General features: G+C 41.2%; 4 protein-coding genes and 5 long non-coding RNA genes across 11 annotated transcripts; 5 read left to right on the top strand and 4 right to left on the bottom strand.

The window, feature by feature from the left end:
- Positions 1–13098: 13098 nt before the first annotated feature.
- On the bottom strand, positions 13099–14299 carry LOC139777216 (uncharacterized). Its single transcript, XM_071714510.1, has 3 exons — positions 14220–14299; positions 13288–14135; positions 13099–13211 (listed from the first exon to the last, which is right to left on the bottom strand). The coding sequence occupies exons 1-3, from the start codon at positions 14297–14299 to the stop codon at positions 13099–13101; spliced, it is 1041 nt and encodes a 346-aa protein (XP_071570611.1).
- Positions 14300–79258: 64959 nt separating this feature from the next.
- On the top strand, positions 79259–125414 carry LOC139777238 (uncharacterized). Its single transcript, XR_011719290.1, has 4 exons — positions 79259–79373; positions 79470–79667; positions 124775–124933; positions 125260–125414. It is a non-coding gene; the product is annotated as an uncharacterized lncRNA (long non-coding RNA).
- LOC139777230 (uncharacterized) lies at positions 91787–93960 on the top strand. The gene is made up of 2 exons (XR_011719288.1): positions 91787–92627; positions 92713–93960. It is a non-coding gene; the product is annotated as an uncharacterized lncRNA (long non-coding RNA).
- On the bottom strand, positions 104103–109594 carry LOC139777228 (uncharacterized protein F21D5.5-like). 3 transcript variants are annotated; one of them, XR_011719286.1, is made up of 7 exons: positions 108289–108860; positions 107282–107614; positions 107004–107162; positions 105865–106146; positions 105710–105771; positions 105488–105621; positions 104103–105408 (listed from the first exon to the last, which is right to left on the bottom strand). XR_011719286.1 is itself a non-coding variant. In XM_071714531.1 (7 exons), exons 4-6 carry the CDS (start codon positions 106135–106137, stop codon positions 105618–105620), a joined length of 339 nt encoding a protein of 112 aa, XP_071570632.1. In that variant the 5' UTR covers positions 106138–106160; positions 107004–107162; positions 107282–107659; positions 108289–109594; the 3' UTR covers positions 104103–105408; positions 105488–105617. The 3 variants fall into 3 exon arrangements, 2 of the variants coding, with proteins under 2 accessions (XP_071570632.1, XP_071570630.1); XM_071714531.1 differs by having other exon boundaries at positions 105865–106160; positions 107282–107659; positions 108289–109594; XM_071714529.1 differs by having other exon boundaries at positions 107282–107659; positions 108289–109564.
- Positions 111033–113372, top strand: LOC139777232 (uncharacterized). Its single transcript, XM_071714533.1, has 4 exons — positions 111033–111093; positions 111176–111508; positions 112558–112781; positions 113035–113372. Exons 1-4 carry the CDS (start codon positions 111033–111035, stop codon positions 113212–113214), a joined length of 798 nt encoding a protein of 265 aa, XP_071570634.1. The 3' UTR covers positions 113215–113372.
- On the top strand, positions 120690–122293 carry LOC139777237 (uncharacterized). Its single transcript, XR_011719289.1, has 3 exons — positions 120690–121008; positions 121067–121191; positions 121284–122293. It is a non-coding gene; the product is annotated as an uncharacterized lncRNA (long non-coding RNA).
- On the bottom strand, positions 122522–123118 carry LOC139777241 (uncharacterized). Its single transcript, XR_011719293.1, has 2 exons — positions 122879–123118; positions 122522–122782 (listed from the first exon to the last, which is right to left on the bottom strand). It is a non-coding gene; the product is annotated as an uncharacterized lncRNA (long non-coding RNA).
- A 244-nt stretch (positions 125415–125658) lies between the features above and the next one.
- Positions 125659–130815, bottom strand: LOC139777242 (uncharacterized). The gene is made up of 2 exons (XR_011719294.1): positions 126868–130815; positions 125659–126661 (listed from the first exon to the last, which is right to left on the bottom strand). It is a non-coding gene; the product is annotated as an uncharacterized lncRNA (long non-coding RNA).
- Positions 130816–132565: 1750 nt separating this feature from the next.
- On the top strand, positions 132566–134091 carry LOC139777235 (putative nuclease HARBI1). Its single transcript, XM_071714535.1, has 4 exons — positions 132566–132917; positions 133048–133334; positions 133401–133968; positions 134033–134091. Exons 1-4 carry the CDS (start codon positions 132682–132684, stop codon positions 134043–134045), a joined length of 1104 nt encoding a protein of 367 aa, XP_071570636.1. The 5' UTR covers positions 132566–132681; the 3' UTR covers positions 134046–134091.
- Positions 134092–144179: the final 10088 nt, after the last annotated feature.

Raw genomic sequence — 144179 nt, 5'->3', positions numbered from 1 at the left:
TACATCTGATCATTGCGTCAGTTGCGCGTCATCGTCATGGCTAATAAGAAGCAATCAACTGAGAAACGGAGGCTGGTAGAAGAATTACACGCTCCAGCGAGAAGAAATTTTTCGCAAAAACGCGTCATAGTGCGCGGATACGATGATCTGTGGCAGGCGGATGTGGTCGAGATGCGTTCATACACGCGATTCAACAGAGGCTACCACTACATACTCACCGTTATCGACGTGCTGAGCAAGCACGCATGGGCCGTACCGCTCAAGGCCAAGAGCGGAACCGAGGTTATTACGGCGATTGCAAAAATAATTCGAGACGGCGGAAGATGTCCGAAAAATCTGCAGACTGACAAGGGGAAAGAATTTTACAACGCCAACGTACATAAACTTTTGAAGAAACATAATATCAATCACTATTCCGTAATGAAGGCATCGGTCGTCGAACGATTCAATCGCACGCTCAAGAACGATATGTGGAAAATGTTTACGCGCAATGGAAATTACAAATGGATCGACTCGCTGCCGGGTCTCGTATCGGATTACAACGCGCGAAAGCATCGAACTATCGGCATGCGACCCATCGATGTTACCCCCGCGATCGCCGACAAGCTTCTAACAACGGTGTACAGTCACGTAAAGATCGCTGCTCCCGCGCGATTCAAAGTGGCGACTCGGTACGCGTGAGTAAATTCAAGACAATCTTCGAGAAAGTATACACGCCAAATTGGACCACTGAGTTGTTTAGAATCGTCAAAGTGCAGAAAACTAATCCCGTGACGTATCTATTGGAAGATTCCTGCGGAAAACCCGTTGCCGGCAACTTCTACGAATACGAGTTACATCGCGTTGCTAATCCCGACGTGTATCTCGTTGAAAAAGTTTTGCGCAAAAGGGGGGATGAGGTTTATGTAAAGTGGTTAGAATTTGATAATTCACACACTTCATGGATACACAAGAATAATGTATTGTAAAAATTTATTACAATATAAAAACATATTAGACATACAAATGAGTCATTTATTTTCAAAAATATCTAAATGTAATTACAATATATTTACGATAGTATTTTATAATGCCCCCATGGCAGCGTCTCGGTAGAACCGGCTATAATGTATCGCTTATCGTCGTACGGACTTAGAGCTATTTTCGTTTCGGAGACGGTGTATACCTTGTGTAGTTCGGACCTTATGCAAGCCTGCTGTCGCGTAATTTCAATTTCGTCGCGCAGACACCGCGTGTAATCGTCGAACGTTATCGACCTTGCTACGACGTTACTCTTAACACCTTTAACCTTTTTCGTATCTTTCTTATCGTCGACTCGCAAGGCGTACATCTTTGCTCTAAACCCGACGAATTCGGTCATTATCGCACCGTTGTTTTCGTCTTTCATCAAGCCCGGAATTTTTTTATTGACGAGTGAGATACCGTACGCATTATCGATCGCGTAATCGCTAGTGTCAAATCTATTAATGTGGCGCTTCATTGTATCGTGTACGTCGTCGCATTCGATGTGATAAATGAGACTGTCCGTATCGGTGTACGTGACTTTACACTTGTCGCGATACAACGGTAATATGTACTCGTGATGAAATTCATACAAACATGTCTTGGATATATCGAGGATGCACGTACCCACGTAGATTGGTTTGTTGAACTTCACCTCGAGTTTTCGCATTTCTATTGCTACTAGATTCTCCGAAAAGACGCTTCGACTGTGAAAATTTGGTTTCGCGATCATTGCCTCCGCGCCGTATCTACCCTCCCAATGAGTCTCGAGTCGCACGTTAACGTGATTGCGCACGTTCTCCATGATTTTGTCAAACACAGCGTTGTTCATCAATTTGTATAAAGTTTTTTCGAAATCATTTTTGGCCAATGTTCTAAATTTCGTATTAAGTTCTATATAATCGCGAAGCTATGGAGATTGCGCGAATTTCAATACGCGGTGAATCTTTGCTAAACGGAGCCCGTGACGAGTACACTGTTGCAGGTTGCGATAATGTATGACATAACGTTTCTTATCGTATAATGTTGCGAGGAGCTTGTCCTGCCGCTTACCGGATGGTTTATTGCGCGTCGGACAGAACGGTAGGTCAGTGTGCGCGTCGTGAAGATGTTACGGATACTCCAAAGTAGTTAATCTAAGGGCGTTCTAACTAGGGAGTAATGAGGGGGGGGTGAGGGAGGGGGGGTATCGGATTTCGCGGGGGTGAGGGGGAGGGGGGAGGGGGCGGGGTATCGGGTTACACAGGGGTATCGGATTTCGCGGGGGGAGGGGGCGGGGTATCGGGTAACACAAGGGTATCGGATTACACAAGGATATCGGGTTACACAAGGATATCGGGTTACACAAGGGTATCGGATTTCAAGGATATCGGATTTCAAGGATATCGGATTTCAAGGATATCGGATTTCAAGGATATCGGATTTCAAGGATATCGGATTTCAAGGATATCGGATTTCAAGGATATCGGATTTCAAGGATATTGGATTTCAAGGATATCGGATTTCAAGGATATCGGATTTCAAGGATATCGAATTATGAGGGGAAGGGGGAGGGGGGGTGACCTTGGCATACCACGTGTATGACTCATCCGGTATGACTCACCGGGGGATGACTCACCGGGATGACTCACCCGCGCCGCGTGGGGGGTCCGCGTTCGCGTTCGCCGCGCGCCGCGTGGGGGGTCCGCGGGGTCCGCGCGGGGGGTTTGCGTTCGCGCCGCGGGGTACGTTCGCAACGACGCCGCTAGGCGGCGCACAATCTTTCCAGGGGGTGGGGGGAGTCCTTCCGGAGCCCCTAGGGGCCCGGGGGAGCCCCTCACTACGGGTTTTGCGAACCCGGAGTGCTCGAGCACATCAGTACCGTAACCCACGGGGTTTCTGAGGAAACTCCGTGGGCCGGGGAGTCCCTTTTAGGACTTGCGAGGGAGGCGCCCTCTATAATAAGTAGCCCGGACTGGACGATGCCGTGAGAAAGAGCCGGGGAGGCTCTCTCAATCGTCCTAAGGGAAGGAAAAACCCTAACAGAAAACCGGTGGTCCGGCTGCCTCGCTTAGAAGTTCGGTGTCGGCCTTGGCCACCCGACTCCAACAGCCGGTAAAGGTTGGCGGCCCTGAGTTCAATCGCCCGGTCGGCCGTTGACCGTTAGGGAGGGGTTTCTACTCCTCCCGTCGGCCTAGAGGAAGGAAAACCTCAATAAAAAAAACCATGGGAGAGGCTCCCATGCCCTGTCCCCGGGTGGGCGGCGGGTGTCGGAGAGCGGGCAATGGTCCGGTCCGGCATCGGCCTGCGCGGATGACCTGGAGACGCCGTCGGGAGATCCGGAAAGAGTTTTTTTTTCTGTATAAGCGTTCGAGTTCCCTGGAAACCTCTAGCAGGGAGATAGGGTTTGGAACGCGAAGAGCACCGCAGTTGCGGCGGTGTCCGGATCTTCCCCTCGGACCTTGAAAATCCAGGAGAGGGCCACGTGGAGGTGTCGCGCCGGTTCGTAGCCATATCCGCAGCAGGTCTCCAAGGTAAAGAGCCTCTAGTCAATAGACTAATGTAGATAGTAGATAGGGACAGTCTCCAGGTCATCCGGCATCGACTTGTCGGGCCGCTCGAAAGTATTTCGAGGTCGGGGCCGGCGAGTCCATTAGTAGCGAGGATCGTCGGTAGTCAAACACCGACGAGGCCGTCCGGGGGCGTCGTCGGGGGCTCTATTCCTCGCTTCGGCGGGCGGCGGGAGGCTGGGATCGAGTTCGCTCGGCCGGTCCCCTCGCTCGTCCGTCGGGGCGGGGTTGGGGTTCTTCGGCGGTGTCAGCCGGGCGGCAATGACCCCACGGGCCGGGGGCGGCCCTCGCGTCAAGTCTGGCGCGAGTGGGCGTCTCCGGTACGGGCGTGGCGAGCCTGGGGTGCCCGAGCTCGGGTGGGTCGGACCCGTTAGGCTTGGTCGCCAACCGACCTAGGGGAAGGCCACCCCGAAAACAAACCACCTAAATAATATAGTAATAATGTCGACAAGTAAAGGAAAATCCTTGGGTTCGGATCCTAAGGGCCGGCGTGTAGGTGGGGGTACTGTCCCGGCCCCCCCCCCCCACGTCGTCAACAAGCGACGGGCTGCCTGGGGTGTTGCCAGCGAGCATCCCAGGGGAATACACTATCGCTGATAGTGAGAAGACAGGTTATCCGAGGGTTGTCGTGAGGAGGCTCGCGGACCCGAAGAGCGCCAGGGAGAAAAGTGCCCTGATATTATCCCAGGGGACTTCGATCCCTGGACCATCGCGAATAAGCTCCTCAAAGACCGGAGCAGGAGCAGGTGCAGGCAGCACCATCTCGGCTGCTGACCTGATCAGGAGGAACCGTGAGACGGATCGTGTAGTGAAGAAGTCTATTGACTTCCTCGCGAAAGACGTCCTCGCGGATGACCGGTCAACACAACTTCCGGACTATGAGGACGTCGACGTCGACATGGACTCAGTGGAGTCAATACCATCAGACTCCGAACATGGGTCAGATAAGTTTTCGGGAAGGGCTAGTCAGGCATCATCTTCCACTCGTGGCTCTAAGATCCCCTTAAGACCACAAGGGAGGCCAACCACAACTGGCAATTACGAGTGGAAAAAGGTCGAGACGGCCAGAAAGGAGCTAGCGAAGCTCCAGAGACAAATCAGCGACTTACAGGACCCTTCTGTTGCCGCTGAGTTATGTAAGAAACGTAAGCTCAAAGAGAAAGAACTTCTCGACGAGTTTAAGATGGCTCCCTCTGCGGATCTGCCTAATAGAATTATAGAGGCAGTCCGAGTGGTGGACAAGGTGAGTGTGACGGCATGGAAACTCAGGGGCACTGACAGGAGGGGACTGAATGATGCCGCAGCTACTATCAATGCGGCCATCACTCATCTGATCGGCAGAACCGAACCGGACACTAGGGCTGCCAACGAAGTAATGTTCGAAGAGCTTCGAGCGGAGATGGCAGCCCTCAGGGAGGAAAATGCGCGACTCCGGGAACAGATGAAGGAGTTCAGGGAATCCCGGGGTAGTGCCCAGAGTGTCCCTCCTGAGAACACTGTCGTGGAGGTGGACATGAAGGATAATCGCCCTGATCCAGACAGTATTGGACCTAGGATCAAAGCAAAGAAGAAATCCAACAAGATGATCATCCCTGACTCGTCAGAGGATGAAGTTGAAGACTCTAATATCGCTGAGACCGACAAAAGCCGTGAGAAAGCGAAATCCGAAAGAAACCGTCGAAAGATTATGGACGATATCAATCGGAATGGCATGCCCTCTGTAATCAGGCCGGCACTGAAGGGAATAGGTCCACCGTGCTGGAGGAGGAGGTACCGCCGAGTGACTCTGCTCTGGAGGGCTCTATGGAAACAAGGATTTGGGACGCCCTCTCGAACCAAATGACAAGAATGTTCGAACAGTTCACTGCCAATTTCATGGCAGTGATATCAAAGCAAATGGCCAACCTAATGCCCTTTGAAGACAAAAGGGGGGCTGGTGTGTCCAAGTCCAAATTGGACAAAAACACATCAGCAACTCCTGGAAAGAGTAAGGCGGATACTGGAGTCAAGAAGGGCGCCAAGGGGGTGAGCAAAGGCTCTACCTCAACCTCCAACGCTAAGGCACCCACTGGTGGTACCGGTGGTACCCATAAAGCAACTCCGGTTCCAACCCCCCCTAAGTCATTGGCAGGCGCGGTGACCCAGCCAGATGGTTGGTCTACCGTGCTTAAACGGGGGAGAAAGGGCCGAGATGGAAACAAGCCCGTTGCGAAACAGACCGTCAAGGACAAGGGAACCCCGTCTAGCAAAGGGGGACCATCCAAGACGAGACCCAACACGGCGGGTCAACCAGCAGCTAACAATAAAGCTGCTAAGGCAGGAGTTAAGAGAGCGCCGCGTAACGCGGCAATTACCCTTACATGCGCGGAGGGTAATTACGACTCCATCATGAAGGAGGCCACCCAGGCAATTGCCCTTAAAGACCTGGGTATAAGCGGTGGCCTCAAGCCGCGCAGAGCCCAAACTGGGGCACTCTTAATTGAAATCCCCGGCCAAGATGGGGCCGAAAAGGCGGATAGACTGGCAGAAAGCTTGGCAATTCTGTTCGCTGGAAGGCCTGGCGTAAAGGTTGCCAGGCCGTGTAAGATGAGCGAATTCCGAATCATGGACCTCACGGACTCGGTAACGACCACTGAGGTCGCGGAAGCTGTTGCCAGGATCGGGAAATGCCAGCCGACCCAGGTCCAGGTCGGGGAGTTGCGGAAGGGGCCATTAGGACTCCGCACCGCATGGGTTCGCTGCCCAGTTGCAGCGGCTAACGGCATCCTAAAGGAAGGTCACATCCTTATTGGATGGTTTAAGGCCCGCATACAGGCCTTGGAGACCAGGTCCTTGCAGTGCTTTCGTTGCCTGGAGCCTAGTCACGTGCGCGTTCAGTGCACTGCAGCGGTTGATCGTAGCTTGCAATGATACAGGTGCGGCGAATCTGGGCACCTGGCTAAGGAGTGTGCGAGCAAGCTGCGATGCCCGGTGTGCGCGGACAACGGCAAGCCCACAAATCACCGAGTGGGTGGCAAGGCATGCCCTTCCTCTCGGAAAAAGTCCAAGCCTGGAAGGGCAACCAACTCTCAACGAGCAGAACCACTACCTGCCTCGGATTATGGGAATGAGATGGAAGTGGAAGTTCTTCCAGAACTTCCCACTAATGTCCCCACAATAAAAAGCATCGAAACAACCAACATAGTGGTCCCCAAGAGAGCCCCCGTCAAGCGGGCAGCTCAGGACGATGCTGTGGGACCTGCGGAGAGCCAGGACAACGATATGAGGCCTAAGGCCCAAAGACGTCGGAAAGAGAGAGCGCCTGCTGTTCCGCAAGATAAGGCTCCACTCCAGGATCAACAACAATCCAGCGAGGAGGTTCAGGTCGATAATAGCGGGTTCTCGACAGAACCAGCAACATCTAAGGAGGACGCAGGATCGTCAACACCGATCCTAACTGACACTGAGCAGATTAGTGGAGAAGGAGTGGAGGCTCCAGACGTCGAGCTCCTTAATGGCCCATAGGATTCTTCAGGGCAACATAAACCACTGCAGGTCTTCGCAGGACGTGTTTCTACATACGATGGCGGAGACCTGTAGTGGCCTTGGAGTCATAGCCGAGCCGTACCGGGTGCCGCCTAATCACCCGTGCTGGGCGGTTAGCCGGTGCGGCAGAGCGGCAATAACGTGGCGGATTACGGACGAGCCTGTCCCCTGCTCTCGTCTGGAGAGCGGGGATGGGTTCGTAGTCGTGAGATGGGGTTTGGTCGTGGTGGTGGGGATCTATATCCTTTCCCATAAATCACTCGACATCCCCGGGTTCGAGGGAATCCTTGACAGTCTCAGAGACTGTATAGAGAAATACGTGCCTCACCAAGAGGTGTTAGTGGCCGGGGACTTCAATGCGAAATCAACGCTCTGGGGCTCCCCGGCCACGGATAGGAGAGGTAGCATTCTCCTGGATTGGGCGGCGGGCCTGGGGTTGGCGTGTTTGAACACCGGCGCGGTGCAGACTTGCGTGCGGCGGACGGGGGGGTCCATCGTGGATCTCACGTGGGCTACCCCCTCCGTTGCGCGCCGCGTTCGGGGGTGGAGGGTGAACGAGGAGCTCGAGACACTGTCAGATCATCAATGGATCGAGATGAGTCTCCCGGTCACCACTCCGGTAATCCAGGCTCGTCGCCAGGAGGTGGATAGGAGATTCCCGAGGTGGGCCCTCCGCAAGTTAGATGCGGAGATGCTTAGGGCTTCACTTCGGGTCTCCCTCTGGATGGACGATTCGGCAGTCCTGCCAGAGGAAGTTGACGAGGCCGCAGCCTGGTTCGGGGATGCTATGACTAATGCGTGTGACGCAGCAATGCCCCGATCCAGGCCTTATCCGAGAAGGAACGCTTATTGGTGGACGGAGGAGATTGCCGAGTTAAGGCGCTCCTCCGTCTACGCCAGACGCGTCTGGCTACGCGAGAGGCGCAGAAGAAATCCCTGGCGCCTCGAGGAAGTGGGAGAGGACTACCGCTCCGCCAAGCAGACCCTCTCCCGGGCCATCCAGGTGGCCAAAGACCATGCCTGGAAAGAGCTTTTGGAAGAAACGCACCGGGAGCCTTGGGGGCGCCCTTACAAGATGGTTTTCAACAAGCTGAGAGCCCGGGCGCCCCCGGTAAGAGAAAGCATGGACCCCGAGTTCCTCGAGGAGGTGGTGAATACCCTCTTTCCGGATGATCCTGGGGAGAGGGTGAATGGAGGACCACCTCCCCCTATGGGGGAGTGGAGAGAGGAACTCGAGGTCACATTGGACGAAATGAGGTCTGCAGCGAAGAGGCTGCAGGCCTGGAAGGCTCCTGGCCCTGATGGGATACATGGAAGGGCATGGGCTTTGGCCACGGGGGAGGCGGCTGAGCATTTGAGGAAACTTTACACCAAATGTCTCAGAGAAGGCCGCTTCCCCAAGGCCTGGAAGACGGCAAGGTTGGTACTCCTCCCAAAGGCCGGCAAACCCGCCGATCAGCCCTCTGGTTACAGGCCAATCTGTTTGCTGGACGAAGTCGGCAAGTTGTTCGAGCGAATAATCGCCAACCGACTCGTCCGGCACCTGTCCCGGACTGGTCCGGACCTATCGCCGGATCAGTACGGTTTCCGGGGGGGGGGGGCAAGTCAACGGTTGACGCAATTCTGCGCATCCGTGCCCTCTCGGAGGCCGCTGCGAGGGATGACAGGGTGTTACTTGGCGTATCGTTCGATATAGCGAACGCGTTCAACACCCTGCCGTGGCCGGTCATCAGGGCGGCACTCCTCTACCACGGAGTGCCCGAGTACCTGGTGGCCGTGCTATATGATTATCTCCGGGACAGGGGATCGGCCTACACCGACAGTAACGGTGTTGTGAGGGTGAGACTGATCGTGCGGGGGGTTCCACAAGGATCAGTATTGGGTCCGCTCCTGTGGAACCTCGGTTATGATGCCGTTCTACGTGCGACCCTCCCCTCAGGGTGTTGGCTTAATGGTTTTGCCGACGATACATTTCTGGGGGTTGAGGGTAGCACTTGGGAGGAGGCCATCCGAATCGCTAACTTCGCGGTGGCAAAGGTGGTGGCCGAAATTAAGAAGGCAGGCCTGAGGGTGGCTCCCCAGAAGACCCAGGCGGTCTTCTTTTATGACCGCCGAATGGGGAAGCCACCCAAAGCCTTCATAAACGTGGAGGAAATCCGAGTCCCCGTGGAGGCGAGCATGAAGGTGCTCGGCCTCCATCTGGATGGAACCTGGAGCTTTGGCGAGCATTTCGCTCGCCTAACTCCCAGGGCACTAAACGTGGCGAACAGCCTTGCGAGGCTGATGCCAAATCTGGGAGGGGCGAGCGGTCGGGCTCGCCGGCTCTACGCTACCGTCGTGCAGGCCGTTGTGCTGTACGGGGCACCTGTTTGGGCTGACGAGGCGGAAAGCACCGTGCGCGTAAAGAGACAACTTCATCAAGTTCAGCGCACGGTTGCCCTACGAGTATCCAGGTGCTACCGTACGGTCTCGCACGACGCGGCGACGCTTTTGTCGGGGCTTCCCCCGCTCAAGCTCGCCGCGAGACAGCGCGCCGAGGTTCATAGGCGCGTTGCCGAGTTAAGGGCGAGGGGGATACCAGTCCCCGACAAAGCGCGTAGGGCCATTAAGCTCCAGGAAACGGCGGTCCTCATAAGAAAGTGGCAAGAATACCTCGCCACCTCCGAGTGGGGATTGAGGACCGTCGAGGCCATCCGGCCCTGCTTGCCAGACTGGCTTAACAGCAGGGGGGGTCTCGGGTTATCGTTTCATTCGGTGCAGGTGCTGACCGGGCATGGCTGCTTCGGAAAGTACCTGCACCGAATAGGGAAGGAGGCCACCACCCGTTGCCACCATTGCGACGAGAGGGAGGACACGGCGCAGCACACGCTGGAGGTCTGTCCAGCGTGGGACGAGCAGCGCCGTGTCCTCAAGGGGGAGGTCGGGGATGACCTCTCCCTCCCGACCATCGTGGCGGAGATGGTCGGGCAAGAATCGAGATGGCGGGCATTCTTGACATTCTGCGGTCAAGTAATGTCCGCCAAAGAGGTGGCGGAGAGGATCCGTCGCGGGGAACAAAACCCCTAATGCGACGAGTCCTCTCCCAATTAGAGCTTGACTGTCCAGTTGGGAGCATGGTGGGGGTTCTGTTTTGATGGCAGAACTTCCCGTGCCCTTCCCCTTCTGGCCAGCCATCCCACCAACAATTGGTGGGATATTGCCACCATAGCGGTGACAAGAGAAGTCACGAACCTCCGCGCTGCCTGATGATAAAGGGCAGCGCGGAGGAAGGGGGGTGCGGCATCTGGCTGGGACTCCAGATGTCGCACCATACCTCCCACAACAACGGGAGAGGACGGCAGGGGTGGGGTGGTGTCCACATCCCTGCCGTATAAACTGAGACCGTCGACCTTTTTGGTCTCCGAGCCAGCCGGCTCATTGAAGGAGGCCCTATTGGGCCATGCGCAGGGGGGCGCCTGGAAGTAATTATAAATATTTCCCAGGCGTTCCCCTACTTAATGCGCAGTGCTGGACACCCGTGGAGTTTTAGTGGGTAAGAGTCCCACACTCCCCTCGTCCTCTCCCAGGAGGGCGGGGGGGTCTTCCCCCTCCTCAACACCAGAGGGGGCTACCGGCCGGGAAATCGGCCGGTAGTAGAAGATTTCTCCACGTTAAAAAAAAAAAGGCGGCGCACAATGGGTAAGACTAACTCGATAGCGCACTAAGTAGAAGCGACCCGATGACGCGTCGAACCTGTCGGAACGTGTTCGTCGTAAACAACATTTTCCTGGGAAAAGGGGGTGGTTATCGCGTAGACTAAACAATTTCGCGTTATTTTACGACGCAGTACGTAAAAAAACAAAAGAAGAAATAACAAATCGACGATGATCGACCGCAACGAAGCGATGATAAAATTTAGGTAGGAATGGACATGCACGCAAAGAAATTACATCGTTCATTTAGTTGTAAAAAAAGCCTGTTTATTGAACTCTTCTTTTTACATAATATACCTCATGTACTAAAAAAACTAAAGCTGCAAGCTCACAATCAATGAGCTGATTCGTATTGAACGCATCGCGTATATTACATTCGACGCTTCTCTGGGATCCGTCACGGTGGACGCGATATCGGAGAACTGCGCAAACTTTGCATCGACTGCCGCAAGTATTCTGACCAAACGATCGAATCTCGCATCGATGCACCGATCGAGATCGAACATACGATGCAACGTCGATTCGGTCATCATCAAGCGTACGTTTACAGATTCTAAACGTATGAGTTTGACGTTATTAACCGACGTACAAACTCTCACCGTTAGCGGTCCAACGTTTATAAAACTATGGACATCTTTGAAGTCATTGCGAAAGAAATTTTGAATATTTTGCCGTTGCTCGTAGAGTGCCTTCCACGTTTCGAGAGACAACAGCAGTTCCTTTCCTCGATGATCTCCAACGGCGATCTCTACGTAGCTCGGTGGGCTCACGTTGATGCCAATTTCGAGGAATTTGTATCCCGTAGCTGTCAGCGCGTATCGTCTGCCGAGTATACAAACCGCGCGACGGTCCTCCGAAATGCTGAATAAAAGAAATGAAATTAGTTTATTTTCGTAAGTAATACAATTTGCAAAAATATAAAAACTGGGGGGGGAGGCTCTATATGTTTTTTTCTCTTAAAAGAAACTTACCTATCACATCTGGCCTCATACGTTTGAGTTTCAACGTCGTAAATCGGCACGTAATAATTCACGGGATTCGCGCGTTTTGCACCGTTGTTGCTGTTGCTGCTGCTGTTGCATCCTTCAAAGGAGAACATTTTCGCCCTCTCGGCTCTCTGACTAGTTGTGACCGTCAGTACAAGCGATCGCGACAAGACTGATCATGTAAAATTAATCGAGTATACGCGGCAACACCGACATTCCAAAAGTAATAATGTGGTGGGGAAAGGGGGAGGGGGAATTAATGTTTATAATCGAACCTGTCGGGACATGTTCCGTAAACAAATTTTTTCCAGGAAAAGGGGGTGCTTATCGCATAGACTAAACAATCTATCTACGCAGTACGTAAAAAACAAAGGATCACCAGTTAAATAGTTTCATTACATTTTGTAATGCGCAATTCTTGACATGTTTTCCGCATCGCATAGTATTGGTGTCATCTAGTTTATTCAAAGATTCGAAAATCTTCGTAATGCGCATCCAGAGTCTCGCCGATTAGGTTTTTTCTCGCATAATTCTCCAGCAGATCCACCAGCCATTCTCGTTTCTGACATCCCTTGACGTACACGAGACGTACACTGTAAGGAGACATGAGAGGTGTAGCATAAGTGGGAGATGGCAACATCGCCGGTGAAATACCACTACTTTCATCGTTTCCTTACTTACTCGGTTAGGCGGAGCGCGTGCCCCGAGGGCTTCGTGCCCCGGCGGTCACGGTGTTCTAGAGCCAAGCGTGTCAGAGTGGCGTGAGGCCTCGCGGCCGATCGCCGTTAATACTCCCGCGTGATCCGATTCGAGGACACTGCCAGGCGGGGAGTTTGACTGGGGCGGTACATCTGTCAAAGAATTTCGTCGTCGTCGTCATCGTCTTCTTCTTCTACACCAAGCACGGCCGTGGTAATCAAGCGTTTCACCGTGCTGTACGGCACGTTTCCGTCTTCCCATCGTAATCCATGGTGATTCGCAATCAACCAGGTAGCGCACGATTTGTCGGATTTTGTGAGGAGATTCCACGGCATGGGGTACTCAAAAATGTGATGCGACAGAACGCAGCCTTTTCTCAGCACCGCCACCTCCTTCACGACAAATTTCATCCCGACGAGGAATCCTTGCAGGTCCACGAACGTTGGTACGGACATGACGAGATTTCTTTATCTTTCTCTCGTCGATGCGTCAATCGAGAGGAATGACGCGCAACTCTACAAACCGTTTCGCGACACTCTGATTTATACTTTCCCCTCCCTCCCTTGCCCCTCTCTAAATAATTGTATCGGGGAGTGATGGAAAGAGAGAGAAAGAAAATATTCACGTCGACGTTGCCGCGAACACTCAGACTATTTTGCGCACTACGTTCGTCAACGGGTTGTACTCGATCACGCGGTCGTGTATGATGAGACAGTACCCGGAGGTATTCGGCGGTACGTTCTCCATGCAATCGAATTCTAATGACATCCACGGTGGCGTTTTTGACGGATTCGTTTTGGCGAGAGCAATCGATGATCACAAACGGGCCGTTACGTAGAAAAGTCGAAACGGTGAGACTCGGCTCGAGATATTCGTATCCGTAGTAGTTCTTGCAGAAACGCGCGTACATATCGTACAGAATCGCCCATCTGTGTTTATCAAAGTCCAAATTCAGGTCGTCGTACGGATAAACTTCAGAGTTTAGGTAGAGTTTTACGTTGGTCAAGTTGCAGTGGTCGAATCGGCTTGTGTCGGCGGACATGACGTTCTTCCGACCCGTCTGCAGAGCGAAGACGACGTATCGCGGTTTCTCGAGCTGAGTCGTGGTCTTAATGGCCCACGAGTGCTTGGTCGTGTTCTGCAACAGGGGATACTCGTACAGATCCCACGAACGGAAACTCATACTTAGATATCGTCCGTCTTCCAAGGCGCGCAGCATCGACAGCTTGTTGATCTCGTTCAATACCACGTGAGGCATTCGCCATTGTATCTTGAGTATTTTGATAGTGGGCTCCAACGCGAGACTTCCCACCAGGGAATTGTTGTCGTTGCGCGATCGTATCATGACCAATTCGTGACGAGCGTTGGCCACCACGCGTTTGTAATCCTCGAAAAATCCTAGTAACGTGTTGAGCGGTACGCAGAAATTGAAGTGTCCGTTCGGGTTATTCTGTGGATTCCATCCAGCGTTTCTCAGGATCACGCTTCTGTCGGACGATACCGTAACGTAGTTCTTGAGCGTGCTGGTTATTCTTACGTTTCTGCAGCGATCAATCTCCACGCCGTCGAGCTCGTATCGAATCTCTTCGAACATGAACGCGACGCAATTAGTCCCCAGTACCACGTTATCGACTTGGTCGGCTACTCTGGTCACCGTCAATGTTCCTTCGACGTAGAGAAAACTTTCGCACGGCAACGTATACAGATCCTGCTATTGTATGGGTATTCGTATCTCGTCGCTATAGTCAAACGTTGTGTTGGCGTACGGGTTGTACGTGTGAGTCTCGATCTTGACGATGCGATCGTCAAAGACCGGCTCGCCTCCGATGTTGAGAATTTCAGTCATCGTTCAGATGTTTCGCACCGCGAATCCCAGAGATTTTAAAAACTTAACGTTCGACGCGTTGAGCTTCTTTCTCGTCTCTTGTTTAACGCCACCGAATGTCGACTTGACGATATCGTCAATCGGCGCAGCCGTAAAAATATTACTGTTGTTATCTGTCGCGTGCTCTGAGTCGTTCAACACTAGCATCTCATGTGTTGCGCGTACACTCACGCTCACGCACACGGCTGCCGCGTTATCGCTCTCGCCGTCGTACGTGCAATCTGACGGTGATCTCTTTTCCGCGAAAATCGAGCAATCGTCCGTCTTGATCAGCGACGCGTATCGTTAGATCAGTAACGCTCCGCGCGATGATCGGCAGGTAAATGATCTGCGCCGGGGTTTCCGATATCTTATATCCCGGTGGTACGCTCGGTGAAAATTCGTGTATCGTATGAACGCGTTTGCCGTTGCTGTACGCACCCGCGATCACGTTACACTTCACGCGGATAATGTTTACGTTGATAATATTAATCGGTGCGTCCGATTTGTACCACTGTCCCGGCTGCAATACACGCGTCGACGAGAATCCCAGCAGCGACCGACGTTGTTCGGTTTGTTAAAGTTCACTCTGAAAGCGCACTTGATCTCGCTCTTCATCGTATTGTAATTTGCGCGGAGCACTATCGGGTACTCCGCGACCTCGTCTTCGTAGCCGTTCGCGCGAACGGTCTCCTCTCGCGCGATATCCGCGGCGACCGACGTACGATCGTTGGAACGAACCACGCGTCGCGGACGTTTTCGTGACATTTCACGTTTCAAAAACTCGTGTATCGCCCGTATCTCGTACGATCCCTCGGGAATCGTAATTTCCGTGTCATCCTTGTCGAAATAAAATTTATTATTCGAAGAATTCACGTTCGGAATCGTGTGATAAGTCTCGAAACACGTTAGACCGAGCTCGTAGTCACCGTCGCTCAGATCCACGGCGGGAAAATAGTGCTCCGCGAGGATGCTGCTCTTCCCGGTCAGCGTGAACGTTATAGACATGTCGACGAAAGCTGTTCGACGAACACTGAGTCTCTACACGGCGCGTCGTCAGGTTTTAAGTCAGCGCTGGACGATCGACGATCGTCCGGAGAAATTGCAAGCACAATTGTCCACAGATGCTCTGATCGTATCGCTGATAAGACGTGCGATTGTACTCAATCTTCGTCACGCTCGGTCCGAAATATCGCACCCGTTCTTTCGGTGGTGGAAGATTGCCGAAACTGTCGAAATATACGACTCGATCTCCCCTCTTGGCGTACGCTACCCAATGGGTGCCGGGGCCCGCTGCATCGCCCAAATTCACGATACCGCTCTCGTTTCGACGTACGCCATCGACGATCGGTAACGAATCACGCATGAAAACACCTCTGAAGAACGGTACGCGCATTCGCCTTGCCAGTCGACTCAATTGTACGTTAGTCGTAATACCCGCGGGCATATTTAACGACTTTTTGACGTTTTTTTTTCTTTCTAATCTTCAACGCTACTCCTCGCCCGCGTTTGTGCGGGCCGAGATACAATCCTTGTCCATATTTGTACGGAGCGAGATAAAGTCCGCGACCTTCCATGGCGCGATTGTGACGTTGCGTCTCTTCCAGCTGACGCCGCGCGGCTTTGCTAGCGTTCACCGCCGTTGTAATTCCGGCCGCTCCGCCGGCCAGAGAACCGAGAACTCCCAACAACGGTAGAATCGGCAATACGCCACCTCGTTTCGCTGTCGGAAGTATCCGTTTCTTCGTTGACCTTTTCCTCGTTCGTGTTTTCCGTGTTTTCAAACCCATTCCGAGCTTCGTCTAGGCCTTCATGGCCGCCCAGACGGCTGTAGCGGCAGCCCTCTCTCCGAGAGCCGAATCTCTCGCGATGACGCGTCCTAGCGCTCTCTCTGCGAGTATCTTGTCCGCCACGTGTCTCTCGGTGAGGCCTTTGCTACGCGAATAGGCTATGTCGTGCTCGCGACAAGCCGCGTCCAATGGATTTACACCCGGATTACCCCTAGCCAATCGTTCTCGCAGACGAGTACCCGGACCGCAAAACTGATAGCCGGGAATGTGCAATTCGATCGGAAGTGCACCTATCGCGCGATTAAACAGGCCTCTACCTGTTTTTATTTTTGTTGACATTTGCCGCAATTCTTAATCATCGGAGCGGGACCGTCGATGTGCGTTCGCTGCCACGGTTGATTGTAATGTGCGTCACAGCGACGATAGGTCTGAACCTCCAAATCCGTCTTTATGTGCTCCGGAAGTTTGTCCCACACGTAGTGGACGTGATCGCCGCACATTTGCAAGAGAACGGCTTTCGGCACGAATTGCAGCTGTTCGACGCTAAAATCACGAATGTCCGAAGGTCTCGACAGCAGGACGAACATCTTTGCGACTGAGCGATTTGCAAAGTCGCGCACCTATAAATAGACGTTCAAACGAGAAAGTTTGATTTATTCGTACAAAGTGCAAGAAGAAAAAAATGAGATTCGTGCGACAACCGTTGGCGATTCGCGTGACGAATTGCGACGACAGATGACGGTCGATGGAGGGCAACGCGGAGAGGCGCAGACACGGTACGATGCTGCCGACTACTATACGCGCGATCATATGCGGTCTCTCGAATTGCGGTAAAACCAACGTTTTGATAAGTTTGCTGGAAAGTCCGCACGGTGTACGTTTCGAGAACGTGTACGTGTACTCGAAATCGCTGCAACAACCGAAATACCGATATCTGGAGAATTTATTGACATCGATCGACGAAATTGGCTACTACACCTTCTCCAATAACAGTGACGTCATTCCACCGAGCGACGCGTGTCCAAACTCGATCTTCGTCTTCGACGACGTGGCGTGCGATAAGCAAGACGCGGTGAGAGAGTATTTCTCGATGGGCAGGCACTCGAGCGTCGAGTGCTTTTATCTCTGTCAGACGTACGCGAGAATACCTATACATCTGATACGCGACAACGCGAATCTGCTGATCTTGTTCAAACAGGATGGCACTAATTTGAAACACGTGTACAACGATCGCGTAAATACCGACATGGCGTACGATGAATTTTTCTCGTTGTGCCACGATTGTTGGCAATGCAAGTACGGATTCGTAGTGATAGACAAGGACAGCGCGCTTTCGAACGGCCGATACAGAAAAGGATTTAACGTGTTCGCGATACCGCAAAAGCGGTCAGTCGTCGCCGATACGTCGTCGAAGGTGAAACGTTAGCGTTACAGAGAGAGAGATCGACACTCTGCTTTGTTTTTTTCCCCCGCGATGGCTGCGATCGACGGGAGCGAGACAATTCGCAAACGCGAGAAGATTGTGAAAGAGATTGCGAAAACGAGTGATTCGATTCGCAAGAAACTTTGCGCTTTGAAGACCGGTAAGATCAAGAAGGACATTGAGTTGGACACGCACTTTAAACCTCTCATCGGGCCATTGCAAAAGATCGTCGACAACTCGAGCTTGATCGCGGTGAAGAAGGAGAAGCCGGAAAGCGTCGCTGGCGGGGAGGAGGAGGAGGATGCTACACCGAAGATAAAGAGGGAACGATTAGACTCCTGGTCGGATCTCTCATCGTCGACACCGTGTAAATCTAATCAATCGAAACGATCGAAAGTACTACCGATAACTTCTACACCGATAACCTCTACACCGACGCGAACCGTGCAACGTACAAGTCCCGAATTTCTCGAAAACAAGGATGTTTTCGAAACCACGGATGACTCGATCGAGACGACCGTTCAAAAGCAGTTGCAAACGTCGGAAGGTCGAGAATTGTTTGTAGAAACGTTGGAAAGTCACTTGGGTCCACTGAGCCGATTGTACATCGCAGAGGTTTTGGGCGCCGATGCAACGATAGACACCGTGTACGGCGTTCATCTCGGCAAGAATGAATTGATGGTCGGTAATAAACATTTTGACGTGGACACCGCGGATAACATAATTATCGGTGGCATACGATACGCCGGCACACCCGGTATTTACGAGTTAATCTTCAAAAAAATACCCGATGACAAGATCTACACGGAGGCCGATAGGCAAAAGTACAAGGACATGCTGTTGGCGACGAGAAAGCTCATAAATACAAGCACGATCCTCGCGAGCGAGTAATGGGCAACAGGGGATACAAGTATCTATGTGTAATCTCACCGTTGATATCGACCGAATCCAAGAAGAAAAAATCCGGAAAGGGATTATTCGCGCCTCGCGCGATGACGCTAACCGACAATAAGATCGACTACGTGCACTGGGACGATCCCAACGAGCTGGTGGATCGTCTGCGATTGCTCGACGCTTTGCGTCAAGCTGGCAACAATGCCCACGACAACGAGATCATGTCGATCATCGAGGAACTTCGCGAGGTTGGGCTTATTATAAATTAAACGGCGCGACAGCGATCCGTTCAATCGGTGTTGAAATGCCGATCAACAAATTTGGATTGTTCGAGCAGACCGAAGACGCGACGAATGCCATTTCGTACCATCGGTGGAGCGGATTAGTGAGAAATTTCTTGCGCGACAACGCTCTGTGTCGCACCGCCACGGACTTTGACGCAAGGTCGCGCAAGATTCGTCGCGTAGCGCAACCTAAGACTGACGGTGACGCGGTTAACAAACTATACGTGGATCAGTGCGTTAAAAGTTTGCGAGATCAACGGAAAGAGTCAGACGAGAAGCTTACCGCGTTCGAGAAGGACGTGCGAGCGTTGCAATTAGAAATGACTCTCGAACGGTTAAGAAACGACTCGTGAACGACTCGCGAACGACGATGAGTGACAAGAAACGGTTCAGCAGAAACGACTATCGAACGGCGACGAGTGGAGAGAGGCAACGGTTAATTAACGACGGCGACGAACAGCAACGAACGATTCGAGAACGGTTGTCGGACGGCTGTCGAACGGTTCAAGAACGGTTGTCGGACGGTTGTCGAACGGTTCAAAAACAGCTCAGAAACGATTACGAGCGGTTTAGAAACAGCTGCGAACTACGCGGTGACAGGAAAGGCTACAAACGGCTAAAGAACGTCGACGACGACGACGACGATGACGACGATGAGTGACAAGAAACTTGTTCTAATTTATTTTTAGGAATTGTTATGGAGACGTTACATATTTCAGGATTGGGCACCGTTATCCCATGATATTGCCCATAACTGAGGTACCATACTATCGTCATGATGTGACTACAGCAGCCAACTGTACGGGCACCACTCTCACATGTACAATAGTATTCTACAATAGCATCCCTTCTACATTTATTTTTATCCACCAATACAAATATATGGTGATGTTTTCCACTACGGTAGCGGGATTTCATATAGGCTTTTACCAGTAGTGGTTCTGCAACGTCAATTCCATGGTTTGTAAAATTCAATTTAGCAGTTGCATGTCTGGCATTTGGCTGAAACTTGTGCACGAGGAAGATATTATCTTTATTATGTTCAGCATAGTACGAAACAGCATTTTTTATTTGATACGGACCCAGACTGAGATAATATAAATCGTTCATTGTCAGTTCTGGAAATTGAAGAAGATTGTTGTTTTCTCGATTGTCAAGATGAGTATAGTTGACTTCGATATATGGAACTTTTACTTGAGCAAGATTGTATTGCTCCACAATACTTTTAAGCTTGTTTGGAACATTCAATCGCGAGGTCATTATTGTTGCAACATTTTCATACATCTGATCACTGTAGATTGGCTTATGGAATAAGTTTAACAAGGCACATGCAATTTTAAATGAATCATAATCATTGGCGAGTGTTGCATTATGTGCTGGCAAAGCAAATATTTTAAACTTTGTTTTTAGTCGGCCAAAAACCTGTTCAATAACCCATCGAACTTTAGTAACAAATCGAGATTGGTTAGCTTCGATTCTTTCAAGTTGGCCAAGACCAGGGCAGTAAACATTGAATCTTTTTTTTCCTTAAGAAATGTAATTACATCGCGAAATCCTCTGTCCGCTAAAATAACGTCGCCTTCTTGTAAAGTACTCATCTCATCTTGAAATCTCTGAAAAAAATTTTCTAAAATTACTGCATCGTTATGATTCGCATCGTAAGGACCTAATACATAAGTTATATATCCATTAGGTGTGCATCCAACCATTGGCTTTACTAACGGCATTTTTTTTTGTTCGCTCCATAACATTTTCTGTCCTGCGAAATTTTTAGATTTTTGAGTAAGGCGGTATGTTGCATCAAATATGCAACAGGCTTTGTCATCAGGAATACCAAATAACATTTTTGCCATAGGAGTATTGTTAGTTAGTAGTTTCGAACGATCAGTGACATTGATTAATTTTGGTACCAAATTAATGAGCAAGTCCTTTCTTGCCTTATCTATGCGGTTGGCAATTGTTTGAGGACAGCAATCAAAGAGAAAACTTAGTTGTTTATTTGATAAAGCAGTACGTATTTTACAGAGAAAAATAGCTAAATCTGTTGAAGAACATGACTCTTTAAAGTTACAGATTTCTTGAAAATCATTTTTATTGAAACCAAACCATGCTTTAAAAATATCATTATCAATAGAATCCAAATTCTCAATATTAAAAATAATATTCTTTTTATTGTCAGTTTCATGATAATACTTGAACATTAATTCACTGATTTCTTTATGATTCTCATTGTTTACTTCTTTAGATATCTGCTTAACGACAGGCCAGTAGTTAATAGTACCAGTATGTGTAATACACATTCGAGCATTAGAAGAAACAAGGAATTTGTAATTCATGAGTAATAAATGTCTCAACTTGCTTGGAACTGAGATCAACATCTCAACATTTTTGCAACCAAACGTACATTGAGTGTGAGAGTTCAATCCCTGTCTATACATAGATAAATCAGGTGTATCAGGATCAACATGGACACGAGGATCTTTACTTATGGTATAGCATGACTTACATATCTTACTATTATCTGGAACATCAAATACTTTGTCTAATTTTCTTTTCTTAGCATTATACGTTTGTCGTAAGTTGTTAACAACAATCAAAGTGTTATTAAAAGTGCTCAAAGAAAAAAACTTATCATCTTTAGATTTTTTGTTGTGTGCAACTTATACAAGTAATAAAAGGCATTTTTTACATTTGGAAATGGACTTTGAATTATTTTACTAAAGTTAAAGAAACAAGTTACGAAATACCATGCAAACAAGAACAAAGAACAAATACCATCAAAACAAGAACAAGTTAAAAAACCCTGTACTTTGCAAAACAGCTTATCATTTACTAAAAACGGAATTATGGCTTACATTCATAAAAGAAAAAATATCTATTAACTTCTGAAAATAACTGATAATATTTCTACTACAGACGGAACTGTTTAAAAATGAGCTATAAACATCGTCTTCAAAAAGTGGCTATCTCATAAACAATATAGAAACCACGATGTTAGAATTAGCAGTGAGCCGACTCCCCAAGTTTTACAATGTTATAGGACGTGTTTCTTTTAGCATTCTTCGGTCTGGGGCCACTAGGCGGCTACGCGTCGGTCGAATAGTCCCTTACGCCCGTTGTCCTTTACGACTGTTTATACTCCTTACGACCGCGTACGACCTCTTACGACCACTTACGATTCGGTTTTACGACTGCTTATGACATGCGACCCAAGCCATACAACTGGTTGTGCGCACCAATCATAGTAGCGCGATTACTGCGCCTTCAGCGCAAGCGCGTCATTTACTCCTCCGATTTTTTCACTGCACACCCACTCCAATCATTACACATTCCAAAGAATACGTCTTTTTAAAACCAATGTCATAATATTCCATCTTATTTTACTTTGTTTCAATATGTGTGCAACATCATAAATATCTACTATTTTATTATTGTAACTAGCTGGTTACCCGGGCTTCGCCCCGGAGGACAATGTAATAAGACACGCAAATAATCTCTCTCTCTCTCTCTCTCTCTCTCTCTCTCTCTCTCTCTCTCTCTCTCTCTCTCTCTCTCTCTCTCTCTCTCTCTCTCTCTCTCTCTCTCTCTCTCTCTCTCTCTCTCTCTCTCTCTCCTCTCCCTCCCTCCCTCCCTCCCTCCCTCCCTCCCTCCCTCCCTCCCTCCCTCCCTCCCTCCCTCCCTCCCTCCCTCCCTCCCTCCCTCCTCCCTCCCTCCCTCCCTCCCTCCCTCCCTCCCTCCCTCCCTCCCTCCCTCCCTCCCTCCCTCCCTCCCTCCCTCCCTCCCTCCCTCCCTCCCTCCCTCCCTCCCTCCCTCCCTCCCTCCCTCCCTCCCTCCCTCCCTCCCTCCCTCCCTCCCTCCCTCCCTCCCTCCCTCCCTCTCTTCCTCCCTCCTTCTCTCCCTCCCTCCCTCCCTTCCTCCCTTCCTCCCTAATTCTCTCTCTCACTCCCTCTTTTTTCCTCTCTCTCTCTCCCTATTTTCTGAAAACCGGTTTTTCTAATTCTTTTAATTGAAAAATTGGAAAAATTAAAAAAACCGGTTTCCAGAAAATCGGTAACAAAAAACTATACACATAGTGGCACTCCCCGGAAAATTTTACCCCTATTTCATATATTTTTGGTAAAAATTCGATTCAGAGGTTTGGGCTGGGCGTTGATGAGTCAGTCAGGACATCTTCCTATATATATATAGATATTCCCCCTTTGACCCCCCATATCTCAAGATTGAGATACATGCTCTATCTGAAAATTTTCCACGAGTAATCTATCATCATAAACTTTCATTTCCCATTCATTCTGACCCCAAATTTGAGGTCCAGAAAACAGGCTAATTTTAGGGTGGCTCTTTGCCCGCGATTAGCCTACATAGCTGTAGTTTCCGAGATCCACCACGAGGAGGTTGCAGGACATTATCGGATCTCGTTTTTTTTTTGTTAATTTTCTTTTTATATTTTTTTGTAATTTTATAATTTTGCTTTTTAATTTTTTTAATTTTTTTGTTAAAGTTGTTAATTTTAATTAATTTTGTTAATTTTTGTTAGTTTCAAATTCTTCTGTGTCATTGTCGGATAGTACCTCGGCATCTAAACGCTCAAATATTTCCAGTATACCACTTATATTATCGTCGATTTCCATTTCCATTTCTGCATTATTTGAGCTGCTCGTTACAGTTGGCTTCGGTGCCATCTCTGTAACTACTTCTGCGTCTGGAAGGGCGAGTAAATCTCAAATTAGGAGACATGGGTAAAGCTTTCCTCTTATTGAGGCATGAACGCAGGCTGACTGTTGAGATTATCGGGTCCGATGTATCTATTGCTCTATAAAATATATCATGAAAATTAGCTTCACGGCTGTGTTTTCTACTATGAAACTGTCGATAGTTTTTGTAATTTTTGTTTCGCGCTTCAGACCCTTCTTCTCCCAGCATTCCAACAGGCAATATGCTCATACTGATAATATCTTCACCGTGCATAAGAATCTTATGCAATGTTGAAGGCATGGGGAACCAGGGATATTGGTCGACGTAGATTTTGGCTGTAGAAGTGCAGAGCTTACCAAATTTTACTGGATCTATTGGTAGATGGCACGACAGAGCGATCAAAATCGTTTTCAAATTACACAGTAATGAACAATCCAGTTCCAGAAGTTCGGCCAGACGATTTGGATTTGCAAAAGCTCTACGTGCCGTGTTTCCATCATTTGTCGTACCAAATCCTCCTGGTTTTGGCTTGTCTACTATAAGCCCCATATTCGCGACGAACGACAACGAATGGTTCGAGAACGGTTGTCGGACGGCTGTCGAACGGTTCAAGAACGTCTCGAAATCGTTTCTGAACGGTTCAGAAACAGCGACGAACGACGCAGAAACAGAAACAGAAACGGCTACGTACAGCTAAAGAACGACGACGAACAGCCAACGAATCGCTAACGAAACATGAGACCGTTAAAATCGACCGATGTGGATAAAAATATCGAAAAGCGACGGTTGATGGACGAATTGCACGCATCGGCGAGAAGAAATTATCCCCGCAAACACGTCATAGTGCGAGGGTACGACGATCTGTGGCAGGCTGATATCGTCGAGATGCGCCCGTACTCGCGTTTCAACGGAGGCTACCACTACATACTCACCGTCATCGATGTGTTGAGCAAGTACGCGTGGGCCGTGCCGCTCAAGGGTAAAGGCGGCAGCGAGACAGCCGACGCTATCGCTGAGATAATTCGAGATAGCGGGAGGTGCCCTAGTAACCTACAAACCGACATGGGGAAGGAATTTTACAACACCGACGTGCAACGTCTCGTGAGAAAACACGACATCAATCATTATTCCACGTATTCGGTGATGAAGGCATCGGTCGTCTAGCGATTCAATCGCACGTTGAAAAACAACATGTGGAAGATGTTTACGCTCAATGGAAATTACAAGTGGGTCAACGCCTTGCCGCGACTCGTGTCGGATTACAACGCGCGCAAGCATCGAACGATCGGCATGCGACCCGTCGACGTTACCCCCGCGATCGCCGAAAGACTCTTGGCTACGGTGTACAGCGCGATAAAGATCGTGGGCCCGGCAAAGTTCAAAACGGGCGACTCGGTACGCGTCAGCAAATACAAGACGATTTTCGAGAAGGGTTACACGCCGAATTGGACCACCGAGGTGTTTAAGATCGTTAGAGTGCAGCATACCAATTCCGTAACCTACCTACTCGAGGACTATCGTGGAAAATCCGTCGCTGGAGCGTTCTACGAGCACGAGTTGCATCGCGCGACGTATCCTGACGTGTATCTCGTGGAGAAAGTACTGCGCAGGAGGGGCGACGAGGTTTACGTGAAATGGCTGGGATTCGATGGATCGCACAACTCGTGGATACACAAGGACAATGTCATTTGATTCGTGCAAACTGTATTTTATTCTTAATATAAAAATGATACATGTAAAGTGTTTGAAATATGTAATACATATAAAGTATATAATAAAAAATATTAAATACGCATATGTAGAATATCTTTATTAATAATCCTTCCATTAATATACATTATACATACATACATACATACATACATTACATTTTACATGTTATACTATTACATTATGTTACGTTACATACTGTCACGACTTTTTCACTCCCGGAGCAGTCCGGGGCGTGTGCCGGATCAAAAGGGGAAAGGAGAGCGGGATGATAGGCCTCTCCGGTGATTCTCTCGCACCTCCGACACTCCGCGAAACGATTTTAATGTTGGGCGCCAGACGCGTGAATTCGCGTCCACGAAATCGCGAGAAACCAAAAACGAGACGCAAAACGAAATAGGTCGGTGTGCGAGGGAATGGCTAGCTCGACCTAATAGCAGGGCGGGGTTGATGGAGGGCAGTGCGGTACTTGGCGGGGTGACGCAAAATAATTAAGATCACGAACTCAAGCGGTTAACAAATAAAAGATAACATTTATTCTGTAGTAATTCTCGGATGAAACAGTAAATGCCAATTTGGCTTAAAAAAAAAAGCAAATAGCAGGTGGTAGATAACGCGGGCGTCAAATTTTGAATACAAAATATGATAACGCGGACGCCAGAAATAAACGGAGAATGACGTTAACTCAGTAGACGCGCGGAATGCGCCGTTAGTAAGCGAAATAACGCGAGAAGAGAACTAAATTTCTAAATCACCGAGATTATAGAAGTTCACAGATAATAATAGCAGAAGATTACGCGGACAAATAATATAGAGTAGCGGTCAAATTACGACCGAATACGGCGTAACTGGAATAAACGAAATAATACATGAAATGCCGCGAAATGATAGTGCGCCACGCTCAGAACGCGTGGACGCCAGGTCCAAACCCGTGCAGAGATTCTGTCGCCAAATAATCTTAATCTAACGCAAGTAATAATCTTACTCTACCGCAAGGAAATATTAATCTAACGCAAGTAATAATCCTAATCTAACGCAGAGAATAAACGTGACGCGAGTAACGTCCCAACGCAAGAAGGAACGAACGCAACATGTGATATCGCCAAGGACATCCTAACGCGAAGAATAAGGCGCCGGGGCGCTTGACATAACGCGAAATACTAAACTAACGCGAGGAAATATGCGGGATTACCGCGAGCAATATACTATAACTAACGCGAAATTACCGATTTATCCTAACGCAGGAAACTGAGATTAACGCCAGTGATTCTGATCGAACGCAACACACGCGATCGTCAGCGATCGTCCAACGCGAAAAATGATGCGCCGAGACACTCGGCGTAACGCGAAATACTCGAATTAACGCGAGAAAGATTACGGAATTATCGCGAGTAATAACGAGACGCAATATTAGGTCAACGCGAATGGCATCTTAAGGCGAACAACATCCTAACGCGAATAATATCTCAACGCAGCCGATATCGCGAGGCTAATCTAAATGTCCGAACGCGAATCGTAAGTAACGCAATTAAACCAACGCGAATAACCGTCTGATGCCATTAATATCGCGTGCAGAATCTAAGATTCGACCGGGCGAAGTACTACGCACAACGAGACACGCGGTCTTGAACGCGAAGGGCGCGAGAAATGGCGCATTTGCAACATCGAATGTTGTCATGGACGCGCCGACCGCGATCTCCAGGAGTCCGTAGACTTCGATCGCGATCCCAAGGCCACGAGACCATTCCGGTGCCCCTCGCTCTCGCTATCGATCGCCAAATACGCCTTGTCGGCGAATACGCTAATTATCGCGAGTATTCCCGAGCGAGAGCGCGACCCGGGGAGCGGTGTCGTGGCTTTACATCGAATATTACCGAGGCAACCTCACCGTAGGCTGATTCTCTCTCGAGGATCTTCGCCGTCGTCCCAAGGGTCGGAAGAGTAGCTGCGAGAAGTTCGACAAGCTCCAACGTACGAAACGACGAAGTGCGGAACACAAAATTATCGCGACTTAGATTTTGCGTGTTTCGACTGGCGAGGACGATCCAAGAATGCTCCCGAAATTCCGTTCGATGGCGGAATCGATAGCGCGCCCCACCCCGGGCGTACGCGGCCCCGCGACGTTGGAGCGCGAACCAATGAGGGGTGAGCTCGCAGGCTCGCGGTAGATTCTTGCGTAGGGCTGTGAATTATGGCTTTCCGCAGGGCGCTAAACGGCCCTTCGCTCGCGCGGCAAATTTTCCGGGATTCTTCCCGGCGGCGGACGGGACGTGTCTGCCTCCGCGTTCCTCCTTTTCGGTTCGGAAATGGTGGCCACCATCCCGGAATCCGGTCAGCAGTGTGAGGAGGGCAGTTGAGCTGATTTAGCCCCGGCGTCCCGGGGCCCTGCCATTATGGGTCCGCCCGCCGCTGTGTCACGCGCCGCGCGCGTGCATTCCTGCGCTCCGTCGCTCTCGGCGGTCCGCGAGTCGCTTCGATCCGCTTTCCGTCGTCCGATCTCTCGCCTTTATCCTTCTCGTCGACTCCGCTTCCGCTTCCTCTGTATCCTCTCAGGAAACTTCGGGTCTCGGCTCGGTGAGGCGCCACGCAATAATACAAAACATAACAAAAAGAATCAGAATATTGTAACGCAATTATAATATGCCCCTGAAGATCTCGCATCGATTCGTTGAACCGTCCTCGGGCGTGAAAAAGGTCGCGAAACCCGCGCCTTGTGACGGCGCACAGTGGGAAATGACCTGAAGAGTTTGGTTCAAAATAGGATTCCGGCGAAACTACTCGACCGATTTTAACGAATTTTTTTTTTAAATAAAGGTAATAAAATTTGGAAAAAGATTGTCGAGGCGGATTTGGAAAAATGATGCGTATTGCTTTAGTAAAACAACAAATATGAACAATATACGAAATTTTGCATATACGTCCGTATAGATAAATCTCCGACATAGTTGCAACCTCATATCTTTATGTATTTTGATGCGCTGATTATGAATATGACCATAAAAATTGGCGACAAGGTCATTTTCAAGGTCAAAACTGAAAAAAAACGCGTTTCTTTGCGGTTTTTTGCGTTTATTTCCAAAAATACAAATCACACAAAAAAATGTTTCAAATAAAATAGATAAAGCATCAAATTCTCTACAAAAAAGAGTATATACGCATTTTTTTGTGATTTTTATTTTTCGAAATAAATGCCAAAAAAACGCAAAAAAGCATTTTTATTCAGATTTTGTCTTGAAAATGACCTTGTCGCCAATTTTCGTGGTCATATTCATAATCAACGCATCAAAATACATACAGATACGAGATTGCAACTAATACGTAGGGAGATGTAATCTATTCAAACAAAATTCAAAAGACGGACCCAATATAACAGACAAATTTTTCAAGAATTGAGTGGCCGAGAAGACGCAGAAATCGGTATTTGGATCGAATACAGCACACAAGATTTTTAGCGACAAAAAAAAAATGGAAACACCCTCCTCTTTTACATGGGCTTGGGACCATCAATGGCAGAGTTTTGTTTCTTTTTTTGTTTTTTTTTTTAATAATTTTGTACTTTTTTTGTAATTTTTTCGTTTTTGTTATTTTTTTTTTCATTTTTGTAATTTCTTGTTAATTCTTCCGTCAATATTTTCATTGTGCTTAATTAAACGAACTCAGATCATACAATAGTCCTATCGAGGATGTGCTAATAACAATTGTGCCTCGGGATTCAGTAGCATAACTTTAGTCTTCCACTTTTTCCTATGATAATTGATTAACGGATCACTGGTTATTAGAAGCTTGCGCGTGATGTCAGTATTTGTGACTACTCTGCTACATTTTCTAGTGTGAAATTCACGGAAACGTTTAAAATCCTTGTTTCGTGCTTCTTGCGCTTCTTCGGATAGTTCCCCAATCGGGAGGAAAGCTGCTTCGATGATTGAAGCACCGTGTAATAAAATTTTATGCACCGTTACTGGCATGTAATACCATTTGTACTTATCAACGTACAACTCGGCTGTTTCGAAACAGTACTCTCCAAATTTCACGGTGTTTATTTCCTCTCCTGATGCCATTGTTTGCAGAATTATTCCAAATCTACGTATTAAATCATTGCTGACGCCAGTAATCTCGGATGCTAATTCTGGATCTCTAAAAAATCGCCTTGCGGTATTTCCAGTGTTGGTAGTTCCCGAGCCGTGTTTGGGAATATCAACGATGAGACCCATTTTTTCATAAAAACCTTCTTGTATCAGTTTCTTTCGACTTTTCAATTGAGCTTTGTGATCTGGTGTACAGGCTGCCCATTTGCAAAAATCAAGCCGATAGCCTATATGTAAAATACATTCCATCAGCCGTATCCATGCATGTAGCGTAGAAAGCCCAAATTCGAAGTATTCCGTCTTTTCCGGCTTTTGCGTTACTTTTGCTAAATCGTTCATCTCAGATGGTTTTGCAGAACAGATATAGCACGTTGCAGCTGAGGAGGTTTCGGAAATAGCTTGGCAAACTTTTCCATCAATCATGGTTAAGGACAAATCATGTGTAACAGTTATTTTGAAGTCACTATTAGGCAACTTAACCTCCGTTGGCACAAGCTTCGATATCTTTTCCTGCAAGGACTGTATTTCGATTCTTGTTCGAACATTAGTTTCCGGTACTTGTTCATACATAATTGGTCTGCACAAACTTGTCGACCCAGGATTTGGATTTTTCCATATCATTAACGGAAGTTCGCAAAAAGTCTGAAGACGCAAAGGCACAATTGATGCCATGAAAACTCCTGCGTCCGATTTTCCCTTCGTTGTAAAGATTTGATTGTACCGACTTTGATCAGATGCGCCATCGCAACCATACTTGTAGAAGCATTTCAAGGTTACATTTTCTGTCGCAAGCATATCAGCACTCAATATATTCGGTACTTGTAGCAGGCGTGTTACCGTAACATCAAGTAAGTCTTGCAACTCTATACGCGCACTCCATTCAGTTATAGCTATACTACCTTCCTTCGGAAGGCATGCTCTTTTAGCGTCTTCGAGTCTTGAGTACAGTGGAAAAACATTTGCGTTCTGACCGTTCAATCGAATACGCAGTGTCTCATATTGATGCTTAGAAAGTTTTGCATCTTCGGCTACCGCTATAGCTTCTTCTTGCGTAAAAGGAACAACTGCTGCAATTTCCGGTTCTTCAACTTCTGCTAAGAGATTTACGATCGCTTCAGCTATCTTTTGTTTTCCGGAAGTACGCAAATTTGTCAGAAACGCATCCTGAATTTCTGTAGGCGAGTAGCTATCAATTATTGACAAGATTTTTCTTCTCTTCGTAGACTTTGAAGCAATCTCATAATCAACTACGGATTTTCTACCTACTTTTGCATCCTGGAAATTCACGATAAAATCTGACATAAGCCATTTCTCATTGCTTGCATTGAATTTCGCCGCATTGTAAAAGGAATTCTTCCATTTCTGTGCAAAAACCGGAAAAAAGCTTCTCGATAACTTCTCTCGCAACACCTTCTCTTTATCCTCATCCAGTGGGTTTCTGATACGAATATACTCTACTAAAACTTCTACATCTTTCTTATCTCCTGACATGTATAAGTCACTTAAGATCTTATTTTGTACATGGATAGTTTCCATATTCACGTCATATATGTGAAAAAAATGTAGGGGAAAATAAAAAAAAAAAGACAAATTCTTAAAAAGGCTGTAAAGAAATATAAGCAGAAGGCTTTTTGCAGAAATGAAATTGCATGAAAAATACAGCAAAAGATAAAAAAAATAGGGAATAATTTTTCAAGATAAAGTGAACCGATTAAATATTACGAGAAATGAAAACCGCAGTATAAGAAAAAAAGTATATAGCTCGTCGAAATTCAAGGAGAATAACATAAACGGAAGCCAATATTACCACCAACGAATCGATTTTTTAAACAAAGTTTTATGTGAAAGTTCTTGCTGTTGATCCATTTGTGTATGAAACCGCGAGTGTTTTCGAATGCGAGACACTTTGCGTACTGGTGCCCTCTATTCAGCAAAAATCAAAACTTCCGTGGATTTGTCCATATACTATTCGTATGCAATGTTTGCTATGTACGACTAATCTTATCGCGTATTAAGGATTACACTATATATGCTAACAGCAAACACTATTGTTTTGATATAAGGTAATATTATAACTGCATTAAAAATATGCAACAAAATGTCATGTATGGAAATATATGTTATATTAATCATTTATGGCTAAAATTTGATATGATTTATCTGAGTTCATTAATAGATTCTTTTTAGTTGTGAGGTAGATTATCAGCCCGGTTAAAATTTCTAAGATATATATTTTTAATGTTTGATAAGCATACTTTTGTTATAAATAAATAAAGTCTAAAAAAATGAATATAATTCTTACTAAGCTACATGATAAAAAATTGGAAAAATGTCTGCGAAGCTTTTCGGGTCGCTGATTACAAATCAGGGGTCAGTTATGAAACATTCAAAATGGCGGATCCAATATGGCAATTTGAATTTTCTAAATCTGAGGCACAGATTCGTTATCAGTGATCTCGTAAATCCCCGAGTTACAAATTTCTGTAGTACCTGTTTTTTATGTAAAGAAAAATGTATGCTTCACAGAGTTAAAAGAACGTGGAAAATTTCTAAAACCAAAAATTTACATTACTACTGTATTGTATGTACCATTATTGTGCATCAATAAAACTCTGTAGTTGCAACAGCCAAAGATATGGTTATAGCAACTCAGCATTGGTTCCAGTTATATTCATAGTTGTTGCAATTATATATTTAGTTGTCAGAACTGAACAAAAATAGTTGTCAGAATTAATCTACACAGTTGTCACAACTAGAGGTATACTTGTGACAACTGTAGTAATGTAAGACACAGTGTTAATAATTGAAGACATAGTAAAAGTAAGGCATAGTAAAAAAAAGATCAAATTTATTTGACAAGTTATTTATATTGCATGTGAGACTTTAGTTTTGTATTTAAAACAAAATCATGTAGAATAATAATGTTTGCAATTTGAACAAATTTTTGTGAGAAAATTGTCATATTTTACTGTGAGCACGGCATTTTATGGGTATATTATCTGAAAACCTACATTTTAAATAAGTTCAACGCACAATTTGCCAACTGCAATCGATATTCTTGAAAATCTGGTTCCACTATATGCCATTCTCTCACATCCACGCGGTATATAGGTAATTAGCATATGTTCTCAACTTAAGAATGCACGTTTTCTTTTGTTTATTTACTCCCTACCTTGCACACCCATATAGAGGTATATATTTTAAATACAAATAACATGCCTTTGTCCATAAGCAATACAATCTTATACAATGTATGTCATTTTCATATGGTTTCCTATTCCTTAGCTACTAATAATATAAATAATAATAAGAAATTACGGATATTGAAACATTGTTTAACATACAGATATGAATGTTGACATATTAGGGTGTACTTTCGAATAGATTACATCTCCCTACGTATAAGTTGCAATCTCGTATCTGTATGTATTTTGATGCGTTGATTATGAATATGACCACGAAAATTGGCGACAAGGTCATTTTCAAGACAAAATCTGAATAAAAATGCTTTTTTGCGTTTTTTTGGCATTTATTTCGAAAAATAAAAATCACAAAAAAATGCGTATATACTCTTTTTTGTAGAGAATTTGATGCTTTATCTATTTTATTTGAAACATTTTTTTGTGTGATTTGTATTTTTGGAAATAAACGCAAAAAACCGCAAAGAAACGCGTTTTTTTTTCAGTTTTGACCTTGAAAATGACCTTGTCGCCAATTTTTATGGTCATATTCATAATCAGCGCATCAAAATACATAAAGATATGAGGTTGCAACTATGTCGGAGATTTATCTATACGGACGTATATGCAAAATTTCGTATATTGTTCATATTTGTTGTTTTACTAAAGCAATACGCATCATTTTTTCCAAATCCGCCTCGACAATCTTTTTCCAAATTTTATTACCTTTATTTAAAAAAAAAATTCGTTAAAATCGGTCGAGTAGTTTCGCCGGAATCCTATTTTGAACCAAACTCTTCAGGTCATTTCCCACTGTGCGGCGGCGGGGCGCTGCAACGATGCAGCGAAACTGCAACGTCACAATACATACATACATACATACGTACATACATTAAATTACATACATTACATACGTACATACATTACGTTATATTCGGTAATGTCTCCACGGCAACGTATCGGTCGAATCCGGCACGATATATCGCTTATCGTCGTACGGACTCAGAGCGATTTTCGTCTCGCAGATAGTGTACACTTCATGCTTTTTCGATCTTATGCACGACTGCGGTCGAGTCATTTCGATCTCATCGTTCAGACACCGCGTGTAGTCGTCGAACGTGATGGTGCGCGCGATGACGTTGCTTTTGACACCTTTCGCTTTTTTACAGTCTTTTTTGCCATCGACTCGCAAGGCGTACATTTTCGCCCTAAGTCCAACGAATTCGGTCATAATGGCACCGTTGTTTTCGTCCTTCATCAGGCCCGGCACTTTTTTATTCACGAGAGGCATACCATAAGCGTTATCTACCGCGTAATCACTCGTGTCGAACCTGACTACCCGGGAAAAAATGGAAGAGATCTGAACAAACTTGATCAGATCTTATCAGATCCGATCCACTCAGATCTGGTTTGATCAAAATATTGGCCCTATCTGATCAGATCCAATCAGACATGAGTAGATCTGATCCGATCCTAGCGGATAGAGTCAGATATGTAACGAGAATAATCTATTATATCTGCTCAGATCCAATCAGACATGAGTAGATCTGATCCGATCCGGTGTCCATCCACTGCAGAAAATTGTTGTTTTCAAATGTTATTTTTTAAATGTGCCACTTTATTATAAAAGTGGACTCCACGATACAAAAGTTGTGCCGTTCCACGATTTACATAACTTGGCGCAACTTAGCACGACACTGCCGTGTCTGATACCGTTCTCATACCACTGTCCATCAAATTTTAAATACGAGAATCAGGTTCCGTCGGATGCCATCTATCGGATACTTTGAGATGCAACATTATGATCTGATCATATATAATCTTATATGACTATATAAGTTTATATGTGATTATATTATTTTATCAGTTTAAATTATAAGGTATGTTTGCAAAATAATTTAAAAGATTTATGTTTTATATATACTAGGTGCGCAACTAAGTTTCCGGGTTTCACACATAGATGGCACCAATAACACATGTACTCGACTTACATGTCTGAAGTTGTCTGAAGTTATAGCTTGGACATCTGTTAACAATAACCAGTCGTTATATAAACACATATCGCAACGCAAAAATATTTTTTCTAACAACGGAGATGTCGAGTTTTGTGCCAAATAAACAGCATTTGCGGGAAGCTTTGCTTTTCTGCTTTAACTTGAAAAAAAAATGCAGCTGAAGCACGTCGTTTGCTTGAGGAGGCTTACGGCGAACATGCACCATCGAAAACTACCTGTGAAGATTGGTTTAAACGCTTCAGAAGTGGCGATTTCGACACTGAGGACAAGGAGCGCTTTGGTGGGACCAGAAAGGAATCGTGTACTATGAGCTGCTGAAACCGGGCGAAACTGTCAATGGGCATCGCTACCGACAACAACTGATCAATTTAAACCATACATTGCTCGAAAAACGGCCAGAATGGGACACGAGACACGAACGAGTGATATTGCAGCACGACAACGCTCCGTGCCATCGCAGTTCTATCGTCCAGGACACCATCAAAACGCTGAAATGGGATCTGCTACCGCACCCGCCGTATTCGCCAGACCTGGCGCCTTCCGATTATCACTTGTTCCGGTCGATGGCGCATGGCTTGGCTGGGCTACACTTGACCAATTTCGAAGAAGTGCAAAATTGGTTGGATGAATGGTTTCGGTCCAAAGACGCGTCGTTTTATTGTCGCGGTATTCATGTATTGCCAGAGAGATGGCGAAAATGTATAGCTAGCGAGGGACGATACTTTGAATAAACCATTTTTTGTATTTCTCTTGAAAATTTCCATTTTTTATTGATCAAAAAAACCCGGAAACTTAGTTGCGCACCTAGTACATATACACATTAATCTTTTATATTTACCTATTATTAATTAATTTTGCATGGTACTTTTTTAATGAAATATTTATAATAAATTCTAAATATATGGTGTCGAAATTAACAATTATTATCAAATTGGCAGAGACTATATTTATTATATATGTTAATGTTTAAAAATTGAGAAAACTGTTTTTAATATAAAAATTAATTGATTTTTTGACCAAAAATCATTTAAGCTTCCCCTTTACAGAGTTAATATTATATTTGATATAATGTCCAACATTGGATGTAAAAATTAATAATGGACGATTTGAGAACGAAATTTTTATAAGTTCTATACTGACGAGATCTGCTCAGATCCGGCAAGATCGGAAGAGATCTGATTGGATCAGCAACACAACTTTGTAAGCCAAGATTGGTCTTATCTGGTGAGATCAAGATATGTCTGACTAGGTCTGCTCAGATCCAGCAAGATCGGAAGAGATCTGATTGGATCAGCAACACAACTTTGTAAGCCAAGATTGGTCTTATCTGGTGAGATCAAAATATGTCTGGCTAGGTCTGCTCAGATCCGACAAGATCTGGGGCGTAATGTCTGCTCCTACTTCAGGAGATCTGAAGCAATCAGATAATGTCCGATTAGATCGGAAGAGATCCGATTGGATCTGCGATTCAATATCGAACGGCAGCAATGGTCAGATCTGGTGAGATCGGATTATAGTTCAGCATATCTGGCTGCATGTGATCAGATATGGCCATGCAGATCTGGCGAGATAAAATTGTATCCAATCAGATCTGACTTTACTTGAATTTCAGATCTCGTTGTATCTTATTTTATCAAATCAGACATGGTCAGATCTTTTCCATTTTTTCCCGGGTATATCACGTTTCATCGTCTCATACGCGTCGTCGCACTCGATATGATAAATCAAACTGTCCGTGTCGGTATACATGATTCTACACGAGTCGCGGTACAGGGGAGACATGTACTCGTGGTGAAATTCGTATAGGCACACCTTCGACATGTCGAGGATGCACATGCCTACGTAGATCGGTTTGTCGAATTTCACCTTGAGTTTGCGCAGTTTGACGGCTACCAGATTTTCCGAAAACACGCTCCTGCTGTGGAAATTCGGTCGCGCGATTATTGCCTCCGCGCCGTATCGTCCGTCCCACTTCGTCAGTAATTTTACATCGACGTGGTTGCGTACATTCTCCATCGTTTTCCCGAAAACTGCATTATTCATTAATTTATATAAATTTTTTTCGAACTCATTTTTGGCCTGTGTTTTAAATTTTGTATTGAGTTCTATGTAAGCGCGGAGCCACGCAGATTGAGCGCATTGTAATACGCAATGTATTTTTTTGACGCGAAGGCCGTGGCGCGTGCACTGCTATAGATTGCGATAATGGATGACGTAACGCTCCTTATCGTGCACCGTGAGAAGTTTGTCTTGTCGTTTGCCGGGCGGTTTATCGCGCGTCAGACAGAACGGTAGGTCAGTGTGCGCATCGTGTTTATCCGCAGGATACTCTAGATCGACCTCGAAAATATAGCCCGTAGGCGAATCCAAAGCGATCGCGTTATAGTCGAAATTCGACACGTCTTCGACCCATCGAAACTCCGCGTAGGGCAATGGCCGACACATCGCCCAGCCGTACAAGTTGCTGACATCGAAGTACATTAAGTACGACGACGGTTTCGATGGATCGTACGACTGCATATACTTATTGTTGGCCTGCACGTATCTGCTGGAACACTGACTCAGGCCGCCGCGAATACCACGTTCGATAAACATGACCATGTCAATGTCGGTCAGCAGTTCGAAATTGATACATGTATGTTTCAACATGGCGTCCCACGTAAAGCCTGGTAAAGTGTAGTAGTACGCGGGATCGAGTCCGTAACTCGCGACGCAGCTGTCGCGGAAATTTTCAAACACGTCGGCCAGCAAGACATCGGTTTTCAGGTATAGATCGCTGTATTCGCCCAGAGTTCGAACGGAGAATCGCTGCCATACGTTCGCGGCGTGCGCGTAATCGCTCTCGGATACGGTTTCACCGGTCAAGGAACTGTAAAATGAATCGCGCGACGGTAAACACGTATCCTCCAGCTTTTCGACGCTGTCCACGTATTCGTATGGAAAGACACCTTTTCGCGTCAATAATTCGAAATCGTGGTCGGATAACGCGGAAAATTTGGAACGTATAATTTTCAATTTATCCTTATCCAGGAAGGATGCCAATTTTGCGAGACTCGCGCTCAGAAATTTATACGAGTCGATGAATCTTAATTTTATATCGCTTCGCAAATCTGATCTGTCGGCGGTGTCTTTCACATGCTTCGTGAATGAGATGTACTTTTCCTTTGTTATAGGCAGTACATCGATCGAGCCTTCGAACGCGGCAGCTATCTCCTTAATAATAAAGTGCGCGTCATAACCCGATAGATTGTGAAAAATGACTGATATGAAGTGAGAATCCTTATAATTCAGATTGCACGTCGAATGTGCTGAACCTCTATAACGTCTGGTCAGGTGGCAATGATCGCGTACACGATTATCATCCGGCGCGAACGGTTTTTCGCAAATGTGACATTGCGCCGCGCTGTGAAATGTCTCACACTCGTCTCGCGTTAGCTTTACCATGCACACAATGTCGGACAAGATGTTCTTTACGCGATGCGCCAATCCTTTGAGTTCCTCGGCGAACCACGCGACGCAGTCGTTATCGCGACGAAATCGATACGCTGATAACGTCGTACGAGCACTGTACGTAGTATGCTATACTACATACCCGATGATGTTGATAGGCGTATGACGCGTGTTCCGTCTCCGGTTGTGTCTTCTGCAGCACGCACTCCAGATCGGCATACACCACGAAGGGAAGTCGCTCTTTCCTGCTGTGGTTCTTGAAGCTGAGCCACTTGTTGTTCTCGCTCGGTAGTCTGATAGCGCAGTTGTTTAACTCTCGGCAGTTCACAGTGTGAGACTGCAACTTGTCGCCAGAGAAAAAATAATGTAGACATCTGAAAAAAAGAAACACAATTATTATAAATTTTTTTATACACAAAATATAAATTTGTATATATTTTATTTAATAGAAGTATAGGTACTTACCGATCACAAATGTACTTCTGGCCATGGTGCGTGCTCAATTGTAAGCTCACGAGGCGGGATAGATTCTTGATCCACGCAAAATGTCCGACATTGTTGTCCCGTGGGTCCTGCACGTACAGCAGATTCACGTGTTTGTCACTCGTGCGGTCGGTAAGCCGTATTGGAAGAACGGTTGACGTCTTCTGTCTCTCGATGGTATAGACATTGACGGATATATCGTTGAGTCGTTCGAAATGTTTAATCTAACTCAACGTCATTGGGAACTCAATGTCTCGTAAATTCAGTACCGTTGAATAATGCGGGTATGAAGATTCCAGATCTGAATTTCTTTCAGCTGGATGCAGAGCAGCCGTCACTGCCCACGCAAAACACGCATTGTCCATTGATCGCACATTGATCACCGCTCTCTTCGTTTTAATGTCTTGAGGCAATTTCAGGTGACACCCCGCAAAGGATTGTACCTGTTGACGTTCACCGTCAAATTGAGGATTCGCGTCAACGCCCACCCACTGTCGCGTTCCTGGAACTCCTCGAGGGACGTTAATGTGGGCTCGATAACTTGCCGCTCGTACCACTCGCGCAAGTGCGATGTACAACAGAGTTCTTTGTTATTTGTAGTTATACTCTTATTGGCACGTTTATCACCCGCCACAAACTCCCCGTTGAACGCGGTGTTCACTTTGACACAGTTATGTGTTTTTATAACGTCTCGCACTCGCTTGCATACTACGCTGCAGGTGTCTTCCAAAAACTGTCGCGGATCTATATGGTCTGTATTAAATACCGCGCCGGTCATTATCCGCGTTTCGAACGCGACATCGATTTCTCGCCATACGAGTTCTGCCGTGCGCGTGTCGCCACTGTTCCCGGTGTTCGCATAATCGCCACCGCTACGGATAAATTGTCTTTTCAATCGCGACTTCGCACCCTCGAGTCGCGCGATTCTGGCAACCAACTTTTGCCTCCGCCCGATCGAGAGCCGCGGACGTTTGGCACGACAGCCTTCTTCTAGCTGCTCGACGAATTCCGCGCATTGCAGCGCCCATGTGAAAAATTCACCCACGGTAGCGACTTGGTCGGACAGCTCCAATAGATCGTGTTTGGTTTGCTCGAATTGATCCATGTTTGATCACTTTCACACCAGTTCTTATATTATATCGCTTCACAGAGTCTCTCTTACAGAGCAACGTGCACGTGATAATGTTTTATCATAAAATAAACCGCGATACTTTTCGACCGATGTATCGCTCTCAAATCTTACTACTGCGGCTCGACGCGCTTCATTCCTCGTTATATACCCTTTGCCCTCTCTCTCGCTCCAACTAATTTTTAAAAGATCTTTTCCTTTGTCTCGCGTACTGCGTAGATAGATTGTTTAGTCTACGCGATAACACCCCCTTTTTCTAGAAAAAATTTGTTTACGGCGCCCGCAAAACATGTCCCGACAGGTTCGATGCGTCATCGACTGTCCTTCGCCGAATACTTTAATAACATAAAGAAAGCAGCTATAATTTCTTCGCGCGCATTTCCATTCGAGCCGTATATGCGACGTTCGCCAAAAACTCCGGCTGCATGAAATTTACAATCAAATATTGCATACCGTAACATAGAAGCGAGGCGCCGATGTTCTAGCGGACGTCGGCGCTCGCCTTTGTAATGCGAGACGTTTTGCGACTATCATTATATTTTTATACACCGCTATTATAATTTTATCTGACGACTTCTCCGTTCTGCTGTCACTACGCGACCGTCGTATCGCTGACCACGTAATCGTCGTGATTACCTTCGCACGCTTTGTCGGTTGTCATCGAAGGCTCATCGCGATCGCGATGGTCGCTTCGAGGGTCGATCCGTTATTTCTTCCTTTGTTTTTTTACGTACTGCATCGTAAAATAACGCGAAATTGTTTAGTCTACGCGATAACCACCCCCTTTTCCCAGAAAAATGTTGTTTACGACGAACATGTTCCGACAGGTTCGACGCGTTATCGGGTCGATCATCGTCCCGATGACGTCATTTCTTCCTTTGTCTCGCGTACTGCGTAGATTGTTTTACGTACTGCGTAGATAGATTGTTTAGTTTACGCGATAACCACCCCCTCTTTTCCTAGAAAAAAAATTGTTTACGACGAACATGTCCCGACAGGTTCGACGCGTATGCGCTTCTACTTAGTGCGCTATCGAGTTAGTCTTACCCATTGTGCGCCGCCTAGCGGCGTCGTTGCGAACGTACCCCGCGGCGCGGACCAGCGGCGCGAACGCGAACCCCCCCGCGCGGACCCCGCGGACCCCCGCGGCGCGACCGCGACCGCGAACGCAGACCCCGCGGACCCCCCACGCGGCGCGGGTGAGTCATCCCGGTGAGTCATCCCCCGGTGAGTCATCTCGGATATGAGTCATACCGGATATGAGTCATACCGGATATGAGTCATACCGGATATGAGTCATACACGTGGTATGCCAAGGTCACCCCCCTCCCCCTTCCCCTCGTAATCCGATATCCTTGAAATCCGATACCCTTGTGTAACCCGATACCCCGCACCCTCCCCCCTCCCCCTCACCCCCCCGCGAAATCCGATACCCCTGTGTAACCCGATATCCCGCCCCTTCCCCTTCCCCCTCATCCCCCCGCGAAATCCGATACCCCTGTGTAACCCGATACCCCGCCACTCCCCCCTCTCCCTCCCCCCGCGAAATCCGATACCCCCCTCCCTCACCCCCCCTCATTGCTCCCTAGTTAGAACGCCCTTAGATTAACTACTCTCCAAGTCGACTTCGAGAATGTAGGATATCAAAGAATCCAATGCGACATCCATAACATTAAAATCGGTTACGTCGTCGGCCCATTGAAAATCTGCGTAAGGCAATGGTTGACACATTGCCCAGCCGTACAAGTTGTTTACATCGAAATACATCAGGTACGACGACGGTTTCGATGGATCGTACGACTGCATGTACTTGTTGTTGGCCCGCGCTATCTGTTTGAACATTGACTCAAACCGCGTTCGATAAACATGACTACGTCAATGTCGGTGAGCAATTCGAAATTGATACGCGTATGCTTCAACATAGCGTCCCACGTAAAACCAGGTAGAGTGTAATAATACGCGGGATCGAGTCCATAACTCGCGACGCAGCTATCGCGAAAATTTGCAAAGATATCGGCCAACAGCAAGACATCGGTTTTGAGATATAAATCGCTGCAGTCACCGAGCGTTCGAATGGCGAACCGCTGCCAGACGTTGACGGCGTGCGCGTAATCACTCTCGGATACGGTGTCACCTGTCAATGAACTGTAAAACGAGTCGCGCGGTGGTAAACACGAGTCCTCCAACTTTTCGACGCAGTCAATGTACTCGTACGGAAATACGCCTTTTCGTGTCAGCAAATCAAAATTTTCTGCGGATAGTTTACAAAATTCGCGTTGTAATATTCGCAGTTTATCCTTGCTGAGATAAGATGCCAATTTGTCGAGACTAGCGGTGGAAAACTTGTATGAATCGATAAATCGCAATTTGACGCAAGTTTTCTTATCTTTATCTTCGGTGCTTTTAACGTTTTTTGTAAACGAAATGTATTTTTCTTTTGTGATTGGGAGTAAGTCTACACGTCCTTCGTACGCTGTAGCTATTTCCGTGATAATAAAATGCGCGTCGTAGCCCGATAAATTGTGAAAAACTATGGGAATGCAATGCGAATCTTTGTAATTTAAGTTACAATTTGAATGCGCGGGACCTCTGTATCGACCGGTCAGATGACAATGATTGGGTACTCGCACGTCGTCTGGCTTAAACGGTTTTTCGCACACGTGACAGTGCGTTGCGCTGTTAAACTTTTCCCACTCGTCTCGCGTGAAATCCGCCATGGGTACATTAGTGGACAAGATAGTCTTTACGTCATGAGCTAAACGTCTTAGCTCCTCGGCGAACCACGCGACGCAATCCTTATCGCGACGAAACCGATACATTGATAATGAATCGTCGTACGAGCAACGCACGTAGTACCCTATGCTAAATACGCGATGATGTTGATACGTGTACCTGGACGTTTTCGGATCCGCTTCCATCTTCTCCAGGGTACATTCCAGGTCGGCGTAATTCTTGAAGGCCAACCACTTGTCGTTATCACTCGGTAACTTGATCGCGCAGTCGTTCATCTCCCGACAGTCGACGGTGTGAGCTTCCAATTTTTCGCTGGAGCTGAAGTAGTGCAAACATCTGTAAATAATGAAATTTTTTAAATATCTTTCACGTAAGAATTATTTTTATTATTTATTAAGATGTATACTCACCGATCGCAAAAGTATTTCCGACCATTGTGCCTGCTCAATTGCGAGCTCACGAGGCGGGATAGGTTCTTGATCCACACGAAATGTCCCACGTTGTCGTCATCCACGTACAGCAGATTTACATGTTTGTCCATCTTTCGGTCGGTGAGCCGTATTGGCAGGATTGCAAGTTCCTTGTTTTTCTCGATGCTGTACACGTTGATGAAGATGTTGTTGTAATTTTCAAAATTTTTAATTTGATTCAACGTCATTGAAAACTCAATGTCTGTAAGATTTAGCACCGACGTGTAATGAGGATACGACGATTCCCGTTCTGCATGTCTCTCGGCTGGATGCAGAGCAGCCACCACTGACCATGCGAAACATGCATTGTCCATTGATCGCACGTTTATCACCGCTTTCTTCATTTTAATTTCTCGCGGTATTTCCACAAAATACCCAGCGTGCAATGGATTATATTTGTTCACATTCACCGTTAAATTGAGTATACGCGACAATGCCCACCCGCTATCACGTTCCTGGAATTCCTTCAGCGATGCTAGGGTAGGCTCCCCAGTGAACACAGTAATATAGCAGCAATGTAACGGCAATGTAACCGAATATAACAGGTCATATCAACCAGAGTGTTACATGCAACTTACATGTAAGTTACAATTTCCGACTCAGCAATATAACATGTTACATAACGTGTTATTTAACTATTACATAACAGTTGGCGTAACTGCAATATTGCAATTAAACTAGCTGTAACGTTGCTGTTTATATTTACGGCAATATAACAATAGATATAACTGTATTGTTACAGTTATAATAAGGTAATGAGCGCGTTACGAAAATTAAATAAAAGTATACTGATTCACAATTCCTATTTATTAATAAAATGTATGTATTACACCAAACAAAATAATTATAATGTGTATTAAATCAATAATATCAAAATGTAACAAACTTAAAATTAGGAATATTTTTTATAATAGGAACATTTTTTGCATTTCCTGCAAACTTCGCTTATCGACTAGATACTAATAGGGCGACTAATATATAGATACTAATCGACTAGACACCGAGTGATGGTTGCCGTGATTAAATAATACGTCAGTTTTTGCAATGTCGCTATCACAGTTACATAATACATCCCACCTCTTTATTATTTATTATACGTAGTAGTGTTACGCGATTGCATCACTCGTTAAGGACGGCAGATGTTTTCGTGCGAAGATCGTCTATAAGGCACAGCAGGACTTCGATTCAATCAAGTTATACTGCGCGTGCCAGAAGGCAAACAAAAACTCACAGCACAGCAATTTCGGTCACCGGTGTAGACTTTTTTATTCCGTCGTGGGTTTCTTGAATCTAGTTACTAATAATAATGTTTATGAATAAAAAGAGAAATAAAAAGGACTTTTTGACAAAGGACACAAAGGCATTTTGTCCACGATTGTATGACAACAGAAAGTATCTTTATCTTTTATCTAAAGAAGACTCTGTAACCTTGAAAGAGTCTGTCTTGCCTTCGTTGTCTTTACTTTCTCCTCTGCTTTTTTCTTCTCTTTTTCTGCTGTTTGAGTTCGTCGTTGTTTAGCAAACCGGAACCATTCTGCGACGGTCTCTTTGAATTCAATTTCCTTCGTTGCCAAATATGTATTTAAAATAGCATCTGTGAACAAAATGAATATAATTAATGATGTAAAAATGTATGAAACATCTAAAAATTCGATAATAAATGACAGTAAATTTAGATTTGCTAGGGTTGACGGGGATAACTTCCAACAGTAAGGTTATTATGATAAACAATTGGACGAGGAGAACTGACCAATTATCTTGCATTATGTTTTATTCTATTTTATTTACGTTCAGATAATAAAACGATTATAGTATAATTTGGGTTTTTAATGAAAACCGACCATGTTTGCAACAACCTCAATATTACCACACAGCTCTTATGTTTAGTCTAAGTGAGAAATGGCTATAACATCTTTAAACTCTTTCGAATAGTATTGCAAAAAACCATCAAGACAATTGTATAAAAAAAGTTACTTTTTTGAATCGATATCGGTAACGCTGATTGGGAATACCTATTCCTAACTACTATAATACATATTTTTAGATTATTGAACTGTTTGCATCAAGAGCATTATTGTTAATGTTTCTGCCAAAAACCGGACAACAGAAAAGGAGAAATCCTATTGTCAAACAATGTTAAAATGACACTTTCTGGTGCTAAAATCTCAAAGTTATTACTCACCTTGCATTATTTTAATAATACATAGACCTTCAATACAAAAGTTTTCCTTCCGTCCTTTCCATGAACATAACTCTGCGCAGGGATTTGTGAAGACCTTTGTGCAAGTTCTTTGAATGTCCTCACGCGCTGTGTGACCTCCAATTTTCCGTACAAACGTATTTTGCAATAGAAATATTATTACTATACTTGCAGCAGTTTGAACAAAGATTGATCTCCCTTCGTGGAATATTAAAAAAATTAACTTACGAATTGTTCTTTTACTTTCGAATTTTCATGGATTTTTTTCTCGAAGGCTTCAATCTCAGCCATCGATTTTAATGGCAGAAGAAGCGTTACGTCGATATTTCTTGAAAGCATGTTTGTACTTGAATCGACGCGAGCATCCGAATAAATATTTTTAAATATTCTACATCATAATAAATGATAGACAATATCGAAAGTATTTAGATGTTCCTTGTAAATGTGTAATAAATCCAGTCAGTTTTACCTTCCGGAGTACGGTCTATCGCTTCCATGCCATCGAAGGCCTTTCTGACAAGCGTTGAAACTTCATAAAAATTTTCTTTCTTGCGGGTTGTTGGCGTTGCAACCGGAGTCGGAATCGTCATACATGGGTCATCCACGTTTTCTGCTTCCTCGTCTATGTCGCATTGGTCTTCTATAGCACAACACAAGATATCGTTACTCAATTTTTGATATAATATTAACAATATAATTTAATACAATTTTTTCAGCGTAACATCATATTTTTTAAATAAAAATTATTTTGTGACTCATAAAAATGAGGTTTTTTTGTACAATGCATATATTTTATATAAATTTTATGCTTTTCATCTGACTCGATTCTCTTAATTTTTTCTACTTTTCGGAAGAAGGTAATAAAATTTCGAATTTAAATAAACGATATTCACGATTAACATTGCAACTTCAGTCTCTTTGGGTCGCGGTTCCTTTATGATGTCGTGCGACTTTGTGACCTGTTTTGATCCTGTTGCCTCTAAGACATCGTGCGAGTATTGAACTCTTACAGATTTTGATATTTCGTCAGAGCTGTTTGGAATCGGTGGCAGATCTGATAATATGTTTCGACCTGCAAATACAGATTTGATTTTCCATGATGTTTTATTGTTACTTGTATAAATATATATAATATATATATGCAGTAATGTATAGTAAAAAACCCTGTTTACAGACATGATGTTATAAAACTATTACTGCGATTTCTGTACAAGGATTTACAAACCTATCTTAATAGCTCACGATGGAATGCACAAGAGATAATACGTGAGGATTTGAAATTCATAGGGATTTCAAGTTTAATCGAACTGTAAGTAAAGTAAAAATTACAAAATGGATTTAAACAGGAGAAAATACACTATAGATTCCCCTTGTGATATTCAAAGAATAGACGACGAGACATCACTATCTTCAAAAAATTTCTTAAATCAGAATATATGTACAATGGCTAGAACTTACGCAGCTTCGTCCTTTTATCCGGTTCAAAGTTTTAGATTGATTTTCATTTTTGGCATTTTCGGATGAGGATCTCGACATTCGTCTGTTGGGGTATCACTTTTCTGTATCCTTTCCCGAGTTGGTCATCGTCAGTAGTTACATAATTTGAATTTACATCCTCCGCGACTTTTCGAGCCTTTTCAAAAGACGCTGAAAAAAAGTATTTATTATAAATAAAAACTACAAATATTGCAGATGTTCCTTTATTTTATAATAAAGAAATATGCGTACTGCAAAATTTCTCGATGGTAACAGGCAAGTTATCCCACGACTTTTTATCTGGTTCAGACCTTTTCACTATTAACGTACTGACGTTCTTACAATTTGCCAGCTACCAACATGACGGTTCATCGTCATTTGTTTCAAGCCAATTGGATGGTACTTCGGAAACTTCGTTGTCGTGGAATGTTACGACTGCATACGCCATGTCTATCACCAACCGTAAGTGAAAATGAGGTAATTTCAAAATGGAACAAAAGGGAATGAGATTACGGGAAGGGATTTGAAAAATACGAGGAATGATCTTTTTTATTGGATTGGATTCTAAATGTCAGTAATTATATTGTAGTAAAGGAATCACTACACTCGATGTGGTTTCCTCAGGACTTTGCAATTTCAAGCACTTTCTCTGTATTTGCGATGCTAACAACGTAATCCGTTCAGATATAGATCCTTCGTTAATCAGGGAGATACCAAATTTCTCAGAATCGCACGGCACTGAAAAAAGTGATCTCATGTTGCTATACTTATTTCCTCTTATGTAAAGAACGTTATTATCGCTGAAAATTTTTGTTACGATAAAAATCGAATCATCATTCAATCGGCAACAATTCTCATAATCCTTTGTTGAGATGGAAAATCCATCAAACTCAAGAAGTTTGATTTTTATTGCAGACCTCGAATAGTGTACGATTGGATACGATTTACGGTATTGAGTTTGAATAGGTAGAGCATTTTCTTCTGTTATACGATTAACGATTTGATGTAATGGTCTTTGCGAATTCTTAACCTGTTTTTTTATTGCCTGCAAACAGTTTTCGAATTTAAATGTGCTGAATTGATCTAAGCAGCCAAATCGGGTTACATCAGAAGCGAGATGCACGAGATTATGTACATTATACGTAATGTATTCCGGACCATACAATTCTCCGTAATGCGAAACGAACCAGCGCAACAGAGATTGAGCATAATCATTCATAACTAAACACAGTTTACGATCAGCTAAAATACGGATTGCTATGCTCAATGACAGAAAATGATTATAAAAATCTTTCCGCAAAACTGATTTCAAAACCACGGGGCCGGTGTAAAGAAGAAATTGACGGAGTTCAGTAGCCTTCCATCTATCTACATCATTAAGACTTCTCGGTTTTCTGCAAAATTCTTTAGTTATGAAGCATTTCATTGACTCTAGAATTTCTGATGCAACCTGCAACTGTTCTTTAGTAAGTCGTACATTTTTATGGCCTTTAACCCAGAATTGAAGAAGACGTTTGATAACTCCCAAGCATACAAGATACATATAATCTAAAACAACTTGGGAAACCATACCTACATTTAAATTTAGTAAATCTGAGTAACCTACATGATGCTCAGGCTGTTGTTGATGTTGAAAGGAATGATCGGTTGTTAATTCGTTATCTATTTCAGGAAAAGTAATGCGATGGCCCACTATCTCCTTCTTGAATACATTTAGAGCATCCAAAGTACTCATTGTGACCTTTCGTATAAGTGAGAAACGACTTTGCAGGTGCATCACAAACAATTGCCTTGATACTTACACAACACTTGTGACCATTAATATCAAGGCCGTTTTTAAGAATTTTACTCATGTCAAGGATACATTCTTTTAGATAGATATTAGCATCAGCAGGTTTCTTGTCACCATAGTATATACCAACAACGATAGGCTCTGTGTAGAAATCAGTTTCGATTGATACTAAAATTGGCCAAAATTAAGCTCGCGAACTTTTGAACAGAGGTAAACCGTCACAGTTTATATTTATTTCTATTTTACAAGGGATATCTTGAAAATACTTTGCAATCGAACGTTTCAGTCCATCTGTTAGTCCGAAATGTACGTAATAGCCGTCATTCATTGGCTGAATCTTATATGACGCATTTCGAGGTGTTTTCATAAGAGTTCGAACATCTATTGGTAAGTCAGAATGACCATACAAAGATAGAATTTGTTTCTGTGTGGCACATTATTTTGTACAGTCCAACAGCGCAATTTGTCTGCTAAACTCATATCGACAGTACTTGGATTGTCACGATTAGTTTTGACGAAGGACTCATTACTAGAGTCACTTGATGAATATCGGTCAACTTCGAAACGTATGGGACTTCCCGCTTCCGCTGTACGTTTTGTCCCAATATTAGCAGCATCGTCTGTGTGAGTAAGGACATTGCTTTGAGTTATAGTAGAAGTATCAAAATCCATGGAAGAAGCTGATGATAACTGGTCGTTGTGTATCTTATTGGCAATTGAATGATTAATTGGACTGACACGATAGATATGGCAATTATGAGATAAAGGTGTTGTATGAGAAGTAGATGGCTGATTATGATCTGTCAAGTACCGTGCGATTTGTGCATTGAGCAATTGGTTTTTTCTATGTTTGGATAACGAGGAAATATCTTTTGACATTTTTGAAAACAATACAGTAAAAAATACTCATAAATTTCAACTTGTACTTGGATAGAAAGGTAGTGCAGATGTATAATATTGAGGATATTCAATTATAGCTGGAAAATCTGTAAAATTATAAAAGAAATAAGAACCTTTCGGACAAAGACTATATTAATTAAAAAATAATTGTAATTACCAAAATATCACCAAAAGTTATACTAACATTAATATAAGCATGTTACATAACTGTAACGCCAAAATGATGTATAACATTTATATTACCTGAATATAACAAATGTTACATCACATGTTACCTCCATGTTGTATAGTCCTTTCATATTACAAGAATAACATTGTTATATTACATGTAACTTTCACGTTATATTGCCGTTATAAAATGTGTTCACTGGGTCGATAACGTGTCGCTTGTACCACTCGCGCAGATCGGACATACGAAAGAGTTCACAGTTTCTCGTAGCGATACTTTTATTCGCGCATTTGTCACCCGCAACAAATTCACCATTAAACATTGTGTTTATCTTTACATTGTCATGTCGTTGCATGACGTTCCGCACACGATCGAGTACAATGTCTCTCGCATCTATGAGAAATTGACGAGGTTCAATGTGTTTGGAATTTATTGCCGTACCAGTCAGTATACGATTTTCAAAAGCCGTATCTATCTCGCGCCATCTGAGTTCTGTCTCACTCGCACTGTATCCGGCACCCACATGCACGAAACGTTGACGTACCGAATCTTTCAGACCTTCGAGTCGTGCAATACAAGCAATCAATGACTGTTTGAGACCGATCGAAAATCGTGGCCGTTTAATTCGGCTTTGTTCTTCCAACGATTCGATAAACTCGTCACATTGTTGCTCCCACGCGATAAATTTTTTCCGCGAATTTAATAGGGTGGATTGCTCCAACAACTCTTGCTCCATTGCAATGTCCTTAACTTTACACTTTGAAATATATCTGTTTAATCCATTTGCAACATCGACGAAGCACTTTCAATCATAAAATGTCTTTACATCATTTCAATAGTGCAAATAGGACACAGATTACAGGGCATTATTTGGTACAACGGATCTTTACATTCCGAACAGAATAGACCATCGATAAGTATATATGGACGGGTGTCATGTTTTCGAACAGCGCAAAGTCTTGAAAATAGTCCGCTTATTCTTACAATACAAGATGAGCAAAACTTTGCATGACCGGGAGTGTAATAGAAGTATATACAGCACATCTTTTTCAAATTATCCAAGGTATTAACTTCAACTTGGTTTAAAACTCGAAAAATTTCTTTTGTAACATCTTCAAACCTTTCACTGTCGTAACAAGAATCATCCGAAAGAATTGCATCTTCATCAGACATTTCTTCTTCATTGACTTCAACTTCCATTTCTTCGAGAGGTGCGATATCCATTTTACTTTACATAGACTTTGATGTATCGACTTTCAGTCCTCGACTACTGAGCGTACCCTTAAATTCGTCATTTTATATCTCACTAATATAGCATCGTTTGTTTTTTTTATCATATCTAATTTCACTGTGATCTCAGCATCCGTACGGATGCGCTTTTCGAAAAATGTACGATTTGCAGTTTTGCAGTGTGATGAAGTCATCGCGAGACACGTCGCGACATGTTCTTGAAAACGATATCGCGCCATTGACTTTTGGTGATTTGATCTGTATAACTGCAGCAGCTATATATCGGCGCTATTTGCAAATTTTGCAGTTTTGCACGTGTGCGATGAAATCATCGCGAGACGCATCGCGATGTGTCCTTGAAAAGGGTATCATGCCATTAACTTATGCTGATTTAATCTGTACCACTGCAGCATCCTTACGCCGGCGCTGTTTGCAATTTTTGCAGTTTTGTGTATGTATAAATGGTCTACGAGGATTCTAGAGCGCATTCAAGAGTTTGAAACGGTTTAAGCACGTTGACACTGTGTGCAAAATATGGACAACGCGGGAACAGACAAACGTTATTGTTCATCGATTGTGCATAATCTTCGCGGTCGAGAACTAGGATTTCGAAACGTGCTCACTCGCACTAACAAGTGGTGCCCTAAACATCATGCATTGCAGATATGTCATATTACTGATATACGTGATGTGCATTCGATTTGGCCTATTAACTTTCAGATTATCATATGTCGCGACATAATTGACGATTATTACGTACCGCGATACAAGCCTGATGATGATGAGTATGGATGAGTATGATGATGATGATATATATAAAGGCCATCGGAAAGAAGAATATTTACGTGAATCACGCCCACAACCGAAATGTTTTTTGGATCATGACTACGTACGTCTAAACGTTTATGAGTTTTTCCCTGATACGCAAACAGCAATCCGCTACGAGGAGTGATGCTCTAAGCATCGTATCAAGGAGCCTATTTGGATTTGGGGGATAGGGGGCATTGATTCATTTTGTTTTACACGCGAAAAGTAAAGTGTGACAAAATGTAGTGAAATGTAATGTAGAGTTATTTTTAATATATTTTTTTTTGTTTAGCCCCTGTACGTACATTTATTGTTTGTGTTGCAATTGAAGTAGCGTGCTCGCAGCAGCAGCCTTATATCGGCGCTATTTGCAAGATTCGCATTTTTGTATGTATAAATAGTCTACGAGGATTCTAGACCGCAGTCAAGAGTTTGATACGGTTCGAGTACGTCGCTCTGCAAACAGCCTCCAGATACGATAAACACTCACGTTGCGAATTATTACGTTCCGATTGGAACGTGCATGAAACAGCACAATGATTAAGTAGGGGAGACCGGGGCCTAACCGTCAGTTTTTCTTCGGTGCCGATTTTTAACAAGAAAATAAATAATTTTAGTTAAAAGTGGTATACCACTGTAAAGAGTGAACCTTTAGCTACAAAATTTATATAGGAAATTTTTATCTACGTTGCTTTGTTTAACCGGTATAGAGCAAAAACGACAACGGTGGAAAAATTGAAATCTCAAAAATGCCGGGGTTTAACCGTCACACTGCATTTTCAATACATATACGTACATCTAATCCTGAAAAATGATAGGATACATCTTAATAATTGTTTTTTAAGAAAAAAATATAAAAATTTATTTAAAATTTTTATGCGAAACGTTATTAAAAAATAGTTACGAGGGTTCCTCTTTCCGCAGAAGTCACTCGCCCGACTTGTTTCACTCCTCGACGTCCGATGACTTTTTTCGGTGTCTGAACGGTTGTAATTCCCGTCTCATCCATATTCCATATGCAGTGAGCCTGGAAATGCCCGGAAATGCCTTGGAAATGCACCCGGACTGCTCACTGACGGATTAACCCCAAACACAAGTTTCAGGTTTGATCGCCCACGAAATATTAGACATCAACGATAATGAAAAAACTACACTGGATTCGTGTTCAGCATGCATTACTCTTTATAATCACGTACCTCGAGATTTGGAGAGCAAATATTATTGCAGATATTACAAAATTTCCACGCGCAGAAAATGTAACTTTCACCTTCCGAAAACACGTTTGCCCTCGTAAAAATCATAACACGGCAGGTAACCTACCGAAACTCCGTTGGTCACATGGGTACCATAAGCAGCGTTTACAATGTTAATAGCGAGTTCGCACAATATACAGGTTCCGAGATATTTGATTTGACGGTTCAACCCCGGCGACGGTTAGGCCCCGGTCTCCCCTACCGTTAATTTTTTGTACATACTTGTGCAAAAAACTTTTATAAACATAATTGTATTTTTCCAGTTCTGATAAACCCCGTTATACGCCACGTATTTTGCAAAGAAGATTTGCTTTGACATCTACAGCTTACAAATATTTGGATGTGGGAATCAACGTTGGACAAACATCCTTTGTTGAATTAATTCTTGGCGATAATCGAGGAAATCAGATAGTGTTACCCCATGCGACGTGGACGGCGCTCATCGAAAAACGTACGGATATTGAACAATTTTTGGGGTCAACTATTGGTTCTTCGTTATCGATTCATGATGCTGTTATAGAACTTATAAAAATGCGCGATGTGAGTGTTGTAAACAAGTGCAATGCTTGTTTGTACATAAAACTGTCAACTATGCTTTTCATATTCGATCTCGAACAATGTGTCAAACATGAATATTTTAAGCTATATAAAAATACGCATAAAGTAAATATGAAATTTAATCAATTTGTAACTATTTTACGGCGGAAATGTATCATCGACAGATGTAATGCGGCAAATATCTTGCGTGAAGTTTATGATGAAAATTTGATTATTGATTGCGAATTATTAGCCTACGCTTTAGATACTATTGTGTATAATGCGCTACATGATAAATAAATGCATATAATATGGTTAAAAAAAATTTAAATTATTTTTCCTTTTCATTTACCGTTCCTCCTATTCCATGTCATTAGAATTAGGCTGCGATATTGTCTTCAGGTTTATTTAAATAAATTAATGAGAACTATTCGAGAAATAAGATACTGTTGAGAGAGGACATGAATACCAGCTACGAATGACCGCGAGCGAAAGACAGAGAATACGCGAATAGATAGGCGAATGATGGAGATGGCAAGTGAGAGATGATGCAAACGTGAGGATAGGTAAGAAGACGCGCGCAAACGGGGGAGAGATAACGGGTGACGGAAGCGAGAGAGACCGCGCGAACGGGGGAGAGAGAACGCGAACGGGGTCGAGAGCGCGAGAGAACATCAACGAGGGGGAACGGGAGAGAGAGAACGCGAGCGGGAGCGCGCCGTGTGACGTCACGCGGACCGACGCGGCCGTTGTACGCGGACCCCCCTCCTCCGCGGCGCGCCGAAAACGCGAACGCGGTTCCCCTCTCCCCGCGGCGCCCGAAAACGCGGATCCCCCTCCCCGCGGCGCCCGAAAACGCGGTACCCCCCCTCCCCCTCCCCTGCGGCGCCCGAAAGCGTGAACGCGGTTCCCCCCCCGCGGCGCCCGAAAACATGGTACCCCCTCCCCTTTCGCCGCGGCGGCCGAAAACGCGAACGCGGTTCCCCCCTCACCCCGCGGCGCCTGAAAACGCGAACGCGGTTCCCCCCCTCCCCGCGGTACCCCCCCCCCCTCACCCTTCCTCGGAGCACCCGGGGTAGAACTCTCATTCTATTCCTACTCGCGACTACTTTCCTCCCTAGGGCGGAAAGTCAGACGGTGCCCCTCTGCCGACGCCATCCCCTCGCCCACTGCTTACGGCATTCCCCGCGCGTTCCACTTTCTCACCCCGCCCCCCGACAAGCACTCCATGAATTAGAATCATCATAGCTATTCTACTATAGGGTAACTAACTATACATACCTTTTTTGTAGAACATAAAATTATATATAATAATGATTTGAACAACATTTATCGTCAAGTCAGTCGTTTAGCTTGTACGCGCCGTCAAACTCCGAGACTTGAATCCCGAAAACCCTCGATTTTGTCATTTTTTTTATGTTGCGCCGATGATTTTTTCCGTCATTTAAAATAGAATTAAAAATCCTCCAAAAATCACAAATCATCTGAGAACTGCAAAGAATACTTTTCATGATGCAACCGATTTTTTAGAGTTTAGACCATTTTTCTTTAGTTTGTAGCTATCTAAGCAAAAAATTTTGACTTTTTGGAATAGTTTTAGTTTTTCACTGTTTTCAGGCCTTAAAATTCATTTGAGACGAATTTTATCATATGCATCTTGTTGTGGACGAAATTTGCAACAAAAAAGGACCCTTGTATTTTTTTCGTACGACGAACGCTGATTTTTTTATTGACGCGCAAAGTTATCCAATATTGCTCACAGGTCGGATAATGCTTAATTTTGTGCGTCAATAAAAAAATCAGCGTTTGTCATACGAAAAAAATACAAGAGTCCTTTTTTATTGCAAATTTTGTCTGCAACAAGATGCATAGTGTTGCGCCCGTGCTGGGACACCCGTTGCGTGCTGAACTTTGCTCACGAGAAGCCTGAACTTCGCTCACGAGTAGCTTCAAGCCGAAGCGCGTCCCTTGACAACGGGATATATGGATTTATTGATTTATCATCGCTTGTCAGATTTATCTGGAGATTCGAACCGTTCGGACCTGTTCTCCAAACCTTTTTTGTATTTCCTGAATAAACCTGAGTGCCTCCTTTTTAAAAGAGTACTTCTTTCTTTCGCGAATCCGGAAGTGCGCGGCGCGAACGCGAGTGCTTAAGAAATAGCTGAGCGCAGCGCAACAATATGATAAAATTCGTCTCAAATGAATTTTAAGGCTTGAAAACAGCGAAAAACTAAGACTATTCCAAAAAGTCAAAATTTTTTTGCTTACATAGCTACAAACTAAAGAAAAATGGTCTAAAAAATCGGTTGCATCATAAAAAGTATTCTTTGTAGTTCTCAGATGATGTGTGATTTTTTGGGGGATTTTTAATTCTATTTTAAATGACGGAAAAAATCGGCGCAACATAAAAAAAAACGACAAAATCGCAGGTTTTCGGGATCCGAGTCTCGGAGTTTGACGGCGCGTACAAGCTAAACGACTGACTTGACGATAAATGTTGTTCAAATCATTATTGTAGATAATTTTATGCTCTACAAAAAAGGTATGTATAGTTATCCTATCTTACTTAGTTTTCGAGATATTTGAGAAGCAAAATAAATCCCACTTATAGCACCTCAAATCAAAGCGATTCATGGTGGTTGCAACCTGGGAAGATTAATTGGAAGGTTCGATGTCTAATATGACTGCCCTAATATGTATTTCTAGGTTATAACTGACTGACAGCGCGCTGTCCGCGCGAACGCACTGAGCGACGAGCACACACGTACCCGTATATGCTGTCTCTTTTCAGTGTAGCAACATTGTCATGGAGGGGACCCGGGGGAACGCTCGAGATAGAGCCACCGCACAAGACTCTCGTATGGTCACATAGCGTAACATAACGTGAGCCAACGCACAAGAAATGTATTGGTTACGGCCGTTACGGCGTTATACGTTTCTTGTGCGTTGATCTACGTTACGTTACCATGCGAGAGCTTGTGCGGAGGCTCTAACCGATACGTTTCTTGTGCGTTGACTCACGTTACGTTACGCTACGTGACCATACGAGAGTCTTGTGCGGTGGCTCATATTCTCAAACGCTATCTATCGAGGCAAAAGCAACCGTACGGCGACGACGACGATGACGTATCTTAATTGTAAAACTTAACATTTCGGACTTTGCATCGTAATATCTCCGCTCGTAGGGCACGTAGCAGGAAAATAAAAACACTTATTATATAATTCAAACCCAAGCAGCTATCGATCAAGCCTACTTAGAATTTGATCCGTTCACTCGTTATTGAGATCTCAAAATCTTGGGTACTCGCAACTCGTGCGTTCGCGTAAAGGAGTCACGGTGCGGTCTCGCTTTGCGTGTACTTGGCGCGAGACACTGCCGTGTCTCTTGATTTATTTAATTATATTGGCAACTTTTATATTTATAAATTAAAAAAAAATTATATATATATATTGTAAATATAATTAAATAAATATTTATTAACATAAAAATTAAAATTCCTAAATGTAAACATAAATGTAACGTAATGCATCGTCGATTTGCCAACTCGGGACTTGGCGCTCGGTGAGACACGAGACGCGATACTCGAAATGCGTGGCAATAGCCGGCAAGCCAGCTAAGAACTTCCGCACAAGACTCTCGTATGATAGCGTAGCGTAACGTAACGTAGATCAACGCACAAGAAACGTATCGGTTAGAGCCTCCGCACAAAACTTTCGTATGCAACGCACAAGAAACGTATTGACGTATAACGCCGTAACCGATACGTTTCTTGTGCGTTGACCCACGTTTCGTTATACTACCCAGATAGCACGTGGACGTCCACTGTATGTCCATTGGCAATCCGCTTCTGGACAATGGGACGTCCGTACAAAATCCAAATAAGATCCGTCGGACGTTTGATGGACGTCCATAGGGTGTACATTTCTCACAGCTTTGAACGTCCAAAAAATGTCCAAAACATATCCAATTTGGGACTTATTATGAACTAATTTTGGACCTATTTCGAAAATGTTTATGTGTTTCAAGTAATTAAAACTATTTAAAGAATAATATAATTTTTATTTAAAATGGTTTATTTGTGTGAGGAATATTCGTTATAAGTATTCGTTCGTTATAACCATTGCATGTCGCGATATGACGCACTGCGTTAATGACGCTGGTGCAGATACATTGCATATACCCATTCTGTAACTCTACTATATCTAAATAAAGCTAATAATATATCTAAATAACTAATACTATATCTAAATAGCTAATAAATTTAAAATCTTTTGCATTAACAGCAGGTTGGCTGGTCATCTGTGACCGGTGCTTAATTTTTTAGTGACGCTTTGATAATGGTCGCCGCTATCAAATTGTTTAAAACGCTTGTAAAAAATAATCATCACCTAATATAGAATTTTAAATGACCCAAATAGCTAGATAATTATATAAAACAAAATGAAATACTCATGAACATACAGTCTTGTTTAGTCATACTACACAACATTTTATCACATTTTGTTGAATGCGGCACGATGTATTCATGTTTCTCTGGCATCAAAATTATTCCTGATATCAACTATTTAATACGTTTTTCAAGTGCAAGTTTCTTTTCATGTGCATCAGATCGTTCTTTGGCTCTTCTTAGCCATTTTTGTATGGATTCTTCTAGATCCTTTTTTGTAAATGTATTATTGTATGCTTCTCCTGTAGCTAAAGCATAAAAATATATAGAGGAAAAAATAAAAATATGTTTTTAAGTCAAATAATTATTAATTTTTACAGGTTTTTAAATCATTGTCGTGCTTTGAATTGCTTATTTGTTGATCTACCAGACTAGTAAAGCAAACTACAGCTTTTAAAGATTTCGATAAATAAATAAGCAACTAAAAAACTGACGACAATCAGAGACCTAGAAAAATAGGCAAGAAAACTGTAAAAACTTCTAGGCGGCAGTGTGGTCTAGTGGTAGAGCGCCAGACTCGTAATCTGAGAAACCAGGTTCGAGTCCACTTGAGCACGTAAACATGGAATTTATTTTCCGAAAGCTGCGCCCTCCGTGCGAGAAAGGCTCTTGTGCGGAGCAAACTGGGCTCCGTCTTTCGGGAAGAGACGTTAAGCCGTTGGTCCAAAAGGGTTAAAGTGAGAGGAGAAAGGGTAGTAGTGTAAAGGTTTGGGTAACGTTCCTTATAATACCGCCCGAAAGCCGAGTACTTAGAGAGAATAGAGTAATATGCTGTACGAAATGTCACAGTTCCGGTTTATCTAAAATATTTTTCGAATAGACGCTCAAGCGACATAAATTTATTAAAAAATCATACAATATTGATAGTGTCGGGAACTCTTTAGAAAATGCTTTAGTATGTTCAGAACTGTTCAAAAAATATTTTAGATAAACCGGAACTGCGACATTTCGTACAGCATATCACTCTATTCTCTCTAAGTACGCGACTCTCGGACGACATAAATTTATTAAAAAATCATACAACATTGCTAGTGTCGGAAACTCTTTAGAAAATGCTTCAATATGTTCAGAACTATTCGAAAAATGTTTTATATAAACCGGAACTCCGAGATTTCGTCGGCATCTCGCTCTATGCTACGGAAAACCAGCAGATAATTTTTTCAATGGACTTTTTTTTGGCAAAATCACCAGAACTATCGTTAAAAAGTATCAGGAACTATAGAACTCGACTGCATGCGACAAGAACTCTCTTTTATTTTTGATCTGCTGGAAAATGATATTCCAACTTTACAGACACGAAAAATAGGCAAGAAAACCGTAAAAACCTCTAATTTAAAAATTAATTATTTAGACAATATATTACCAATTAACATTTCACTTAATTTTAATTCACAAAACTTTCGTTTATGTTTCTTCCCCAGCCATCTATATTTTTCTGCCAATTTATTACTTAAGAGTTGGTTTAAATTTCGTTTCATAAATTCATACGAATGTTTTCCACCAATACGCGATGCTTGTGTAACCTGCAATACATTTGTTAATTAAATATTTGTATTTCATATAAATTTCATATAATACACATTACTGTACTTTACAAACTTTAATTTATGTAAAAAATATTGAATAAAAAACAATTTCTAAAATTGATTATAGAGCTAAATTGTTTATGAAAATCATATTTTAAGTGGCATGGATAAAAATAAAATAGTAGAATTATATGTTCAAATATTTCATAGGAATCTTTTATAACATGAATATACAAAAGGTATTATGATACAATATAGCACCTTTTGTTAATATTTATTAAAAAAATAAATTTTTAAGTAATACTTAATGCGCTTTTAGTTATAAAATTTTATACTAATTTTTTTTATTATCTTATATTTCTTATAATTTTAATTTCTTATATTATATATTAAATTTCTATATAGAGATAAATACCAAAAAGAAGATATTAATGTGTTTGAAAAATATCAATATATATAATATTTGTAATTTGTTTATTATACAATAAACAATTACAAATAATATTTACGTGCATAACATTTCTAATATAATAAAATAAATAAAATATTTGTACCTAAAGGGTTATAATATTTGATATAAAAACAATATTACTGTTACGTATCATCCAATAAGTCGTGCACGACATGCGTATAAACACCTATAAACATATGCACATATACATTTGCTGCATAAAGAGACGGACAACTCGGGCGCACACACACATAGGACATACAGACACATATGCGCTACGGATAAGTAAACACCCGCGAATCTAGCAACGATCATGTCGCCACACTTTTGTCTGGCGGCTCGAGTCAAAGGGAGCCGCGGCGCCGATGATCGCAGGACACCCCGTCGCCACCGTGATCATCTCATCCGCGTCTCACCAATCGAAGCGACCAATAAGGGATCTTTTTCGACGGAACGGTGATGATGGGGGAGATCGCGACGGCTGAAATCTTTCATTCTGCCTGCAGCCATAGTGCAGTACACACGCGATAGACGAGTCAGTATAAAAAATCGTGCGTCCGAGCAAACGCGACTCAGAGTGAGGTACTCCCAGGCGTTGTCGTGTGTCCGTCAGGCGACTCAGGGCAACAGCCCCCAGACGTTGTCATCAGACCGGGAATCCAGGACAACAGTCCCGAGGCGCTATCCCGGTCTCACGCAGGGTTCCGAACGCGGAACATCGAATAAAGCGAGTACTTGCTTCGGCAGTACATATTATAGACTAATGTGCGAGTTACAATGACGCTAAGTCAAACTTTCTGTATCGAAGTGCATAATAAATAAACATTTATACGAAAAGACAGAGTATACGTGAACAACGTCTACGCTGACACAGAACAATTACCGATGTGTTAAAATTGGTCTGGCTTTCCAAAAATTGCTCAACCTCTCCTAATTGTTATTCCGTTTCTATTGGAAGCGTAAGGGAACAGAAAAGTGATTTCTGTCTTTGAATTCCGTTATTAGGAGTTTGATTTATCCCAACATTTTTTATGTCTCGTATATCCTCAGACGTTTGCCACAATTGAGCTTTAAAATAATTTTGTTGGCGTATTATCTCTTTAAAATACATTTCTGAAAAAGCATTTATTGTTAATAAGTTTGTATAAATACATTAAACCAGCTGAAGATAAAATATATACCATTTTTATTCTGCATTTGAGAATGTGCTGGACAAAGTTGGCATGTGCATTCCACGGAATTAATCGATAGAGAATTATTGTTTTTATTTGGGTTGACAAAATTGTTGTTGCAATAATTGTCATGCGCAGCGACTTGTTTGCCTGCAATTTTCAACATTTCTGTAAAATCATAAAATTAATATGATAAATTAAATATATAAAACATATAAATTTTTTCTATTATATAATAATAACAACAATAGTAATAATAAACGTCACACGTCTTTCATAAAATACAATCACTTAAACTTTCATTCTTTGTAGTAATATTCCGTATTTAGATGCAATAAAATATATAGTGCATCCAGAAATATCATATTATGTAATCGGATTATCAAAATGCATTTTTCCACACTCTCTCTGACTATTCTTGAGGAATACTATAGTGTATATATATAACAACATTATAATCACTCTATTTATTCTTGTTAATAATTGGATATACCTTCCATACGATAAGGCTCTTCCAGAGATTGACTATCCCGAGAAGACTGTTGAAAAATTGATAATATTTTTGCAGTCTTCTATTTCTCGCGTCATATGTTTGTGCAACTTTTTGATTGATTTCATATTCTCCTGCCTCGTAATTGTCTGTATTTAAATAAATGTTTATATTGTTATGTAAAATACTTGCTTAGAAATAATAAAAATACTTGCAAAAAAGTATATGTATATATTCATATCATATTACACACACATATGCACACGCATGTACAAAAACTGTACAGCAAATTTTTAAAAACGTAAATGTTAAGGGTTAAAAAACGTTTAAAATAGAGAAACAGCTTTAACGCTGGTTTTGATTGATATTTTTAAACTTACTTTTGGCTTTAAGCAGAATATTAAAAAAAAGCATTTATATCCTTTCCTTGTCACTCTAAAACTTTGCATGTTGATGAAAAATCATAACACCAAAATGAAAAAAAAAGTACTAATACCTATGTGCAACCTCTGTTTAAAAAAAAAACTATGATCATATTTTGTAATGTTTAAATTATTATTTTACTCTTTTTTAAATAGGTAATTTCAAATTAAAAAACATTTTATAAAAAATGAGATATTACAAAGAAATATAGATTTTGGTATGATACTTTTTGAGCGGGGGGGTGTCAGGCCCCCGGAGGCGAGATTGTCTATAATAGTTCGAAGGACCAGAGGGGTAATCAAGTCCCCTCGCGAACAAGTTACAAAGCGAGAAAGCGAAATGTGCGCATGCAACGCGGAAGTGAAAAGCGAAAAGTGAAAAGCGACTCACCGTGGTTCGCCGGTCGTCCCCTGGAGTTCGCCGATTCTCGTTCTGTCCGTAGCCTTTTCGTCATGCATTCAGATAGTGAGAGCAAGCACACGCAAGCAAGTGAGCAGGCAAGGCAAGCGGGCAAGCAGGCAAAGCAGGCGAGAGATCGGTGAACATGCGACCGGGCGTCCCCAAAGTTTTGTTCTGTGTTCCACGACTACGTGACGATGAGTGCCCGCGGTCCTGCAACGTGCCGCGGACGAGTAGGTGCTCCCTTTTTTTGGGGTAATTGCTGCCGTCGGTGGATGGGCGATGGCAGCACCAATAGGTGAGTCGCTTGATCTCTGCTGACCGCGATCCACCGACATTTCGCGCGAAAGAAAAGAAAAAGACAATAATACGACTAATCTAACAACTATTTCTAACGACTAATCTAACTATTTACAACTACCAATATATACAAGGCGATACGCCAAACACTTTTTATCGCGGATAATATAATAACCGGGCTTTGACAATCCGAAAAGAAGGAAATTGCCTTTATATTTTTATCGCGGATAGGGGAGACCGGGGCTATTCGTGACACTGCTGAAATTTTGTCGCGGGCCTAACTTTAAAATGCTTGCTGCTAGAAATCTGTAATATCAATCACAGATGTCTCTTAGTGTCCTCTAGGTACCAACGGAATGGCATTTGCGTGTCAACCATTTTTCTCTCTCAGTGACAGAAAGTCTGATTTCAAGTGCTCAAAGTAAAATTTTTTAAATCCCGAAAATTTGTTTTCTCGCCGAATAAAATAATAAGAGATCCCAAACGGTAAGTTGTATTCAGTCACTCGACTTCACTAAGCATAATGCATGAGTAGATTTTATGGTATTCTTTCTTATCTGTAAGTCACGGATCATGAATGAGGAAAAACCACGCCGGAGCATTTCGTGACACGAGCAATCGGGGCAACCAAAAAAACCACGATTAAGCGTTCAAAGGAAGAACCAGTTTGCAGGGGCCGTGGATGCCTTCGAGAAGTGGTTCCCTGTAATCGAATGTGAGCGATGAGGGCGATTAATGGAATAGGCGTTACTTTTTTCCTCATAACTTTTTATACATATAATATGTAAATTCTGACAAATAAAGGCTTTTTCGAAGTATAAAGTAGATAAAAATTGCAAAAACGAAAGAAATCCATATAGTTTGTTCAATCAGAGAAAGTGTTGCGCATTATCCCATGGTCTGTCACGAATTACCCCGGCCCTGGGGCAATTCGTGACACATGACACAGCGATACATTTCTTGATATATTTCGAGACTCGTGAAAGAAAAACCTATATTTTTTTTTTTAAACTAGAGAGATGGACGATTACATCGCACTAATAAAAATTTTTTAAACATTTATACGAAGCGAGAACAAAATTCGAAACAAAAATGTGTCACGAATAGCCCCGGTCTTCTCTAATATAATAACTGGCTTTGATAATCCGGAAAGAAAAAAATTATCTTTACATTGAATAATTTTGCAACCGCAAATTACATAATAATCATTCCCAAAAATTTAAATATACAATATACGATTTTTTTATTATAAAAAAATTAATTTGTCTTTTATAAAATTAATAATCTTTAAATTAACCTTCCAAAAGGGGAGGCGTTTGCAGGGACCTGTAATTGCATTCTTCATCTTCTTCTGAAGAAGATAACGGCCTCTTTGTAATTTTCCTTTTTTTCTTCTCTTCGCCAGCTGAAAATTCAGAATTCAAATCTGACGTGTTTTCAACTTTTTTACATTTTTCTCTCGCCGTCATATAATTCTCTAAAAAACATGTGAAAACAAATATTCAATTTATATCAGTATATAACAATAAATTGCACCACTGTCCACGATGATCCCGGCATTTTTATCTAAATAATAAAAGATCGAAAGCAGTATTAAAATCTATTGACAATGAAGAAGAAAAGCTGCGACAGAAAGAAACAGACAAAAATAAAAAACTTTACTTTTTATTTTTAAATTATAAGGTTTGCATGCATTTTTATGTTTATTAATTAAAAATTGACCTCCGTCGAAAATCATATAACAAGTATCACAAATTTTGTATAGATAATAAAGAAACAGTAAACACGAATAACTTGACTACTGTATGCGATTAATCGTAAATAAACTATTTTGAGTGTAAAAGGGGAAATACAACATACTGGTTTTTATATTTTAATTTCAAACATTTATATGCAATTTGTTCTAAATTCTACATTTGTAAGTTTCCGAGATCATTAACTAAATAAATTCCCAATTTAGACGACTTGCAAAGTTCAGGATAAAAATCAGTGAGTGACTTATATTTATGTCCAATTACAAAAGTACCTTCATTATTCGAAGCAAAATTTCTAATAACTACAATAGTTGTATCAATTAAAGAACAACAATTATCAGGTTTTTCTCTTTTTAATGTATAATTTTTAAACGTAACTTTACTGAATTGATTATAAATATGGAAATTTGATTGTGAATTTATATCATTAATGAGTGGACCATTAAAATGCAAATTGTGAAGTTTACAATTAATTACATTTAATTGTTCATTACTATTAACACAAGAGTTTTGTTCACTTATTCGACAAACAATTTGTTCCAATACTTTATCATTTTTACGAATCATTTTTAATATTGATTGCAGATAATTTTCAAATGGAAAAGCAGTAAATTTCTCTAAAGTTCCAAATTTTACTGCATCATCATGAAAGTGTAATAAGTTGTGAATGTTGATGGACACATTTTCTTTGTCATATAGAATGATAAAGGTATTAACAAAATATTTTAATAATGATTTTGCATAATTTGAATAACAGTCCATGTGCTCTAAATTTGACAAAATTGTAATGGCTACGTGCAAAGTTAAGAAATTAATGTATTTATCATAATTAAGAACTGATTTTAAAGCAACAGGTCCTGTATACAACAAAAATGTCCTAAATTCAGTTGCTTTCCATCTTTTACATTCAAATACAGATCATGGTTTTCGGTTAATTTCGCATGGTATATTATCTTTTTGAAGTTCTAATAATTTCGATAACTCAGACATTTTATTAAATGATAGTTTAGATCGGGGTGTTCCAAAGCACCATAATTTAACAAGCAATTTCTTAACAATTCCCAGGAAAAGCATATACATCGGATCTGACAGAAAATCTTTTACCATATTTATATTAGGAATTAATTCCAGAATAGATGTACCTGTATGATGATTTGGTTGTAATTTTAGTCGAAAACTTTCGTTTGTTCTTAAAGGAAAATTATTTGAATATGGATAGCTCACTCGATCGCGAATATATTCTCCTTTTGCTGTACATTTGGTGCAAGAATAATAACCCGAATGACCCTTTGTAAATGTAATAAAAGATTTAGCAGGTATGTCGCATATGAAAGCATTAATTTTAAATGGATAGATGTGACCATTAATTGTTATGCCATGAGTAGTCAAAGCTATTACTTCTTCCGTGAAATCTCTCAAATATACGTTTGCATCCGCAGGCTTTTCCTTCCCGTAATAAATTCCAACAATATTTACTTTATTGCAATTTTCAACTAAATTGCACAAAATAGGATACGCTTGACCTCTTGAACTCTTAAATAAAGGGAGACCATCAATATTAATATATTAACTTGTATATGTTGCAAATGTTGAACAGAATATCGCGACATAAGTTACTTGACACAGTTACTTAAACCGAAATGATAATACTGTCCTGGTCTTAGGTCTTGTTAATTTTAATTTTTCTAGGAGTTTTTAATAAGCTACGACTATTTGAAGGCAATTCCGGATATTTAGGTTTTATACCTGTTATCAATTCATTTAATGCAACATGAGATATGCAATTTTTAATAGCCCTTTTTTGGAAGCTATGATACAAAACTAGAATCATCGACAAGATTATCAGATGCAGGAGCATTAACAATATTATTTATTGCTTTGTTAATATCAGAATTGCTGCGATTTATTGACTCATTTTCTAAAGCATTGCGTTCTTCAAAATTATTATTACAACTATTATTTACTTGTTCAGCATTACCCAAATCGTCATTTAATTCATCATTATTGCTATGGATATTCTGCGTTAATAGGAAATGATTGGAGACTTGTTTACAATCGGCATTTTTATATAATGGAATATTATTACCTGAAATTGAGGATGTGTTTTCTAATGAAGCTGAATTACAAGTACTCTGTATAACGTTAATTGCTGAATCTGACATTCTTTTAGCTCGTCGATAATAATCTCTTTTTATTTTCGGCATTTTTAAAAATTATTAATATAATGTACAATATATGCGGCCTGTCGATGTCTTTGTCAAAATTACTGGAAAATACCAGAAAGTTTATTGTTTACGACTACAATTGGCAATACGTATATGAAACGTTACGACGTTTCGACCCCTAACATTGGGTCCTTTTCAAGCAATCTAAATAAAAAACAATTTAGTGTAACACTAATTTGGTCACTAGATAAAATTAATTGTCAAGAAAAATATTATACACAAAAAACGGTACCTGGTAAACTATCTTTGTCACGACTTACATCCACATTTACGAAAATTTTTGCCGAAATATCATAAAATTGATCGCTGGAAAACCAATAGTCAGTGTGAAATGTAAAAGTATGCAAATTACATAAAAGAAAGAAGGCAGAAATATTTTACATGTACTAGGTGCGCAACTAAGTTTCCGGGTTTTTTTGATCAATAAAAAATGGAAAATTTCAAGAGAAATACAAAAAATTGTTTATTCAAAGTATCGTCCCTCGCTAGCTATACATTTTCGCCATCTCTCTGGCAATACATGAATACCGCGACAATAAAACGACGCGTCTTTGGACCGAAACCATTCATCCAACCAATTTTGCACTTCTTCGAAATTGGTCAAGTGTAGCCCAGCCAAGCCATGCGCCATCGACCGGAACAAGTGATAATCGGAAGGCGCCAGGTCTGGCGAATACGGCGGGTGCGGTAGCAGATCCCATTTCAGCGTTTTGATGGTGTTCTGGACGATGGAACTGCGATGGCACGGAGCGTTGTCGTGCTGCAATATCACTCGTTCGTGTCTCGTGTCCCATTCTGGCCGTTTTTCGAGCAATGTATGGTTTAAATTGATCAGTTGTTGTCGGTAGCGATGCCCATTGACAGTTTCGCCCGGTTTCAGCAGCTCATAGTACACGATTCCTTTCTGGTCCCACCAAACGCAGAGCATTTGGCCGTGCCGTCGATGTTGATTCTTTACCAGGTGAAAGCCACGATTTTTTGCGTTTGGGATTCTCTAAATATATCCACTTCTCATCGCCAGTAACAATTCGATGAAGAAAACTCTTTCTTTCATGCCGCAAAAGCAAAATTTCGGAAGTGGCTCTTCGATTTTCCATCTGTCTCTCAGTCAACTCATGCGGCACCCATTTTCCTTCCTTTTGAATTTTTCCCATGGCATGTAAACGTTTGGAAATACCTTGGTGAGTCATGTTTAATGCCTCCGCAAGTTGATCTTGTGTTTGCGTATCATCTTCATCCAATAACGCTTGCAGATCGGCCTCAATTGTTTTTGGTCTTCCGGAGCGCTCCTTGTCCTCAGTGTCGAAATCGCCACTTCTGAAGCGTTTAAACCAATCTTCACAGGTAGTTTTCGATGGTGCATGTTCGCCGTAGGCCTCCTCAAGCAAACGACGTGCTTCAGCTGCATTTTTTTTTTTCAAGTTAAAGCAGAAAAGCAAAGCTTCCCGCAAATGCTGTTTATTTGGCACAAAACTCGACATCTCCGTTGTTAGAAAAAATATTTTTGCGTTGCGATATGTGTTTATATAACGACTGGTTATTGTTAACAGATGTCCAAGCTATAACTTCAGACAACTTCAGACATGTAAGTCGAGTACATGTGTTATTGGTGCCATCTATGTGTGAAACCCGGAAACTTAGTTGCGCACCTAGTATGAGTCGGTGAAAACAAAGACCGTGTTTTATAAGGAGAGTGCGACCGCAGTGATGAAATGCTGTCTTTAGTGCCCACAGTAGAATATCGGAGCAAGACATTATCGCGGAGCAACAATCGACGCGTGTTTACATGTCGGAGTTGAGAGGCGTACTAATTGTTTTCCGGACCTAGCAATGTACGTTAGAGGTTGTTAATATAAACATGTGATATTCACGTGATATTTACAGCGACGAGATTACTTTGTCATATAGGATTTAAGTTTTCTGTGTCCTTTTTTAAGTTAATCGTGTTAGAATGTTTTTTAATCAAAAACATTTCAGCAATCTCTCTCTTTTTAGTGTTTTTCTCTTTATGGATGATGTCGGTTTCCGCCCATTTAAAATTGTGACCACACGACACACGGTGCTTACTCACAACCGAGTGATTGCTGTCATGCTTTTTGATATCTTTTTGATGCTCCTTTACGCGTGTCATTAGATGCCGTTTAGTCTGCCCTATATATGTTGCACCACAATCGCTACAATCCATCTTATATACGAGTTCGGTCTCATTATCCCTGTCTAATTTATCCTTTCCACTTTTTATGATTCCCTCGAGTTTTTTCGGGATGGTATATATAGTGTCGAGGTGGACTGTATTCTACTGTGGGCACTAAAGACAGCATTTCATCACTGCGGTCGCACTCTCCTTATAAAACACGGTCTTTGTTTTCACCGACTCATACATGTAAAATATTTCTGCCTTCTTTCTTTTGTGTAATTTGCATACTTTTACATTTCACACTGACTATTGGTTTTCCAGCGATCAATTTTATGATATTTCGGCAAAAATTTTCGTAAATGTGGATGTAAGTCGTGACAAAGATAGTTTACCAGGTACAGTTTTTTGTGTATAATATTTTTCTTGACAATTAATTTTATCTAGTGACCAAATTATTGTTACACTAAATTGTTTTTTATTTAGATTGCTTGAAAAGGACCCAATGTTAGGGGTAGAAACGTCGTAACGTTTCATATACGTATTGCCAATTGTAGTCGTGAACAATAAACTTTCTGGTTTTATCATTATTGGCGGGACAAACAATTCATTTCGATTACTGGAAAATAATTAGAAAATGTAGGCACATATTTTTAAGGTAATATGTATCATCGTAACATGACAATATGAACGGAATGTATAACGTAATAAAGTAAGGTTATTAAAAAGTTTTCGCTCACATGTATTAATATAGTGCTGAGTGGACTTAGGATATACTGAGAGATTATTCTTTTTGACACAGAACTAAGAATTATATGATGGTAGTAACATGTAGACACGTAAAACATATTATATCTCAAATAACTTTGTCGCATCTTATTGGAAACACGAAGGAGTAGAAATATTGTATAATAAATACATAAAATGAATTGTGATCCTATAATCTAATCTTAAGAAAATAAGAAAGGAAATACACTTACATTTTTTCGTATAATACATCAATCACTCTTCGAAAATATCTTTTTGCAGCTACCAGCGCGCAGCGTTTCATTTCGACACGTTGCATTACTGATCGTATTTTTCCAAGTTTTGGCGCGATCTTGACAATCCAGCGCGCGTGCGCGCGTTACCACTTCAGAAAAAGTTCTAGTTCTAGTTCTTTTCTTAATAATACAGAAAAGAACCATCAGTTAATCTTTTTGGCTTAAATTATGTATACGAGTGAACAATGGGTGAGAGAAACAAAACCCGCATACAAAATGAAAAAGAAACGATAAAATATAGCAAACATTTTTTTCAAAGTTATTAATAAAATAATGTGTAAATAATAAATAAAATATGTTTTATTCTATATTTGTTCGAGAGCGCGCGGTAGCGCGAAGTAGCGCGAGGCAACGAGACGACCACAAAAAACAGCAAGCACAGAAATTCAAGAAAAACGAAATATATTTACAGTGTCAATGTACAGAGTTTTACAGCGAGTCCTTTTCAGGCGACAAGCCGTGAGCGGTAGCGCGCACAGAGATTAGCACGGCAAAAGCGGCGAGATGTTACAAGCGCGAAAGCGAAAGCAAGTGCGGAAAAGCGGTGTAGCGGTGTGCGGTAGTATAAGGATATACTAGGCGATATCGGCGAGCGAAATCGATTCCGCGGCGCAGCGGCGATCCCTTTATCACCTCCGAGGCGGAACTCCCTCCAGGCTCGTTACAAATAATTTCGGGAAGGTGATTGGCCATCGGTGGCCCCCGTCATCGCGCTGACGTCACGGTTTCGGTTGAAGATCCGACGTGCTCGTTACATGTTTTCGATTGCGATGTTTACAGCATGGATCTTTCCCGTGTGTAAGAGCGGTTACTTGACTTTGTTTGGCGTCTGGTTGACCGTGGCAGCGTTATTGTAATGTTCGCGAATGTTCTGGAACGCGAAGAAGGGAAAGATCCATGCTATACTAGACGCGATATCTTCATGCGATTGCTTTAATAATCTCTTAAATGCGACTTCACTTTACATTTTAACGAAAGCGTGTTTGCGCTGACACGCGATTATCATGATCTCGAACAATATTATATATTATAGTTAGGTAAAAAAAGAATAAGATAAATTACATAAATTTTGTAATAATAATGCGTACAATTTATTATTATTTAAAAATTAATGTATATGAGCGAAAACACGTCAAGCGGGACACCTTCGAAAGATGATGTTTGAAATACTGGATAATAATTTTTTAATACGTTCTATACTTCCAAATAAAAGCGCTGTATTTTTTTTAGATTTTTAAAACCAGTATTTTCAAAGTTATTAAAGATCGAAAATTGCACCAAATCGCTGAAAATTGGACAAACACTCTCATTAAAATATCAATATCTCTGGTTTTATGCTACTTACAGACTTCGGCATGGGCTCATTTTGAAGCTCTTGAACGTCGCTTCAATTTCGTGTAATTGAATTTTAACAAGAAAAATTTTGGTTAATTGTTATAAACAATTAAATTTTCAAAGGTGATTTTTCATAACTTACCACCACTGTAACATGTTGAAAAAAATACGAGCTTGTTCGTTAGTTAATTCTCTACAAAACTGGCTAGTTTCAGGATGGAGAACGAATGGACACTATCCGAAAAAAAAAAAAAAAAAAAGCTGTGTTCACAGCGGCGCGGGAATGCGACGCGCGGCGTGCGGCCCGTGCGGCAAATATTTAAAAGGATGCAGCAATTGCGCGGCGCATGCGCAATAGGGTTTTACTACATCTGACGCCATATTGGTTTTCTGGCTTCACTTGGGTCTCACTCTCTCCTATGCTCGTGGCATAGGAGTGTCCAGACCTGATTATATGACCGTATGTACACTGAAAAAAATGTTGTTGTACAGACTAAATTTGTATTATTGTTGTTGATCCAATGGTTGATTCAACAATTATTAAGTTGCATTAAAAAAGGTATAGTTCATGCATGTCAACCATCAAAATTTTTTAATCAATAATTAGTTAATTCAACTAATGTTCAGTTAAATCAACTAATGTTTAGTTGAACGTATTGGACTAAATATTTAGTTGGATGAAACATATTTTGCGTTTTTCAACAAATTTTTTTTTTTCAGTGTACGAGTTATTCTCAATTTCCTTTCGACGTGTCCTCTAATAGTCAACAATTGCTGCAAGTTTCATCAAATTCGGAGGTAGGGGCTATTCGGAAGTTGAGCCGGATTTTATCAAGCCAAAATGCAAAACTTGGTAAGAGGTTACCGGAAGATAGTGTGAAACAAGTCCTGGATTTCTATACATCCGATTACATGAGTCGTGTAATGGCCGGAAAAAAAATTACGTCACAATAAAAGAATGTGGTCAAAAAGTGCAGAAACAGAAAAGACTAATACTGACTAATCTGAGGGAAACATACCGTTTATTTACGGAGAAGTATCCGGACGTAAAAATCGGTTTTTCCAAATTTGGTGAATTGAGGCCAAAACATTGCATACTTCCTGGAGCAACTGGAACTCATTCCGTTTGCGTTTGTGTTATCCACGAAAACGTCAAATTAATGATAGACGGCGCAAGAATACCCCAGCTAACATCGGACACATTGCAGCCTATCACTAATTATAAAGACTGCTTGGCACGAATCATATGCAATCAACCATCAATCAACTGTCATTTAAAAAAATGTGATTGCTGTCCAGGTACATCGAAGTTAATGGAGCAGTTGCAAGATTTATTCGATGAAGAATTTCAAGATACTGTATATATCAAGATAACGTTTAGACAGTGGGTATCGGTTGATCGAACAGATTTGGAAATAATTCAAACATCTGTACAAGAATTTCTGGAAAAACTTGACGTGAAGTTGAACGCGTTAGTCACGCATGCATTTTTTGCTGAGCAGCAGTCGACATTCTTTTTTTTTTTTTGAAGTCCGAAAAAATTAATTGCAAACAGGAGAATGCTTGGTGGTGTGTGATTTCTCTGAAAATTACGCGTTTGTAATCCAAGATGCAATTCAGGGTGTGCATTGGAATAACGACCAAGTCACTTTGCATCCCTTCGTCGCCTACTACAAAGAAGATGAAGTACTAAAACATAGGAATTTTGTTGCGATTTCCGAGTGTTTGAAGCATGATACGATTGCCGTTCACCTGTTCCAGCGTCACTTTATACGTTTCATGCAAAAAAATATTCATGACGTAGGCAAGATTATCTACTTCTCAGACGGAGCCAGCGCGCAATATAAAAACAAAAAAAATTTTATAAATCTATGTCACCACAAAGAAGACTTTGGTATGTCTGCGGAGTGGCATTTTTTTGCGACGTCGCATGGAAAGGGACCGTGTGATGGTATTGGAGGAGCACTCAAAAGACTAGCTGCGAAGGCCAGCTTGGAACCACTCCAAGACCCCATCACTACCCCAAAAAAATTTTTTAAGTGGGTCCAAAGAAATAGAAACATCATCAACATCGACGTGGAATTTTTCACCAACGAGCAATATCGAGCTGAAACTATCAAACTGCAAGCTCGTTTTGATCATGGTGTAAAGAAACAAGGTGAAGCATTGCGCATATGGCGGTCGCACGATAAAATTAGCCAATGAAATTTGGGTCCAAGTACACGCGCGAAATTCAAATAGGAAATAATCACGTAATCAATGTCACCGATGAGTACCTCGTCGGTGGCAATGTATGTTTATAATTAAGATTGTAAAAGGAAAATGTAAAAATTTTTTTATGTACAAAAATAATATATATAAAATTTCAAAAAAATATAAATAATAAATATTTTATCTCTTATGTAATCTCATAAAATAAATTACAAGGTATCTTTTCAAAAGGTATATGTATATGTGTTACTAAAAGAAAAAGAATATAATATAGACAGAGTATGTAACATGTAAAAGAACAATGGAATAATACAATTTGTAGTATAAAAATGCTGTTATTTTTATTTCTCACTACATTTTACATTATATCTTATACAGTACTTTGTACAAAAATATATATATTATCTTATATATGTGGGATTTGTTTTATTACATATTTTAGATATTTTTTTGCTTTTTTTCTTTAAAATATTATTTTCTACAATTTCTTTATTTAGTTTTCGCAATCGTATATATGTACGAGTACGTACAAGACAAGCAATGACTGCTCTAGGAAAGTTATTATTAGTTTTTGTACAAATAATATCAATTAATTTATCAAAAATCCGTGGTTCTTTATTTAAAAAATTACCATGAAATTTTTCGAATTCGGAATTCATAATATTTGCTGCTGCTTCTAATTCGGTAGTGGGATACATTAAATTTCCTCTAGATTTAAAAGAAACCCAATCGTCTGAAATTGCTGGAAGTGTTTTTGTAGGGACACCTAAATTATTATAAGTGTTACGGAATCTATGTGCTACATATCCAGCAACATACAATAAAGCATTTTTTTCTATAATTTCGGTGCCTGTGTTTTGTTCAATGGTTTCAAGTAATTCTAATTCTTGTAAAGTTGGGGTATAACAGCTCAAATCAATTGCTGGAAAAATTATAAGACAAGACAATTATGGAAAAAATTATAAACATGGATATAAATAAATTATATCACATTATTCAATAAGAAATAGCAAATTGAATATATTTTGAATATATTTTGATCCATACAGTATTGATAGATAAACTTAATGACAATCTAAAATATAAGATCAGACTATAAATATCGATGTATAAATATAGGCTTTAACATTGATGTATATAAAACCGGCGGCACACGATGTTTATTTCATGTTACATTATTTGCTGGATTTCCTTGCTGCTGTGTGGGCAGTTGTCGTAGCAATGCTACTAGCTGTGTTGTTAACTTGTCTTTACATGGTGCGGTCTTTCGTACAGGCTGAGTAGCTGGACCTTAATTTTTCAAATAAGAACAAAAACATACCGTGTGCCGCTAGTTAAATGGATGTCGATTAAATTACTATTTCTCACTAAATAAGCTAGACAGGACGAATTTCTAAAAAAAAAAAAAATTTTTTTATTTGCTGTATTATTAAAAAATAATTAATAAAAAAATCAAATTAATATTCGTACTAGTAGTCATAATATAGAATATATACATACGCTAATACTAGATATTTTATGTATTTTTTTCTTTTAATAGATTAAAATGCACGCACACACTGCATATATATATACACATTCATAATGTTCTAAACGGCCAGCGTCTAAACAATAAATTAATAAAAATTAATATTTTAAACTTTTTACGTTACCTTCAATGTTTTCAACTTCTTGTATATCGATATCCATTGCTTCTTCCTCAATTTTATTAAAAAATTTTTCTGTATTTATAAAGTCTTTCTCTTCAATAACTATTGATTTTTCTTTTGGTATGGAATGCAAATTTGTTGCTTGACTATGAACATTGTTATGTGCTTCATCAATTTCTGTGAGAATAGTAGAATTATCTCCTATAGTATTTGCACCTAAAGTGACATACTCCGAGTGTTTACCTAATATGTACCATCTCAATCTATATTTTAATTGCACAGGTGTAGGATGGTCATATCCTGCACCCATCATTCTTAAGTATGAAAATAAATTTTCTAGGACATCTTGGTTCAGTCTTCTTGTTAATAGATATTTTATTGGAAATTCTTCAGATGAATATTTTTGTAGAATATATGGAAACATTTCAACTAATGACTTGTTACACACTAAAATTCCTTTTTGAAACTGCAATAATGTTGATCTACGTCCCACTCGCATTTCCAGAATAAACTCGTTCATATTAGCAATTATTTTATTTTGTTCATCTATATTAATACCATATGCATGTGAGCTAGTACAATGCCCAAATTTAAAGTTGCTATTAAAAATGTCAAACCAGTCATTAAATAACTTAAGTATGTCAGCAGTTTGTTTCCATTGTGGAGAAGTAAGTAGATCCTTTTCTCCGCACCAACGTATTGCTAATGCATTAGTATTTGAGAAAACTTGTGCAGCCATTTTAACATTTTGTCTCTGTGCTCCTTTTATATCTAAATGTGCTCTACTTAATTTGTGAGCTATTTTTAAATCTCCTGAATTTAATCTCAATATTTCTTCTAAGCATGTCTTGTCAACATCAATTCCTTTCGTTTTAAAGCCAGAGTCGAAAAAGTTATTCCTGGCCAATTTTATTAAGTGAGGAACGTCAGCGTAAAAAAATATTTTTAATGAACTATTACTTGGATGTATAATATAATTTTGTTTCACAATGGTTTCTTGTTCATTCTTTTTCGGGGTATCTGTGCTAACATTTATTCCAATATTAAGATTATTCCACAGTTTCATGTTCGCTGGCCCCATATCACTTATCACAGCCAAAACAATATAATTAATTTCATAAAGTCTATTTATTATTGTTAGCAATGTATCTGCAGACATAGGTTTATCAAACTCATAATATATTGGCTGTTTCCATTTACAAAACAAACCTCGGGCCAAGACAAACTGACATGTCTTATGAGATCCATAAATCCTCTGTTCTTTCCGTTCTATTTCAATTTTATTTGAAACGTATACTTCGTCGAAAGTTAACACCGTCAATCTTTCGTGTAAACTAAAGCTCTGTCCTTTATCATTCATAATTTGAAGCACATCTGTCAAAATTCCAGGTGGAATACGAAATGAAGCACACCAGTTACGTAGGGTTGTTTCACAAGGTAATGGCATTTTCTTTGTATTACGTAAATATCGATAAGCTTTTGGACTCAAGGACCGTAAAGCAATAGCTGATACTATATCTGCAGACGACCATGTAATGCGAGTGTTTGTTTTTTGTGACATCAACATTTTTATTTGACCAGAAGTAAAAACTTTGCGTAACGCATGTAAAGGTATTACATCTTCCTCTTGTTTATCTATTACTATTTGTGTTAAAAGTTCAGATTTTGTTTCTACATCTTTCTGTAAGTTTTCCACCTGTTGACTTAATTTTATATTATTTTCAATAAGTTTATATTTCTCCTTAAGTATTTGATTTTTTTCTTTAATTAACATTTCCTTTTCTTTCTTTTCTTTTTCTAATAAATCCATTAATATTGATACATTTTGTTTGGTAGATGTTTTATCCCTGTAAAATGTATTTATATTTTAAGAATATTATTACATTTGTCGCACGACAAATTTTTCGAGCATGTTCATTGGTCACAGATTAGAAAATTTCTAGATTCGAAATTTTTTCTATTTTGCAACCAATCAATATGCTAAAAAATTCGTGTTGTACAAGTGTAATATTACTCTAACATTAAGTTCTTATATAGGTTTAAAAATATAAAAATATGTATATTAATTGTACATACCTTGTGTCTGTTTCTTGTTCTGTTATCATATCTAATTCACAGGTATCGTTTTTTGAGCCTCTTTGTTGTGTATTTTGTTTTTCTGTAATTATATCTGTGACGTTTTGTACCTTTTCATGTATGTGCTGCTGTTCTTGAGCATATTTTAAAAGTTGTACATATGTTGGTACACCTGTCTTTACTCTGAAATAAATTTATATTGTAAGCTCAGAGGGTCGATTGTGTATCGCACAACTCTGTGAAAATTACAAAAGTGAGCAAATTTACTAAAATATTAATAATTTCATTGGTCAGCGTCAAGTGAATTTGTTCACTTTTATATTTTTCATCAAGTTAATATTATTATACACATACAAAATCCATAAAATCTATGTTTCAAAAATCTATTTATATAACAAAATATATTTTTCTTTTTAATAAAATGTTCTTACATGGATTTTACTTTTACAACTCCTGTTTCTTTCATTGTTACATTTAATAATTTGCTCGGCACTGCATCCTTTTTTAGACGACGTATCTCTTTGGCAAATTTTTTTGTTCGTGGCTTTGTCCACTTCATCTCGAAACAATTTTCTTCGAAATGAAGATTGCATATTCTTGCTTTAATAAATAACACACATGTATAAAATTATAATAATCTCTCTCTCTCTCTCTCTCTCTCTCTCTCTCTCTCTCTCTCTCTCTCTCTCTCTCTCTCTCTCTCTCTCTCTCTCTCTCTCTCTCTCTCTCTCTCTCTCTCTCTCTCTCTCTCTCTCTCTCTCTCTCTCTCTCTCTCTCTCTCTCTCTCTCTCTCTCTCTCTCTCTCTCTCTCTCTCTCTCTCTTCTCTCTCTCTCTCTCTCTCTCTCTCTCTCTCTCTCTCTCTCTCTCTCTCTCTCTCTCTCGTGTGTGTGTGTGTGTGTGTGTGTGTGTATGTGTGGGCGTGTGTACACTTACCAGAGTTAATTTTGATATTAACTTCATTTCTTTTACAAGCTTCAAGCCATTGCTGGCGAATAACTTCTTCTTTCGGAAAACGGAATAATTTAATATTCTTTGCGCGTGCATTCTCTGTGCGGCTGTTACAGCCTTTTATGTAACACGCTGGCATTTCTGCAAAAAAACATTATACAGATTATACAATACTATACTATATTAAACGCTGCATTACATTACAATAAATTACAATAACTCACCTCAATCTAAAAGCTAAATAAGTAAGATTTTAACAGGTTATAATACACGTTTACGTGAGCCTTCGTCGCCATATTGTTTCAATGCTTTGGACCACGGTCTTAAGACCGTGCTTTGGACCCAATTTTGATTGGTCAATTCATGGACGACTGCGCATCACAGGGAATGCTTCACCTTGTTTCTTTACACCATGGTTTTGATCAGGCCAAGCCCGTGCGTGGGACACTCACGTTGCATTCTTTTTTACCAAGATCAAAAAGTGAACTGATTGTAAAACAATTCTCGGCAGGAACGCAAGAGCAGGTTGCTGTAGTTTGTAAATAAAATACTTATTTGGTTTTCTCAAATACTTGTCGAGGTGTTGTTGAATTACCCTGTTCAATCCCGAACACAATTCCTTTCCTGCACGCAAGTTTTATGAGCGCGCCAGGACAGCAGCGTGGTACTTGTTTTCTTTTTCGAATAGTGTCCATTCGTTCTCCATTCTGAAACTTACCAGTTTTGTAGAGAATTAACTAACGAACAAACTCGTATTTTTTTCAACATGTTACAGTGGTGGTAAGTTATGAAAAATCACTTTTGAAAATTTAATTGTATATAACAATTAACCAAAATTTTTCTTGTTAAAATTCAATTACACGAAATTGAAGCGACGTTCAAGAGCTTCAAAATGAGCCCATGCCGAAGTCTGTAAGTAGCATAAAATCGGAGATATTGATATTTTAATGAGAGTGTTTGTCCAATTTTCAGCGATTTGGTGCAATTTTCGATCTTTAATAACTTTAAAAATACTGGTTTTAAAAATCTAAAAAAAATTGACATTCGTTTTTTGGTTGCATAAAACGTGTAGAAAATTCAGTGACAAAATCGGAGTCATGACCTAAAATTTTGTATTTATTTTGTCCCGCTTGACGTGTTTTTGCTCATATTAGAAATATTGTAAATATAATATTAAATATATAATAAAAATCATAAAAGTAAGATCCAAATGCGGACATAAAATAAACATCCGAATAGGACATCCTTTTCAATTCCAACAATGGACATCTCTTGAATGTTCATTTTATGTCCATGGACGTGCGAACATAAATCGGACTTAAAATGGATATTCTGAAAATGTCCAGTGCTATCTGGGTACGTTACCATACGAAAGTCTTGTGCAGAGTCTCTAAAGCCCCTTGCACAATAGGCAATAGCGATAGCGACAGCGACAAAGTTGCCGACAAAGCTACAGCTACATCGTTATCGCCTATTGTGCAAGGGGCTTAAAACGTGCTAAGCAGCTACGTCATAGAAGGAGACAGCAGATCGTATGTCTGTACTTCTTTCCCCGCTCGAACTGGCTCGAAGCTTATCGAGCGTCGGACGCGGCTGCCGCGACCAGCATATCCCATCCAACTGGATAGTTCGGACATGAACCATTAGCACGGACACGAACCATGTGCAATTACCGAGCGAAATGACGTAGCTGAGTCGCACTTTCTCAGGCGGCGCGTCAGAAAATGCGTCTTCAGAAAGAACAAAAGGGATGGCCTCTCTCAGGTTTCTTTCTGCTATAACTAACATTTGTATCAACTTTTTTCTAATATAAAAAAATGTGTAATGACGTTGATTTGTAATACTGTTGTTATCAACTAGATGGCAACACCAATGTCACTGATGCGGCTAATCACCAAGTTTGTAACGGACGTTGTAATTGGATGCGTTTGGAAGCCCAAAAATATCATTTATAATTCTCATTGTCAGTGCGTCGGATAGCAACAGTGAATTCCATATACAGATACTGAAATGAGTGATTTATCGTTCTGGCTGTCGCCGAGATAGAGATGCTTTTAGGTGTGTGTACATACATATAATACTTTTCTCTCTTTTTAATACGACCTGATTGATCAATTGCATAAATAGATAGAGATGCATATGATATAACTTACTGCGTCATATTTATGCGCATTCCACATTACCCGACCTATTCCACATTATCCTTGCAAAATCTACACTGAGAGCCGAAAAACAAAGTAATAGTCTCTGAATTTTCGTTTATTCTCAACTTTTAATCTCAATACACAGATGCTTACTAAAAAAAAGTAATGTTTGCTGAAAAACACAGTAACATCTAAAGATTAAGATCGTAAGCGATAGTGTCTGAAAGAAATAATAGAAAAGAAATAATTACTGAGAAGTTCCATTATTCAATCATGTGCGATTCTGTAACCATTACTGTTTTGGCTTTCCATATTCGTTCTATCGCGCGAGTTCAGAGCAGTTCAGAGAGGTATATGAGATTCATAATAGTTATTGTAGAATAAATTGTTAGCTCAGCGTTAGCGTATTAGTCATTCCGGAATCTTAGGTTCGAATCCCGTCTCCCGTCAATGTGTTTCAAAAATTGTAAAACAGTGCGTAATTTTAATTAATAAAATAGAATATATGCGAAACCACGAATACAAATTAAACTATAAAAATATTAGATAAAAATAAGAACTATTTAAAAATAAGAAAGAAAAAAATTATTATTTTTTTTTTTCGTTAAAATATTGCACCGGAATCATTACTGGTCTTTATCGTAATGAATACTGTGAAATCCATACTGGTTACTGGGAGAATTATGTTTATATATTGTAGTAGTGTGTAATGGTTAGGGGAGAAAGAGGCACTTTAGGACAGAGGCAGTTTAGGACATCTCGAATAAAGAACAAAGTCACTTTTTTTCATATTAAACGCATTTTTCGGTTGGCAACCGGTCAATAGATAAACTTCACATGAGAGCTTCCGAGCTGTTAGCTGTCAAACTAATCTACAAACTGTTAGTGATTTTCGCTGGCTGTTGTAATTATTTTGGCTCGCAAATGTAAGTATTTTTATATTAAACTATTGCTCAAAAGGAAATTCACTTGTATGTTCTGGTTATGATTATATGTTTTGCGTTGTAATGAACAAAATACAACAACATAATAAAAGAGTTGGTATAAAATATTACGTTTTCTTTTTTCAAGTTAGGGTTGGAGCAGTATTGGACAAAGAGAAATTTGAGAGAAAGAGTTAGTGAAAGAGAAATTTGTGAGACTAATTCTTGCCTTAATTAAGTTCCGATAGGTGGACACTTATGTTTATTTGATTGCCTACTACAAATTACCTACTGTATTGTTAAGAAAAAAATATATTATTAATTTTTAATATATATTTTAAATATATTAAAAATATATTAAAAGAGGTTTGTAAGATGTTGCCTAGCAAGAGATTTATTACTTTTAATAAATAAAATAAGAAGACGAGAATTATCTCGGTTTTTTATTATCAGCCTTAAACTGCCCCAGCAGCGTCCTAAACTTCTCCTCCAGGGAGACAGATTAGAACGGAAAGAATATTTTTTTAAAAGGTAGAAACAACGCACTACTCTCAAATATGTTTGTTTTACCATACGTTTATATTGAGCATTAACAATAACCAAATTAACTTATAATTGAGTCTAAGACCCAATTTCTTAAAAATTGAGAAAGATATGAACTTTAAAAAAAAGTGTTCTACAGTGCCCCCCTCTCCCCTACTGTAAGAAAGATTAAAAGTTGAGAGTAAGCAAAAATACAGGAATTATTACTGTTTTTCGGCTCTCACTGTACCTTCCAAAAAATTAATATAACATTAAAATTACTAGATAAACAAAATTTGTTAGGGACACGTTATGACAAAAATTACTTGACATTACAACTTAATGAAAACTAACAGGTTCAGTTTTCATTAAGTTGTAATGCTAAAAGTATCTTTAATAGTTTTCAAGTTATGTTTTCATAGCAATAGTTTTCAAGTCTACTTCTATGGAATACTTTTTGAACTCTACCTGAAAGGAATACTTTTGAGGTCACTTGGAATAGATTACGCTAATTCAAATAGAATTTAAAAAAGTGAATTCTATTTGAGTTCATAACAATTACCTATGTTAGTTGGGTAATGTATGTATATTTATTCATATTTCTGAAATAAAATTAAGATACAATAGGTAATGTACGTAAAGCTCATGCTCCAAAAAATATCTTATAAAAATAACTTTTAGACGTCTTTTCAGAAAGTGTTGAAGAGATATTTGCTGGATATCTTTTTGTAAATTGAGACATCTTTTAGACATGCGTGTTGTCCAGATAATTTTCAGATATACTTACGATATATCAACCAGAGACGTTATACGATGACAACGTCTCTGCTCTTTTATTATCATTGGGTTGATTAGATAGTCATGAAAATTTATACAAGGCGGTTCTTTTTATCCGATGAAATACTATATATTAAAGACCATTGACCGTGAATTTTTTGTGACTGTCAGTAGGGTCTCGCAGTCGCGAAAAGAATTTAAAATATTGGTATTATTGATTATCGATATAAATTTTATAATTGCGTATCTGGATAATTAGCTCAATGTAATATTAAATTCATGATTTATTATTATACAGATGCTTGATGAATAAACATGCATATTTATGATATAATATTATATATTATCGCAAAACTATACATTTCTTTCTAAATTTCTATACTTAATTATTACTTATATGAATAATCAATAATCAAACATTAATGATAACAATAAATAAAAATACAGCTTTAAATAAAAATCGAATATTTCGGAATCATAAATATGTTTATACTTTCAGGATAATAATAAATCATGAATTAATTAATATTATATTATAAAATAACCATTTAAATTTAAACAGTCACGCTAATTTGTATAAAATTATCGATCTTTAATAGTATATCTTATCAGCGATATTTCTTCTTTGACTTTCTCTGTTGAAGATATATGTAGGGGAGACCGGGGCAAAGTCGTCACCGGGGCGGAGTCGTCATTGCAATTATCTCGAAATCTGTATGTTGTGTAAATTCGTTATTAATACTGTAAACGCGGCTTATGGTGCCCACGTGACCAACGGAGTTTAGTGAGGTTATGTGTCATGTTGTGATTCTTATCGAGGCAAACGTGTTTTCGGAGGTTGAAAGTAAAATGTTTTGCGCGTCGAAAATTTGTAATATCTTAAATATTATTGTGTCTCCGAATCTCAAAGTAAGTGATTCTAAAGAGTAATACATGCTGAACACGAATCCAGTGAAGTTTTTTTATTTTCATTGACTTCTAATATTTTATGAGCGACCAAACTTGAAACTTGTGTCCGGGGCAAAGTCGTTACCAAGCCATATCATGGAGGCTTCCGGCGAAAATCAAAGTCAAAGAAGCAGCAGCGGTCGGATTCCAGCGAGGACTTGGATAATATGTGCTGCGTGTGCTCAGAGATGACAGAATAGAGCTGACGAGAAACGTGCGAGCGTAGGGCACATAAGTGTGTGCGCTTTTCTTGTAATTATTTTCCGCCATCGTGTTTTTAATTAATGTTTCCATTTTTCTATTAAAAAATAATTAATAAAATGTATTCTATTATTTTTCATGATCGGAATTATGAATTTTTATTTAAAATTCAGTCCGAGAATGGAGTGACGATTCCGCCCCGGCAATTTTGACATTTCAATTTTTGCATCTTTGTCGTTTTTACTCTATATCAGTTGAACAAAGCGACGTAGACCAAAAATGTCCGTATAAATTTTGTAGCCAAGGGTTTACTTTTTACAACGGTATACCACATTTTACTAAAATTATTTGTTTTGTTGTTAAAAATCGGCACCGAAAAAATAGTGACGACTTCGCCTCGGTCTCCCCTACATATATTTTATCTATTTTATTTTTTAATATGTATTTTTAATGTGTACTTATAATGTGTAAGTTATAATGTAAGCTTAAATATAAAAATATAAAATACAAGATATATCTTTATAATAGATATTTTTTAACATTTTTGGATATTTATTTCTTTACATTTATTTTAATAATTAAAATTTTAATTAATTTTTTACAAAAAATATTGAAAGTTACTAAAAAATAATGATTGATATTATTTTCGCAAATAACTTCTCTTATCTTATAGTATGTAAATATAACATAATGTGTTAGATATATTTTTCTATTCCACTCTTACAATAGAATAAAATGAGTTTTTCTCTACCTCTTTGTTTTTCATTATATACATAATTTGAGTAACATATATTGCTGATATCCAAAAATTCAAAGATCCTTTATACTGTCCGAACACGACTAAAAGATGCATATGTCAATTCCATTGTATCTAACGAATCGTCATATTCCAAGTACCAATCTCATCTCTAGATTTATATGCGATATCCGCCCTATGTACCAGCATACCCACATCTCTTGCAATCACATAAGATCAGTGAATAAATTGAAAAGACAGTATGATTTTTCGATGCGCACGAAGCGGAAGATATTTAAGACTTGTGTACCCAGCCTATTTCAAATAGATCAGCGTATTATGGGATTATCATTACGTGTGCCGGATATCTATTATACGATGGATGCGGGGACTTTCGCGGCTCTCAGTCCACGTATTCAGAAATATCTGCTAAGGCGATTACATGTCTGGAACTACCTGTAGTTGGTGTCCGCCTTTGTTGCGTACCTTTATAAAATTGCGGGAAAATAACGTATGAACCAAATGAAAGCATTCATGAATAGTGCGGGATAGACGCGATTGGAATATGGCAATTTTTTATGAAGAGACGGCCTTTAAGATTTCTATTACAGTATAAATTTAAGTATTTGTTTTTCGGGATTTAACATTATTTAATTAGTTATATTTACAATTATTTATATCGTAATATTAATAACAATTATATATTACTATTATTTAATAATTTTATTGTGTATAATATCTATATATCTAATAATATAATATCTTTACTTTATGTATTATAGTATAATAATTAATAAATAATAAATATATATTAGTATTACTTAATAATTTTGTTAAATTTTGATTAGCCATATTAAATATTCTATATACAAATTTTTGTGATTTAATTAAATATCTATAAAATAATCAGATATATTTTCAATATATCATAATTTTATATAAGTGTATAAACTCTCTCTCTCTCTCTCTCTCTCTCTCTCTCTCTCTCTCTCTCTCTCTCTCTCTCTCTCTCTCTCTCTCTCTCTCTCTCTCTCTCTCTCTCTCTCTCTCTCTCTCTCTCCCCTATTCTTTTTTTCTTTATAAAAACAATGTGCTTTTACAGAGAAGATAAAGTATTAACTGCATATATATATGGTATTCCATGGGATCTCAACTTTTTTTTTCACTCGCATTCACCGATTTCTTTTGTTTTGCAGTATGATATTGTACTAAATGATAGGTTCCTTCTCAATTTTTTTCAGAATTTTATGGACGTTATTTCAGTAGATATCAACAGTTGAGTTTTGAGTTTTTTTCAAGAATTGATATTTTCGGAAATTTTTAACTCAAAAGTCCTTCTATGTAAAAAAAATTTGTATACATGAAAAATGTTGGATTTTTCTTGTACTTTGAGATGGTAATTTTAATTTTTTACCATATTAATTTTTAGTACTTTTTTTCATGAAAAACGAATAAAAAATTAATTATCTCAGAAGTGCCATGCTCAATTGAGCTAGTTTTTTTTTCTTTAAATACATTCAGTCGTGTGTAATAACGTGCTAAAATTTCAAAATGCCAGGACTAATAGAAAAAAAGATATGATTTTTTTCGTTTCCATTTTCAAATATATAAAAATCTCAAACTCACTTGAAACAACTATAAAAGCAACTGTAGAATTCACGTGACTCGGACATGTAACCTAATTAGCTAGGGAATCTCTAGGGAATCCACCAAATTGGTAATTCGGACGCTGGATTCAAAACGTAAGACCACGTTTTCATGACCGGCGACTTAACTCTTATTTGTGTTTGTTAAATTCGCCCCTTCCGTGTTAACATAAATTTTTTTCAACTCGACTACTTCCCGGAAAAAAAAAGAATTAAACTTTTGAGGTTTCAGATTAGAACAGTATATAAATTATCTTTTTGATGGAAATGGAATTCTAAGTACACTTTTCAATTCTTTCGAAATCCCTGAAGAATAAGTCAATTTCTAGAATACGAAAATAAAAATTGCTAATTCTGAAATCTAATTTTTTCCACTTATTTAATATTCGTCTTTGATTGAATTTGTATCAATTCTATTTATCAAATTAACTCTGAATTCGGTTAAATGCTTTTTAATTAACTTAATATAAATTATCTTAAGTGAAAATATTCTTAAGTTTTTCATAAAAATTTTACTTCAAGACTATCTACTATATATATTTTTTATTATTACAAATCAGACAATTTGCAATCATTCAGCATACACGAAAAATCTTTTTTTAATCTTTTTGAAAAATATTTTTATGGTTGATCATGAATTTTTGTCGAAGATAGATTGCAAAATGTTCGTTCTGGAAAAATAACTGACTACTGAACATTTTGACTGGATTATATAAAAATCCGTAAGAAAAAAATCATATCTTTTTTTCTATTAGTCCTGGCACTTTGAAATTTTAGCACGTTATTACACACGACTGAATGTATTTAAAGAAAAAAAACTAGCTCAATTGAGCATGGCACTTCTGAGATAATTAATTTTTTATTCGTTTTTCATGAAAAAAAGTACTAAAAATTAATATGGTAAAAAATTAAAATTACCATCTCAAAGTACAAGAAAAATCCAACATTTTTCATGTATACAAATTTTTTTTACATAGAAGAACTTTTGAGTTAAAAATTACCAAAAATATCAATTCTTGAAGAAAAACTCAAAATTCAACTGTTGATATCTACTGAAATAACGTCTATAAAATTCTGAAAAAAATTGAGAAGGAACCTATCATTTAGTACAATAACATACTTTTTTTTGTTTTATATGGGATAAATCTTCTACTACTGGAATCCCCACGGAGGGAATAACGGAGGCAACCAGTCCTGACGGGCAACCAGTCATGGATCCAGTTAAGGATCCAATCGGGGAGCGCCCGTCATTCGGGGAGCGCCTCCGCCCCTCCGGGGTTTCGTCCAGTAGCCCCTCCGAAGAGGGGAACACCCCCCCACCCCCGGGGTGGGGCGGGGGAGTGCCGGATTCTACGCGCTCACTTACGCAAGCGCGCAGCCTACCGGCTAAAACTCCCATGAGTGACCCTAACACTGTGCCTTGGAGGGGGGCCCCGGGAAACGCGCTGATCACATCCATGGGCCCCCCCGCACGTCTCGCCAAGGCGAGTTAATCCTAATCTGTGACGGATGAGTGCCACCACCCTCATCCGCCACCCCTCCCTCCGGGGTTGCTTTCGCAGCGGGCGAGCGGTGAACCCCGACCGCTCACCCGCCCCCCGGACGAGAGAGGGAGGAACGCCGGGTGGCGGAGTCCTCCCTCTCCCGCACCCCCTTAAGGGGCAGGCGGGCTCCGCACCCCCGGGGTCAGGCCACGAGGGCCCTCTCCCGACGCCACGGCCCCCCGCCTTTGCGAGCCGAGGGGAGCACCCGTGACGGAATCCCCGTGGGGAATCCGCCCAAGCCCCCCCCCCCCCGACCCGCCTCCTCTACCGATCTGCTCGGCACTAAATGGCAGCGGCAGGAGGGCGGGCTATGACCCACCCCCGTGCCGCCACCTCCCTCCCCGACCTATCTTGGGCTCTCAGCCCTTCTTCCTCCCTGTGCTGACACTCCCCTCTCCTCCATAAGGGAGAAAAAGGGGGTCCGCACGATTTGGGTGGAGGAAGACGTTCCCCCGTCGGAGGGAGACGACCCCTCCCCCACGCGCGGTCGTCCTATCCTTCGCTCCTATCTAGGAGCCCAGAGCTTCTCCCCTGTTAACCAGGGAGAGCTCATTGACTCACACTGTCCGATTGAGGAGGGGCGGCATCCCCCCTCCTCACTCTCTCGTCCGCCTCCTTCTGCGAAATCACCTGGTCACAGAAGGAGACAAACTTCCTCCACTTTTCTCTGCTTTCCTCTCCCGGCCGAGCCATCGCAGCGACGATAGTCGGCAGGGAGAGGTCCTTTCCTATCTCAGCCCGGAGGGCACGACGCTCTTCCGCCCACGCTGGACAGAACTCCAGCGTGTGCTGCGCCGTGTCCGCCTCCTCCGGACAGTAGTGGCAGCGCGCGGTGCGCTCTTTCCCGATGCTGTGCAGATATTTGCCAAAACATCCATGGCCAGTCATTATCTGCACAGCATGGAAGGCAATAACTCGCTTTTTATTGCCCTCCACCCACTCCTCGAGTACGGGCTGGATGGCCTCGAAGACCCCCTCCCCCACTCCTGGCGGGGGTCCGCTAACCACTCCTTCCATTCCTGGAGGAGGGCCTCTCTGGCTTGGAGCTTCAGCTCCCTCTTGGCCCTCGCCGGGATCGTCCCCTGTGCCTCCCTGATCCTGCTGGCTGCCTCGTACACCTTCGCGTGAGACTTCGCCAACAGGTGTATCTGGGGGATCCCCGCGAGGGTAGTCGCCCCCACGTTGGAGACGGTCCGATAGGCTCTGACGGCCCTATTTGCGATAATTCTCTGAACGGCCGTAAAGTGCGTAAAGCAGCACCGAGTGGACCGTCGCCACGTAGAGACGACGCACGTGCCCACCGGCCCCGCCAATGTTTGGCAACAATCTCGCCAAACTGTTGGCGACTAGCTTCCCTCTTGGGGCCACGCGGGCAACGTGCTCGCCGAAGCTCCTAGTTTCATCCAGCCACACGCCCAGGTACTTGAACTGAGGAGTGGTCGGGACTTTTGTTCCTCCGATTCGGAGACTGAGCCCTACCGGTGGTGGCTTCCTCTTGTTTGACCCACGGCGGTCGTAAAATAACGCCGCCTAGCTCTTTTGAGGTGCCACCTTCAGGCCCAGTCTCTCTATTGAGCGCACCACGCAGGCTGCTGCCACATTGGCCAGCCTGTATAACTCCTGCCAGCTCTCCCCGCTGACTCCCAGGTACACGTCGTCCGCGTAACCCGAGAGCCAGCACCCCACGGGGAGAGGTGTCCTGAGGACTCGGTCATAACCGATGATCCAAAGCAGGGGCCCTAGTACGGACCCCTGCGGGACCCCGCATTCCATCAACCGAACCCTCAGGACTCCGTCTCGGTCCGTGTAAGTCAGACCTCTGTCCCGGAAATAATCCCGGACGACCTCTATCAAGTACGGCTCAACGCCGTACTCCAGCAAGGCCGTTTCAATTACAGGCCAGGGGAGAGAGTTAAAGGCGTTCATGACATCAAATGAAACGCCCATCACTACTCTCCCCTCCTCTATCTCGGCCTCCGTCCGGGAGAGGACGCGTTTGATCGCGTCGATCGTCGATCTCCCGGCACGGAAGCCGTATTGGTCGTCCGAGATCCATCCTTTGCCCTTCCGGGACAGATGCTGGACGAGGCGTTCGGCTATTATTCTCTCGAATATTTTGCCTGCCTCGTCCAGCAGACACACGGGCCGGTAGGAGGACGGCGCATCCGCCGGTTTGCCCTCCTTTGGCAGGAGCACCAGGCTGGCCTCCTTCCATTTATTGGGGAACCGGCCGGCTCGCAGGCACGCGGTGTATACTTTCCGCATCCTGCCGGCCAGTCCCCCGCGGCCAAGGTCCACGCTCTCCCTGGTATGCCGTCAGGGCCAGGAGCCTTGCCTCTCCTGACCCTGCGGAGAGCCCTCGACAGCTCCTCCTCGCTGACCCCCCCATTCTTCCCTCCACTCCGGTTCCCTGTGGACTGGGAACCGGACTTCTTCCCCGTTGTTCTTGGGGAAGAGTTTGTCCACTACTTCTTGGACAAATGGGGGGTCTAGCGTTTCCGTGAGCGGGGGCGAGACTTAAGGCGCCCAACTAAGGTATCAGGCCGCACTTTTAATGAAACGCGCTCGCGCGCGCCCGTTTACCTTGGTGTGCGAGCGCGTGTGTGTCGCGCGATGTTTGTGCGTCGAGGCCGTCGCAAGCGCGCGCCACGGTACACGGAGGCTAACGGACCTCGAGCCGTCACCGGTCCTGGCCCGCTGTTGGTCGTACGGTTAATCTTCGACAGGCCTACGAACGTCCCGCCGCCCCTTCATCGGGGTTGGCGGGACCGATACCGGTCGGCGACGCTACTGCTTTGGGTACTCTTAGGACCCGCCTTGTCTCGTATACGCCATAGTCTCAGCTTGTTCTGCACAAGCCTATACGGGCGCCCCCACGGATCCTCCTCTACGCTGTCGATGAGCTCCTTCCAGGAGCGCGCCTTGGCCACGCGTATGGCTTGGGAGAGTTCCTGGCGGGCGGCACGCCAGGCCTCTCCCGCCTCCTCCTCGTCCGGGGCACCGCGTCGTCTCGCGCGTGCCCTCTGCCATCTTCTTTTAGCCCGGACGGAGGAGCGCCTAAGTTCGACCAGCTCCTCCGTCCACCAATAGGCACATTTACGGGGAGGAAGAGGACGAAGCCGGGGCATTGCCACGTCGCAAGCCTTTGACATGGCTTTTACCAAGTCCCGGCCATTTCGTCCACGTCCTCCGTATCCCCGTACTGCACCCCCTCCTCGCACCACGTCAGAACGAGGATTGCCGCTTGGAACAGATCACGGCGGCGGGCGAGCACCTCCGGTGGAGTGGCACTGACCAGCATCTCGATATACACATGGTCCGAGAGTGTCTCCTGGCCAGTAACCACCCTCCAGTTGTGCACTTCGCGTGCGACAGGGGTGGTGGCCCACGTTAGATCCACCACCGATGTTCCCCGTCGCCGCACACACGTGCTCTCTCGACCTGAATTTAATAAATTTAGACCGGGGCCCGCCGCCCACAGTTCTGTGGCACGGCCCCTCCAATTGGTCTGCGGGGAACCCCACAGCGTCGACTTGCTGTTGAAGTCCCCCGCGACCATGACCCGGCCAGGCAGCCTTCTCCGGATACAATCCTCCAGATCCGATAAGAATTGTCTATACCTGGCCTTAGTCCAGCTTGGAGGGGCGTACACTCCGACCACGCAGATGGACCCCCACTCCACCGCGACGTACACCCTCCCCGGCTCCCTTAGGGGTACACGGGAGGGACGCCGGTAGGGCCCTCCATGTTATCGCGACGGAGCCCACGCTGTCCCCCCGCCCAACATGGGTGGTTTCTTGGGACATTGTAGGGCTCCGCCGCGATCCCCAAACCATACCCGCGCTCCGCCATGGTGTGGCAGAAAAGGTCCTGTGCTGCGCGGGCATGGTTTAGGTTAGTTTGGAGGACTCTCTGGGCCATCACTTGGTGTTGGCCGTGGAGTCCTCCGCTCTATATTTTCCCTTATCTCGTGGGGGGATGTCCCCTATTTCCTTCGCAATTTCCATTGCGTTTGAGGCCTTGCCTTCTCCCTCCGTTGTTGTCCCCACGGGAGGAAGGACTTCCACCTCCATCCTCTCTGCGGAGTCCTTTTCTCGGGGGTTTTTCCCCTTTTTTCCTTTAGCAGGGGGTTGGGTCTTACCTCCCGGACCCGTTACCCCGGCTATGACTTTTCCGTCGGCGGTAACTCTGTACCCCGACACCACTACATCACCCACCTTTTTAGGCTTGGGTTTTGTTTTGCCCTTTGCCGTGGGTTTGTCCGCAGATTTTGTTTTCTCCGCGTCCCTCCTTGTGCTTTTTCGGCATCCCTTGCACGATGCCCCACCTATTCTATGTTCGTGGGGCATCCCCTTACTCGCGCATACCGCTCATTTTACAGGGGCCTCACAGTTCCTGGCCGGGTGCCCCTGCTCCCCGCATCTGTAACACGTCCCCGTGCGATCTGTGTCGTTTCGGCACGTGGCCCTCGTGTGCCCCATTTCTAAGCACTTAAAACACTGGAGCGGCCGCCTCTCCAGCATTACGATCCTGGCCGCGGACCACCCCAGTGCTATCCTGCTTTCCCTCGTCACCGCGTTCGCGGCCGACAACGGGCTAATTTAAGCACCACCGTGCAAAGCCCGTTTGTCGCCTTTCTTATCGGGCCAACGGAGATATTCAGGGGCTGGACGTTGCCCTTCTTCGCGACAGCGTCCTTTATCTCCCACTCCGTGACTGATGCCTCGAAGCCACTCAGCCTCAAATCTACTGTCGTGACCGGCCTTCCAATTCTGACTCCCTCTTTTTTAGCGAGAGCCTCGGCCATTCTGGCTGCAAGGGCGTCCGCCTTCTCCGCGTTGCCCTGCCCAGAAATTTTTAGGCTTAATGCCCCAGTGGCCGTCCTTCTGATGTTGGGGATTTTATTATACCCCACCTCCTCCAACTTAATCTTTTCCCTGACTATGCCCATGCATTCAGCATATTTCTCTTCCGGGCACGTCAGGGTTACCGCGGCCGTTCGCGGCACCCTTCTCCTCTTCTTCTGAAGAGGAGAGGAAGAGGGAGGTAGGTTCTTTTTCCCTCCTTGTCCAGGGCTTGTTGCAGTGGCTGTAGCCCGTGCCTTTCCCTCCTTACCTGCAGTCTGCGTGCGAGCCTGTGTCCCAGTTTTCGCCTCAGGTCCCTCCTTTCCTTTCTTTCCCTTTCTCCTCGTCACTTGAGCCCATGTCCCTTCCACTTCCCCAGGCTTCGGTGTGGCGGTGCTGCTCAGTACCTGCGGTCGTGTCTTGGATGCGGCCTGTGTGGGAACGGGAGCACCTCCCTGTCCCAGTACCTGCTGTCGCGGATTTTCCGCGGCAGAAGTGGGAACGGACTTGGCTACGCCGGATCGCGTCTCCTTCTTTGTCGTCCTCCTTCATGGAAGGCTCCTTCATGGAAGGCTCCTTCATGGAAGCACGGGACCACGCAAAAACTTTAAATCGTTGGCTGCTTGTCAATGTTCAGGATCCACAGGAATTTTGTTGTCAGATTCTCAATAGAGACGTGTGGTCCAACGAGCATATCCAAGAAATTGTGAAGGATCACTTTATCTTGTGGCAAGTATGTCATGTCACCTGAATATCATGTTACTTTCTATAGTTGACGTTCTGATTCATCGAGTTACATTTGTTGCTTTTAATTTTAGGTCTTGTCTAACACTTCGGACGGGAAACGTTATATAGATTTTTACAAAGTGATGGCATATCCTTATTTGGTGATTGTAGATCCTAGAACGGGAGAATGTATGAAAACTTACAAAAATATTACTGTGGACAGTCTGATATCTGATTTAAATGATGAATTAAGCACACATGCATCTCCCAAAAGTTCACAAGTTACATCTGACTCTTCCAAGGATTGGAATAGTTTTCCTACGAAAACGCCGCCAAAACGAAATAATATAGCTGATCAAATAAAATTAGAGAAAGTTTTAGTATTTAAATTTTACATTTTGAAATATGGTTTAGCGTAATGCAAAAAGAAACCAAAAACCTTTAATTTTAGTGTTATATGTAGATAATCGCGTTAGCAAAATATTAAGTATTATTTCGGATAGGTATTATTCTCGTAAGGAAAGTTTCATATTAGGAAATAAGAACCTTTAGTTAAGTGTATGTCACACGCAATCAATTTTACAGTGACCGTTGAACGCCTATTTTTCTTTCGTCTTACGTTTTTCAGCTAATGCACAACGAGCTGATATACTTATATTTAGAATTACTCACATTTAGATTATCGGAGCATTTAAAACGTTGTGTCTGGAGGAGCAGCTTATTTGTTTACTTTTCTAAACGCGAGATGCATTCTAACAAAATTTATAGTCTATTTTAATTATCTTCTATCCGAAATATCGAGATTACTGTCTGACATAACTTACAAGATAATTGCATGTTTGCACTGTAAAAATTGTTTGTCTTAATGTATTATTCAATTGAAAATGTATTCACGAGATGTTTGAACGATTGCAGTGTTCTCGAATTTTAAATCACGCTTAATTTGTAAGTACATTTTTCTGTGCAAACGATAACTTACGAGTGAGGACTCAGATTTTTAAATTTTTCCAACAAGTCGTGTGACTATAATACATTTTCCTATCCTTTTGTTCTAAATAAGCGTCATTAGATACACGACATGTAAAAAATGCATACTTTCCTATTTCTTTTTTGTTTACTTATGTGCAATCCTTTTTAAGAAAACGATTATTTTCGCTAGTTTTAAATATGTACTTCATATGTACTCAAATCACTATGTGATTTAAAGTTCGAGAACACTGCAATATTCTATAAGGAAATCGTATGTGACATAAAACAGGCAGTAATCTATTATTCTATAGCAATTCTCTCTATCACGTATGACACTCGAAGTAACAAGCATTAAACTGGGCGTTATCCAATGCTATGTATGTGTTACCGCAATGTCCTTTTATTTTTATTTTTTTTATTTTTTATTATCGTGCTCGGCGTCAGCGCAACGTTTATCGCATAATAGTGCGGGAAAACTGACTGTTTTCGTGGAAACGAATGACCGACCGTGCGTTCTATATCATTATTTCCCTTTTATGAACGGGAAAAAGAGAGAGAAATAAATAAAGATTTAATATGCAATGTACAATATACTTATTTTTTCATGTACATCGTGGACAGAAAGATTGATTTTTTTGTAATACGTTTTGGAATGTGTTTGTTTAATTTTACAATTTATTTTCCAATGGAAGAATTCTTTTATTAAACAAGACGAATGCACATTCCGAAATTTATCACAAAAGAGAAACAATATTTCTGTCCACGATTGTACGATTATCCCCTTTCTGGTTAAACCATAATTTCATTGTATATAAAATATCCATACGATATCCATACGATATCGCGAGTGTATAATTAATATCTTGCGATATTTTTCGATCTGCCTGGGATATCCTGTGGACCGTCATCTAAGATGTCTGCAAGATCTAAATAGCCGGACACTTGTGCATCCACTGGATATCCACCGGATATCTGAGACCATTTTGGGATGTCCTACGGTTATTGAGATATCCCAAAATGATGTCTGTAGGACGTCCCTCAGATAAAGTGTGCTGTGTGGGTTATATATGGGTGTTTCTACGTAAATAGGGATTTTTACTGTCCAAGCTTGTTATATGTTCATGATTGAGAGGAGGGTAAGCAAGCGTTGTGAAAGTTCACTACTGCCATCGTATTTGAAGTATCGCACAATAATCTGCTAATTGGGGAGTGGATTATCCAACGGAAACATGCAGGAACTCCTAAAAATGTCAGTCACCTGGCCTGTCCATTGACGAAAATTCTCTATTCCAGTTACACTTACTCCCTCCAATTGCAAACTCAATTGAAAATTCCCCATGTTCATTCAATCATAATATAGAACTAAGATTTTAACATCATTATTAAACATAAATCTCCCTTTGGAACCGAAAAAACCGGCTTCAAACTTGGTCCGGACATTTGGAGTAAAATTGCACATTTTGAATTTTACCGCGGTTCCGCCATGTTGCATCGATTCAATGGGACTCTCGTGTGGAGATTTCAAGAATTGGACATCAGGTGTGTTGTTTACATTATTGGTGGTTGGTTGTTTTGAGCGTGATACAATCGTAATCATGTATTTCTCTTGAGAAAAGGTATGTCATAAAATTACGCGTCATTTGCCTGGCACATTTTTTTTATTATATCGCAGTGAATTTTTCCTTCTAGTGGTAAAATTCTGATGATATTCGGTGGGCTAAACTTGATTTTTAATGGAAATTGGTTTACGTCAATTCAGGAGAAAGTGAGGTTAATTCAACCATGAAATGTCAGTCTACTGGCATGTCATTCACCTGGCCATTCATGGGTTTTTACCAATAAATATTGATTCATGTTTGTATTTTTATTAAATCACGAAGTCAACTGACAGATTCCCAATTCCTTGACGTCAATATTTATGTAAGAATATCAAAATCTGCTAATTCCATACGAAAATGGTAAACCGGCATTTATCAAATTGAATTTTTTTGCTAATTGTGAATTTATCTCGGGAATAAGTAATTTTAGGAATTTTTTTGACATTTCCTCTCAAAATCACTCATTGTTGAGGTAATTCAATATTTTACTAGACATGCAAAGTCGACTCGTTACCACTTTACCAGATCACTGATGAATGAGCCATTACTTTCAGGTTTTTGATGTTGTAGTACGCTGGCTTTCAGGGTATGTTTCTGCTTCTATATTCACTCAAAAACAGGAAAAAAAAATTTTTTTAGGTATGTTTGAAATTGAGAGATTTGCAATCTGAAAAATCCCTATTTACGTAGAAACACCCATATAGTGATTCAAATAGGAGAGGGAGGGAGGGAGAAAGGGGGAGAGAGAGAGAGAGAGAGAGAGAGAGAGAGAGAGAGAGAGAGAGAGAGAGAGAGAGAGAGAGAGAGAGAGAGAGAGAGAGAGAGAGAGAGAGAGAGAGAGAGAGAGAGAGAGAGAGAGAGAGAGAGAGAGAGAGAGAGAGAGAGAGAGAGAGAGAGAGAGAGAGAGAGAGAGAGAGAGAGAGAGAGAGAGAGAGAGAGAGAGAGAGAGAGAGAGAGAGAGAGAGAGAGAGAGAAAGAGAGAAGGAAAAAAGAAAGAGAGGTACATTTACATATATTTTAAAAATATTTTAATATATTTTAGTATCATGTAATATGCACTGTTTGTGGGCAGAGCGGGCAAAACTGGATCAAAAAGTCCTTTATCATTTTGTAAGTTTCTTAATAATTAATAAGAAATTACTTAACACAGATACGTGAATCGGGATGCGTCTGTGCGATTTGACGAGATGGAACAGCCCAACGTTCACGTTTTGTTAGGTGCGTGGCGAGGCATTGGAAGGAGTGCATAACAACGGCTATACATGAACGACATTCGTGCGTAGCCATTGTTATTTATAAAGCGCTCCTCCTAATATTTCTCCACACGAGTAACAACGTAAACGTTGGGCTGCTCCTCTTCGTCAAATCGCATGGACGCATCCTGATTCGCGTATCTGTACCATTCAATTTCTCATTAATTATTACTAATAATAATTTGAATTTACAATAATCGATTCTTATTATTCTACGTATAAGGGACTGCGCATAATAAAAGGAATAAGGAACAGAAAACGGGGAATAGGGAACAGTTCGTTATTAATATATGAAATTCATTAACATATGTAATGTATTAACATAGAATAGTCGAACAGAGGAATAGTGCTAAGAAACAGTAATGAAATTTTATTCTATATTTTGTATGCCATGTACACAATGCATATGTTACGGGCAAAATCCATATAGTGTGCAGTGTCGGGATTGCCCGGGCAATGTCAGCATTGCACAACGCGACTGGGCAAAGTAGTTTATTAGCGGACATTGCCCGGTTTGATGTGGGCAAAGTTAACACTGCCCATCCAGCGATGGCAATGTCAACGACTATTATCAAATTGCGGACTTTGCTCGGTTCCAAGTGGGCAATGTCGAAAATTAACAGTTAGCCTTATGTAGGCAGGGGAGGGACTCCGTTTCCACCGAGACGAGTTGCCACATGGGTTTACAACTTTCCACGCATGGAAAGTCCACGCATGTACTTTGCAAGGCACACTATGTGTCTAGTTTAACGGTAGTGGAGCCCCCCGCAGGGGGGGGGCGGAACCTACTGCCTCCATGTAGGGAGCGGTATCTCTGTCTCCCCTCCCCTATGTTTTTCCCCCTCTTGCGAGGCTAGGAGGGAAGAAAGAAGAACGAGGTTGGCAGAACTGATTAGAGACCGTTAGAGTTGAGAAAGATATATAGTAGCTGTTACGCGTGGCTCGCAATAAAAAGCGGCACACGCACCCTCACCCGCACCCGCGGCGCGCAAGCGGCGCAAAGTGCACACTCGCACACACGCGCACGCGCGCACACACCCGTACCCGCACACGCACCCGCACCCGCACCCGCACCCGCACCCGCACCCGCACCCGCACCCGCACCCGCACCCGCACCCGCACCCGCACCCGCACCCGCACCCGCACCCGCACCCGCACCCGCACCCGCACCCGCACCCGCACCCGCACCCGCACCCGCCCCCGCACCCGCTCCCGCACCCGCACCCGCACCACACCCGCACCCGCACCCGCGCACGCACCCGCACTCGCGCACGCACACATGCACACACACACGCACACAAAACACTCTTTCTTCCCCCTTTTCCCTCTCCCCAACAAATCTTTCACCAGTACATTTTATGATATAGCATATATCATCCGAATTTCTGTAAATACACCACGTTTATGCTCAATTTTCAAGGTGTTCCCCAAGCACCACGAACTTTTTATTAGCTTTATCGTATTCAGGAGATCAAGATCTACAAAAAACACTATTTCTTTTACTTACACCTTTTTGGGCGAAATTCGTCCCTTTTTTAACATCCTCCTTTTTTGCACTTTATTTAACTTACCAAAATATATTTAAATCAGTTCTGCGACCGCATTTTGATGTTATACTTTTTCTCTTTCTTTGATGTTATACTTTTGCTCTTTCTTTAAATGTTTATTTCAATTTTCACAGATTTTCCGCTATTTTTCTCGATTATCTAAAAATCTAGACGTGATGGAGCAAAACGGTTTACGAATTCGGATTCAGTGACCCAAAATCTATAAGAAACACCTACTCTGATCCCAGTTGCTTTTCAAAAAAAATTTTTTGTGGTCCTGTGTAATTGTTGTCTTTTGAAAAGCGGTCAATTTGTTTTAATTTTGAATGTAGTGCAAAAAAAATGAAGATTTTTTTCTTATTGGTAAGAAATTTAAGTACATAAAAGATGTATATGAATTACCATACAAATCCAGTGATTTTAATATAAAAGTAATGACAGTAAATAATGATAGCATATTTTCATGGCCAATTACAGATTTATTAGGTAAAGCATGGAAAATTCCTTTCGAAAATCATCCAAATACATTTGCAATATTTCCTCTTAACCATACAATATAATTATGTATGTTAGATTATAATTTTTTTTTCAATAATGTAAACTACACATGATGTATCACGGAATATTTTATCATAGAAAAATGGATAAATATCAATTTATCATTGCGGAATTTCATGACGGGCTACAAATTATACCCTCAGTATGGTACAATACTGATCCGTACAAAATTACCTTTCTTAAAAAAAAGGTAAAGAAAGGCGCCAAGTACACGTATAATAGTGTATATGTTGTTACCTCGAAAAAAAAAGAAAGTGGTAGTATTATACCTCGAAAAAACCTAAGTAACAAGTGGTAGACGTACTCTTTGTATCTCGAAAAATCTCGAAAAAATCTAAGCAGTAGTATCTTTATTTCCAAAAAATTATAACCCAAGTGATACACATCACAAAATTATGTTACCTTATCAAAGAAGAGTCGCGCTTTAAGTGATCTATTACAATTACAAAAAAGAAATGATATCTCTTTAAATTACAGCGCCAATTACAGAGAGAACATATATATTGCCTCAAAAAATAATTGTTGCACTACTTTGAAAAATCTTTACATGGTGTCAATTAGAAAAAGAATGTATGATAACAATTTTATAAGATTAAAAAATTTTATTTAAATTTAACAAGGGAATACAAAATATTTAAATACAAAGTTTACATGTGTATTTTTTAATGGTCATAAAGAATTACAGAGGAACAGTACAAAATAAAAATATTTTATTAAAATATTTAATCCAACGAGGGAATACAAGGTATTTAAATACAAAGTTTATATATGTATTTTTCAATAGAATAAAAGATTTAATCACAAAGAATTACAGAGATAGTACAAAATAAAAATATTTTATTAAAATACATAAATTTTTCTTGTAAAAAAACTTGGCGCTGCTAGACCTCGAAATTTTAAATAAATAAATAAACTTATCCTATACTTAATTATAAGCCGCATTATTCGCCGTCGTCACGCACACCCATATCACTCGCTCGCACATACACACCACGCTGATAATCATTTTGTTACTCCCGTCGCATTCTTCTATGAATTATTTTCATTTATTGTTATCCTTATTTATTTAAAATTTCGAGGTCTACAGCGCCAAGTTTTTTCACAAGAAAAATTTATGTATTTTAATAAAATATTTTTATTTTGTACTATCTCTGTAATTCTTTGTGATTAAATCTTTTATTCTATTGAAAAATACATATATAAACTTTGTATTTAAATACCTTGTATTCCCTCGTTGGATTAAATATTTTAATAAAATATTTTTATTTTGTACTGTTCCTCTGTAATTCTTTATGACCACTAAAAAATACACATGTAAACTTTGTATTTAAATATCTTGTATTCCCTTGTTAAATTTAAATAAAATTTTTTAATCTTATAAAATTGTTATCATACATTCTTTTTCTGATTGACACCATGTAAAGATTTTTCAAAGTAGTGCAACAATTATTTTTTGAGGCAATATATATGTTCTCTCTGTAATTGGCGCTGTAATTTAAAGAGATATCATTTCTTTTTTGTAATTGTAATAGATCACTTGAAGCGCGACTCTTCTTTGATAAGGTAACATAATTTTGTGATGTGTATCACTTGGGTTATAATTTTTTGGAAATAAAGATACTGTTACGTCCTGCAGACTCCACGATTCCCCTTTTTCGCGAGAATTCTTAGGTACCTAAGATAGCCCTAGGTTTAAGATAAGTAAACTAAGCGCGGACGGTTATCGATCGGCAAGCGAGGTTTGATCTCCTCGCATTCCTTTTTGTTACGATCAAACTGCCTATTTGCTTGAGGAACTGAAAGCGACCTCCCAGACGAATTCTATCAGTTGTCTGGCCCACCCGGCGACATGACGCGCGAAAAGGGCCTTAGTCGCAGATAAAATTGGTAAAAATCTTTATTGCATCGAGCGAGGTTTGTTCGTACGATGTTTCCGACAAACAGAAACAAAGCCTAACACGTGTTCTAAAATACACATAGTGGAAGTTTCTGTTTGCACTTAAGATCGAGAGGTATGGATCGTCTGTTAACATAGGAACAGGGTCGCGAGATAAATAAGGACCCCTAATAAAAGGAAAATCGGCAATAGTCGAAAACAAATGCGTCATGCGACACTGGGAGAAGCGATGAGTTGCACCCCCGATAGGACGGTGGAGGTCTTACGAGGGGACTCACCAATGGAAAACCGGAAAAATCGATAACCGTCTCTAGCTTTCTAGGATAGGCGAAAACTTAAGATCTGGGTCTTGGGTGAGAAACGTCTCGCCCAATAGAAAACCCTCTAGATAAAAATTAGAAGAATCCCACCAACCAAAAGTCCCAAAACGAAGACCAGACACCTCCCACAAGGAAATCCACCCTTTCCACCCTTGGAACTTTCCTATAAAAATCGCGACTTTAAGCACTTACTGTCACTTCCGATCCGGCACGAGACAATTCACTTCTGAGTTCATATACTCATCCCAGTTTTCGTTAAATATTAAAGACGATTTTTGTTGTTCGGCATCCTAAAAGAATTGCGAGTAAATTCTGTGCGCGCTAAGTGTCACGAACCACCCTCACTAGCGACTAGGCGAGACCTGCGGTCAGCACCAGCCCCGACAGAGATCCATATATACCCATACACCTGTTTCATCAAAAAGTAAGTCCTGTACACACACACACGTATATATATCGGCTCCCCTTCGTTTATATATTCACGGGTTAGGGAAGTCTCTCAGTTAAAACCTTCAACTATTTTTAACCCTATTACTTCCGAATTAGCCGATTTATCGGTAGATCCGCCATAGTCTTTCTCTATTACTTTGAGTTAGCTGACCCGTCGGTGGACCGAGGTATATTGCTTTGAGTTAGCTGACCCGTCGGTGGACCAAGGTATGTTGCTTTGAGTTAGCTGACCCGTCGGTGGACCAAGGTATGTTGCTTTGAGTTAGCTGACTCGTCGGTGGACCGAGGTATATTGCTTTGAGTTAGCTGACTCGTCGGTGGACCGAGGTATATTGCTTTGAGTTAGCTGACTCGTCGGTGGACTCGAGGTATATTGGTTGAGTTAGTTGACTCGTTGGTAGACTCGAGCCACTCCTTGGATCTCCAAAACCTGAGGTGACTTCCCCCCAGTTGGCGGATTTTAATAATTAACAATCCGCTAACTTGTAGTGGATTCGGCCGGTCCCACCCATGAGAAGTCGCGAAACGCCGCGAGACACGAAAGACGTCGTCAACATAAGCGGGCGCGAAAGGAGGTCGAAACCCAAGGATCGGAATTTCCCCAGGAACAAGATAACCCCGGTCCTCCGCATCTCGCCATTCCACCGCTTCCACCAGCGTTTACGGAGGAGCCCTGTTGTTCATCACGGGAGAATCGCCCCGTTGCCGCACCCCGTCGCGTTGTCCTACCCTCTCGCCTCGTTCCCGCACCTTATCGCCCCGTTTGCCGCGTCCGCCCTTTCCGCATACTCCCCGTTAGACCCAATCCCCCTCCTCCGGTCGAACACAGGGTACCATCCCCGACCCCCTCGACCGCCTCCACCATCGACATCGATGAACCTAACCCTTCCGAAATAGTCACCCTAGATTAACAATCATTTCTTTTTTTAATTCATAAATTCTTGTCCCTCTGTTTTCACTCCCCAAACTTTTCTTATATTTAGTTCTTAATGTCGACTTAAATTTCAAGTACTCATATACACCACACACACACCTAATCAAATTATTATGCTATTCAATCCCGATCTCGATGTAATAATAGCGGGCAGGATGTCCACTTCCAAATAGATTCCCCCTCAAAAGGTTCTGCCCGATCACCCCCGCACTTATGTAACACCCGCGAGAAGTACACACATGTACCTTAAACATACACTTCCATTGTAAAATGCTTTCAATCTACCGTTTAATTTGCCTAGTTCTCACCTATTGTAATATCGACAGATTACTTAACTTAAATTTATAATAAATATTTTATTTATGTTAAATACAAATTTCCATTTATTTATAATCTAAGACCTAACTCACTACTCATCTCCCTCTCGAAATTGCACGAGGTCCGATCCCGAGTTAAAGGGATTAAATTCCTTGACTCGAAAGAGGACCGACGATCGCACCGCTCACGGAAGGCGTCTTAGCGTCCCTACAAACGTTGACCCTTCCTGAGTCATAAAAGTGCGTTCGGGCTCGCGCCACGCGCCGCAGAGCGCGTACCTGCGAGCAGTATTCTTAAGCTTCGAGTTGCGTCCTTCCTTACCCCGACCCCCCTGGTTAGCCATTCCTTCGCTTCCCAGATTTTCTTATCCTAATCCCGGGGTTGGACGTAACAATACTACTGCTTAGATTTTTTCGAGATTTTTCGAGATACAAAGAGTACGTCTACCACTTGTTACTTAGGTTTTTTCGAGGTATAATACTACCACTTTCTTTTTTTTCGAGGTAACAACATATACACTACTATACGTGTACTTGGTGCCTTTCTTTACCTTTTTTTTAAGAAAGGTAATTTTGTACGGATATCACGCCTTTTTGTAGTATTACGCATTTTATAAACAGTATGTACAGGGTAAAGCTATTTGGAGGTATTATACTACCACTTTGTTTTTTTCGAGGTACCAACATAATACATATACACTACTATGCGTGTACTTGGCGCCTTTTTTTACCTTTTTTTTTAAAAAGGTAATTTTGTACGGATATCACGCCTTTTTGTAGTGTTACGCATCTTAATCTTATAAACAATATATCTTATAATCTTATAAACAGTATGTACAAGGTGTGAAGCTAAAGGTGTTACGGACTATTATTTCTAAAGAAAACAACAATTTAATATTTTGCTTAGTTTTTTTAAAATAATAATCTGTAACCTTTTTAGTTGTACACCTTGTTAATGCTATACATATGTATACCACAGAAAAAAATTACTACTTAAAAATAAAAATGTAATGTGTCTGAAGTTGTTAATAATAGGTAAAACGTTTGACACACACACACACACACACACACACACACACACACACACACACACACACACACACACACACACACACACACACACACACACACACACACACACACACACACACACACACACACACACACACACACACACACACACACACACACACACACACACACGCGCCTTAGGGTAGCAGAAGAGAGAACAAGAGAAAAGTATCTTCGCGAACAATGGAGCTAGTCTCATGACGATGAGTCAAGTATGTACAAGAGCGAGATCGCAATGACCGATATGCAAGTGGATTAACCTAGTCGCGAAACCTAGCCGTTATACTGTTGAAGAACCGACCGCATAACATTCCGTCTTTTTCTAATCCCGCTGTGAATCGATTTTCCAGCTAACGTATATCTTATGTCTTCGCAAAGTGTAACTTTTAAATCCTTTAGGGAGATCAATCACTTCAAGACGACACATTTTTTTTAGAGCGATTGAAGAGAAAGACAGAGAGCTTGTAAATGTCGCGAATAACGTCTTAGACGGGTATAGTAGCGTATACGTCAAGTCGGGAGGCGAATAGAAGTTAAGCAATGGAGAAAAAAAAGACAGACCAAGATATGCGAGTTAATTCAGTTATGATATATTTTTATATATTTTACAGAAGGCGTATAAAAGATGTAAGAGAACTTGCGGTAAAAATTCATGCAAGTCTTAATAACTTCAAGGATTAAACTGACGAATATACAAAAGCTACTAAATGTACTCAAAGCTACTTAATGATTAATACAATGCTAAATGAAGTGTTGTACAAAATTTGAATAGAGTCAAAGATTGCGGTCAGCTACATATTATATACACGAAAATGAATTACGAATGATTATTACGTAACGATGTTCATTGCGCTATATTTTCGCTTTGTTAAAAAATTATAATAAATTATAATAAATTGAGTTAATCGCAGCGCGCGACAAAGTTATGTACGTGAGAACTGTGAGCGATTTAATGATTGTAATCTTACTTGTATACATTTCCTAGAAAAATATTTCTATATTATGTTTAACAACAATATTAAATATTAACATTTCATAACTGCCAAACGTTTCCAGTTGAGCGCAATTGCACGAGTTACGAATCATTTATGGACTCTTTTTCTCAGTTAACTAGTTTCTACTGCATTGAAATCTTGCATAGAAAAAAATGTATTAGCATATCGCGCAAGAATCATAGATATCTAAGTAAACAATTAATCAAATATATACAGTATATATGCGTACATCTGGATTAATCCGAAAGCTTAGTCTCCATCTTTTGAAACATAAAATAATTTTATGCCACAACAGTGAAGTGCGGAATATTAAATAAAATGCGCCATTTAACAATAACTTATAAGGTAACAAGTTTAATCTACGGTGACCTAAATTTAAACGTGAAAAGAAATTAAATTATTTCAATGAGTTCTCGAATCGTCCCCAATCAGAAATAGACATGAGTCACGTAGAAACGAATTTCCTAATTCGTCTGAGTTATTCGATACAATGTTCTAGTTTAAATGTGACACTACTTTGTAAAATGTTAAGTTTTATTGTTTTCTCTACCCTACGATCAATATAACAATCTTTATAAATTTCTTTCTAAATAAAAATATTCTACACAATCGGAAAACTATTTTACAACATGAGTAAAGAACGAAGTCAAAAAGCGAAATAATCAATTTTGACGCGATTAAAGGGGATCATCAATAGCGATTGTATTAAACTCTAGTCCATACTGACTAAGAATCGCGGATTATGCGTGAAAATTGTAGAGTTTCTTGACAACTCTTATGTACAGATGGATTCAAGTGTTTCTGGCTTCATTCATCTGGTCCCATGCCTACTTGTTCAGCATGTCCGTTCATTACCAGTTCTTCAGTAAGGGAAATTAGCTTTAAAAATCAATTAATTTCAATTAATTTGCGCATCTGCAAAGAGATTCTCGAAGATTGGATAATAATAACTACTTACCTCATAATTTTGTATCATAAAATAAATATTTGCATAAATATTAGTTTGAATGCGACCTTCAATCTGAGTTTGGGCAGCAACTCCCTTTGAGGAACAATTTTGTACCACATTGCAAGCTTCTGTCGACCATTTACCTGCAAAAGAGTAACATCAAAGTATAATTACATATCCAAAGATAAATAATTTTGAGTGTAGAGATGTATATATCTAAAATCTACTTACACGTAGGAGTTGATAATAATCTCGTTGATTGAAATGTGGCTAGGATCAGTCAACTCGCGAAACTGTAATATAATAATAAATCGATTAGAATTTTCGGAAACATTACTTCATACGATTCTTTCACACGATGACGGTTAATGTTAATTTCCAATTACCTTATTATTACGTTTCGCGTGTTCTATACTTGTCGTCATGACGAAACATCTGACCGAGACATTGCGCTTCTTGGCTATCTCAATATCTCTCTTTCTCGAAGCTGGATCAGGATTGGTATTGTCTATAACTATACTTTTTCCTTGATTCAAGTATTGTTGGACTGCAGCAATGCACTTCTGCCAGCTGCCTAAAGTGTCTTTGTTGACGTATCCGTATTCCTTCAGATAATTCTTTGCAAAATGCGATTTTCCGGAGTCTGGACTGCCGACCATAAGTACCACCTGTTAATGGATATCTATAAGCACGAGGAAAGAGCGGGCCTCTGTTCACATTTGACGTTCACGATGATATTTGTGTTATGCACGATGCTTCTGTCGAAACCGAGGAATCACATGTCGGAAAAATTTTACTTAGGTATTTATCATTAAAAGAATACTTTGTATAATTCTCTTTTATGTTATTTCTTATTAGATCATGGTACGAGAGGAACAAACACATTTTTCCAGCGAGTAAATGGGAACCTTTTGATCCAACAAAAAGTTATGACAAGTATACAGTGTCGGATAAAAATTTTAAGAAAGATAAAATCTGATAAACTTAGATTCAACGAATTGTCCAATTCCGTTTAAAGGATTCAGATTCAAAGGACTGTAATTTAGTAGAGCTACATAATCGAGTAAATGAATTAAATATTATCACATAACTGAATGAATTTGAATCTGAATCCTTTAAACGAAATTGGACAATTCATTGAATCTAAGTTTATCAGATTTTATCTTTCTTCCTATTTTTATCCGACACTGTATACTTGTCATAACTTTTCGTTGGATCAAAAGGTTCTCATCTACTCGCTGGAAAAATGTGTTTGTTCCTCTCGTACCATGATCTAATGAGAAATAACATAAAAGAGAATTATACAAAGTATTCTTTTAATGATAAATACCTAAGTAAAATTTTTCCGGCATGTGATTCCTCGGTTTCGACAGAAGCATCGTGCATAACACGAATATCATCGTGAACGTCAAATGTGAACAGAGGTTCGCTTTTTCCTCGTGCCTAATCGCAATATTACATACATTAAAATAACATGCCAACATTGTGATATTGCTTCATAAGTTTTATTACTTAGTATCTTTACCTTAGTTACAATAAAATCGTAAAACGTATAATGGTGCGGTAATATAAGAAAGATCCTCCTTGACATACATTAACTGATCTACCATTACTGTTTTAAGCTCGCTGAATTCACGCTTCAGAACTTCTAAACATCTCTGAAGAAGCTGATAGATAGAATTACCTGTATGTGAAAATTTAATTTATGCAGTAGAACATTATATATCACGCCAATGTTACTCCAAAAGTGACACTGGAGTATTTTAATGACTTAAAAATTCTCTAAATCACTGAGACATTCACCTTTCTTCATTATAACACTCCGACGATAGCCAGATCCATCCCAATAACTGAATGTGATCTCAATTTCTTCTTCCTTCAACGCGTTCTGCTTTCCAGCCCATTCTTGCCTCAATTCTTCCTTAAGTTTATTTTCCTCCTCCTCTCTTTCCCTATCTGGCAAGAAACTTGTATCTACATCTGGATTTTTCTTAATCTTCTTAATCGTGAGGCCATCAGATTGCTCATTTTCTGACTGCGGGGATTTTTCGGCATTGTCTTCGTCCAGATTAAAAGACAAAGCTTGAATTTGTCTCTTCTGTTTGTTCTTTTCTTTTCCTGCTCTTTTTCACGTTCCTTGTATCAAAGCATGATATGTATGACTAGATGACATTCAGAGCACTGGGCAAAAATCGCATAACATTCAGAGCACTGGGCAGAAATCACATGTATATATATATATATATATATATTCACGGCAAACCGCATATATAACATCGTGTTATTTTTATTACATTTAGGAAAATTATTTCATATTAACTCAATAGGCGTTAAACTTGCATACATAGGGAGCTTTCCAGTAAGTGACACAAGCCGACACAAACGTCGTTCTATCTTTCTTTTTTGGCAATGAGTAACAAAGACAAAACGATACCTGTGTCGACTTGTGTCGCTTGCTGGAAAGCTCCCATAAGTGAATCTTGCGTTTTATGTAAAATTTTGTAAGAAATCGGTAATCTAACCTATACTACGTTTACGCGAACGTTACTTAATTCTGTAGTAACTTACGAACGATACGATAATTCCTCCGCATAAACGGGAGATTTTATAGTAACTACGATGATATCGTTCGTATAAGTTACTACAGAAGTAATACTCACGTAAACGTAAACTATTATTCTTTGACTTATCAAGAGTTGTAAACTATTATAATTCCTGTCACATGCACTTAGTTGCGTAAAAGAGTCACGGTGCGGTTTCGCTTTGCGTCGTATAATAATAGGATAATTACATGTAAATAAAACAATTACCTTGAATCAGAAAAAATATTAATCGTCGCGTCGCGTAAAGAGTCACGGTCGGTCTCGCTCCGCGCGTACTTGACGTGGGACACTATGGGGGGTTTTTCAGTTCCTCCTCGGATGAAGAGGGGTTAGGTGCCTTGTACGCTACGGTAATTGGCACAATATCATTAAACCTTGAAATATGGTAACACACTAAATAACTTTGTCTATCTTCCTAAAAAATGACTTAAAAATTATATACAGAATATCAAGTCTTTTTGATCTGATCAATCGGATAATGTCAATTTCCTCGTAGAAATCCACAGCTCTGAGTTCCAAGTCCAATAACACTCTTAAATCGTCGTATTTGTGACACTGTAATAACAAATGGCCCAGATCCTCCCTCTCGTGTCCACACGTACATCTCTCACTATCAGTATAACCTTTTCTCATCAGAGAAACACCAAGATTGAAATGATTCGCCCTAATCCTATTTATTAACGTCACGCAATATCTCTCGAGGTTAATACCCCAGAACCAAGGTTTAACAGCGCCACGCTCATAAAAATTGTGGAAATAAAACATGCTCTTGTGTGCAGAATTCTGTATTATCGATCGTTGGGTCGCGTCCCAAGTCTCCTCTCGAATGCATTTCATAAAATCCCCCACTGGGATTTCAATGGAAGGGTCCGCCTCCTCTTCAGACGCTTCCTTAGCCAGACGATCCGCCAACTCGTTACCCTCAATCCCGACATGGGCAGGGATCCAGACCAGCACAACCCTCTTTCCATGTACCTTTTCCAACTCATATATAATCGTTCTGGCTTCAGTAATGTATCGATTTTTATGTACGTTTAAATGATTATTGCGGATAGACATAAGGGCCGATTTACAGTCCGACAGAATGACTATGTCCCGATCTCTTGATTGTCTCTGTATTAGCATAAGTTGTAGAGAAGATTTCACAGCAAAAGCCTCCGCAGTGTATGATGAACATAAATATGGCAGGCTCATTTTATAGGCAAAGTCCTCATCACATATGACCATACTAGCGCCAGTGGATCGTTTTTTCTCATCATATGAGCCATCTGTATATATAATTTCTGGAGAGGATCCCAGATCGTACGACTCGATAATATCCTGGATAAGACTCTGTCTGGAACTGCCAATATCCAGGTCCACCGTCGGAGTAAAAGTATGGGCCCCGAATGACCCTTGGAATATCTCGAACTTTCTCGTGGCGCCAATTTCCACTCTGAATTTACTCGTCCTTTTCCAGATTTCAGTAAGGAGAGAGAATCTGTACATAGGCTGGACAAAACGTGCATAACTCTCACAGTCAGCCAAGCGTTGGAACTTATTATATAGCCCATTATGGTTATATGCTATAGTCTTATTTACAAAATTACAGCCCAGCATGAATGCGCGATCTCTTAGTAATCTCACCTTGGCCTCGGCTATTACTACGTTATTTGGAGTGCTGTTTCTGTAGCCAAGTGCCGTACGAAGACCCAGGTATTGAGCCCGTTCCAACCTCAACTGGGTCGCAGCATCTCTGGGAAAATACACAAAAATACCATAATCCGTGATAGACCTAACGAGACTCTTATATAACATGAGTGCCGTGTTAACCTCCATGCCTCTAGAAACGCCACACAAGTATCGGATAATCGAGTTCGCCTTGGATACCTTAGATCTTACTTCCTGAACCTGACGGTCAAATTTGAGCCTATTGTCAAGCCAAATGTCCAAGAATTTCGCCCCGTTGCTGTTATACACATCGCAGTCGCCGATCCGGATAGACAGCTCCTTATCCACATAGCCGCTCCTAGAGAATTCCACAAGGACCGTTTTTTTTGGTTCAAGGTCGAGACCGATTCTTCTTAGTCTCTCGGCTATTATGTTCACAGCCTGTTGGAGGAGCATCCTGTTTCTTCTGCGATTCGGGCCAAAGACATACAGTCCAATGTCGTCAGCAAACTCAACGGCCTCAACGCCCTCAGGCAGGTTAGCACACAGACCCCGGGTATAGAGAGAATACAATGCTGGGCTGAGAACAGCACCCTGCGGGAGCCCCCTGAAAATTAACCGATCCACAGATTCTTGAGAATTGACTATGAATTTCGCCCTTCTACGATACAGCCAACTTCCAATGAATCTGATCAAACTCGAGGGGCAATTGAGCGCTATAAGTGTCTCCAGCATAGTGGGGCGTGGGACACTATACCGTGTTATAGGTTATAACTGACTGTGACAGGTGACAGCGCGCTAAACGCACTGTCTGCACTGGTCTGCACTGCGCGCAGTTTACACACACGTATACATCGAGAAACTGGCGATACTAGTGGCACCGCCAGTGTCGAAAAAGTGAAAAGGACGCGATTCCAGCCAATGAAATGATGCCATGGCATGAAAGACGGTCGACGTAGAAGAAGTATCTTAAAAATAAATTTTCACATTTGGACTTTGCGTCGCAATATCTCCGCTCGTAGGGCACGTAGCGGAAATATTATAAGAGAAACCCCCCCCCCCTAATTCGACCCCAAGCTATCGATTAAGCCTACTTAGAACTTGATCCGTTCACTCGTTATCGAGATCTCAACATCTCGAGTACTCGCAACTCGTCGCGTCGCGTAAAAGAGTCACGGTCGGTCTCGCTCCGCGTGTACTTGGCGCGAGACACTACCGTGTCTCTTGATAAATTATCATGTATATGGCCTAGTCATATGAAAACTAAATACCCTATTAACAAGGCTATATTGGCAAGAGAGATGCCTCGAGAAAGGTGTGATTGGGAGGAGCTACCAATTAACAGAATTTTTGGTGGAGCAAGTAAGAGAATTTTATTTATATAAATTATCATTTAATATATGTAATTGTTGTATACATTTTTCTTTTGTTTTTAATGATTTAGATACTTATAAACAAAGTTTAGAAAAATTAAGTGTAGCGCAAGACACGTCAAATATAAATGACACTGGGATGTCATCAAATGGTTTAACTGAACAAAAAAAACAGCAAAGACGTAAGAAAGCTAAGATACAAATATCATCATCATCTTTTTCTTCAGAAGACATCTGTTTAAAAAATAAAGAAAATAAACTAAATATAAGACAAAGTAAAATCCTGCCTCCTTTTCTTGACAGAGGAAATTTTGTATCAACTAATAAAGACATTGACAAGCCCACCCAAAATATTACAAATATTTTACATGAAAAAAATGTTATTAATCCTATGAACAGTAATGGTGAGTTATAATTAAAATTTATAAATACTATTGGGTTGTCGGAAAAGTCATGACGTATTTTTGCAACAGATGGCACTAGTTCAGTTTTGGAAGTACTAGAGTCATTCGTATGTATGTTATTGCTATGTCATTTGACAGCTGACGGTTCTAGCTTCATTCTAAAAAAAAAAATTGAGCGATTTGGTTGAGTTTTGGAGATTTTACAACAAGTTGAAAATGGAAGACCAAACTGTGCATTTTCGCCATATTTTACTGTTTTACTTCCGTAAAGGGAAGAACGCGCGTCAAGCTTGTGAAAAGTTGCGTGAAGTTTACGGTGACAATGCTCTACAAGAACACGACATCGAAAGCAGACATTCATCAGAGGAAGGTTATGCTCTCAATGTGGTGGGATTTTAAAGGTGTCGTGTTTTTCGAGCTCCTACCAAGAAACCAAACAATCAATTCGAATGTGTACTGTCGGCAATTGGACAGTTTGAACGAATCTGTCATCCAGAAACGTCCAGAGCTCGTTAATGGTAAAGGAGTTGTGTTCCATACGTCATAACTTTTCCGACAACCCAATATGACACTTACGACAAAAATCATTAATAATTTCTTACTGCTTAGATAAAAACAACAAGAAACAAATTGCTACGAATAAAACAAACCTTCATATGCAAGATTTTCCTGAAAATACCGAGAAGTATTTGTATGCTTATGATGGTATTTATTATAAAAATTAATTACTGTTATACTTTTTACTTTTTGTTAAAAACAAAACTGAGAAGTTGAGTCACCAGCAAATAATTAACAATTAGCACAGGAGTTTTGTTCGACCAAACTGGCAATTTTATTATTCAAAAGACGCTACGTTTCAACCGCAAAATTCGAATTTTGCGGTTGAAACGTAGCGTCTTATGAATAATAAAATTGCCAGTTTGGTCGAACAAAACTCCTGTGCTAATTTTTACTTTTTTTTTTACTAAAAGGTCCTGTACTTAAAAAAGTATATGTATAATTATTGTATGATACTTAGCACTAAATAGTAGCATTAGTTAAATAATATATATTTGTTCCAGAGTTCAAGAAACAGATTATAAGAAAATTAAACAAAATATTATATAAATTAGACAATATAGAAAACAGATTTAATATGCTAGAGGAGAAAATGCAATTTTCCTGTCATGATTATGATAGCCAAGAATGCGATATCCATTTCCCGATTTCTACACTTACTGAGTTAATATCCTTTGAAGACCAATTACAGGAAATCAAATTTAAGGATACAGTTGTATGCAATAAAAATTTTTTATTTTTATTATATTATTATAGATGTTAATTAATGCTTTTTCTATAGAGTAATAAAACAATGTAATGTTATCTTTGATTACATTTCTTATCATTAATTCATGAATGACATATTTCTGTTACATATTGTTAAAATAAAGAAAGCTAAATTTATTTACGTATTTAAAAGTCATTAATTTATTATACAAAATCTGTATTAATTTAATATTATTTTTAACATTGTTTATTTCTTTTAGCTTAACGTTTTTAAACTTGTTGGTGGAGTTGATGCACATGCCATGATACGAAATATTATGAAAAAAGTAATGACAGATACTTTAGCCCAAAATTTTAGCTGGACAGGAAAAAGAAATAAGCGTAGCTTTAAAGATTTAAATCTTTCTAAAATGATCATACGTAAGATCTTTTTAATATAATTTTAGATTAACTTGGTTGGTCCATGTAGGGCCCATTTAGAAATCCCTTTAGGATTTGTCTAAAACATACACATATATATTTATCAGAAAATATTTACAATTTATATTAAAAAACACTTGTGTATGTGCGTACAGTATGTGCGTAATTGTGAATGTGTGTACAGAAGCTGTTCGTGTAAAATATAATGAACTGACAGACAATGACATTGCAGAATACACATCAAAATGCGGCTTTCTCAAGCTACTGTAAGAGTTCAAAGAGACAAGTATGTATAACATTTTCTTTGTTAGAAACGTCATAATTGCTTACAGATTAATCAGATTATTTGATTTGATTTAAATTAGATTATACTTAATTGGTCTGTCGACACTAAGCCTGAACAAACGGATGTTACTTTTCCTGTTTAATGTGCTAAAATATTATCTGTTCGCGAGAGTTTGTTCAATTTGCGCAGAGTGTAGGAAGTCGAGGCTAGAGTGTAGAGAGTCGAGGCTATAGTGTAGGGAGTCGAGGCTAGAGGATAGGAGAGAAAACAGAATAGTAATAATGGCGGAAGAGCATGTAACGAAAGCGCGCGAAGTCTGTGCAATACAGCGAATTATAGATCGATATTCATTGTGAGCATTCATTTACATCCAAAACATTTGGCGCCCAACGGTACGGCTATTGAATACACGATTGAGATCGAGGAAAAGTGAGGAGGATACAAAACGCGCTTGAGGCAGGCGCATACAGGCATATGAGACGCGTGAAACAAAGCGTCGCAACCACGTACGAGATTGAACGCGTAGAGGCAGACTCACGCGGATGCATTACTATACAGCATTAGGCGTATCACATCGATACACAGCAATTGGCGGACCAAGGAATTTCGCACGCGTAGTGACGAAAGATACGAAGCGATACCGCAACATAACCTTAACGTGGCGGTTAACGAGACGTGAAGCATCGAAATCGAGAAGGTGAGTAAATCGGTCTATAATACCGTTCTAACTCACGTGCATTCCAGATTCTTTCCAAAATGTCGGAAATGAGAGCGCTAAAGCAAAAAAGGGCCCAGATAAAGGGGCAAGTCACCAGAATACGGTTATATTTCGAAACGGAGGACGTAAAAAGCGCAGCAGAAGCACAAGTGCGATTACAAAGGCTCGAAGAGTTATGGGACAAATTCGAGCAAACACAAGACGAAATAGACGCTCGGCCAGCAGAAACGGACGAACAAGCGGCGGCGATACAGGCCGAAGGCGAAGCGGAACGAGAGATCTTCGAAAGCAGTTACTATGGCTGCAGCGGAAGCGCGGAAAATAATAAATACAGAAGCAGCTGCGCAACAAGTCGCAGCACAGCAACCAGCAAATCAGCATCACGTACAAGAGCCAAGAGACGAAGGACAGCGACGGAATAAGCCGAAGTTGCCTGAAATTAAATTGCCAGAGTTCTGCGGCGATTATACAAAATGGATGTTCTTTAAGAACAGTTTTGAAACAACAATACATCGCGATATCGACCTATCGCCGATGCAAAAACACCAATATTTGGTCGGTCTTCTAAAAGGTGAAGCTCTTCAAGTAATTCAGGGGTTTAATATATCGGACGAGAACTACGAGAATGCCTGGACACTCCTGAAGAATACGTACGATAATCAGATGTTAATTATCGAGACTCATCTTGACGCCCTGTTACAATTTCCGAATATCGCACAGGAAAATAAGGCTCACTCAATTCGACAATTTATATGGCATATTCATACGCACATGACATCACTGCAGGCGCTAGAGCAGCCAGTAGATGAATGAGACACGATGATAATTCATCTGGCAAAGAAGAAATTGGCTTTTCCTGAACAGCGTGACTGGCAGAATGTGACTAAGAACAGAACGCCGGGAAACATGCCGAAGATAGAAGAGTTTCTGAAATTCTTGACGGAGCGATGTCACACGTTGAGAGTTTTGAATCAGAATAAGGGAAAGCAAACGTCCAGCGAGAAGCCAGCGACACAAAAGAAAAGCGAGAAGAAAGTCTCACTCACGACGACAACGGCAAGATGCAAGATCTGCGAAGGAGGATATCCGATATACAAATGCAAAGAATTGTTGAAGCAATCAGCTCCTGACAGAATGAAGACAATACGAGACAAACGACTCTGCATAAATTGCCTGAATTCCGGGCACTACGCAAGGGACTGCCGGTCAGCGACGTGCAAGAAGTGCGACAATCGCCACAACACTCTGCTTCATAGAGAATCTGAGCCGCAAACAAGTGAGAGCAGTACAACGGAGACGCCGGTCGTAACGTGCCTTACCCAAGGAACGAGCATGCAAAGCAAACTGGAAACGCAGACTTTAGTGAGCGAAACGTCAGAGGAACCGTCCTTAAGTGTTTACTACACGCAAAAAACAGAAACTCGAGTAATCTTATCGACAATTAGAGTACATGCATACGATTCGGAGGGCAACGTGCAAGTCTGTCGTGCGTTACTAGATCCCGGATCGCAGACTAATATAGTGACAACAAGTTTGACGAATAGACTCAATTTGGCTTGCAGCAAAGAAGAACGGCCCATTACAGGTATAGGGCAAAAAGAAACAAGTGCTCGAAAGGTAACGCAACTGCGGATCAAGTCCATCCACAGCGAGTTCGAGACGACATTACAATGTTTGGTATTACCGACGATAACAGAGCGACTTCCGCAAAGTAAGATTGACGTAAGGAAAATAATTCTACCAAAAGACGCTTTACTTGCGGATCCATGTTTCAACGAACCGGGTCCAATCGATTTACTTATCGGTGCGGGACTGTATTGGAAGTGTCTCATCGGGTCGCCGAAAAATAGCATCGAGGGACAACCATCAATACAACAGACGCAATTCGGATGGATAATAGGCGGAGAAATAACCGAAAAACAACCGCCGTCATCAGCAATCTGTCTCGCTGTGACTAACGAAATGCTACTGCGACAGATAGAAAGATTTTGGCTTCAAGAAGAGATACCAAGAACTCCACAACTGTCGGAAGAAGAAAAGGAGTGTGAGAAGCTGTATGAGACCACATACAAGAGGAACGCGACGGGAAGGTTCATCGTGCGCTTACCTACTCGGCCTAACGTAACACTCGGAGACTCCAGGGAGTTTGCTTTCAAATGCCTCATCGCATTGGAACGTCGATTTACCAAAAATCCTGATTTAAAAAAAGGATATTGCAAGTTCATGCAGGACTATATCGATCAAGAGCATCATACCAATTGATTCGTCTCATTATTCTGTGCATAAAAGTATTAAGGTAACATTACCGAAAACTTAATGTTTTACAAGATATTTTGTATTTTATGTCAAAATACTAGAACTTTCTAGCCTTATAATTCCAAAAGTTATTAATGAAAAAATACTTTATTATAGTGTTTTGAAAAGCTCTCGAGATTAGCTACAAGAATATGCATTGAAAAATAGGGGTTTTCGTTTAAGAAATTAAAGGTGTTGTTCACGTGAGCTTTAAACGATCATCCAAGGTCAAACCAATGGCACTATCTTATGTCCCCCTTCGAGCCAAACAACTTTTGTTCGAAACGTTTTTCTGTATGTTTCATATTTTTCGAGATATTTGCCTGCCTCTTTTAAAATGGGCCACCCTGTTTATATAAATTATATATAAATAAAGTTTCCTATTATGAGATATTACATCTATTTTGTGATTTCCGGAAATCTATGGCCAAATGTAAAATACCAATTATTATTATGTCATTACAAAGCATTAGAATATATACATTACATGGCAATATTGTTACAAAATTGCTGCAATATTGTACTGCAATATTTTTACAAGCGGACATTTTACCGTTGCTGCAATACTGCAGCAACGTTGCAGCAACATTTTGCAACATTTCTGCAATCTTGCGAAGAAATATTTCTGCAATATTGCTGCAATATTTTTGTGCCGTATGGGAATGTAAACGTTCAAAAAACGTATATGAAACTAATATGTGCTACCTGGGTAATTTCCAGTTCTTCGAAACCTTACCTTCCAACGATGTTGGCAATGATCAAACTGCAATCGCGCACGTGCGGTTAATTTATATCCGCGAATACTGAATATCTAATCTATCGCAAACAGCGAATCCGCGAATAAGGAGCGTACTCGACACTATTTGTAAATATAATTATAACATAGTTATGTATGTTGTACACATGTGTGTATACCCAGTAAGCAAAAAATCATTATTACAATGTTATTGCAACGATATTGTGCGAGAGTGCGCGGATGCGCGATTGATGGCGCGAGGAAGACGACCACGAGGAAAGCGGTTCACACAAGTCCAATACGTATAAGTCCAATAAAATAAGTATATTACAATAAAGTCTCAATATATACAATGGATACAGTGTTCCTTTACTTTTAGCAAAGCAAGAAGCCGTAAACGCGCGCACAGATGTTAGTACGGCATGCAGCGGTGGTGAAAGCGTGTTCGCGAAGCGCGATAGCGAAGAGTGAACTCAAAGCGGTGTATACAGCGGTGTTAGCTAGCGTAGTTAAGCGGTTTAGGGAGCGGAGATTCTGTGCGATGGACTTTCGACAAAGAGCCCGGTGCGCGACGAAGCAAGCTCTTTTATACGGGAGCTTCTTCTCGCAATAACCAATTGTTTCGAAGCGTTGTCGGTGACCTCCGATTTTCCCTTGTGATTGGCGGCAAAGGGCTATGACACGCATTGAGTTGCACCTGATTGGCAATCGGCTGCCTACGTCACCGCATCGCCTCGACGCGAGACGAAACATTGCTAACCGGCCGTTAGCAATGTTGTTGTTTGTCACACCGGTGACTGTTTATAGCGTGGGTTTCTCCATCGCGCAAGGACATGAAAACAGCGTTTTGGAAACGTCTTGAAAGGTATCGATTGCGAAATGCCTTTAGAGAAGCCCACGTATAATGCAAAGTATTCAGAACTTACATATTCGGACTAGGATTTTTATTGAAACAATGAACTTATAATACAGAGAAGGCACGCGCATTGTGCCCTTTCATTTGACGAGACCGATGCACGCTACGATGCACTCGTGATCTCAAACATTCCCGCCCGCCTAGGCCTTACGTGACGAGACGGACAGGAAACGGAAGCCTATCAGGTGTCGCGGTAACTGCATTGATTATTATCGATGGGCGCGATGGATCGCGGCGCGCGCGAGCGACGGCACGACGGCGCTGCGCGACGACGCGCGGAGCATGCAATGATCAAGTGTTTCGCCGCGAGCGTGATTTCGGGCGCATCGTAAGCAGCGAAAACGCGAGTAAGTACGCGAGTGAATTACCGTGTGACGCGTGGGTACAGTGATCGGTGAAGTGAACATTTTAGTGCACCGTGATCGCAGGACGTGGTGGCAGAAGGCCATGAGCAATTAAGCGTTGGCTACGCACCTGACAAAGTGCAACCGGTAAGTCGATAAATGCGAATCGACACGACGTGAAACGCGATAAGTGAGTAATATCGCGAAAAGACGGACAGAAATATACGTACGAAGATGAACAGCGATAAACGCGCGAGAAAGCGGACAGTAATAACGCGAGAAAAGATACGCGAGAAACCGGGTGGTTTTCTGTGGCTCACGTATCCTCAACGGTGGTGGTGGTGTCGGTGGTCCCAGGAAGCCGCCCAGGAGTTGGCTGCGGTGTGACACAGTGCGGTCGGCCGTGATGGCATAGATCTCCTCCAAGTAGTGGATTGAGTGCCTGGTCTTGTTCTGCCGGTGTGAGTGTCCACGCCTGATCGTCCGGACAGTGATCGTCGGTGCGGCAGGTGGTGCGTCGCCATCGCAGACACCGCGCGGTGTAGCGTAGAAGACGGTGTAGGGAGGAGCCTCGAGGGAGGGTGTCGGTCTCCGGTTCGATCTTCCCGACGGCGGATTGAACGACGCCTGTCTTCCGCCGGGATGCGTGACCCTGTGGTCCAGAGGATTGGAGCTGTGGACAGGCTCAAAGTGTTGCGAGCGAGTCGCGTTAAGTTGGTGACCAAAGCGGCCGCGGACAGTTCACGTGGGAGCCCGCCCGCCGTGCAGGGTTCGCGCAGGTCGGGTTGTACGGCGATCGCGTCGTCGACCGGGTCTTCTCCGGGCACGACATCGTCAACGGACTTGCGGGTTTCGGCAAGGTTCTTCGGCGGTGATGAGACCGGCCGTCGGACGACGTACCGGCCAGCGGATGTGCGCTCGTGGGTGTGCACGGAGTGTCGCTCGCACTCCTCTTCCTCGGGCGTGAGCGTGACGAAAGCGGAGTGAGCTTGGCGTGAGCTGCGGTGTCCAAGGAGGGTGGTCGCGCCGCAGCCCCCTGACAGAATCCATCCCAGGATGGTTTTCTGCGCGATCGGCGTTTGCGGTTTGCCTCGGCGGAGACCATCTTCCAGGATGGTCGAGCACACCTCAGCGCCTAGAAGCAGCTCGACTGGATCGTTGTCGGCGAAACGAGGATTGGCTAGCGGAAGTCCTTGCAGATGAGGCCACGTGGTGCTGCACTTGATCGCGGAGCCCTGGTACAGGGAGAGACGCGGAAGCACGAACGCGACGGCTGTGAGCGCGGCTCCGGTGGTCGAAGACGTGAGACTCAACGACACTTTGCCCCAAGTGGATCCGGATTGTGAGCCGCCGATACCGAAGATCGACATTCGGGTGCGCGATCGCGGCAGGCGCAGCCGCTGCACCAGGGACTCCGACACGATCGACACTTCGGAGCCTTGGTCGATGAGAGCTCGAACCTCGTGTGGATTTCCGTGACGGTCGGCAACGATCACGCGCGCGGTCGCGAGGAGGATCGCTTTGCGGTCGTCGGCCTTTCCGACGGCGGAAAGCGCGCTGACTTCAGCGGCGGGTTGCGGCTCGGAGACGTATGCGTCGTGGAGCATCGAGTGGTGACGCGAATTACACGTCATGCAGTTCCTGGTGGACTGACACCGTGCCACCAAATGGTTGCCGAGACAATTAAAGCACAGCTTGTTGGTCTCGGCCACTGACAGTCGTTCACTGGCTGACTTGGCCTTGAATTCGGGGCACCCCATGAGAGAGTGCCTTTCGGTGCAGAGTGGACACTGTGAAGGCTCAGTGCGCTGCGCGGCGTGCGCTTTTGCGAAACGTGATGGCTCACTTGAGTTTGTGACAGTGTTCTTCGGGTTCGCGGCGTTCAACGTGAGAATACGTCTTGTGATGAAGTTCATCAGAGTGTCGTGACTCGGCGGTTCGAAGGAGTCTCCCGAGGAGGATTCCCACTCCAGACGCGTTCGCGAGTCGAACAGTTCAACGACGAGGTGGTTGAACAGATCCATGCCGTGCGAGTCGATAAGTCTTCCTATGCTCTCCTGAGCGTTGACGGCGGAAATGACAGCGTTATGGACGCGGCTGAGCTCATCGGCGGTGGCGGCTTTCATCTTCGCCACGGCGGTAAACGTGGCGAAGTTGGAGCGTATCAGCTCCCTTTTATTTTCGTAGTGTTTGCAGAGGATCGCCCACGCGCGATTGTAATTTTCGCCAGTGATTGTTAACGACCGTATCAATTTTTCAGCTGACCCTTGGAGGCATGAGCGAAGGTAGTGCAGCCGTTCGACTTGCGAGATGGACGAATTGTCGCCGATGACCGACCGAAAGAGATCGCGGAAGGACGGCCAGTCCTCGTAAGCACCCGAAAATTTCGGCAAGTCTATACGGGGCAGCGAGATTCTCGACGCGCGTTCGCCCCCCTGCTCTGACGCCGTGACGGTCGTGGAAGCCGACGCGGTCTTGAAGCGTTTCGCCTGTTCGGACAGGACGCTACGCTGAAGCACGTAAGCACTCTCGGCGAGGTCGAGTAATTCAGATTTGGCGTACTCACTCTCAGCGTAGCGGTCTTTGTAGCAGGCTCGAACGAGGTCATGCTGACTCTCGAACTTTGCCCAATGGTCGTCGAGGAGGCGAATGCGAGTCTCGATGGCAGAGAGGGTGATGTTCGCCTGACCCATCTTCTTCAGGTTGTCGACGGCTTTGGAGATGCGTACGAAGAGTTCGTGTTGGCTGTTCAGCATGGCGCTCTGGTCGAGACTCATGGTGTCTTCTGTTTTAGGCACTCCCGATCGCGGTTGCCGGCGATGATCCGGCTCGAAGGACCAGAAAATGTGCGAGAGTGCGCGGATGCGCGATTGATGGCGCGAGGAAGACGACCACGAGGAAAGCGGTTCACACAAGTCCAATACGTATAAGTCCAATAAAATAAGTATATTACAATAAAGTCTCAATATATACAATGGATACAGTGTTCCTTTACTTTTAGCAAAGCAAGAAGCCGTAAACGCGCGCACAGATGTTAGTACGGCATGCAGCGGTGGTGAAAGCGTGTTCGCGAAGCGCGATAGCGAAGAGCGAACTCAAAGCGGTGTATACAGCGGTGTTAGCTAGCGTAGTTAAGCGGTTTAGCGAGCGGAGATTCTGTGCGATGGACTTTCGACAAAGAGCCCGGTGCGCGACGAAGCAAGCTCTTTTATACGGGAGCTTCTTCTCGCAATAACCAATTGTTTCGAAGCATTGTCGGTGACCTCCGATTTTCCCTTGTGATTGGCGGCAAAGGGCTATGACACGCATTGAGTCGCACCTGATTGGCAATCGGCTGCCTACGTCACCGCATCGCCTCGACGCGAGACGAAACATTGCTAACCGGCCGTTAGCAATGTTGTTGTTTGTCACACCGGTGACTGTTTATAGCGTGGGTTTCTCCATCGCGCAAGGACATGAAAACAGCGTTTTGGAAACGTCTTGAAAGGTATCGATTACGAAATGCTTTTAGAGAAGCCCACGTTATAATGCAAAGTATTCAGAACTTACATATTCGGACTAGGATTTTTATTGAAACGATGAACTTATAATACAGAGAAGGCACGCGCATTGTGCCCTTTCATTTGACGAGACCGATGCACGCTACGATGCACTCGTGATCTCAAACAGATATTCTAGAACTTGTAATGTTGTTAAATATGTAATTCTTAATGTTGTATAGAATATCATTATGAACATACTTCGACCACGATTCCGAAATTTCAGTAATGTTGAAATGAAAGTGCCATAACGTTGCAAATAACATTGCTGCTAAGGTTTTTCTATCCTTCCTGTAATGTTTTTGAGATAAAAATTTAAACGTACTATCAACTTTATTACAATATTATATTAAGATTACCGTAATATTAATTCTAACATTTATTGATATTTTATTTTTATTTCAGGCAATATATATTTATTTTCAATAAATATGCACTACACTAATTATCATAAAAAAGTAGTTTTATTTATATGAAAAAATATATATACATATACATATATAGGTTTTATTATGAATTTTATTTCGTGTGCCAATTATCTCTGCGAATTATCTCAGAAAGTATTGATCCTAGGGGGGAAAGTTTTTGAAGTCAGCCTTCGGATAAGGGAAATTAAGGTGCCTTCTAACTCTTCTTTAGGCAATGCGATACAGGTGCTCTAGTTCAATATAACTCTTTTACTATTTTTCTTCAAACTCTTATTCTTTCCTTTTAAATGGATTATTAATCTTTCCGGATTTTTACCAAACAGTTGCTGGAAAATAAGAATTTCTCGTTCAATTTCAGAAATATTAGTAACATCTTCAGTGATTCATTCTGTGTATCAAAATACATTATGTTACTTTTTTACCTTTTAACATTTTTTTCTTTGTTTACGTGTTTGCAAATCTAAGCCATTACATTATAGAATGTTCTAAGTCTTTCTCTGTATTACAAGGGATTGTTGTCTAAAAGCCTCTAAAACAAGAAGAATTTAATATAGTTTAGATAACCCAGTAAGCAAGAAACATTAAATTAACGTTTAGAAATATTGACTTTATGTGTATTTTTTAAACGTTTTTTAATAATATTATACACATATTTGAAAAATATTATTTCGTAATATGATTTTTCTGAATGTTGTTAAAATATTTTAAAAACGTTACAGAAAATATTTTTTAAATGTTACTCTGACATTTATTTGAGATCAATGCAACAGTCCAAAATTCCTTGTAATTTGGACTTGGAAATAACGTTGGTAGTATATTAATTTTCTGTTGTTAGAATGTTATTGTTTTATATTGTGCGCAACGCTCATCGCGACAGCCATGATGTACATTATCCTACGTACGATGCATGAGTGCGTATCACGTGTGTGGATCGAGCAGTGCGGAGTGCTCTTTATTTACAGTATATTTATATATAAGTAAGTAACTATTATATATTTTAAAAGTTGTATATTAATAAAAAGAACTCAATTAACCATACGTGCTATGAATAGTAGCTGGATATGATGATTTATAACCTATAATTTATGTTAACTACAAATAACGTTCTTTGGGTATCAGTAGAAGCTATAGTGGAATTATTTGCTATTTTCTTGCAATTTACTGCCGATTATTTTCAGCTGTTTGAGCGCGTCGAGATCATGAGCAGACGCACGCTTGTCGCGACAGCCAATCGGAAGCAGTAATAGTTCTGGAGACTGTATATAGTCGCATTATCTTACATACGTATGATGCGTGAATGTGTCATATATACGTACGTTTGTGCTTGTGCTGTCGAGCGCTTTTAATTGTATACAACATTTTTATATGGGTAAGTAATTATTATATTCTAAAACTTTGCATATTAATAATAAGAACTCAATTATCTATATGTGCTGTAAATAGGTAGCTGGTGATTCAAGATCTATTTTTCGACCTATATAAGAGAGAGATTTGCAGAAGAAAAGAAATATACCAAAGTATTAAGGATCGAACATATTCTTGATGTAATTCATGCAAGTTGTAAGTAAAGCTGCTTATCACAATTATAATTAATTCTATTAACATTTACAAATAACATTTCCGGTTAGTAGTTACATAATCGTAGTAGATATAAATTTACACAATAAAATCAGACTTTGAAAATTTAAGAATTAAGAGAAAAGACTGTAAGAGATATCTCCTCTCCCTCCCTCTCTCTCTCTCCCTCCCTTTTCTCTCCCTCTTTCTCCCTTTCTCTCCAAGAGTAGTAAATATAATATTTGCAATTTAGAGTCGACAAAGAGATCACCAGGACTTGTAATTTTTACCGATTTTTTGGTATTATTTTCAATGTAGTGCCTATAGCAAAGATAGTAATTGCGCATTATCTGTATCTACTATGTTTATAGTTATTTTGATTGTGTGGCGTAACATATGCATATATTTTTTGTTTGTGACAATTTATTAGATGAAAAAATAGATGAAAAACTCTAAAAGTGTCAGTAACATACAGACAAAATCATCCAAACGTCATATCAAATATGTACTAACGCATTCACACTACATTGTTTAAGTCTTTTATGCATATAGATCTTTTACCCACCCAATGCGTCCAAAACCAAAAATGGTTACTCTGACTCTTAATCTTACAAACTTATATCTATAATATATGTCCTTTAATATGTTCTATAATATCCTATAATATATGTTATTATATTTTAAAAGTCTTCTGAATTATTTTCCTTGCAATTTATAATAATAAACTGCATTATATATAATTACAAGTATAAATTTTTCAGGTGAACAAGGTTATGTTAATTGGAGGGAAACATGAAAAGGATTTTATTAGAAGAAGTTTGAGTGCTACATTTTCTGATGACTTAGCCTCCATGTGTTCATGGACTGGCCAAAAAAAAATTATAAAATTGGAGATACGCACACAATTCTGAGCATTAAAAGTAAGTAATTTTTTAAGAGATCTATATATTACTTGCAGTATTAAATGCTATGTTTTATGTCTCAGAATTTATTAAAATTGTCTCCTATTTTTTTGTGGCAATCATCGTTAAAAAGCAGGACACACATACACGTTAAAAATTCTTACGAAATAAAGAAAAATATATATCCATAAACTAATACTTTTGATCGATTTAGTATATATGTAAACTATTCCGGAAACTTTTGTGTTATTTCAATAATTATCATAAGTTTTAATTGCCGTTAAATTAATATTATTTATTTCTTTCATCTAACAATAAACTGTATTGAATTTTTCTTATTCCAGAAGCTTTTAGAGCAATATTCCCTCGGAATACAAAAAAAAGATTTTGAACACTGTGTAATGGAGTGGTTCAGATTCGCAAACGTCCGTAAGGAAAGAAAAAAACATTAAAAAGATAATGTAATGAATTTCGGTATATACTCTCCGTAAAATGAAATCATTATAGTTTGCCGCGTTATAATTTATAAGTAACTTTTTCACTAATTTAATTCTACTTTTATTTTTCAGGCAGTGATAAATATATTATCTTACTTTATTATTATAGTAACAAAAGGGTCTTAGGTTTGATCTCAACTCAGTCTGCATCCCGCATATACAGTCCTCGTTTAACTTGTTTCCCTGTAAGGGGTTGATTAAGAGGAAGTAAATGGTTTAAGGATTCGTGGTTTAAGAATCCAAAAGTTTAAGGATTAAAAGACCTGTATGTGGTTTAATAATCCGTTTTAGAAAGTTTGTAGAATGAAAGAAAAATACATAGGTCTAGGCGATAGTAAAAAGAAAGTTTTTATACATTAGTGTTTGAGATTGCGCTGGTTTCCCTGCTGGAAATCGCATTAATCGCATGTCAAGTAGCCTATTCACGAATAAATTTGTTCAGTATAGCATGGATCTTTCATCGCATCGAAAAGTTCGCTAATTGCTAGTAACAACACAGCCACGGCCGACCGGGCGCACAAATAAAGTCAAGCAACAACGCTTTCACCAAGGAAAGATCCATGCTATAAACAAAGCAGTCGAAAACAAGTAACGATCGCTTCGGATCGACACTTGAAAACCGTGACGTAAGCACGGTGACGTAGGCCGCCGGTGGCCAATCACCCTCCCGAAATTATTCGTAACGAGCCTGGAGGGAGTTTCGCCTCGGAGGTGATAAAAGGATCGCCGCTGCGCCGCGGAATCGATTTCGTTCAAGAATCACCGCCAGTACACCGCTTCATACCATTCGCACTCGCTTGCTTGATCTCACCCGCTTAGAATCACCGCTCGTGCAAATCGCTTGAACGCTACTTGCAAACCGCTTAAACGCTACTCGCAATCCGCCCTCGACACCGAATTAGCTTGTGCAGCTAAATTCTCTGCTTTTCGCTGTGATAGATTCAGTGCGCGCTATCACTCACGGCTCTGAACTCTGTAAATAATTGTACACATTAGACTTTGAATATACTTTGTTTTATTTTTGTGTATTTGTGGACTTGCTGTTTTTTGTGGTCGTCTCGTTGCCTCGCGCTACATCGCGCTACCGCGTGCTCTCGAACATTCTGGTCCTTCGAGCCGGATCCGACCGGCAACCGCTAATTCGGGAGTGCTTCCTCAACGGACGACTGCAACCATGAGCCTGGATCAGAGCGCCATGCTGAGCAGTCAGCACGAAATCCACAGGCGCATCGCCCACGCAATGACCAACCTACGGAAGCAGGGTGCAGAGAACATTACCCTCGACGCTGTGAGCACTCGCATCCGCATTCTCGACGACCTGTGGGCCAAATTTGAGTCGAACCACGATCTCATTCGGGCATGCTACGGAGATCGCTACACCGAGAGTGAGTACAATAAAACCGACTTTTTTGACACCGTCGAGAATGCGTACGTGCATCAGCACAGCTTGCTCACCTCCGTCGCAAACTCCTTGAAATCCGCGTCGCCCAGAGTGCCAACCGGGCCGGAGCAAAGTGGCGAACACGCTCCCAAGACTTCGCTGCCGCGCATTCAATTACCGCGTTTTTCGGGAACGTACGAGGAATGGCCGCCGTTTCGGGATCTCTTCCTGTCGGTCATCGGTGAGAATTCGTCGATCTCGAACACTGAGCGGTTCCACTACCTCCGATCCTGTCTGAAAGGGCCCGCTGAAAAGTTAGTGCGTTCATTAACGGTGACCGGAGACAATTACGCCCGCGCATGGGCAATGTTAAGCACGCATTACGAAAATAAGAAGGAGCTGATACGCTCCAACTTCGCCACGTTTACCGCCGTGGCGAAGATGAAAGCCGCTACCGCCGACGAGCTCAGCCGCGTCCATAACGCCGTCACGTCTGCCGTTAATGCTCAAGAGAGCATTGGGAGGCCCATCGACTCACACGGTATGGACCTTTTCAATCACCTCGTCGTCGATCTGTTCGACTCGCGAACACGTCTGGAATGGGAATCCTCCTCGGGAGACTCCTGCGAACCACCGTCTCACGACACGTTAATGAACTTTATCACTAGACGCATTCTCACGCTGAACGCCGCTTATCCGAAAACCACAGTTAACACCGCGAGTGAACCATCACGGTCCGCGAAAACGCACAACGCGAAGCGCACGGAGCCTTCGCAGTGTCCGCTCTGCAACGGGGAGCACTCGCTCATGGGGTGCCCCGACTTCAAGGCCAAGCCGGCCAGTGAGCGAAAGACAGTGGCCGAGACTAACAAGCTATGCTTTAACTGTCTCGGCAACCACACGGTGGCAAAGTGTCTGTCCACCAGGAACTGTATGACGTGTAACTCGCGTCACCACACGATGCTTCACGACGCGTACGTTTCCGAGCCGAAACCCGCCGCTGAGGCCAGCACGCTTTCCGCCGTCGGAAGGACCGACGACCGCAAGGCGATCCTCCTCGCGACCGCGCGCGTGATCGTCACCGACCGTCAAGGTGCTCCATACGAAGTTCGGGCTCTCATCGACCAAGGCTCCGAAGTGTCGATCGTGTCGGAGTCCCTGGTGCGACGGCTGCGCCTGCCGCGATCGCGCACCCGAATGTCGATCTTCGGTATCGGCGGCTCACAATCCGGATCCACTCGGGGCAAAGTGTCGTTGAGTCTCACGTCTTCGACCACCGGAGCCGCGCTCACCGCCGTCGCGTTCGTGCTTCCGCGTCTCTCCCTGTACCAGGGCTCCGCGATCAAGTGCAGCACCACGTGGCCTCATCTTCAGGGGCTCCCACTCGCCGATCCCCGTTTCGCCGCCAACGACCCAGTCGAGCTGCTTCTGGGCGCTGAGGTGTGCTCGGCCATCCTGGAGGATGGTCTCCGCCGAGGAAAACCGCAAACGCCGATCGCGCAGAAAACCACCCTGGGATGGATTCTGTCAGGGGGCTGCGGTGCGACCTCTCTTCTTGGTCACCGCAGCTCACTCCACGCTCACTCCTCTGTCGTCAGGCGCACCTCCGAGGAAAGGGAGTGCGAGAGACACTCCGTGCGCACCTACGAGCGCACATCCGCTGGCCAGTACGTCGTCCGACTGCCGGTCTCATCGCCGCTCAAGGAGAACAAGCAACACTCCGTGCGCACCCACGAGCGCACATCCGCTGGCCGGTACGTCGTCCGACGGCCGGTCTCATCACCGCCGAAGAACCTCGCCGTAACCCGCAAGCCCGTCGACGACGCGACCTCCGTGCACACCGAACCGCGCGAACCCTGCACGGCGGGCGGGATCCCGTTGCGTAAACGGGCCGCGAACTCTGAGGACATTCCCGTCGGGATCCCTCAGAAACACCGTCGTTATCGCGCACTTACGATCCACGGCCTCGCCGACGCATCCGAGCGAAACCACGCCGCTGCCGTCGACCTCCGCGTCACGAGGCACGGCTCCTCCACACTTCACAATGCTCACCAAGTTCACGCGACACGCTCGCGACACTTTAAGTTTGTCCGCAGCTCCAATCTTCCGCTAGTCCGACGCCCGCGTGACACTTCACAGGGTCAAAGATACCGCATCCAGATGGAAGCCGTTCGTGGCCAACCGGGTGTCTCTTCTCCCACTGACTCCTCCCGAGACTCAGTGGCGGCACGTTCCCGGAGACGACCCGATCAACTGCGCTTCCCAGGGGATAGCTCCCAGCGAGCTGACCGGCTATCTCCTGAGATGGACGGGCTCAGCGTGGCCGCAGGAGAACCGAACCTGGTGGCCGGACGAGAGCGACGAGATTCCTGACGCCGAGCTGACTGAGCGGAAGATCGTCGTGCAATCCGCCGTCGGGAGGATCGAAACGGAGCCTTACACCCTCCGTCGATTCTCCTCACTACACCGTTGTATTTCTGTCCGGCTTCTCGCGTACATTTCTGTTCGTCTTCTCGCGTACATTTCTGTTCGTCTTCTCGCGTTTATTTCAGTCCGTTGTTTCGCGGTATAACTTGTCACGTGTCGCGTGCCACTTCATGTCAATTCGCACTTGTCGATGTTCGCTGTCGAATTCACCGTTCACATTACCGGTCACTCATTGTCGTTTGCGCAGTTGACCATTAATTGTTCATGGCCTTCTGCCACCAATGTCATCGAACTCGGTGCACTGTTCACCGTCACTGCACTCGCGGTAACACGGTAATTCACTCGCGTACTTACTCGCATTTTCGCGACTTTCGCATACTCGCGAATCCACGCTCGCAACGATACACGTGATCACCACGTGCTTCGCGCGTCGTCGCTCCCCGCCGTCGCGCCGTCGCTCGCGCGAGCCTCGATCCGCCGCGATACCAGCCGCCGCCGAGGGACGCGTGAGACCACCGATACTCACTGTCACTCAATTGTTCCTGTAGGCCTTCCGCCAATATTTTATGTCCTCTTCACGTAATCGTCCTTCATCGGCCTTCTGCCAATGTTGAAGATCCATTCAACCACTTATTTCGGCCCTCCGCCTCAACTTCACTTTCTGTGCGACACACAAATTCACTTTCACGTATCACTTGTCACCGAATTCGCGTTACGTGCATCGCGAATGTTTATGTGTCTCGCTCGAGATCACCACGCGTTGTGACACTGCGCAGCCGCACCACGCCGCCATAGCTCGCCGGCACCACGCGCCGGAATCACGATCATTGCAAATCGATTGAAGATCGATATCTTCCGCCGCGACTTCCGTCGCACGTTCGAGCGCACCATGTTTCGTCAACACTTGCCGAGGCGGGCGGGATGTTTGAGATTGCGCTGGTTTCCCTGCTGGAAATCGCATTAATCGCATGTCAAGTAGCCTATTCACGAATAAATTTGTTCAGTATAGCATGGATCTTTCATCGCATCGAAAAGTTCGCTAATTGCTAGTAACAACACAGCCACGGCCGACCGGGCGCACAAATAAAGTCAAGCAACAACGCTTTCACCAAGGAAAGATCCATGCTATAAACAAAGCAGTCGAAAACAAGTAACGATCGCTTCGGATTGACACTTGAAAACCGTGACGTAAGCACGGTGACGTAGGCCGCCGGTGGCCAATCACCCTCCCGAAATTATTCGTAACGAGCCTGGAGGGAGTTTCGCCTCGGAGGTGATAAAAGGATCGCCGCTGCGCCGCGGAATCGATTTCGTTCGAGAATCACCGCCAGTACACCGCTTCATACCATTCGCACTCGCTTGCTTGATCTCACCCGCTTAGAATCACCGCTCGTGCAAATCGCTTGAACGCTACTTGCAAACCGCTTAAACGCTACTCGCAATCCGCCCTCGACACCGAATTAGCTTGTGCAGCTAAATTCTCTGCTTTTCGCTGTGATAGATTCAGTGCGCGCTATCACTCACGGCTCTGAACTCTGTAAATAATTGTACACATTAGACTTTGAATATACTTTGTTTTATTTTTGTGTATTTGTGGACTTGCTGTTTTTTGTGGTCGTCTCGTTGCCTCGCGCTACATCGCGCTACCGCGTGCTCTCGAACATTAGAAATAGTGATTTGTGCTATATGATCTAAAAGGATAAGGTCGAAGGCACTAACACCCTCATTCGAGGGGCCACATTTCAAATAAAAAAGGAAGATTTTGATAAAATTATTTGGCTTGGCATTTTTTCTCAGTATCACGTTTAGTTTTTATTCAAGGATCAACGACGAGATGTGAGACCACATCTGATCTTGCCTTAAAATGCATTTTTTCCTGGATTTGAGACAGAAATCTGATTTTTTTTATTTGAAAGATAAGTTTTATCCCAAAACCTTCCGCTAGGATAAGTGTTCTTCACTAAAGATATTATTGTGATAAACTGAAAACTGTAATATATATGGTATATATTATTTTTATATAAATAAAACTTTTTTTATGATAATTTGTGAATTATTCCCCAATGCTGATTAGTATATAACAGGCCTGGGCAACTTCGAGCTCCGGAGCCACGACACTCCCCCTACTTTCCGTGGATAGAAAAGAAGTGTCGTGGTTCTGGAGCTCAAAGTTGTCCAAGCCTGGTCTATAAAAGCAATCTAAATATTAATTAGACAATAAATATTGAGATATTTTATTACTATTGCATATTTATTGAAAACATGTTGCCTGTAATAGAAATAAAACATCAATAAGAACTTTAAATAAATGTTAGAATTAATATTACGGTAATCTTAATATAATATTGTAATAAAGTTGATAGTACGTTTAAATTTTTATCTCAAAAACATTACAGGAATGATAGAAAAACCTTAGCACAATGTTATTTGCAACGTTATGGCACTCCCATTTCAACATTACTGAAATTTCGGAATCGTGGTCAAAGTATGTTCATAATGATGTTCTATACAACATTAAGAACTACATATTTAACAACATTACAAGTTCTAGAATATCGTTGCAATAACATTGTAATAATGATTTTTTGCTTACTGGGAAGAGAAAGGTTATAATCTAATATATATGTTACGGGCAAAGTCCGCATGGTGTGCAGTGTTGGCATTGCCCGGGCAATGTCAGCATTGCACAACGCGACTGGGCAAAGTAGTTTATTAGCGGACATTGCCCGGTTTGATGTGGGCAAAGTTAACACTGCCCATCCAGCGATGGCAATGTCAGCAACGATTATCACATTGCGGACTTTGCTCGGTTCCAAGTGGGCAATGTCGACAATGCTAAATCTCCGTGGGCTACTTTTTTTGTTTAGTTTTTGTTTAGTTTTGTTTAGTTTAGTGACGCGCTTTAAACAGTTAAATACTGTTAAAGCGCGTCATCTAACCTATGTGGATTAGTGACGCGCTTTAAACAGTTAAATACTGTTAAAGCGCGTCATCTAACCTATGTAGATTAGTGACGCGCTTTAAACAGTTAAATACTTTTAAAGCGCGTCATCTAACCAATGTAGATTAGTGACGCGCTTTAAACAGTTAAATACTGTTAAAGCGCGTCATCTAACCTATGTAGGTAGTATTTAACTGTTTAAGGGCCGGTTGTTCCACTTTCAGATAAACTATGTGGTAACTTATCTGATGGATAAATGTCTGTAGAGCGTTGTTCCATTTCTCGGTAAAATTTAACTTCCTGATAAATGGCCACTATCGACAGATAAATTACACGGTACTTTGGGTACCGTGTAAGCCACTTATCTGACAGATAAATGCGTAGTGGGATTAGAAATCATACCCCGTCAGCGGGAGATGCACAGCGCTGGTGTATCTAACGTTTCACGCATTTGTATATTAATATTTTGCGATAAAGAATTTGGATATTATCGAACGGACGGTATCGGACGGTATCGAAAATGGAACCAGGATTATGCGAAAATCAACTTCTTTATGGTGACGAAGATGATAACGAAGAATCTGATGAAGAAATATATATAGTAGTGCTTCGCAAGCGATATACAGTTCGTCCACGTCCAGATTTATTTAACGAATATGATAATATAGAATTTGTAAGACGGTTTCGATTTCACAAACGCACTGTCCAGGTGATTTTAAATCTTATTGAAGAGAGAATAAGAAGCAGGACTGACAGGTAGATATTAAACGTATTTCTTATTTTTAGGTTATTTCATATAATGTATATGCTGTATAAGCAAGGATACTCGTGCAGCTATAACATATATGATAGTATATTAATATACAAGTATAAATTTTTATTTCAGAAATCATGCTGTATCACCACTACACCAGCTATTACTTACTTTAAGATTCTATGCAACTGGAACCTTTCAAGTTGCAATTGGTGATTTTGGTGGTATTCACAAATCCACAATGTGCAGGATTATAAAAAAGGTTACAGAAGCAATAGCTTCTTTACGTCCACGATATATTAATTTCCCTAATTCAAATCAGAGTCTAAGGGACACAAAACGAAGATTTTACAACATTGCTCGTTTCCCCAAAGTTGTAGGAGCAATTGATTGTACTCATGTCAAAATACAATCGCCAGGTATGTATTAGGTTGAAAATAATGAATAATAAATCTATAGTATTTATATCTTGCTTATATTTATAGGTGGAGAAGAGGCTGAAGTATATAGAAATAGAAAAGGGATATTTACTATGAATGTGCAGGCTGTTTGTGACAGTGCTTTACGAATTTTGGACATTGTAGCACGGTGGCCTGGTTCAACCCATGATGCTACCATCTTTAATGCTAGCAGAGTACGTGCAAGATTTATTAATGCCGAAATGGGAAATGCACTATTACTTGGTGACAGTGGTTATGCTTGCACTAATTTTTTATTGACACCATTGCTTGAAATTCATAATCGAGCTGAACAATTATATAATGAATCTCAAATACGAACACGAAATGTCATTGAAAGATGTTTCGGAGTATGGAAACGAAGATTTTGTGCATTGGCATTTGGTCTAAGAGTTCAACCTGCAACTGCACAAGCTGTAATAGTAGCTACTGCAGTACTACATAATATTGCACAAGACATGGCAGAACCTGATCCTCCAGTCGATCTTGAGGCTGAAGCTGTAATTGAGGAATTGGAAATCCAACAAGTACAATTTCATAATGGCATTGATAATGCAAATGAACGGCGATCATTAATTGATACATATTTTACAGGGTAATGTATTATTTTCTTCACAATTTAAAAAACTATTTCTTTCTAACACAATTTTTGTTTACAGTCTTGTCCGTTGAAATGTACAATTGGTTAAAATTAATATAGTCTGACATCAGGAATGGAAAATTATATAATTATACATAACACTTTTGATTTGGGAATGATTTAATCACGAAAATTAATTTCCACATAGCTGTTTTGATTTTATAACATAAACCATTTACCTTTGTAACATAACATTTATATCTATTTTATAATATGTAATATAATAAAGAAATTTTACAATCAGTCTTTGTAGAGTTTTTCTAATTCAGCTTCCATTATCTGTTTTAGCAATACTCTCGTTTCGCTTTCAACTTTAGCAGCTTTTAACCGTTCTGTATTTATCTCGCGTTCTACGAAGAATTGGTTTTCTTTCATCTCCAGTTCTTTCTTTAATATGTTCATTCTTATTTGGTGAAGTTCTTCCTTCATTTCTCGGTCTCGTTCTGAGGTTTCGTGAGAAATTTGCTGATGTATTTTTTTCAATCTTTTATTAGGACGTAGTTCTGGCGTTATTTTCTTTCTCAACATACAAACACCAGTCTCGTTAGTAATTGTTTTCCTCTTAGTTCCTCGATTACTGTCTTGATTGTTAGACTTTTCAATTCCTCCATTATTCTCTTCGTTGTCAGAAATGATTAAAAATTCCGCATCAAATTGTTCATCATGTGATCTTGTAGAACTAATCTGTTTGATAAAGAATGTGCTTTTAATTATTTTATTCGTGCATTAAAATATGCGTATCAATATATTTACAATGTACATACCATCCCCATATGTATATTATCAACATGTACAGTATCATTTGTATCCATAGAATGTAGGTCCGTACCTGCAACTGTTGCATTTTTCTGAACTGTTGCATTTTCCTGGCTGGTTTCTGTTGAAATTCCATAAAATAGTTTTAAAGCTATCTTATATAATTAAGATAATATATATCTTATAAAATGATATACCTAATGGTTGATCGCAATCCCACACAGATGGTAGTAGGCCAGTAAAATTAGCTCGAAAAACACCGAATATCTACAAAACGTATTGACAAGCCAAATTTTTGAGGGTGTGTAGAGGGTCATAGGAGATGCCCAAATTCACAAAGTTCAAACAAAATTTCCCTGTGCGTCGGCGGCCATCTTGAAAATAGGGGTGAATATTTAAAGTTTGAATATCTCGGCTCCTATTGGTCGAATTTTTTTCTTTTTTTTTTAGTTTTGTAGGGAAAAATATTTGCTACAACTTTTGTTTGAAAAAATTTTTAATAGCTGTCAAGGAAAAAAAGTTGCAACCAAAAAAGTGCCGTCAATTAGGGGTTGAACATTTTTATTGACACTTATATCGTCCCCTGTTAGTTTGATCAAAAAAATGTTCAAATAAAACTTGCAGAGGATTCAATTCTCTACAATTTTTGTATATATTTTTTTGCGGTGACTCAAAAAACAACAGAGATAGAGAGCGCCAAAGTTGAGTGTGTCTAGTAAATGCTCTTTTTCCCCACGAAAAAGAGCATTTACTAGACCGCGTCGCGGTTTTATTGTGAATTGTCGTATATTATAAAACTCTTTTCTGCACCACCACTGAGGTAGAGTTTCAGGCGCATTTTTTTTTACGTGGTATCTCCAGTAGATATAATCCACGGATCCGAGAAAGTGCCTTTCGTTCTATATCTGAGTACCGCAGGAGGCGCTGGATCCTGGGTGGTCATGATTGGTTCTAGTCCTAGTCGAGTTTGTTGCCAGCCCCATTCCTCTAGATCCTGGTAGATGTTAAGCCAGGTTTGCACTTGATGGTATGCGCGGAATGTATGCTGCCGTGCAGACGCTGCGGTAGGAGGCAAGGAGGAAAGGTTGAATTTTGTTTTTGTCACTGATTTAACGAATTGCTTATATCGTAGGGAATTAAGCGACACTTCTTCGGTCCCACCAAACAACATACAAAATATTTTTTCTCCTGCTGCTGTCAAGACGTCGATATCGAGTTTCGTTTTCTTAAACATGTAAAGAACTTCTCGGAGTCCATCGTTTTTCTCGAGAATGTTGATTAATTTCGTTTTGCCAATATTGTAAATTGCTGAAGTAGTATCACATTCTGTGAACGCGTGAAGAAGAAAGATGTGATCGATTACAGAAACATGTTTGAAACTTTTCGCCGAGTATAGGGCCTCCCGAGTTCTTCCTTTCCCGGATTTACGGAAAAATACGTTAGGAGTTTCCTGTCCTAGACCAGTGAGCAGAACGAGAAGGTCAATATCTTCACCAATAATTGTAACGGAGTCGTACAAAAATGCATTTTCTATTGCAGTTTTGACAATTAGTGTGTCCGCGTCCTCGAACGCTTGTTCAACGGTAACATCGGATAACTGTAAATATTTCGTGGAATGCCGGTGGATGATTCGAAGATTGCGATGACGACGCGGAGAAGATGGAAGTGATTTTGAGGTCGAAACAGCACAGTTGCTCCGACGACGAATAGCCGCTGCAGCCATTCTCTCGTTGATGTATACTTTTCGACAGTGCACGTGCACTGTGATGTTGTTGACGTCCTCCAGCATGCGCGCATGTTCCTCGTCGCCCCTCTTAATAGCAAACGAATGTAAAGTTTGCACACCTCTTTTTTGAACGACAGTAATTTCGCCGTCGCTCAGCGCTTTCCCACAAATAAAACACTCGCTCATTTTCGTGAAATTTCACTCTGAAACGCTCGAAATACAGTTCACGACTGATCGAAAATAATATACAATAACACACAATAACACACAAACAACACACACACAATAACACACTGTACAGTTCGCGGAACAGAGTTTTATAATATACGACAATTCACAATAAAACCGCGAATTTTCCCCACGAAAAAGAGCATTTACTAGACACACTCAACTTTGGCGCTCTCTATCTCTGGTGTTTTTTGAGTCACCGCAAAAAAATATATACGAAAATTGTAGAGAATTGAATCCTCTACAAGTTTTATTTGAACATTTTTTTGATCAAACTAACAGGGAGCGATATAAGTGTCAATAAAGATGTTCAACCCCTAATTGACGGCACTTTTTTAGTTGTAACTTTTTTTCCTTGACAGCTTTTAAAAATTTTTTCGAACAAAAGTTGTAGCAAATATTTTTCCCTACAAAACTAAAAAAAAAGAAAAAAATTCGACCAATAGGAGCCAAGATATTCAAACTTTAAATATTCACCCCTATTTTCAAGATGGCCGCCGACGCACAGGGAAATTTTGTTTGAACTTTGTGAATTTGGGCATCTCCTATGACCCTCTACTCACCCTCAAAAAATTGGCTTGTCAATCCGTTTTGCCATTTTTAAACCTAATTTTACTGGCCTATAGACCTTCTACAGATGATGGCTGCATCGAAAGGATATTTTCTTCAATGTCAGTTAAGAATCGAATTTGTGGTTCACCTCCACCAGTCTTAAATTGCTCCATTCTATTATGGGCTAATTTTTTCTTAATGTTTTTTTTCATATCTTCATATTTTGCTTTTAATGTCTTTTTTGATCGAAACACTTCGCCAGAGTTGGAATTAAATGCTTCAGCTACTTTTTCCCATGCAGCATCTTTATCTCGCCAAGTTGTAGCATCTGTTTTTTTACACTCTATTATGTTTTTAAATTCGTGTACTGTCGAGACCAATATCTCAATTTCTTTATTAGAGAAATTGGAACTTCTTTCTCTCTTTCTCTTTTCGGTCATCCCTTTAGCATAAATTATTAAAATATATTAGATATATCTTATAATATATTTATATTTATTGTATGTACATAATTGTTATATCTTACTTGTATTCTATTATTATAAAAATGTTGCATATACGAATGAGTAATAATAGCCCGCCAGAAAATAAAGGTTAAGATGCACCCACTTGAAGTTGCTGACAAACGTTTCCGGAAATAATAATCGCGATATATTTCTCTTAACTAGCAGGTAAATACCAATAGGATTAATAACCGTGGAACAACGCTCACGTATAAGTAGCTGGTAAACTACCCGGTAAGATTTATCCTATAGGTAGTAATCTGTCGAGTAAGCCGAGATTTATCGAAAGGTGGAACAACCGGCCCTAAAGCGCGTCACTAATCTACATAGGTTAGATGACGCGCTTTAACAGTATTTAACTGTTTAAAGCGCGTCACTAAACTAAACAAAACTAAACAAAAACTAAACAAAAAAAAAGTGTATGTGTGAACTATTTCGACATATATATTAGTCATTTATGCCTTTCAATACTCAAAATAGCTGCTATATTTTCCAAACTTTTTTTGTTAATAACTTTTTAACGAATAACGAGCGCGGGCTGAAACCTTCTAAAGGTCACTCAGGAGGGTGACCTTGACAACATACTAAAATATCAAGGTCATCCAAGGTGATCCCCCCATCTATACAATTACCCTATATTCTAATAAATACTGTTAAATTTGCACCTAATAATTTTATTACATAAATATCTGTCCCAAAAATTGAGAAACCTAGACTACTACGGACTCCGCGGGCAATGTCGACAATGCTAAATCTCCATGGACTAAGCTGCGCTAAATAGACGGACATTTAGCGCAGCTTAGCCCACGGAGATTTAGCATTGTCGATATTGCCCACTTGGAACCGAGCAAAGTCCGCAATGTGATAATCGTTGCTGACATTGCCAACGCTGGATGGGCAGTGTTAAATTTGCCTACATCAAACCGGGCAATGTCCGCTAATAAACTACTTTGCCCAATCGCGTTGTGCAATGCTGACATTGCCCGGGCAATGCCGACACTGCACACCATGCGGACTTTGCCCGTAACATATACATAATTTAATAATAATAAGCAGCTTTACTTATGACTTGCATAAAAGCTTCTTGGTCATTTTTTAGCATTTCCTCAAAAGTAAGAAAACTGTCAATAGAAGTTAAGGATGTTTTACCTATATCTATATATAGTATAATTTTGTTTTCTTGATTGAAGACTTTGCATGTATGTCAAACAACTCAAAATTTTTTATATGTTAGAAGAGATTACCGTTAACAGTTTGAGTATGATTTTTTGTTATTTAAATAATTAGTATTGTTTAAACAATTAAAAAAATTTTTTTGTGGCAAAAAATTTTGAAACTTAAAATATCAATATCAAATATCAATGATGTATGTTTTACACATAAAAAAAGTTTAAGAAATGTCTTAATGGTTTATTTATATTTTATTTATATTTACAGCAAAGTGTCGATTCTCTATAAGGGATAATGTTAATTTTATCAACTTTAAACTTAAATAACTCTTAAATAACTTAAAAATTTTAAAGAGTATTTTTCATTTAATTTAGAAACAATTTACAGCACTTTCTGAATATATTTGAAATACCTCCAATACATCCTTAATTACAATAACTTTTAAACCAGTAAGAGAATTGTGCTGAAATTTTACACAGATACTTAGACGTAATAATAAAACAATCTATGAAATTTTTAGATTTTTGGTAATGACTTTGAGATGGCACACATACATCCTTAAGGGAAGATGTTCTCTAATCTTAATATCTTGTACAGAGTTTTCCTTATGATATATATTGTTCACTGATGTTTATCTTAGCCAGGGTCAATTTTTTCAAATGGTGGTTTCTTGAATTTGATACAATTGATCCTGTATGTTAAGATATATTCATTGCCCTGTACATATAAAATATGCTTACAATAATATATTTATATACTTTGGAGTGTGATAGCACAAATATGTGAAAAAAATATAGAAATAAATAAAAAGTCAGTTTTGGTCTTGTTTATACTGATCGTTTGTTACGTCTATCAACTTTATACTAATTTTATACTAAGTTACTCTTTCAGTGATATATGCAAACGATGATGTATTAAAACCGTACAATACTTCTTCAACAAATCATCTCTATGCATATTGTACCAGCTTTATACGTTATCGTTTACATATTTCGCCAAATTTTGAGGTAATTTTATAGAAAGTTACACTGTTTGGTACCATCGAAATAATAGCATTGACGAACCTTGATGATATTTTTGATATGTCCAAAGACAAGTCTATTATAGAACGTAGATAGATTTGATATTTCCTCTCTTCTGTAAATCTCTCTTGTAAATCGGAAAATGAATCTTGCATCACCAGCTACTATTTAGAGCACGTATGGTTAATTGAGTTCTTATTATTAATATACAACTTTTAGAATATAATAGTTACTTATATATATATATATATATATATATATATATGTATACACAGTATATATACATATATATACTGTAAATATAAAGAGCACTCCGCACTGCTCGATCCACACGCGTGTATACGCACTCACGCATCGTATGTAGGATAATGTACATCATGGCTGTCACGATGAGCGTTGCGCACAATATAAAACAATAACATTATAACAACAGAAAATTAATATATTACTAACGTTATTTCTAAGTCCAAATTACAAGGAATTTTGAACTGTTGCATTGATCTCAAATAAATGTCAGAGTAACATTTGAAAAATATTTTTTGTAACGTTTTTAAAATATTTTAACAGCATTTAAAAAAATCTTATTACGAAATAATATTTTTCCAATATGTGTATAATATTATTAAAAAACGTTTAAAAAATACACATAAAGTCAATATTTCTAAACGTTAATTTAATGTTCCTTGCTTACTGGGTATATACAGGGTAAGCCAACGAAAATCTTAACCACACAATGTTACATATTTTTCTTACACACCGCAGTTCATAGAATAATCTTTTATTTGCATTAATATTTCCATACTATTCTTGATGTACTTCTATGTACTTTTTTATATCTTTATAATATATAAATTACACAGATTTTGTATAAAAAGTAGTATAATAATGTTGTTTATGTGGAGCTACCACAATAATAATGTTTATGTGGAGACTTAAAAGTAAATCTTCTTAGAATTATTCTTTAAAAAAATGGCGTATAAGTTCTTGACATAATTTGGAAGAAAAGGATCTAAACAGTGAGACCTTTATACGACAGCATGTTCATTCGCAATCAAACATTAGATGGTTTAAATAGGATATCTTGTCGTGAGTGGATTTCATTTTCTGCCTCTTTTTATCGTCTCTCAAAAACACCGCTTTCTCTCCCCCTCCTCCTCTCCTCCCCACCGTCATGTAGCCGTCGTCGATCACAAAATATTAAAAGAAAGCGGTGAGTTGTTAATGCAAAAATGCAAAGGTATACAATATGACGAGGTCATTATTTGAAAAGTACAGTTGAACTTCGGGTGCCAGGGTGAGTTGTTTGAGTAATAAAGAGCGAAAAGTTCGCGCAGGGGCTGTGAGGACACTGGCATCGCAGACGAGCGGTCTTTGATCAACTCACCGGCATATCCCCCATCTAAACGCGCGTTGATCTCCCATGAATATGGAAAATCTCAGTCGAGGTTACCACTACGTGTACCATCATCTAATTGTCGTCCTTTAAGCCTTACATCAGGTGCGATTAAGCGAAAACGTCGATGTAGTCTTTACTGAAAGTCGGATGGCTATCAAATTTACGTATGCGTTTTTGAAAACAGTTCAACTGAACTTATAGAAATATTATTTACATTTATAACGCAACTATATATTTTTTAAGTATAATATACATATTCCTGTGCTTGTTATAGTGAAAAAAGTCTCATTAAATATTATATAAAATCTTAAAATCTGTAAGAATAGAATTTTGTATTATATGACTATACTTAATTATTTGTATTATGTGCATAACTGAAACTTTGACCGCTAGACTCATAATGAAACATTGACGTTTCCAAATCAAACATCGATGTTAACGGACATATCGAACGTTCGAAATATTTTAGGATAGCAGTTAATATGTATATGTATAGCGAATCGATGACAGAACACCGTTCGTCCGTGAGTTTAGTATATCAAAATAAATTTGGAAGATATTTCGTCAAGTTGTACATATTAATTAATACTAAATGTAAAATATATATCTAAGTTGCTATGTAATAAGAAAACATAAAAAGAGAAGGATGTAAATTGAAAAGCTTCTACTATTTTTCACGAAACAACAGAAGATCAAATTCCGCAAGTAATTCCGATGCAGCAGCTACAATGAAAACTTACAATTAGACTCACCATTTAGACTGCTCTTTGTTAAAATCCATAAACTATAGCTGTAGTTGAGCGAATGTCATGGTAGTTACAAGTCAGCCAATTATTTAATTGTCCAAAGTCCAGTAATCTCCAAGTGCATCTGAAAATTACATACGATAATTATGAAACGGAAAGAAACACATATCAAGAAACTACTTCAACTCTTTTTGCAAAAAGTATTTCAAGCCGACCACAACATATTCACTGTTTTATGTATCTCTCAAAGCGAAAGTTACTGCCATAAGCATGGAGCAAGTGGAAAGGTCCACTTGGACCTTTCGGCGAATTATTTGATACTAAGCGTATCATAAATACACATAAATACATGTAAATCAATCCAAGTATCAGCATTTGCGAATTGGTCTGGAACTTGTCTAACAAGACAATCACACTTTGATAAACATAAACCGGGAAGAGAAACAAAGAGAGCGACTTCAGTGAGAGCACGATTCCTTTCTGTCGAGTGGCCGTGGAGACCGAAAAACAATCGCGCGGGCGTCATTCCTTTGCCCGCGATGACTGAACGACGCGCAGCGGAATCCTGCAGTCTCTGGAGCATCGTCGAAGTGGATAAAATAACAGCAGGGTTAGTTCTAGAGTAGATCAAAGCCGTCCGCTCCGCGGGGGTGGCCGACGCGGCGACCGACCGAGAGAGCAAGAGCAGCCCTCCTCGCATTCGCCTATACTCGAGCTCGCTCAAGTGGCATCGACTCTCGAGAATGGAATAAAGAACGGCCTCGGCGACGGGTTCATGCGTGAAACGATGCCACTGCAAACAATCTCGTGATTTGTTTAGGTATAACAATCCGTCTCCTGGTCCCATTCTAATTCTCCACTCACACACAGCGAGATCATCTCGACGTCTTAGGACATCGGCCGCATATCCGGCTGATGATATGATCTCATCAAGATACTTGATAAATTTATATGTAAATGTTTCCTACAATTCCAAACTCCAAATATTATTTAGAGTTGTGATAATTCTCCATCTTGCTCACTGCTGAGATACGTGAGGTTGCCTTTATTTTTCCGTGCTCATCGTCTGGATTTCACCCTCCTGGAATCCCCTGTAACGCGGTAGAACAAGGGATTGTAGATGATTAGCTGTTAACGCAATAATAGATGACGTGACGTGGATATGAAGGTCTCCCTTCAGGGAGGTTGAAGGCCATTGTCTCTTGATCGTGTCCTTTTCTATTGCTTTCGAGCTGCCAATTTTCATTGAGTATTGCTTAAATTAAGTCTATTCCTAATACAGTACCCTCCATAAGTTTGGAAACACTCTATAAAATGCAATATACAGGAAATAGTACATAATAAAATCAATATATTTTGCTTTGTAAGTGTTTATTTAACTAAAGAAAACTAAAATGAAGGTATACATACATACATACGTTATCCGACAGGCTTTTAAAATAAAGAATTTCCATTAAATTTTACATTCCTCAAAGTAACCACACTTTTTGCCTTAATGACTGCCTTGCATATTCTCGGCATACGGTGGATCAACTTTCGGAGTTCAGTCGAGATACGTTTCCATTCTTGCTGGAGAACTTCCCAAAGGTGCACCTGTGACTTGTGATTCGCTGTTCAACAAATTCAACTCCGAGCACTTCGGTGTCGCGAAATGATCATCCGACATATTTTCGGCATGTACAAGTGTTGCAAGTGTCCCAGGTGGAAATATATATCATCATTTGAACGTCTTACGATATATTCATACCAAAAATCTGCACAGATCGCTGCCGTATGATTATTTATCTGTAAATAGTCGCACGTACGGCATCTGTTATAGAGTGTTTCCAAACTTATGGAGGGTACTGTACATATTTTATTATATCTCCTTATAATAATAAATCATTTATCAAATAACATAAAACATAATGAAACAAAATAAAATACGAGAATGCTTTGCATTAAAAAGTGTAACAGAATATGCTATCAAAGACAGATATAAATAGAAATATATATACAGGACTATTACAAAAAATATAAATTAATAAATTTATTAACCATCTATTTTTACGCGTAGAATTGTAGGTA

This window comes from Temnothorax nylanderi, unplaced genomic scaffold, assembly GCF_030848795.1.
Source record: "Temnothorax nylanderi isolate EJ_2023f unplaced genomic scaffold, tnyl_v1.0 TNYL_tig0141_pilon, whole genome shotgun sequence".
Classification (NCBI taxonomy): Eukaryota; Metazoa; Arthropoda; class Insecta; order Hymenoptera; family Formicidae; genus Temnothorax; species Temnothorax nylanderi.
Note: the sequence above shows the minus strand (reverse complement) of the source record. Positions and strands in the feature narration are given on the sequence as shown.

What these genes read in the sequence shown, in the direction of transcription:
- LOC139777216 (XM_071714510.1), bottom strand. Translation starts at nt 14,299, where the DNA reads ATGACTGAAATTCTCAACATCGGAGGCGAGCCGGTCTTTGACGATCGC. An exon ending in GAGACTCACACGTACAACCC is followed by an intron (nt 14,136 to 14,219) that starts GTACGCCAACAC and finishes GCCGTGCGAAAG; the next exon opens with TTTTCTCTACGTCGAAGGAA. An exon ending in CACCGTTTCGACTTTTCTAC is followed by an intron (nt 13,212 to 13,287) that starts GTAACGGCCCGT and finishes GGATGTCATTAG; the next exon opens with AATTCGATTGCATGGAGAAC.
- LOC139777228 (XM_071714529.1), bottom strand. Translation starts at nt 107,069, where the DNA reads ATGTCAAGGAGGATCTTTCTTATATTACCGCACCATTATACGTTTTAC. An exon ending in ACGATTTTATTGTAACTAAG is followed by an intron (nt 106,147 to 107,003) that starts GTAAAGATACTA and finishes ATCCATTAACAG; the next exon opens with GTGGTACTTATGGTCGGCAG. An exon ending in ACGCGAAACGTAATAATAAG is followed by an intron (nt 105,772 to 105,864) that starts GTAATTGGAAAT and finishes ATTATATTACAG; the next exon opens with TTTCGCGAGTTGACTGATCC.
- LOC139777232 (XM_071714533.1), top strand. Translation starts at nt 111,033, where the DNA reads ATGCCTCGAGAAAGGTGTGATTGGGAGGAGCTACCAATTAACAGAATT. An exon ending in TAATCCTATGAACAGTAATG is followed by an intron (nt 111,509 to 112,557) that starts GTGAGTTATAAT and finishes TTAAATAATATA; the next exon opens with TATTTGTTCCAGAGTTCAAG. An exon ending in TCAAATTTAAGGATACAGTT is followed by an intron (nt 112,782 to 113,034) that starts GTATGCAATAAA and finishes TATTTCTTTTAG; the next exon opens with CTTAACGTTTTTAAACTTGT.
- LOC139777235 (XM_071714535.1), top strand. Translation starts at nt 132,682, where the DNA reads ATGGAACCAGGATTATGCGAAAATCAACTTCTTTATGGTGACGAAGAT. An exon ending in ATAAGAAGCAGGACTGACAG is followed by an intron (nt 132,918 to 133,047) that starts GTAGATATTAAA and finishes TTTTTATTTCAG; the next exon opens with AAATCATGCTGTATCACCAC. An exon ending in TGTCAAAATACAATCGCCAG is followed by an intron (nt 133,335 to 133,400) that starts GTATGTATTAGG and finishes TTATATTTATAG; the next exon opens with GTGGAGAAGAGGCTGAAGTA.